Here is a 144,179-nt window from a genome sequence, read left to right as displayed (position 1 = left end):
TTCTGATGGCATTCCTTACAACCCATTGAATTAAAACAGGTTGCTTATCTATATAAAGAGATTTATTCTTTGTGTCTCAATCTCTTTTGCAATGTGAGAGTTTTTTCGCAGAATTGCAAGAGAAGCATAATTGGTGATATGCAGAGTAGTTAATAGAAGAGCAGAGTAGAGTCTTAATTTGTTGAAAAGCTCCAGAGTAACAAATAATCATTCATGTGGCTGTTGAAGACATAATTACATGTAATCTGCATTCCTTATGGGATGAACTGCCTCCTGATCATACATATACAGAGCTAATGTTAAATATTTTCCTAGTATAGGTTCAGTGTGTATCTGGAATATCACACGGGCCAAAAATATATGTAAGCAATGAGCACGAAAAGGTATGAAATTATGCTCGATACCTTCATTTTTCAGGCCTTAGATTCAAGAGCAAAGATGAAAGGACAGACCATACAAACCCAGGTAGGTGTCATTAAGCACATTCTTAAGTGCTTTGCTGGATTGGAACCTATGTGAGCTCTAAGATACAAGCTTGATGACAACTAAAAGTATTTGAGATACAACAGATTAATATGAATTATTTTCCAAGTCACTGGGACGTTGCTGGTGTGTCTCTGCAAGTGTCCTGCCAACAAGCCTACAGACTTGTGTAGGGCTGCACAAAAAAAAAAAAAAAGAGAGAGAGAGAGAAAAAAAACTAGTTGAAATGAATCTGATATATGTTTAAGGAGAGTCTTGAAAACTAAGAGCCAGATCCTTAGTTGGTGTAAATCTGCATGATTCTGTTGACTTCAGTGGAACTGCATCAGTTTACAGCAGATCTAGCTCCAAGGTCCTGTCAGCTCTGCTTTAGCAAAGACCCTAGGGAACTTTTAAGCAGTATAAGTGTCTGCCCCCATGTCAGGGGTTCTGCTCGTTAATGAGAAAAAAATCCCCAACCCAATATTTTGTAGCTGTGTATCCTTTATTCGCCTGGATCTCTCCATCCTACCACATAGCAAACTGCATGCATTTCAGTATGGCTGTTTGTGTGTAGCTTGTGAGATCTTTTGGGATGAGAGCAGCTATAGAAAAGTACATTTGTGACAGACACACACAAGTTTTCTCTCTCTCTCTCTCACACACACATACACAGTTGATGGAGCAAAAGAGACATCTGTGAGTCCCCAGACCACTGGGGCTCTACCACACAAATTGACGTCTCTGCTAAACAAAGAGAACAATGAAATCCCATTCAGTAAATACAACAACTGGTATCTGACACAGAGAACAGAACAAATTTAAGAGGCAAAGAATATATTTTAAGTATTATCAAGAATGGAGAGTAAAGTGTAACATTAATGAGGTTTGTGGGTCATAAAGCTAAACACTTCTCCTCTCTGCTTCCTCCCACCCCCACCCCGTCCCAAATTATGGTGAAGTTTAGAGGCAGAGAGAGTCCACACTTGCAATTAGTGATAATTGGGATACACCAATGAAAATAATGAAACTTGGCTTTGTCATGTCAAAATTCAGAGTTCTCCCAAAGCACTGTATAGAACAGTCCAGCCTACCATATCATCTAAGGAAACCATTGCTACAGAGCTATTATTTCTGCCTTTTATTATGTGCAGACTATTTCCACTGTGCATAAAGCAGCCTGATTCAGGAGTATCAGATCAGAGATCATCTTTTTGCACCCGACTGCTAAAGCTGTAGTAATAATTTTGAGGTGTATATTGAACCAAAGTAATAGAGCAGTGATCATTGCAGAGGGCTAAGTCTTTACTTTTTTATTCAAAGAATGAAAGTCACTACTGCTGTAATAATGGCATTGATCTAATTCTTTGTCACACAAAAAAAGAGCTCCAGGTAAAACTAGAAATGTTTTTACAGATCTCTAGTGGTCTGATCCAAAACTCAATGAAGTCAATAGTAAGACATGCATTGACTTCAGTGGGCTTAGATCCGGCCCTAAAGTAGTATATCTCAACCCAGGAAATGAGTAACCTGGCATGGCAGTAACAGGGTCTTTCTTGAGAGAATACTTATGAGCTGTTATATCTGGAAACAATGTTTAGGACACTGCAAACCACACAAATATCAATAAACTCAGATCTTAATTAATTGGTAGGACTTACATAGCACTTAAAATGTTCAGATAATTATGTAGATATTAACTGATCTTCATGACACTTTTGTGGCTTATATAAATGTTTTCTGTATTACAAGTGGGAAAACTGGAGCAGAGGAATGAATGGAGTGATTTGCTGAAGGCCACATACCTGGTCAGTTTCAGAGCTGAGGACTGAATGCAGGACTTCCTATTACTCAACCCTGTGTGTTCTTGTGGCTCATGCTGTGTTTCCCCATACCTCTGCTATATTAATATAGCCCTTTATTTGTGACAAACATGGGAAAAGTTAATTTGACAATGGCAGATTTCTGAAGCTGCTGCATTGTCATGACCTCAGTTTATGATCAGCCAATTACAGCTTATTCTAATGATGTAATTCTTCAGTTGATGCACTGTCTTGTCCCTAGATATTCTACTGGTGAGTTTTGGCAGTGGATATGGCCCTTAGCAGCCTGCCGCACATGAAAAGACTTATTAAAATAGATGAGTTGTTCCCAAACTTGTTACTAAGGTGACCCACTAACTGCATTTTGTCTTTTTTTTTCCCTTGTGACCCACCATTACATTTATGCATCCTCCTCCCTGGTATCACAACTCTAACCCCAGCCTCGGGGACAGAGAGTGGAGATGGAGCCTGCCCTGCATTCACCTGACAGCAATGGCTCCTGTCCTGTGGGTCCGGGCCTGGCTTCCCGCTCCAGGCATTGCAACCTAGCAGCCAGGCTAACCTCAATGGTGCTGTGATCCCGTGCACCAGGTTGCAACATCTGGAGTGGAGAATTGGTGCTGATGATGGGCGACTGCTGGGTGAGCTTGCTCTCCAATCCCTCCCCTCCACACGGAGGGAGAAGTGTATGTTTGCCTAGTGCCCTGTGACCCATCTAGAACCTGCTTGCAGCCCACAGTTTGGAGAACACTGCAATATATGAATGTGCTAAAATGTGAATGGACTTCTTTATGCAGTGACATTGGAACAATCAGATTGATACAGTTAAGGGGTAGTTTTGGATTCATACTGTATTGGAGGTGGAGTTGATCAGAAAAAAATACCTACATTTGGAAAGGAGTGATGGGAAGGGAGGGAAATGTTCCACCTTAAAAAAAAATCAATTTCAAAAGTAAAAAAATTGTCACCAGCTTTAATTGGAGATTTGGGAAGTTGGAAGTGACGTGTTTGAGGGTAACTCCCTTTCTGTACAGTAAACCTAGCCTAAGTGTTTTTGAATGGGCCTGACTAGTCTTTCTCCCCCACCAAAATGTAACTGACCCCTGTTTACCATGATCTCTGCACTATACATAGCACCAGCCAGAATGTTGTGCAGAAGGTTAAGTGAGATGATTTTGGGGACCCATCCTAAGCTCAACTGACTAATTTTAATACAAAGTTGGGTTTACTTCTCCCCTGGGACTTCTGCTGCAGAAGTGGAATGCAACTGTTTTGTGGGATCTGTGCTTAGTTGCCAGTAGCTCAAAAGGTTTTCAGGGAAGCATTCTCCAAATGACTTGGGGCGCTTTGGTTTGCGAGGCCCCCAACTCCTGGAGTTTTTGGCTCAGTTTTCTGGTGAAGCTTAGCACACATTCACTATTTGATTATCACAACAACTTCTTCTCTGAATGAGCGAGGTAAGTATTGTTAGCCTCATTTTACTTGTGGTGGGGGAGAAGATTAGCTGGCTTGACCAAGGCCAGAGATGGAGTCAATATTAGCAGAGATTAGAACCCGCATGTCTCCTGCTGCTATTACTGTGTGTGAAAGGAGGAGGTTGAAGGGGTCAAGATAAAAGATCACTAAGGGACAAGTATTTAGGCAGGAGAAATGGAAAGGAAAATTTTTAGGGCTGTTGGGGAGAGAGAGAGAGAAGCAATAAGATAGACTGAGATAAAGAAATGACCTTAACCCTCCCTCATTTTATTTTCTTGAATGAGCTTGAGTGCTGAATTTCAGTAACTCGGGTGTATTACATTTCTTTTACAGACCTTCCATGATAGAAAACAAGCCCAGTCACAGTATGTACTACTGTACATCACAAATGCCAGTTACTTGAGTGACTATCTGTAATGTTTTCGCAAACTAGTTTTCCTTTCCCCATTCTGTTTTCCTCAAATCCTTGCCTAGTCCACTGTGTTTCAGTAAACTGAAATCGGAGAATTGTAGAAATATAAGGCTGGAAGGGACCTCGAGGACACCAAGTTTAGCCCTCTGAGCTGAGGCAGGACCAAGTAAACCTAGACCATCCCTGAGGGGTGTTTGTCTAACCTGTGCTTAAAAACCTCCAATGATAGGGATTCCAAAACCTCCCTTGGAAGCCTATTCCAAAATTTAGCTACCCTTATTATTGTAAAGTTTTTCCTCATATCTAACCTAAATCTCCCTTGCTGCAGAGTAAGCCCTTACTTCTTGTCCTACCTCCAGTGGTAATGGAGAACAATTGATCACTGTCCTGTTTATAACAGCCCTTAACATATTTGAAGACTTTTATCAGGTCCCCCTTCAGTCTTCTTTTCTCAAGACTAAACAGGCCCAGTTTTTTAACCTTTCCTTATAGGTCAGGTTTTCTAAACCTTTTATCATTTTTGTTGCTCTCCTCCGGACTCTCTCAAATTTCTTCAAATCCTTCCTAAATTGTGGGTCCCAGAATTGGACACAGTAGTCCAGCTGAGGCCTAACCAGTGCCAAGTAGAACAATTATCTCCCATGTCTTAAATATGACACTCCTGTTAATACATCCCAGAATATTAGTCTGTTTCACAACTGCATTGCATTGTTGACTCATATTCAATTTGTGATCTACTAAACCACCAGATCTTTTTCAGCAATACTACAGCCTAGCCAGTTGTTCCCTGTTTTGTAGTTGTTCGTTTGATTTTTTTTTTGTTCTTAAGTGTAGTACTTTGCACTTGCCTTTACTGAATTTCATCATGTTGATTTCAGACCAATTCTCTAATTTGTCAAGTTGGTTTAAATTCTAATCCTCTCCTCCAAAGTGCTAGCAACCCCTGCCATGTTGGTGTCATCCACAAATTTTATAAGCATACTTTCCACTCCATTATCCAAGTAATTTATAAAAATATTGATTAGTACCAGACTCAGGACAAATCTCTCTGGGAACCCACTAAATACATCCACCCAGTTTGACAGTGAATCATTGATAAGTACTGTCTGAGTATGACTTTTCAATCAGTTTTGCACCCACCTTATAGTACCTTCATCTAACCACATTTCCCTAGGTTGCTTATGACACTGTCATGTGGGACCAGAGCCGTCCCTTGGGTAAGGTGAATTGGGGCAACTGCTCTGGCCCTGTGCTTTGGGGCATCCCACGGGCTGGTGCGATTGACCAGATTGGTCCCGGAAGTGACAGGTCGGTTCCAGAAGTGAAAGATTCGTCACTTCTGTCCTGGTGCCCCACACACCCCCTAGGGACAGCCCTGTGTGGGACTATCAAAAGCATTACTAAAATCAAGATATATTACATCTGCAGCTTCCTCTCATCCAATAGATCAGTATCCCTGTCCAAGAAGGAAATTAGACCGGTTTGGCATGGTTTGTTCTTGACAAATCCATACTGGCTATTCCTTATCTACTAGGTGCTTACAAATTGATTGTTTACTAATTTGTTCCAGCATCTTTCCAGATAATGAAGTTAGGCTGACTAGTTTATTATCAGAGGCGTAGCCATGTTAGTCTGTATCCACAAAAACGACGACTAGTCCGGTGGCACTTTAAAGACTAACAGATTTATTTGGGCATTAGCTTTCATGGGTAAAAAACGCACTTCTTCAGATGCATGGAGTCAGAAGTGGGGTTTGTACCCACAAAAGCTTATGCCCAAATAAATCTGTTAGTCTTTAAGGTGCCACCGGACTCCTCATCGTTTTTGACTAGTTTATAGTTCTCTGTGTCTCTTTCTTTCCCTTTTTAAAAATAGGTACTGTGGCAGTGATAAACCAGGTGCCAGCTCTTGCCAGATGTGTAGGTGTCAGCTGAACACTGACAAATTTATAGCTGGAAACCAGACCAGCTCACCTATATAGTATTGTTCAAGGTAGGTGCCAGACTTGTAAGAATATGTTTAGTGTTTGGACTCTATAAAATGCTTTTACGCTGATGCAGTCATTAATCTTACTTGTAATGTCTGTATCCCGTGCTATAAGGCAATATGTAAGCTTTGCTTTACAATTGTAAAAATGCCTGTTCTGAACTTGTGAAATTCGGCAGGAAGAGTAATTCCACTGCCCATCAAGAAGGACTAATCAAGACTAAATGGGCCACTGTAGGGCAAAAATTTTGTTGATTGCTCCTACCACTCATGAAAAAGTTATGTGCAGGGGCTCTTGTCCCATCAGTTTGAATTCTGGGGGAAGGGCATATAAAGATAATCACATCTCTTCAGTGTTTGGACTCTTACCAGGTCTGGAGCTAAGAAACAAAAGGAGAGATATCTCCCCCTTCCTCCCCGCTCCCAAGGTCAACCGTAAAAGACAGATTATTACATTTCTGTCACCTTTTGAAACCACAGACTGAGTCTTGTTTGTGCTTATGTTGCATGTTTTAACCTGTAAATAACTCTCTCTCTCTCTCGTTACTTTTTCCTAGTTAATAAATCCTTAGTTAGTTTGCAATAGAATTGGCTACCAGTGTTCTCTTTGGTCTGAGATGTGAGATACAAATTGATCTGGGGTAAGTGACTGGTCTCTTGGGCCTGGGAGCAACCTGAATATTTTGCAATTTTTGGTGTAAGTGACTATTTATCACTAAATAGTGGTAAGGTAGACTGGAGTGTCCAAGGGGACTATCTGTGACTCCATGGAAAGACAGTTACAGTGATCCAGGAGTGCACATTTGTTACTGGGTTGGTAAAATCTAATTATAAAACATATCACCAGTTTGGAGTGTCTGCACTGCTTTTTGACAATCTGCCCTGAGGTTGGCAGTCATGGTCATGAACTATGCAAGACAGCATGACAGGTACTATGTCTGCCCTTTTCCAGTCCTCTGGGATCTTACCCATCCTCCATGAGTTCTCAAAGAGAGTTGCTAATTATGAGATTGCTTCAGATAGTTCCTTGGATAAATTTCATTAAGTCCTGCCAACTTGAATACATCTAACTTATCTAAATATTCATTAACCTGTTCTATCCCTATTTTGATTTGTGCTCCTTCCCCCTTGTTGTTAAGATTAATTGTGTTGAATATCTTATCGCCGTTGACCTTTTTAGTGAAGACTGAGGCAAAATAGGTGTTAAACACCTCAGCCTTCTTGATATCATGAGTTATGAGCTCCCTTTCCCTGCTAAGTAGTGGACTTGCACTTTTTCTTCATCTTACTCATGCTTCTAAAGTATTTAAAGAGCCTCTTTTTATTGTCTTATGTTTCCTGCTAGGTGTAACTCATTTTGTGTCTTAACCTTTTGATTTTGCCCCTACATGCCTGCGCTACTTCTCCTTAGCAATTCCTCCATGTTTCCACATTTTTGTAGATTCCTTGTTGACTTCAGGTGATTAAAGAGCTCCTGATTGAGTGATATTGGTCCCTTATTATTCTTCATATCTTTCCTTCGCATTGGCATAGTTTTCAATTGTGCTTTAATACTGAATCTTATTTTTCTCTCTAAATATCTCTCTAGCTTTCATGTGATGAGCTTTTATGTATTGCAGCCCAGTTGGAGAAAAAGGGGTGTGCGTACTGCATGTGACTTGATGGTATTTTTCTTTCTGAAATATTCTGAACCTAGGTGTCTGTCAAAACTTGATGGGGATGGTCAGGCCTACTAGGTGGAGTGGTAGCAGTTGGGCCTAGTGGGTGGAGCCAGGGTTCAGAGCTGGAATCAGGATTCCACAGCAGGATTGGAGAGAGACTGGAGCAGGATGAAGAATAGGGTGGGAGCAACAGCAGTGCTGGAACAAGCTCAGCCTTGGGCAGTCTAATACCACCATCAGGCAGGAAAGTGTTCCAAGCCCTGGAGTGATGTTGAACAGACTGAGATGCTGCTCCTGCTGGGGGGCTTTTATACCTGCCTGCCCTGGGACTCACCAGACCAGTTCCTGGCTTGTGGATTGGCTGGAGCCCAGAACAAGAGTGGCTCATCACCTTACACTTGGTTCTGCACAGAAATAATGTTCTGCTGAACTCTTCTCAACTTGTCTGTGAACACTGACTTTTATTCTTCATCCATTACAATATTTAATCAAAATGGGAGTTGGCAAGTGTGCTGTACTATTTGGAAGAAATGAAAAAGATGTCAAAACTTGTTAAGGTCAGTGAGCAAAACCGTGTGGATTTTAGAATTACATAGTTTTAACTCTATGGAATTATTAATTTAAAAATCTATATATGAATAAAGCATCTGGTGAATGAATAAGAGTAATTTCTCTCACTTGGATAATTTAAATACCTGCTGTCTGTGTCCTAAACCATATTTTCTCATAAAAGCTTTTACAGAGTCTGTCTGATGGCTGTGAGCATCTAGGATTTATGGGCAGTGTAAAGTCTGCCTATACAAGGGTCTGAACCTGTGTTTGTAATTGAAAGATACCTCCAATGGCTGACTGAAAACAAGGGGAAAAGGTCCATCTGAGGAAAAAAAAGCAAAAAACCTTGAAACTCTTTCTGGTTTAAAGTCCTCTTAGAACAGTGAGAGTCAAATTTTGATTTATGAAGTAAAGCTAAAAGGATGGAAGAAAATATGTTATTGTTGGTTCTATTAATCCAGCAGATAATGAAAGGATGTCTCTACTCTCCTTCCTCTGTAATAATAATATCATTCTAATTAGTTTATATCTGTGGCCATGTGATAAATTGTATTTAGTTTGTTCCTCTGACAGTCTTGCCTGCTCTCAGCCCATTAATCCTCTTCTACCCTGGCTAGTCCAAACCTCTGACCAACTTTAAAACAACCTCCGTCCCTCCATTATTTTATTTTGTAAAAGATCTTGTAACAAAAATGTTTTCTTCTTTCTCCAATATGTGAATTTTCTCTCCCAAATTACTCTGAACCCAGGTTGTTGTATACATTCCTATGCTGAATAACTGTCGTTATATTTCCATAACTTGTGTCTTTCTTTGCCACCGTCTTTTCAGGGGTATGTTACATCCTCACTTGAACATGGTCTCTGTAGTCCATCATTAAGATTTTTAAACTCAATTGTTCATGGAGGTGCCTGACATGGTTGTGGCCGCTAATAAAAATGCAACCCCTAGTGCACTAGGCAGCACAAGCCAATGTATGAAAGGCCTAGTTTCCTAGGATCTTGAGTATGGCTTTGTGTGTTGACTGTCAACTGGATATGATCTCATCTAATACTGTGTTAGGGCCTGCTTCTGCTCCTATTATAAACAATGGGAAAATTATCCTTGTCTTTAGTAGTGCAGGGTCACCTCTTTCTCTCATTATCTGGTGAGGCTATGTATGAAGTGGGTCAGAGCTTGCTGGAGAATGGAATTTTCATTCTCTAACAATTTCAAACATTTCAAAATTTGTTTTTGTACCACATAGCCCTGGTCTACACTTGGGGCCGGGGGAGTCAATGTAAGGTACGCAACTTCAGCTACTAGATCGACTTACCATGGTGTTTTCACGGTGGTGAGTCAACTGCCGCTGCTCCCCCATCGACTGTGCTTGTGCCTCTCGCGGCTCTGGAGTTCCGGAGTCGACAGGAGAGTGCTCGGGGACTAGACGTGCTAAATTGACCCCCGATATATTGATTGCTACCCGCTGATCCAGTGGTCTCTTCTAGCCTTAAACTCTATGACTCTAAGAGAAAAAGGTGGTGGTGATGTGGTGGTCTCTCAGTGACTCCACTGTGTATCAATAATTAAGAAGTCATTGGAGAAGGGAGCCTGGACCCTGGGTCTCCCATCTCCCAGGTGAGTGCTTTAATCACCAGGCCATAGAGTCATTCTCACTTTCACTCTCTGGCCTAATGACACTTTTTAAATATTGAAGCAGGGTTTTCATTTTGGCAGAAAATTGGAAAAAGAAAAAGGTTCTGACAGTATTGCAATGACCCGTTTCAACATTTTGGAACATTATATTTCAATTTTTCATTTTGAAAAGACTTTATGTTAATACTTTTTATTGTATATGTTATAAAACAAAATATTTTTAAAAGCTGACATCAAAACAATATTTTGGTAGGCCCGAAACAGTTTTTTGTATGTGAAATTTTCCTTTGTGGAAAATTTTTGAAATGTTTTGGTTTGGTTCCAATTTGGAATGAAGCCAAATTTCAAAATCTTAAAATCCTTTGTCAAATGGAACTTCTGTCCTCTGCAAGACTCTAAACATAAAATAATAATATTTGAGAAAGATGTGGAAAATGAGAAAGAGATCCAATCAGCAAGTAAAATTCTAAGAGTGCCCTAATAAAAATGCCAAGTATCCAGGATGAGATTTTTAGAGGTAATATTTTTTATTGGACCAACTTCTGTTGGTGAGAGTTTTACTGGACCACTGGAAGTTGGTCCACATAAAGATATATTACCTCACCCACCTGGTCCCGCTAAACTTCTAGTTTATTAAGAGAACATATTTCTAGATATTTCATAAAACACAATTCTGTCTGATTATTTTATGTTGTAGAAAGCAATCTTCAAGATATTCCTGTACAATACTGTACATAATCTATACATGCCCTGATTTATTCACTAAAATATTGATTGAAATTTTAACAAATGTGTAACATGACAGCATTTGTTTTTCTAAGTTTCAGAAAAAACAGATGAAAAAATGAATTTTCTTATAATTTTGTGTTCTAACTGATTGCATTGAAATTTTACGAGCTGTATTTTCATTGAATTTTTCTAAGGACATTCACATTTTACATGAAAAGAAAATTAGCTGCTTTTATGTGAGAGGTTAATTCAATTCCGGATTGTGACAGAGGTTAAATGTAAAGCTTTAATGTTCTGGAGATCATCCCAAAACAATAATCCTCCTGATGAAATAACACACTTCAATTCCAACCAGACAAAATGGAAGAATTGATGATAAACTGTCAGTGCTTATCGACATTGTAACACTTATGAGGCAAACCTTAATAACTCAACATTTTTCAGACACTGAAGTGTGTCTTCGAATTGTGTGTGGGTTTAAATATCTTCCTTAAACACTCTATACTTGAAAGTATGTCCTCAAATTACTATATCTTGTTGAATTATCATTTTCCGCTAGATCACTTCCAGACTGATATAGTTTCCAAAAGAAATTTTAGTAGCTGAAATATTGACTGGCTACTGTCTAACTATCTTTTTAGTAGTAATGCTGGTTGAATTAGCAAATAATATACATTGAAAATTAGCCATTGTTTTTGTTCAGAAATGATTTGCAAACATTCCTGACACTTGTAACGCATAGGCTGTTCATCCAAACTATTCAGTAAATATTTATGAACAATTTTCAGCCTATGGATTTTTGCTGATCCTTTGAACAATTCACCATTCAATAGTCAGACTATGGGATTGATCATCTGTGTCACAGGGTATTCTGGTCCATGATAGGACATCTGATTTTTTTTTTAAACAGGAGAATAGTGAATGTCAAATAGCAGGTAATGAATCTTGTTTGTTTGTTTCTTATGCATGGACAGATATTTGTATGAATAGCCCTTCCTTAAGCATTTGTCTAAACAAATACTTGTGAATAGTCGAGTGAACAAATATTGAACCTCAAGGGGGTCTGAACATAAAGATTTTTTGGGGGGAAAAAAGTAAAATGTCTGTCTCTGGCTCCTGAAGTCCAAACCTGGGACATAGTGTGACTCAGACAATAAGAAAATTGTTAGTAGACAAATCTTAAGATGTAGGTTTCATTTTTTAGTATAAACATCTTGTATATTTCTGTCTGATCTTTATCTCTAATAGATGTTTAACATCTTCGTTACTAATGAACTAGAAAATATTTCAACATACTCATGTAATAGAAGCAAATAATCCTGCTTCTTTCCAAACACAATAACAGAACAGAAATATTTACTGAACACTTCTGCCTTTTCTGCATCATTATTAACAGTTTTACCATCTCCATCTAGCAAGGGGCTTATGCCATTACTAGGATTTCTTTTGTTCCTAATGACAGGTTTCAGAGTAACAGCCGTGTTAGTCTGTATTCGTAAAAAGAAAAGGAGTACTTGTGGCACCTTAGAGACTAACCAGTTTATTTGAGCATGAGCTTTCGTGAGCTACAGCTCACTTCATCGGATGCATAGCGTGAAGTGAGCTGTAGCTCACGAAAGCTCATGCTCAAATAAACTGGTTAGTCTCTAAGGTGCCACAAGTACTCCTTTTCTTTTTGTTCCTAATGTACTTTAAAAAGTCCTTATTGTCCTTAGTCCTGGCCACCATGGATTTTTCCTGATGTCTTTAGCTTCCTTTATCAATTTTCTGCACTTCTGAACTTGAATTTATATTTATTGCTATTTCCCCCTTTTTTCATTTGTCATATTGCTTGTTTCTAAATGCTACCTCCACTTTGCCACTGAACTAGGATTGGCTTTCAGCAAAAATTGTCCTCTTTCTTGATTGTGGAATTGTGGCTTTTTGGCCATCTCACGAGTTCTTCTTAAAGAATTTACAATTTTCATTCAATTTGTGTCTACATTTTTCTTGCCTGTCAATTTTGCTCATATTTTTCCTCAGCATCCAGACTATCTTCTGTGTGCTCATACGGAATGCAATCAGGTCATGATCACTAGTCCCTAGGCAACCACCAACTTCCAGACCAATGATTATGACATTTCAAGATGAATTAATGAGGTCCACCATAGAGTTACCTTGTGTTGGTGCACTGACACTTTGTTAGAAAATTTATAATTTTTAGAAACTCAAATGATGTTTTAATATTGGATACATGAGACCTCCAGCATATCTCCAAAACTGAAGTTCCTCATAATAGTTTTTCTTTCCATATATTACACAAGTGTTTAAGGATTAGCTCATCCTAATCTCTGGTTTGATTCAGTGTTGTGAAATGGACCCATACTTGTACTGCTTTCTGGGCTTAGTTAGCACACTGATCAATATGCATTCAAAAATCTTGTGCTTCTGAGTTAACACTTAATAGGTAATGTCTCTAACAGAGAGAGCCAACCCCCACCTTTCCTACCCACACTATCCTTCCTAAAAAAGATTTTAACATTCTAACCATGTGAATTATCCCATCAGGTTTCAGTAATGCTGAATTTCACATTTCTACTCATCAGTGAGAATTTCCAGTGCTTTTAGCTTGCTACCCACACTCCTATCATTGGTATATAAGCAACTGAAACATTTCTTCTCTTCATATTTCTTGCCACTTCAGTTAAATTTCTGTGTCACATGCTGTGTTTGAGTTTGTACAACATATGCTATTTTAGCACCCTCTCCTTGCATTGCTAGTTGAGTGTCCTCCTGGCTGCTCCAGCTATTTTCCAACCAAGAAGATTAACTCCCCCCTACACCTACACACACACATCCCCCTGCGCTGTAGGCTGTTCTGTTTGTACAGCCCACTCTGACACTGAAATATGACCCAGTGTTCCAAAACCTTTGGTTTCACACCAGCCGCACAGCCAACTGTTCACCTCACATACATTCTGCTTTATCTCGCTCATGGGTCCTGGAAGGATTTCCAAGAAGATCACTTGAACTTCTCTTCTTCAGCTCTCTTCCAAGATCCCTGAAGTCTTCTATAATCTGCGTAGCTGTGTGTTATAGGGTGACTGGCTCCTTTAAGAGAATGAAATCCAGTAAGCCTGACTGATTAACTGCTGCCCAGTTGTGTTTCAGGGAAGGTATTTTGGCCTTAAAGGGGGAGGCAGCTGCAGGTGGGTGTTGGCAGATGCCTGCCAACACTGCAGAAAGTAACACTGCTACTGTAGGGCCTTCAGTCAGCAGGGGAAAGTCACAAGTGAGGGAAAGTCTGTGGAAAAGGCCAAACTCCAGGCAACAGGTGCTGGAAGAACAGAAAGACAGACCCTCAGGGTGGAGAGTGGAGTGCCAAGTGTGTTTGAACTTTGAAGGGATGGCAGACCTTCAAGGAGCAGAGGTTATGCCCAGCTCGAGACTGGGGCAAAATAAATGAAGTATAAAGAGTGGACAGGATGGGGCTGAGAGCAGCTGAAACTGGGATAAAGATTTTGTAGGTTAGAGTCCTATTTTGAAAGACTTTGTGCAGGATTTAATAAATTGGACCTCAAAGGGCTTGTTTTGACCATCTAGACTATGTGGACTTCATAAGGGGCCCTGAGTGAAGGGGAAACTGAAGCAGACCTTAGCAGAGCCACATTTGCTCAGCTGGTGGTGCTACAGGGCAGGCACCCTTGCTGACATTGTGTCATTGGTTCCAATGGGTATCATTGTCTCTGGAGACTTGCCAGTCAACATCCTAATCCCACCAAACCTTGCAGTTGACATCCAATTTTTGCTCCAGGGAGACAGCACACTGTCCTGTTCTTGTGTCCTTTGCTGAATTCTCCATCCATTCTTAATATGGAGACACCAATGCTATTGTTTGTCTTCCTAGGATGCTTGAAGGACCTCTTTTGGTAGCTGCTCGCGTCATACTGCGAGGAAAACCACCACGTATGTCCCTTGTAGCTTTCTGATTCATTCCTCCACAGACGAGTTCCTTGGTAGATGAGTCACTGAGTATCCCATAAAGATTTGATATTTCCAGTTGGGTTGAGCACCTCCTGGTTATCTTTTCCCCTCTTGGTCACAAATCCCATCCCAGGGTCCAATAGGTTTGCTATCTCTCTGGTATAGTGTGCCCTAAAATGTGGTACGTGCCTCTGACAGGACCATACCTATTTGAACAGAACAGCTAGTCAAGCCTAGTGAAAGGGACTACAGACCTGAACCTCCACAGTTGGAAAACCAATAAAGGAAGACTGTCCAGGTGAGAAGAGGAAGGGAAGAGTCATTTACACTTGGAAAAAGGGGCTAAGATTCAGACTGATACAATTGTTTTCCCAAACATCATGCTCATTTCTCGTCACTGGGTTACCAATATCAAAAAGCAAAAAACCTAGATTTTTGCACACACTAGAGCCAGTCAAGCAGCTGTCCCTCACATAGCTGATCCCATTGATTTCTTGTGAGTAATGGCTGCCTACAGGAACAAGAATTCTTCAGCAATTTATACCAAACAGGCAATGTATGCCCAAGACCCATACCTGTGATTTAGAGTTTAGTTACCATAGCTTTAAAATTATATATTTGCATATTCTTGGCACAATTTTCAAATGTCTGTCCAAAATATTTAATCTACTACTTAAATCAAATGTAAATTATGAGTCTTTTTTTACAGTTCAAATCCCTGGAGTAGATTAATAAAATTCCTTGTTATGTTCAGTATATTTACTCTCCATAAAAACAAACAAAAATGTCCCTAGGAGAGTCAGAGCCCACTGAAGAATTTATAATACTTAATTTTACTACAATTTAAATCTTATTTTCCTGAGTTAACCCCCTCATAGTCTAGAGGAGACTATATTCCATACCATTTTATTCGTTAATTTATTAACATGAAACTGGCAATGTAAAGGAGACACAAATCACACATTTACTGTGGGGTTTCACAATAGGATCTCTCCCAGTCAGGGAATTAATTCTTGTAGCTTTCACAACCTCTTTCTGTAAAGCTCCCAGAGCAGCTCCTCAAAAAGTAGCTGTCTCCACTCTCAGAAGATACTGTTGACAACTGCAGGAGACACTGTCAGCAACTTGAGACACAAAGTTCCACTTTCCCTCCAGACATTCCCTTTTGCCATGGTTAGGAAGCCAAGTTTTAATCACAAGAAACTGGACTATTCATGCAGAGATGGTCGCCAAACTCTCTAGAGTGCTGCGTGGTCCTGTTGAAAGAAGGAATCTGACCATGCCACTTTATCCAGGTTGGAGAAAAGATTCTTGCACTCTGTCACTGGCATAAGACACAGCAGGAGTGGGCTGAGGAAAATCACTTAGGAAAGGTCATGAGAAAGAAGTGAGGATATTTAATACTGCTTATTCTGGAAAGAGATGCTCAGTAACATTTTCAAAAGTACCTTGCCGACATGGCTACCTAAATCCCATTGACTAATATTACTTGGATGCTTTTGAAAATCTTACTCACCCCCACCTTCATGTCTTCATATGTACTAATACTTTTGTCTAAATTCAGCCATTTTGACAGTTACCCTTGACTTACTGTCTGTCTATTTCAGGGTTCAAAGTGAGCAAGGGTGAACCTTAGATGTGTATGCTCTTCAGTTTCTTCAGAAGGTAAGTTGGTTTTGGTAAAGTGTGTTGTTATTTTTTTTAAAGCTACCTTGCCTTTCCAGTTGGGAGAGAACCTTGAGAATGTTAACTTGTCTTCCTGGGTCTGTCAGGAGCCTGAAACAGTAGCTCTAAGAGAAGTGTCAAATGTCCCATTCCACTTAATTTGGTGTTTAATTCACGCCTGATTATGATTTAGTGTCAGTGTTAACTTTCATCACTGTTCATTTTTGCAGACCTATCCAGCTATTGTGCTTCACTGGGAATGGATACAGCAAACACTAGAGATGGAAAGGCCTGTAGTCCAATCCATCCCCCTGCCAGGGCAGGATTGTTTCCTTCAATATGTTGTCTAATACTTTGTATAAACCAGTTATAAATGACTCAGGGAATGGCAGTATCCACCACAGGAGACCATTTCACAGCCTAATAGACCTCATCAGTTAGAAATGTTACTCTATTCCGGGGTAAATTTTCCTTGCTGTTTTTCTCCATCCTATTACTTATACCCAGGTCTAAAATTCAGCCCCATAAAATGGGGAATAAAGAAAGAGTCACCATACACTTGGCTGGAAGGAGAGGCAGAAGCAGCCACTGAGGGAGAAGGGAAAGGGCAGGTGGGGAACCACCAGGAAAGAGAACAAGGTTAGTTGGGCATGAGTGTAGCTCCATCAGATTTCCCCCCTCCCTTCCCTTTCCCCACTTCAAATCCTGGTCTATTCTTTCTGTGAAGTATGTAAAGAGAACTTCAGACAATACTGGGAAACAGAAATTGCAGGCTGACAGGAGCAGCAGTCACATCTTTGGGTCACCAAAGTTGAGCAGAGTCAGTGGGATAACAGCATGTGGTGCATGAAGGACATCAGACACTTTGCAATGTTATAGTAATGTTTGGAAGCAAGAATTTTATCTCCTCTATCTTGTCTTCCTAGGGCAGAAATATTTGGGAAGATTAGATTGCACTAGTTCTGTCTTCTCAATGTTTAAGTCTATCTGATCTTTAGTAGACCGGAAAGGAAGCAGACGGACAACACTCTGATTTGGGAGTGGGATTACAGGCAACTAGTTGTAACTGTGGAAACACTAATCGTGGATTAGTGCACACTGACCTGCGTGATCAACACCACTCAAGATCTAGTTCTCATATTAAATATTGTGGGACAGAATCCAGCAGTGATCTTTGTGGTGCCTCTTTGAAGTTCTGTAAAATCAAGAATGGAACAAAACAAATACATCATTCCCCAAATGGACAGACAAGTAGTGCAACGCTGTTCAGGGACCAGGTGCTAAAAGGCAATCTTTTAGGTATTTAAATGCAATGTAAAGCTTTCAGAAGTTTACCCATAATCTAGCAGTGCCATATAGACATTTGTGCAGATGACAGACTGCAAATGCTCCCCTAACCATCCCCTTTTAGCCCGCCTTGTGTAATGGGAGGGTGTTGAAGGAGATGGATAATATCTTGCTGATATGTTTCATCAGCCAACAGATTAATTTTTGGGGCACGGGGGCAGGCTTAGTCATTGTATGTCTATCCTTTGTTTTTCCAATATGTACCATATGCAGAAAAGAGAACTATTTTGGCCCAATTCTGCTGTTATACTAGATTTACACAGATGTAACTCCACATCATTTGATGGAGACTTACCTATTTGTGTGTAACTGAGAACAGAATTTGGGCAGCCGTGCTTCTGTCTTTTATTGAGAGAAATTGGATAATTAAAGCCTCTCCTAAGCAGAATGATTTTTTGTACAATACTTATGTACTACAGAAAAATTGTTCTGTTGTAGAAAGGTGTTGTTCATCTTGCATTTCTGAGCCTAGAGAGTGGGTGAGAGTTCACTTGCATATCAAATCTTGGTTAGTAATGAAAAAGTTATATACCAGCAGTGGTGCAAGTAAGCCGGTATGGTCAGGAATGCCGTACCAGTAAGACACATATTGTTGGTATGCCGTACCGGAAAGACACATTTTCAAGAATGAATTGTAGAGCTCTGCGCGGATACAAATTTATACCGCAGATAGAAATCGGTATCTGCTGAACCGCAGGGCTCTCCTGGGAACTGCAGTGGCAAAAGGAGCAGAATGTGGGATCGCTGCTCCCAGGAGCCAGTGCCCCACGCTGGCAGCTCCTCCCCCACAGCTGTACCGCCCCCATCCCTTCCATGCGGCTGCGTCTCTTGTCTGGGGCTCTGTACCACCCTGCTGGAGGACAGGGCTTGGGGCAGGGCGGGAGACAGTACTGTGGTGCCAGAGGAGCTGCTGGTGTGGGGTGCTGGCTCCTGGGAGCAGCAGCCTCACATTTTGCGCCTTTCACCGCTGCAGTTCAGCAGATATCAATTTCTGCACCTGCGGGTATAAATTTGTATCTGTGCAGGGCTCTAGTCACGGGACATTTTTTGTGAAGGGGGCGGGGGCTGGGGTCGCGGGTCAGTACTATACTGGTAAGAGTTAAAATCTATTTGCACCCCTATATACTAGTGAAGATTGTTACTATCTAACAACTGTTCAGAGGTCTACGAGAATTCATTTCCTCACAGACAGATGCCCATGTTGTAAGAGCCACCATTATAATTCAAAGGCCATAGATAGTAAGCACAGAAACTCAACCATTCTCTTGGCCTTCTGGCATAGGACTTAGGAACATCTTATACAGGGCAGTGGGAGGAAGTGGGCCCTGTTACAATCGTTGCAATACCTGTTAGGACTTCAGTCTCCCAGGTTTTCTATCTGGTTGTCACAAATACTAAATTCAAATATATGAAGTTCCACATAAATAGTCTTTTTTAATGTATGTTTACTATCTGAACCCCTTTGAGATATAAATTGATCTCCTCATACAAGATATTCTCTCTATCAAATTCTATCATTACCAGAGGAAGGTACACATTATACAGTACCTATCTCTAGCTCCACACTTAAACTTCATTATATACTGTATTAAAGCTTCTTATATTGACAGCCATATTCCACCGTGCCTGGTTATTCAGGCCTCCTTTATATTACATTAATAGCTCTGAATGTAGGTCCTTATGCATTTCAGCAGTGTAAGAATAAAACCCAATTTCATTTTTATATACAGAAGGCCTTTTCTGAATTCTATACTATATTAGAAATATTTGCTCTTGAATCTCTAGTGTGTGAGTACTATGGCTTCTACCATGGTGGCAGGTACTTGTTCACACAGCTTGTCGGTAATACAATGACACAAGCCTAAGCATACTGCCTTTACATTTATTTTAACATTAGTGAAGGCTTGCATAGAAAACGTGTGCTGGCATATTTGAGGCTGTCCTCTATCTAGAAATGATACATCAGTGCAGATGTTCAGTCTTCATTTCTTTAGATAACCAAAGGTCAATCAGGGTTTTACTTTTTTTAAAAAATACCTCTGGCATTTAAGATCCTCCTCCTAATACTGTGTGTGTGTGTGTGTGTGTGTGTGTGTGTGTGTAGTGATGCATCTTGAGTTTCACTGGAATTGCACAAAACTTTAATGTCACCCATCCCTTCTCACTCCACTCCTCCTGAGACATGTAAGCTAATTTATTATTGTGCAGATAAGTGGGTTTTCACCTGACTATACACAAGAGCATATTGTGCTGTGAAAGGGGCAGTGTCAGTCATACAAGAAAGAAGCAGACTTCACACTTCTGCATAAATACAGGAATTCATGTTGAAGCAAAGGGGGCATAATTCACTCTGGCAGCTGAGACATGTAATATAGTGTGTGCACTTATTGACAAAGTATTTTAAAAAAATAAAACTAGTTTCCATGGTAACTGCCACACTACATAATTCTAAGGCTAAGGGGAAGTGGTTTTACCAGGATAGGACAGTCGAGATGCCTTAGGTACTTTTAATGCTAATACTGCAAATATATACCCTGCTTTTCATTTATGGATCTCACAGCATCACACAAAGCTGGTAGCTGAGTTACGCTGGGGCTCTCTGGCAGGGATTCCCTAGATTTGTTTGTCAAGGGGGTTGGAAGATTTTTGACTCCATTCCACTGACCCATTGCTCCCACAGAGCTCAGGTTGATTAGGCTCCATTACTGTGCTTGGGATCTGTTTCCTCATTTTTGGTTTGAGATCTGGGTCTGAGGACTTTTTTAAGGGGTAATGGGAGGTCTGTGTTAACTTACATCTCTTTTATTTCTCTATAAAGTTATATTAAAGTGTGTGTAAAATATATATTATTTTGTACATACTGTGACGGGGCAAGGCCAGATGGCTATAGAAAAGTAGTGGGAGATAGCTATATTAGCTCCAGGCTAAACAAATCCCTGGTACCAGGTTAAGTGAAATGGAAGCTGCTCCAGGTCAATTAAGACACCTGGGCCAATTAAGAACTTTCCAGAAGGCAGGGAGAATGCTAGGTTGATTGGGACACCTGAAGCCAACCAGGGCTGGCTGAAACTAGTTAAAAGCCTCCCAGTCAGTCAGGTGGGTGGGCATGTCAGGAGCTGTGGGAGGAAGTTGCGCTGTTGGAGAGACTGAGCAGTACACACCATATCAGGCACAAGGAAGGAGGCCCTGAGGTAAGGGTGAAGTGGAGCTTGAGGAAGTGAGGGCTGCTGTGTGGGAATTGTACATGTCATGTTTCTAAAAGGTCAGCTACCACAGCTGATACTATTAGGGTCCCTGGGCTGGAGCCCGGAGTAGAGGGTGGGCCCGGGCTCCCCCCTACACCTTTGCCTCTGATTATCACTGAGACTGGGAGACAGAGACTGTGCAAGGAAGGATAACTTCTCCTCACCTCCCTTGCTGGCTTATGATGTCAATGGCTCAGTAGACTGTGACCCTTGTCTCTAGAGAAAGAAGGGTTATGTGGAGGGTCACAGTGAGCCTCTGAGGCTAGCGAAATCCACCAGGAAACACGGGACCCATGGAGGCAAGGACAGAGCTTTGTCACAATACATATAGGGGGCACAGTAGGCATCTTTATAAACTGGAAAATAATTAACCCGCAACACCCTGTAATGCACCTGAGAGACAAGAGAATTTGTTTTATTGATGAGTAAAACGAGGCCCAGAAAGGTTAAGTTAACTGCCCATTGTCACACAGGAAGTCATTCTCATAGCTGTAAAAACAGTTCATGAATCCTGTCTCAAAGTCCCCTGCTCTAACCACTGAACACCTTTCTTGTCTGGTACTTGCAGCTCCCTAGACAGCTTCTCGATGTTATCAGCTCTCCTCCTTCTTAGGGCCTGTCTACTTGAACATTTAGTTCAGGGCAACCTGGGATGTGAATCTACTCACACTAGCCTGTCAAACATGAAGTGTCTGTGTGGACCCTGCTACTGGGCACTAACAGTTCCTTAGTGCACTTTGGTCTACTCCCATTTCAAAGCGGTGTTGGTCAATGCGCATTATGGAACCATTAGTGTGCCGCAGCAGGCTCCACATGACCACTTAAGGTATGTCTGCCAACTCAGGCTTGTGGGGCTGTTTCATTGCTGTGTAGACTTGCAGGGTCGGGCTGGAGCCTGGGCTCTGGGACTGTTTGAGGGTCTCAGAGCTTGGGCTCCAGCCCGAACCCAGAAGTATACACAGCAATGAAAAAAACCCTACAGCCTGAGCCCCGTGGGCCCGAGTTGGCTGGCACGGGACAGCCACAGGTTTTTCTTTGCTGTTCAGACAAACCCCTGGTGCATGGCGGGCCAGTGGGGGGTAGATTTCCATCCCAGTTTGTTGCAAACTAAATGTTCACGTAGACAAGCCCTTATATACCAAACACATTTCTAAAGGGAAGTACATAGTAGGTACTAGATCCAAAAAGACTGCAGGGCTTTCCTACAGTACAGTGGAAAACATATGTCAACAAGCTTGGGTTTTAACAAAAAAATCCTCATTAACCATTTTCAGCTCTTTCATTTTTTGATGTTTAAACACAAATTAAAATATGATTAAATACTACAGATAGAAAGGGGAAAGCATGGTTATGATAAAAAAGGGGGGTGTTTCCTCTGAAGCACATTCAGAATAATGTTGGTAATGTGAACTGGCAATATACTGGTTCATTTTAATGGACATGATCCAAAGGTCCTGTAGTCAGTTTTCTCCAATGACTTAAGGGTTTGGATCAGACCCATATGATTAACCCACAGAAACCCTTTCCTTCTCCCAAGTCGTACATGAAATGGCTGACAAACGAAAAAAGAAAAGGAGGACTTGTAGCACCTTAGAGACTAACACATTTATTTGAGCATAAGCTTTCGTGAGCTACAGCTCACTTGATCCAACTATATAAGTAGCTCCTTTTTCCCCCTTAAATTGAAAAGGGCCCTAGGGTCTGCAAGTCAGATGCTATTTTCCTGTTGAAGATTGTGCTACTTTTCTCCATGCAGGAAAAATTATACATGTATCTGTGCAGAAGTGTTTTCATATTAAAATAGATACTCCCGGCCAAAACCACTTCAAGTTTTCAAAGTAAATCTTTAAACCTTTCCCTTTTTTTACCTTAATGTTGCTTAATGTTTTTTTTTTTTACCTTAATGTTACCTTAAGCATTAGCATTGCTGTAGTTAGGATACTATCTACAGAGTTATTTCTTTTCTTAGTTATTTTTTGAAATATTATTAGATAATAAAATAATTGATAAAAAGAAGCATGGAATATAATTTATTTAGACCTTCAGAAGCTTTAGATAAAGATCAGTATTGGATTTTAAAGTGGCTGAAAGCAAGGAAGCAGAGAATACATGTAAGTGGCTAATGCTCATCATGGAAAGAGAGTGTGGGGTGTCCCAGGGACCCATACTAAAACTAGTTGTGCCATTGGCCTGGAAGAAGGAGTGAATAGAAATGTGGAAAAAAATCAATGACATATCTTCCCCTCTGGCCTGTTACAAAGCTATTCTCTTAACCAGTGAGAATAAATTTCATATCTCTCAAGAAATGGTTGCCATCTTACACTGTTCTTAATGGGATGAAGAAACAGGCTGCCTTCGGGTAGATGCCATTCTCAAAATGGCTATTTCCTATTGTTCACAAAAGGACACAGCACTCCTCTCCACCTTCTGGCAGCATGGGGAGCTACTTCCTTTTCTGGATTCGCTCTTATCTAAAACAATGGTGGTGACCAGGGTGAAAGAACCTATTCCCTTAGTCCCAATGAGAACAATGGGAGATTGTCACTTTGAAATTCAGGATTTGTGAATTTCTCTAAAAAAAGATTTTATGCATTAGCCTCCGCTGATGAGTCAACTTTTGGTTGTGAAAAGCTACAATAAATGACCATTAATCCTAAATGTTAAAGGGTCCTTGTAGCACGAGAGCTGCTCAATAGAGAAAACAGTCTGGAGGGGGGAACATTTGTGTGTGTGTACATGCACATGTTGGAGAATGTGGGTGGAGAGAGTCTGAGGGAGAGGGAAACTACTATGGGAGTTGCAGAGGGAAATAAAGCGTGTACAGGAGTGAAGGGGGAAAATTGTGTGCATGTTTCCATGCAGGGGAATGCGTAGGACTGGAAAGAGGTATAAGCTGGGGAGTACACTCCTGATTTGTACTACTTTGGCAAAACAAAGCTGCTGTCAACCCAGCTGAACTGGCTGATTGCAGCTGGTTTGCACTGCTCTGGAATGACCAAAGGAGAAAAATATACTGGTGATTCTGGCCTTATAAATTAAATTTTAAAGGATTATTTAAGGTCGATGCTTTATATTTTCAAATTATAAATATCACATGGTAGCATTGTTTGCATTGCTTATTTGTTTTTCGTATAGGATATTTCCAGATGAAGGCTACATTAAAATGGAGGTAAGATTGAACGTACAGATCAGTAATTTAAGGCCAATTATCAGTAATGAAGGGTAAAAAGTAGGTTAATATATTTAGGGTAAAAATATTTTAAAAATATAATTATAGTGTAATTATTCCCAAACCAAGTGTGACAAACACAGGAAATTAAGAGTAAAGGTTAAATTTAAAAGAAATCCAAACATGTTAAAGTATACAAATGGACATGTATGGCACCCAAACAACTTTAGTTCTGCCCTTAGTGACATTAAGAAAGGGAGTGTATATGTGTTGAGGGGGTGCGGGAATCATGAGGAATATAAAATATATTTAAAAATCAGTTTGATCTAATCTGGGACCACAAACACTAAAATGCTTTAATTATAAATATAGTTATTGCATGTTTGTCACTGCTTTATCATATACAAATGTATAGACCTGTGTGTATCCAAAGAATATCAAATAAGAAATAAATGCCAATTAATAGGTGGCTGTTCATAGTGAATGACGTATTTGACAAATTTAACTTTTCGGTTTGTAAATTATCACAGAACATATTTGAGCTTTACACATTCTTCTATATTGTTAGAACACTTTATACAAATGTATTTTAGCCTATGGTTGGATGGCTGGTTTTTTGTTTTTTTTTTGTAAACTACTCGCTTTGATTGTCATCAAGTTGTTCATGATGACCAATTGGCCTTGTGAATATACACTTCTGCTTCTTAACTGACTGAAATGTACTCAGAGGAGGAGGGAGATCAGATTTCAACATGAACTCTTGAATGCTTTTGGCTTATATCAGTGTGTGAACACAATTTCATGAATATTTGCAAGGTTTTTATTTGTGTGAACAATCTTCTGAACAAAAAACATTGGTTGTATGAATGTTTGTGGAACCAAATGAATGTATAGTTTTATTTAAATGACAGTTTGCACATACTTTTGTAGCATTTGCCCATTTTGAGGTACCAATTCAGACAAACACTGAAGCATGTGCTTATATTTAAGCACATAAATATTCCAGTTTAAGTCAGTAGTATTCATGTGCTTAAAGTTAGGCATGCCGTTAAGTATCTTGCTGAATCAGAGCCATATGGAAGATATTATGTAGTCCGAGGATACAGTGTACCTGGTGCAATAGGGAATTAGCAGGCACACTTACTGCTGGAAAATATACCTCAGATTTACTGCTGAAAATATACTACCTGAAAATATACCTCCGATGTCCTGAGCAACTGATTGTTTCCTCAAATAAGAAACATTTGATTAATTTGCAGAAAGTGTCACTATCCCAATACCATACCTACAAGCTTGTAATTCTTACTCAGAAAAAGACTACAGCATTTGGCCTTATATCGGATTGGCTACCTCGTGGTAAATAAGCATAGGTTTGTTAGCATTGTGGATTTTTTTCTGCAATACTAAAGTACTGTACAAACAAAACCTCCTATGCATATTTACCATATTAATTGGATTAATTGTCCTCCACTGCACTATAACTTCTCCAGAATTGTCACCTGAATGTCTTTAAAAAAAAAAAAAGGGGGGGTGGAGGAAGGCGGGGGGAGGGGCTTCCTTCATGTAACTAAAGGTAAAAGACTGAGCTCCATTGCTGATGCAAATACATGCAGCTCGTTGCTGATCTTAAATAAGTATCATACCTATGAAGTATCTCAGCCACTAAAGCCCATATGAGGGTCCTTGGCCAGAATAATGGATCTTGGAATTATACCTGAATGGAGACCACTGCTAGGAAAGGAACTTAAACAATGGATGAAAGTTTACTTTATTTTTAATAAGTTGTTACACAGTTTAATTGACTTAACATGAAGTTCTTTTGGTGGTCACCTTCAGCTACAAGGAGATATAGTATAAATTATAATTATGAATATGTATTTTACCTATAAACAACAATGTTCCTTTTTGATTAACTAGTATCAAATCTTTCTCTCTACTCTTCTGAAATAAGAAATGATAATACATTTTTTGTGAAATTTCACATTAAACACTGAATACACTGATTCCCTCTCAATAACTTAGGTATGACATTTCTGTTGAGCTAGTACAGATCAAGGTCAAAGTTCTTCTCAGCAATATGGGAGAAGTTAAATGTGACCCTCTGTTGGAGATTCTTTTTCACACAGAAAAATCAAAGCTGCCACTGCCTTGGGGTGTAATAGTTTCACTTTCCAGTGACAGCTGCACTGGACCTCAGTAGTGCAACTGTCCATAAATCAAAACTGCTTCATGGTAAATGGACATTAATTGATGGTAATTCTAAATTTCAGTGGAATTCCTATGGAAATACACATGAATGCCAAAAGAATTCTCATGATGGATGGCAGAACCATGAATACTAAGGGAAACAATAATGATTTGCCCCTATTATGTAAAGCATTGGCCAAGAATCACTGGAGTTCTTTGTATCAGCATTTTCTAGATACCTGTTCCTGAACAGTAGTAATTTGTTATGACAGCCTTTTCTATTCAGAAGGACTACAAAGAATCAGTCATTTGTCAATATGCATTCATACAATTACATACTAATGTATTCACTTACCATAAACTGCATACTGCAGCTGAGAATTAATCTGCTAGCATCTGCCACTTGACACTGACTACATGACTTAGAGCTTTCTCCTGCAGATCTCAGAATGCCAGGAGAAATGGTATCTTTTTATGTTATGGGTATATATATTTCTTTCCCCACCCCCCTCACATGTTCATATTTCAAAAACCAGTATTTGAAGTAAATGCAATATGTGCTGTAGAAGCATTTAGAAATTTTAACATAAAGCAGCCTCTTTTGTAGGTACTGATTGTAAGAAAATGGGTTACCTGTCAGAATGAGTCTAGAGACAGTTCCAGTACTTGTCTCACACTTGCTGAGAAACCTTAACCTCAGGATAGGAAGTGGGTTTACATCAGAACAGCCATACTGGGTCAAACCAAAGGTCCCTCTAGCCCAGTATTCTGTCTTTTGTCAGTGGCCAGTGCCAGGTGCTTCTGAACAAATGAACAGAACAGGTAATCATCAAATGATCCATCCCCTGTAGTTCATTCCCAGCTTCTGGCAAACAGAAGCTAGGGACACCATCCCTGCCAATGCTGGCTAATAGCCATTGATGGACCTATCCTCCATGAATTTGTCTAGTTCATTTTGTAAACACTGTTATGGTCTTGGCCTTCACAACATCCTCTGGCAAGGAGTTCCACAGGTTGACTGTGCATTATGTGAATAAATGCTTCCTTTTGTTTGTTTTTAAATCTATCAATTTCATTTGGTGACCCCTAGTTCTTGTGTTATGAGAAGTAAATAACACTTCTTTATTTACTTTCTTCACACCAGTCATGATTTTATAGACTTCTATCATATCCCCCCTTAGTCATCTCTTTTCCAAGCTGGAAAGTCCCAGTCTTATTAATCTCCCCTCACATGGAAGGTATTCCATACCCCTAATAATTTCTGTTGCCCTTTTCTATACCTTTTCCAATTCCAATATATCTTTTTTGAGATGGGGCAGCCATATCTGCATGCAGTAGTCAAGATGGGCGTACCATGGATTTATATAGAGGCAATATGATATTTCTGTCTTATTGTCTATCCCTTTCCTAATGACTCCCAACATTCTGTTAGCTTTTTTGACTGCTGCTGCACATTGAGTGGATGTTTTCAGAGAACTATCCACAGTGACTCCAGGATCTTTTGCTTGAGTGGTAACAGCTAATTTAGACCCCATCATTTTATATGTATAGTTGGCATTATGTTTTCCAGTTTTGGGAGATCCTTGTGTAGCTCTTTGCAGTCTGCTTTGGACTTAGCTCTCTTGAGTAGTTTTGTATCATTTGTAAATTTTGCCCCCTCACTGTTTACCCTCTTTTCCAGATCACTTATGAATATGTTGAATAGGACTGGTCCCAGTACAGATCCCTGGGGGACACTGCTATTTACCTCTCTCCCTTCTGAAAACTGAAATCTGCTGCCTGGAGTGCTTAATATGCAAAAAAAAGAGTCATGGTTTTCAAGAGTCAAGAGACTTGTACAAAGTTCTTTGCTTCCATTATTTATATATGGAGAGGATTTTAAATGCTGTCTCTGAGTCAGCAAAACTCTTAAGGACTTGCTTAGATATAAGCACGTACTTAAAGTTCTCTCTGTTCATCAAAGGACATAAGCAGCACATGCTCAAGTCTCATTGACTTCAATAGGACTGTAACAGGGCTCGATTCACCACTATGGCACCTCCTACTGGCTGCCCTGGGAATTGCTTAGTTTGCCAGTGCACCCTTGCCTGGTGACATCTGCTCCAGGAAGCATGTTGTCCCAAAGAGCATCCTCTTCAGGACACAGCCCTCCAGCTATGTGTCACTTGATTCTCCTGCCCTTCTGGGGGAACAGCAGTCCACTGTCCAGCCACAGTGTCAAGTGGGAGCAGGGGGGGGACCCAGACCCTCCCACTATTCTGGGTCCTGGCCCAGGGACCCTGTAGATAGATGGCAGCCACCTGCTGCGTACCCTCCAACCCCGCAGTCTACTTCCTTGGGCCACTTCCCCATAGCCCCAGTACCTTCTCTGCCCTTGTCTCAGGGCTGCATCTTGTCAGCAGTCAGCCAGGAGCTCACTCTCGCTCCAGGATCCTGCCCAACACTGCTCTGTCCAAGGTGCTAGCTGCCCTCTGCCTGCAAGGCAGCCAGTCCTCCTCCCTCTCCTAGCTCCAGGGAATGACTGCCCTGTTCTGCCCTGTAGCTCTTCTTGTATGGGCCGGCCCAGCCCTGATTGGCTGTCTCCTGCACAGTCTCCCTCGGGTCCTTCCCAATTGGCTGTTATGCAGCCTCCTTAGGGTTCTATTAACGCTTTATGGGCTAGTGTGGCAGACAGGGCATCACAGGGACTTAAGTGCATGATTCAAGTTTAGGCACATGCATAAGTGCTCTGCTGATTTGTCTGTGACACTATAAAAGAAATTCCTTTGATTGTCTCTCCTTGGGGCAGTGCACCATTGCCAATGCACAGCTGGGCCTAATAGATACAATCTAGTCCCAACATTTTTAAAGAAAGTAATTTGAAAAGGATCAGATCTGAAATTTGTTTTTACTTTGCTGGACACTTGAATACTTGTGTGATTCTGTCACAAGTATTGTGTAACAGGATCCCTCCTGTCAGACACTTGGGAACCCTTATTAACTAATTATTATGGTGTAGTCTTTTGGCCAAATCTTCATCTTTCTGAAATTGATGGTAGTTCATTTTAATGGGGCCATAGGAATTAGGCCATTGTATTATCCAGTCATAGAATATTTACATTGTCATATACACTTTATTTTAAATGTATGTGCAAACCATGTTAAATGTGTAATACCTGAACATTAATCAGTTATCCCAATGAAGCATTTAGTTGTAAAGAGAAGATGAGTGCTCTATCTCATGAGGCCTACATCCTTCAGAGATGCAATATATAGACCCTATACATTTTAAATCCAAATATATTTGGCTTGCTTAACTAGGGTGAGCAACTGGTATCAACAATGGAAAGTTTATATTTGAACTATACTGTAGACTATTGTTAGCTGTTTTTTGCTGTTGCTAGATAACAATGATTTCAAGAACGCTATGTGCCCTTTAGAGCAGGGATTCTTTTCATTTTAATTTCTGTGAAATAATACCTTAACCCAAGGAGCAGCTACAGCAGGTTTGTAACATGGTATAAAATGGGAAAACTTATGACAAGTGGAAACAAGAATTGTGTGTTAGTAGTTCTGGAAATCCATTTTTTTATGGCGTTCCTAATGTAGGTAAGAGCGGAGACTACACTTTGCAGATTCGATGATGTGGAGCTTTTGTGATCACGTTCATCTATTTGGTCTTAAAAACTTGATTCTATGAGCTCTCCAGAAGAAAATTCTGAGCGTACACAAAGGGAGGGATGATGTCAAAGTTAGGGAGCTGAGCAGCTGCCAACAGTGCATCAAGGGTAAATACAAAGAAATATGGTGTGTAATGTACTGCCAGCCCCAAGTTCCTGTCAAGTTCTAATGGTAGCAATAGATAATCAAGGCATAGAATTAAATAAACAGTTCTTCTTCAGTATACTTTGGGATTTGTTCTGCTTTCCATATTCTGAAGCAGAAGGTAGCCAAACCTGCTAAAAGCTGGTGGGTAGGGGAAAGGGTGATGGCAGCGTAAAAGGTTCTGTTTCTTTGGCATGGTCACTTCCTCTCCCCCTGAACAAGTCCCAGTAGAAGCTTCTCCATAAATTCTGGCCTCTGCTTGGATTCAGAGGCAAGAAAGGTGAGGTAAAGCCAGGAAGGGGCCTCACTCCATGGCATGCTCCCCTACAGATCCTGTGACTATCCAGTTGAATCAGGAGTTAATGCTGTTCCTAAGAGCATTCTCTACATGTGGTTCACCCTGGGCAACCAGGAAGAGGAAACAGCCAATGGTAGGCAGGGAGCAGGGAAGTAGTGGTAGGGAAATATTGGGCCTTCACAGGTGTATTGATCTGTGTAGATCACAGCACATCTGCTGGTTTAGGGGGCTAATTCTCTGCCCACTGTGCAGTAGTGGGGGAGGGAAGAGAGAGAAGTGTAGATGAAGGTTGCAAACCTCCCCTCCCCACAATGCAATGATGACAAGCAACTTCAGAGTTGAAACTCATAATCTTTTGGGAGGCTTTCCTGGAGGTGAGGAGATACCATTCTTAAAATTAGTGGGACACATACAGAAACAGAGCAAGAGAGGGAGAAAAGCAAGAGGAAAACTGCAAAATTTGATTTTTTTTTAAATGCTTATAGCAGCTACAGATTTTCACAGGAAGGAAGCCATACTATATGTACTTAGTTAGAATAGGGACGTGTGAGAGCTCATATAGTGTAATATGCATACAAGTCTTACATTTAAAAAAAAGTAAGATCCCATCAGTGGTTATTCACTGAAGATGAATAATCCTTAGAGTGATGGACCACTGCAGAGATGCTTGTTTCATACAGTGGTAGTGCTCTATTAGTAGTTTAATCAGGCACTGCTTGAGTGCTCTTGGATGTGTGGGTCTTGACAAAATAACATTTTTCAAGTTCTGTAATTCATTTCCAGGTTACATCCAATAATCAGACTAATGAATAATGACCATGTGTTACTCACAAGAAATGAAGATTCTGTCAGAAGGAAAAATGAGGATGGTTTTGTGGGCCTAATTATTTAGTAATCTTGCTATTTCTCAATGTCTCCCTTTCATGAGGACTTGAAGCACTAAAAGTATTTAGTTTTCTGGATAATATATAAGCTATTTCCTATTATATGAGGATATCTCTGTCTTTCTGTGTGTATTATAGTGGAGTGTTGGTCGCAACCTACTTTAGATAAGGTTGTGAAATAGTTTCCACTACAGTCTCCTGTTTTCAGGCACTAATAACTTTCTGAAACTTTCTCTCTTCATCCTGAAATTTTCCATGTTTAGTGAGAAGCTAAGAAAAGTCACACTTGTGACAAAGTTCCTGCTCTACCTTGGTGGGTCTTGCACTTATTGGCAGATTTGCTCGCCTTGGAGCTTCACAGCAGCCCTCAGCTTGGCCGTTTTTCTGAACCCACAGACCAGGTCAACTCCTCCTGTGTCTGACCAGGAGTTGGGAGGTTTGGGGGGAACCTGGGCCTGCCCTCTACTCCGGGTTCCAGCCCGGGGCACTGTGGAATGCAGCTGTCGAGTGCCTCCTGGAACAACTGTGCGATAGCTACAACTGCCTGGGCTACTTCCCCATGGCCTCCTCCCAACACCTTCTTTATCCTCACCATAGGACCTTCCTCCTGGTGTCTGATAATGCTTGTACACCTCAGTCCTCCAACTGTCCGCTTTCTCACTCTCAGCTCCTAGTGCTTCTTGCTCCCAGCTCCTCACACACACACCACAAACTGAAGTGAGCTCCTTTTTGAAACCCAGGTGCCCTGATTAGCCTGCCTTAATTGATTCTAGCAGCTTCTTGATTGGCTGCAGGTGTTCTAATCAGCCTGTCTTAATTGTCTCCAGAAGGTTCCTGATTGTTCTCGAACCTTCCCTGTTACCTTACCCAGGGAAAAGGGACCTACTTAGCCTGGGGCTAATATGTCTGCCTTCTAGTACTCTCCTATAGCCATCTGGCCCGACCCTGTCACACACCGTATGTAGCTAATGAGTCAAACTTGAATTTAGTTCTTTGGACCCTTGAATTATTCCAACCTGGTCAGGATCCCTTTCAAAATGTCACACAGAAATACGAGACTGGGTAAAAGGGAACTTCCTGCTTTATTTCCCCATCAAAATACTCCCTTCACCTCGATTGGGGAAGGAGCACCTGCATGGAATCTGATTTCTGTTCTGAGCTCTTCTACTAATTGGCTTTAAAGTCTTCTGGTTTCTGGTGGCCTCTGTCAAAAGCAGTTGGGTTTCAGTGTGTCGCTAAAAAGTTCAGGGATTATGGAACAGTGCAAAAGTAGTTGGAGCAGGGTTCAAGATTGAGCCCAGTGTCTTCATGATGAACACACAACAAATTTGGCTCAAATTCAGAGGTGAGTCAGAATAAACTGGTGAATTGGCCCCTTCTTCTGATCCTATCAGTGTATAAACTATACCATTTCAGACTTCCCTAGACTCACCATGACTTTGGCCCATTTTCACCAGGATTGCAAAACAGGATTTGAACTGAGGTTGACAAGACTTGAAAAATTAACTCACTATAATCCTAGAAAGTGAAATTTTAAAAAGGAGAATGAGTTTTGGGTATCTGTCAGCATAGTATTTGATGGATATAGTGCAACAGCTTCATTGGTTTGTTTTAAAGATGATTTGTTCTGTTCCATGAGGGAATCTTAACCAAAGGTTACATGGACCATAGTTAAGCTTTGGATTTAGTGAATAATTCCATCACAATTGTTACACGGAGATTATTGAGCTTCTGGTTTTAGGTGTGCATCTGATTAATAGATTATGGACCAAGTTCACCCTTGGTTTTAATCTCTTGACTTCAGTGGCATTACACCAGGAATTAGTCTAGTTTATTTGTCTAGCAAACATCAGAGTTCTCTGAATTTAGGTTGTTTTTGCCAGCTGCCAACTGTCAATTCATGATTATTCAACATTTTATTAAGCAATTGCCATCTTTCATTAAACATATCAAAATGTTACCTTATATTGATGACAAAGTGAGTTTTCGTGGTGGGAGGATTATAAATAAGATCTTAATCTTTGGATCGACTTTGCAAAATAAGAAAAGATGGCTCATTAATAATAGAATCCTGACAAATATCACAGAAACAGTTTGGCTACAACTTTTTTATACTATAACCTACAAAAAAATGATGATTAAAAACCTGATCCACAGCTCACTGATGGTCATGGGAAAACTCCACTCTACTTCAATGGGCTTGTGATCAAACCCTTGAAATGCAAAGGAATGGCAGCAAATGAAGACTCTCTGATACCTTTTGGGTCATTTTGGAAGGATTGTTGATTTGATTTAATTGTGCTGGACAGGTAACAAACTCAAAAGTAAGGGTTCTGTTTTTGACACAACTGATTCTGAGCACGAGGAGAACTATGGCTTCTTACATTATTTTAAAAAGAAAAGGAGTACTTGTGGCACCTTAGAGACTAACCAGTTTATTTGAGCATGAGCTTTCGTGAGCTACAGCTCACTTCATCGGATGCATAGCATATCGTGGAAACTGCAGAAGACTTCTGCAGTTTCCACGATATGCTATGCATCCGATGAAGTGAGCTGTAGCTCACGAAAGCTCATGCTCAAATAAACTGGTTAGTCTCTAAGGTGCCACAAGTACTCCTTTTCTTTTTACGAATACAGACTAACACGGCTGTTACTCTGAAACCTACATTATTTTAGCGTTTGTTGATTATGGTTACATAATTTATGGTGCTAAAGCTATCCCTATAGTGTACTGAATAGAAAACATATCAGTCTGTAATAGAGGTTGGTGACTGGTTTTGTTGGCAGATGTGAGAAAGCATCATTGCTCATTAGATGGTAGGCTTAATTAGTTTTCTCCTGAATTACGTAGACAATATTCTCTTAATCTGTTCACACACAGGGTAATTAATTTCAAAATCCCTGAATTATTGTTTAATTGTTAACATTTTTCAGATAGTGGTGATTCTCAGGGATTGATTTATAATAAAAAAGCTGCTTTGTCCCTCATATGAGAAATAATAATGGACACAAAGGTTGTATGCCTCGTTAGCAGCAGCATCCACTTAGAATCAGGAAAGAATTCCACTGACAATTGTCACTTTTTAAAGAAAAAACATGTACAACAGATGAAAAACTCCAGGATGGAAGTGGGGGAGATGAAGGGGTGGGGGTCAGCTCTGGGTCCAAAATCTTCAAAGATGGGTGACTAAAATTAGCCACCTAAATCCACATTTCAGCTCTTAAAGAAGTGACCTGGCTTTCAGAAGTGCTGAGCACTTGCAGCGCCCATCTGAAATCTTTTATTTAAGCTCATTGAGGCACTCCCACATTTGAAAAATGTGAATAGATTAGGAGAATGCAGGAGATGTTTGCCCAGTTAAGGGCTCTTCCCCACACTGCTGCTGTACAGCGAGCCTGGGGTAAACCTTGGCAGGCATCAGGTACAAGAGGGCCTGTTGCTCAGTTATGAAGCACTTGCTCTGTGTCACTGTGACCCAGGGTTGTCCCCGTGCCTCTGGTTCCTGCCCATCACTGAGTCCACTGCTCAGTTACTCTATATTTCCCAAACCTACCCCACCCACACAGTCAATCTCCCATTCACACAAAACTGCCAAGAAACATCCTTGAGGCACCCTTGAACTGCTGGGAGGGAAGAAGGGCTGTTGATGGCAAGTGTCTCCAAAGCCCTAGCTCTTCTGAAGGCCTGCGGGAGCTCAGCTAGGCACTTGGGCCTGATGCTCCTGCTTGCTGACTCTTTCCTTCTTGAACAATGCTGGGGCTGCCTTTTAAAGGGCCACTGCTCCTGAGAAATTCTGTGGAGGACTTCAGCCCATCTGGTGCTCCTGGAAGGGAAGGAGGCTGCTAGAGCCATGTGATCACAAAGTCCTGCCTCCCACCCTTGCAAAGTGTGTGTAAAATGCTACTGTCCTACTCTGGTGCAATTTTATACTCCCTGTGCACAGGCATTAATGATGATATAAAATGCAAGGCACAGGCAATAAGGCTGCTCATCTCCTGAGTACTGGGATTTGTTTATTTTTTGGCTGTGAGAAAAGAAATTACAACACTGTCTTATAAGTTCCCTGGATCTCTCAGTAAAAAGACAAGTTTCTCCCAAGGGACTTCAGTAGCCTGTATGAATAAATTCCACCTCTCTAAGAAGAGATGCCTTTTTGAAAGGGATGTCTTAACCTTCTAGGCTGAGCGTTTCAAAGCAGCCTAAAGGATTTAGAGACACATCTTCCATTAACTTTAATGGAAGGGATGTTTCTAAGTGCTGTAGCTTGGTTTGAAAAGCTCGCTTCAGGAGTTGTTTCCCTGGCAAGGGAGAATGCAACTCGGTATCCAAGGTTAAGAGCAATGGACCAAAATTTGTATTTTCCATATCAGCTCCCTGAGTACTCTGTGCCAAAGTTGAGGAAATTAGGAAAAAGAAAAAAAAATCCAATTCAGAGGATGATATCGGAGGTGGGGAGAATCTTCTTGAGAGAAGGAGCTTCCAGATGACTGCAAAGTGGTAATCACTGTCATGCAAACGAATAGATTTTGTGGCTAGGTTCTTACTCTGGGAGCAGCTTAGCTTCCCAGATTTGGCTTTCTGTAATTAGGCTGAAATGAGCACTGACTGAAATGTTGGAGGGGGAGGAAGAGTAAAGAGTGGTTGGATTTTTTGTTGTTGTTGTTTTTGTTTTTGTTTGTTTTTTGTTTTTTTTTTAGTTTTCAAAATTCAGAGTAAGGAATATTGGAAGCACATATACAAAGCAGATAGTGGTGCCCTCCCCATTTATCCTATTCATAATCTGTCCAGGTCAGAGACTATTTTGGCAGACTGAGAAGCAAATACACAGGTGGTGTTGTGAGGCACAAAAGAGGCATGAGATTAAGAGCATAACAAACCTTAGAAGCAGCACTTGTGGAAAGAACACAGCTGGGATGCACAGGAGGGGTCCCGAGCAATTCTCAGTGCTGCATAGTCCCACCCTGACTCAGCTCATATCGGAATAATAAAATGCCAGGAGTTTGCCATAGTATAGTCCAGTGCTGCTTAGAAAAGGGAAATTAAAAGGAACAATATAGCCAAGTGAAAGAGCTGTGAGCCACTAATTCAAAAGGATAAAAATTAAGATGTCCTTTTACATGCTGATAGCTACACTTTAGAAAGGAAAGGGCCACATTTCTTAGGTAAGAAGCAGTCTGGACAGAGTAGTGTTGCTTTCTACGCTCTCAAGTTTATGAGGAGCCTCGGTGTCTTGACCTTCCTAGGTCAGAAGAGCGAAAAGGGGGGTTAGGGAGATTGAGAGAGCCTCTTTGAATTTTGTGCTGCAAGCCTGCAAATAGGAGCTGTGTACTGGAAAATGTCTCCGCAATTTATTTGGTTAGGTTGGTGCCCTTCCACTAGCTATAATGGCACTCTAGAGTGGGTTGGTGTAAATAGCTTTAGATGCCATTTATATGATTACTATCTAAGGATGTTCTCATCTTAAATGAGAAAGAATGTATCTGCTTGAAAGACGAGTAACTCTGATCTAAACTATGTCAAAAGAGTTTTGCACTTAGGGGTTTGAAGCAACTCAAGGAAAGTTGTGAAACAAACATCATTTCCTGAAAGGAAGGACTTTGTGAACTCCAAGGGAAAACAAAAGCATTTCAGCCATTGTGTGTGGAGCTGACTGGAAAACAGGAATTCTGCTTTGAGAAAAATGTTGAAGTTCCAACATTTTTGTCCTGCATCAGAACAAAAACTAGAATTGTAGAAAATTTCCACAACCTTCCAGCCCCAAAACACAGCTATAAAAATAGCCAAGAGAGTAATGGAAAAGGCAAAACAGACCAAAAGGGATCCCAACCTGGCAATGCTAGACCATCTCTTCTATACTCTCCCAGGGACTAGATAGTAGCCCAGATGATGATCTGGAGAACCAAGGCTCTACTTCCCTTAATGGACAGTCTCTTGCAGCCCACTGAAGTCACAATAGCATACAGAGCAAGCTAAGAGAACACCAAGCTAAGGAGGCAGCCCACTGTAAGAAAGGAGCCGAGGACCTGAGGCCACGATGCACAGATGAACAGGTTTGGGTTTGACCATCAAACAGTCACACAAAGCAATGGCAAAGGGCAACAGGCGGACATACATTATACTCACAATAGCTGCGGAGCTAAACTGAAGATGACTGCAGTGTAGCGACAGATGGATGGCCCACCGGGACAGACAGGACGAGGACCAGGACCAGGAAGACATAAAGCCTCAACCATCAGCTGGCCATTTGTAGGTAGTGTCAGAAACGAGGTATGTGAGTCACACTGAGGACCAACAGGACTCCACCCGACAGAATGAAGGCAGCCACAGTGTGACAATAAGATTCCTTCCAACAGCAATAGCACAGACAAGAAATGGGAGGTCGGTACAAAGACCTGCATACTTGAAGGACTATGAGGCCTAAGAGACCACAATGGGTTAACAGTAAAGGCCATCTCCCTGCAGTGGGCTGTGTACTTGTAACCTCTGGCCCCAGTAAGTCAACAAATGCATGAAAGACACAACAACAGAAAATGTTGAAAGGAAAGATGCAGCAACCTGCATGGAACTTGGAGGGAGGAGCAGAGGGTCCTGAAGAGAAAAGTTTGGAGTAGGTACCAGGAAGTTAGTGTGTGTACATTTGCCTGGAATGGTAGTTGCAATTGCAGCACTTCTGTAAATAGTTCTAGTAATAAAGAGCCAGTTTAGTTTCACAGGCATGGTGTCTTCTGCTGATGTTACCCTTTCATGGTACCTATCCTTCCTCCCTGGGGAAGGCTCTGAATCCAATCATCATAACCAGCTTTAAAAACTCAGGAACTTGCAGCGGTTCCTCAGGGGAGAGCCTGGTGTCCTACTGTATTATGATTAAAGATCATAGAATCATAGAATCATCATAGAATCATAGAATATCAGGGTTGGAAGGGACCTCAGGAGGTCATCTAGTCCAACCCCCTGCTCAAAGCAGGACCAATCCCCAATCAAATCATCCCATCCAGGGCTTTGTCAAGCCTGACCTTAAAAACTTCTAAGGAAGGAGATTCTACCACCTCCCTAGGTAACGCATTCCAGTGTTTCACCACCCTCCTAGTGAAAAAGTTTTTCCTAATATCCAACCTAAACCTCCCCCACTGCAACTTGAGACCATTACTCCTTGGCCTGTCCTCTTCTACCACTGAGAATAGTCTAGAACCATCCTCTCTGGAACCACCTCTCAGGTAGTTGAAAGCAGCTATCAAATCCCCCCTCATTCTTCTCTTCTGCAGACTAAACAATCCCAGTTCCCTCAGCCTCTCCTCATAAGTCATGTGTTCCAGACCCCTAATCATTTTTGTTGCCCTTCGCTGGACTCTCTCCAATTTATCCACATCCTTCTTGTAGTGTGGGGCCCAAAACTGGACACAGTACTCCAGATGAGGCCTCACCAATGTCGAATAGAGGGGAACGATCACGTCCCTCAATCTGCTCGCTATGCCCATACTTATACATCCCAAAATGCCATTGGCCTTCTTGGCAACAAGGGCACACTGCTGACTGATCATGTGGGCCTGCCTCAACTTTTTCATTTGATTATGCTAAGTGAGATGATCCTGATATAGGACTCAATCAGAGCCCTATTTAATTAATGACAGAACTCTATATGCCTTCAGTGTGAGCAGGAACAGGCTCCCAAATAACTATTGCTAGGGAAGTGTGGGGACAGCCTGCTTCAGAACAAGCAACCCTCTCAGCCAGCACTTGTAAGAAGTGGGTAAATCAGTCCTGTATAACGAGGTTCCATAAGACCAGAGGGGATTTGGAAGTTCACAGCTCTTCCTTTCAGCCGAGGATGGTTATAGCTGCTCTTCACTACCAAGTGAAGCAAGCTCCACTGCTCATCTGCAGACTGTGTGTTTGTGCATGTGTGAGAGAGAGTGGCCCGCAGGATGAGGAAATGAGCTTTTCATGCAGAGGTCAAAGGATGTATAATTGCTTTTGTCTCTTTTCCTCTTCCAGGAGAGCTGTGTTTCCCCCTAAATATGAACTGTGATTTCACTCAACATCATTGGGGTGGGGGACAAGGGAGTATCACTTTAGGTTTAAGGACATTAATAACCTGAAATTACCTGAAATAACCATGGTAACAAGCTCTGAAGTAATGGCAATTGCTCATATTACCATAGTAACAGGAGTTAAAAGTAGAAATTACCTATAATCTATCTCTGTTGCTTACAGTGACAATAATATAACACATATTTTGTGAAAAATACATACATATTTTGGCTACAGTTACTGTCAAGAAGTTATTCAAAAATTATTTAAAGATATTCAAAAGATACCAGTTATTACTGTGTTGCCATGGTTATTTCTTGCTATTAGTCTCCTGAACAGAGTGACACATAACACAGGACAACTTTATTAAAATGTAAAATTTAGTAGGTACCTATATAACAAACAAACAATAATGCCAGATTGTGTTTCTCTTAAAAAGAAAATTATTTACCAAGAATTACATTAGAAATGGAAACTCCCAACCTGTGAGCACTGCTGTATGTTTGTACAGTACCGAGAATGACTGTGTGCTGAAGCTGTAGTGGATGTGACCAGCCATAACTTGGTGATGAGCCCCTTGATAGTAGCTCTTTATCAGTCCAATAAGATCTGGTTATGATAGTAAATGCCTGATTCAAACCACATTGAGTTAATAGGAATCTTTGCAGTGACTTCGTTGGGCCTGAGTTCTTCGAATAGTATTATACTCTCAGTGTGTGTTTGTGTCATCACTGGGACCAAAGTAGCAATGTCTGTTTGAGGTTCTACTTCTGCTATCTCCTTCACTGGGGTATGGGGTTTAGGAGATTGGCTGAGGTTGGCAGAGGGAGCCTCACTATCCCCTTAGAAGTTGAAAAAACTTTTGGGGAGTGTTCCAGGGTGTGTTGGCCCTGTAAGAGGCATTGGACTCATTTCCTCCTGTGCCTAGTTATCTGTCTGCCAGTACAGGTCAAAATGGTTGAAACTATTGAACAAAATTGTCAGATGTATAGATGAACATAATTTGTTGGGGAAGAGTCAACATGGTTTTTGTAAGGGGAAATAATGCCTCACCAATCTATTAGAATTCTTTGTTGGGGTCAACAAGCATTTGGACAAGGGGGATCCGGTGGACATATTGTACTTAGATTTTCAGAAAGCCTTTGACAAGTCCCTCACTAAAGGCTCTTAAGCAAAGTAAGCTGTCATGGGATAAGAAGGAAGGTCCTCTCATGGATTGGTAACTGGCTAAAAGATAGGAAACAAAGGGTAGGAATAAATGGTCAGTTTTCAGAATGTAGAGAGGTAAATAATGGTGTCCCCCAGGGATCTGTACTGGGACCAGTCCTATTCAACATATTCATAAATGATCTGGAAAAAGGGGTAAACAATGAGGTGGCAAAATTTGCAGATGATACAAAACTACTCAAGATAGTTAAGTCCCAAGAAGACTGCGAAGAGCTACACAAGGATCTCACAAAACTGTGTGACTGAGCAACAAAATGGCAGATGACATTCAATGTTGATAAATGCAAAGTAATGCACATTGGAAAACATCATCCTAACTATACATATAAAATGATGGGGTCTGAATTAGGTGTTACCACTCAAGAAAGAGATCTTGCAGTCACTGTGGATAGTTCTCTGAATACCTCCACTCAATGTGCAGTGGCAGTCAAAAAAATAAACAGAATATTGGGAATCATTAAGAAAGGTTTAGACAATAAGACAGAAAGTATCATATTGCCTCTACATAAATCCATGGTACGCCCACATCTTGAATACTCTGTGCAGATGTGGTCGCCCCATCTCAAAAATGATATATTGGCATTGGAAAAAGTACAGCTTTGCGAACAGGGGCCGCTAACAGGGAGTTTCAAGAGGCAGTTCTCCAGGTGAAGGAGGAGCAAATACGGGACCCTTGGGGTAAGTGGCTGTCTGTAATGTGTGTTTGTGTTTGTGGGTTACGTGCTGTGTGCTGAGCTTCTGTTTGTTTGTAGGACCGTGTGCTGTGGCCGGCAGTTGGAAGCTGCGACCTTCTAAACAAGGTTTGAAATCTAGAATCCTCTGTTCATTGGCTGAGCCTTAGGCAGGGGGTGGGGCTATCAAGGAGGCCAGGGCTTTATAAAGCAGCGAGCAAGCGACCAGGGAGCTTTGTGAACAGGGGTTGCTAACAGGGAGCTTCGAGAGGGAGTTTGGAAGGGGAATGGGAAGGGGTCAAGGTACACTTGCCATTCTTTAAAACCTTCGCACTAAACTATAATCAAAACATCTTGGTTTAAACAAAAACCCTATCATTAACATAGGTAACTGTAGGAGAAAATGCAGGCAGAAGCCCAGCAGCAGAGTGGGGACTATCTTGTTTATTGCACTCAGTGTAGCCTGTATGATTACCAGCCCTGTGGGTGGGTGGCGTATGTGTGCATTTTGTGTAATGAGCTCCTGGCCCTCAGAGACCATGTATGGGCTTTGGATGCCAGGGTGGCAGAACTGGAGGAGCTAAGGGAGGCAGAGAGGTATGTTGATGAGGCTTTCCAGGACACTGTAGATTTGTCCCACCGCTGGTCAGACAGTCCCTGTGCTGTTAAGGAGGGTGAAGGGCCCAGAGAAGGAGAGCAGTCAATGGGAACAGAGGGAAACCTTCCCATAGTTGGAACCCTCCTTCCAGATGATCTTGGGGTATCCTTTCGCACTGAGGTTACCTTTCCGGGAGAGGGAACTCCAGTCATTAGGAAAAGGCAGGTGTTAGTAATGGGAGATTCGATCATTAGAAACATAGATAGCTGGGTTTGTGATGACCGGGAGAAGGTGACTTGCCCGCCTGGTGTGAAGGTTGCAGATTTCTCGAGGCATCTAGATAAACTTATATGTAGTGCTGGGGAGGAGCCGGTGGTCGTAGTACATGTAGGTACCAGTGACGTAGGGAAGGGTAGGAGAGACGTCCTGGAGGCCAAATTTAGGCTGCTAGGAAAGAGACTGAAATCCAGGACCTCTATGGTGGCATTCTCAGAAATGCTTCCAGTTCCACGCACAGGGCCAGGTAGGCAGGCAGAGCTTCAGAGTCTCAATGCATGGATGAGACGATGGTGTAGAGAGGAGGGGTTTAGATTTATTAGGAACTGGGGAAACTTTTGGGATGGGGGAGCCTATACAGGAAGGATGGGCTCCACCTAAACCAAAGTGGATCCAGACTGTTGGCACTTAACATTAAAAAGGTTACAGACTAAGAGATGGGGGAAAGCCGATTGCTGCAGAGGTGCACATGGATCAGACAGAGACTTCTCTTAGAGGAGAGTCTATTCATAGAGATTCTCTAGGTTTTAGTCAGGAGGAGGGGATAAAAGAGGACAAAGTATGGGCCAGATCAGACGAGAAACATTCACATAAAGAATCTGACACATCAGAAAAGGGCAGACAAATAAACAATGACAAGTTTTTAAAGTGCTTGTACAGAAATGCTAGAAATCTAAATAATAAGATGGGTGAACTAGAGTGCCTCGTGTTAAAGGAGGATATTGATATAATAGGCATCACAGAAACCTGGTGGAGTGAGGACAATCAATGGGACACAATCATTCCGGGGTACAAAATATATCGGAAGGACAGAACAGGTCGTGCGGTGGGGGGGAGTGGCACTATATGTGAAAGAAAATGTAAAATCAAATGAAATAAAAATCTTAAATGAATCCACATGTTCCACAGAATCTTTATGGATAGTAATTCCATGCTCTAATAAGAATATAACAGTAGGGATCTATTGTCGACCACCTGACCAGGACAGTGATAGTGACGATGAAATGCTTAAGGGAGATTAGAGAGGCTAATCAAAATAAAAAACTCAATAATAGTGGGTGATTTCAATTATCCCCATATTGACCAGGTACATGTCACCTCAGGACAAATACAGAGACAAAATTTCTTCATACTTTAAATGACTGCTTCTTGGAGCAGCAGGTACAGGAACCCAGAAGGGGAGAGGCAACTCTCAATCTAGTCCTGAGTGGAGCGCAGGATCTGGTCCAAGAGATAACTATAATAGAACTGCTTGGAAATAGTGACCATAATATAATAACATTTAACATTCCTGTGGTGGGAAGAACACCTCAACAGCCCAACACTGTGGCATTTAATTTCAGAAAGGGGAACTATGCAAAAATGAGGAGGTTAGTTAAACAGAAATTAAAAGGAACAGTGACTAGAGTGAAATCTCTGCAAGCTGCATGGACACTTTTCAAAGACACAATAATAGAGGCTCAACTTAAATGTATACCCCAAATTAAAAAACACAGTAAAAGAACTACAAAAGAGCGACCATGGCTTAACAACCATGTAAAAGAAGCAGTGAGAGATAAAAAGGCATCTTTTAAGAAGTGGAAGTCAAATCCTAGTGAGGTAAATAGAAAGGAGCATAAACACTGCCAAATTAAATGCAAAAATCTAATAAGAAAAGCCAAAAAGGAGTTTGAAGAAAAGCTAGCCAAAAACTCAAAAGGTAATAACAAAAGGTTTTTTTAAGTACATCAGAAGCAGGAAGCCTGTTAAACAACCAGTGGGGCTTTTGACGATCGAGATCCAAAAGGAGCACTTAAAGTTATTGTGGAGAAACTAAATGAATTCTTTGCTTCTTTCTTCACGGCTGAGGATGTTAGGGAGATTCCCAAACCTGAGCCGTCTTTTATAGGTGGCAAATCTGAGGAATTGTCACAGATTGAAGTGAAACTAGAGGAGGTTTTGGAATTAATTGAGAAACTTAACAGTAACAAGTCACTGGGACCAGATGGCATTCACCCTAGAGTTCTGAAAGAACTCAAATGTGAAATTGCGGAACTATTAACTATGGTTTGTAAGCTGTCCTTTAAATCAGCTACTGTACCCAATGACTGGAACATAGCTAATGTAACACCAATAGTTAGGAAGGGCTCTAGAGGTGATCCTGGTAATTACGGATGAGTAAGTCTAACGTCCGTACAGGGCAAATTAGTTGAAACAATAGTGAAGAATAAAATTGTCAGACACATAGAAGAACGTAAATTGTTGTGTAAAGTCAACATAGTTTCTGTAAAGGGAGATCATGTCTTACTAATCTATTAGAGTTCTTTGAGGGGATCAACAAACATGTGGACAAGGAGGATCCAGTGGACACAGTATACTTAGATTTCCAGAAAGCCTTTGACAAGGTCCCTCACCAAAGGCTCTTAATAAATTAAGTTGTCATGGGATAAGAGAGAAGATCCTTTTATGGATTGAGAACTGGTTAAAAGACAGGGAACAAAGGGTAGGAATAAATGGTAAATTTTTAGAATGGAGAGGGGTAACTAGTGGTTTTCCCCAAGGGTCAGTCCTAGGACCAATCCTATTCAACCTATTCATAAATGATCTGGAGAAAGGGGTAAACAGCAAGGTGGCCAAGTTTGCAGATGATACTAAACTGCTCACGATAGTTAAGACCAAAGCAGACTGTGAAGAACTTCAAAAAGATCTCACAAAACTAAGTGATTGGACAACAAAATGGCAAATGAAATTTAATGTGGATAAATGTAAAGTAATGCACACTGGAAAAAATAACCCCAACTATACATACAATATGATGGGGGCTAATTTAGCTATAACTAATCAGGAGAAAGATCTTGGAGTCATCATCGATAGTTCTCTGAAGACGTCCATGCAGTGTTCAGCGGCAGTCAAAAAAGCAAACGGGATATAAGGAATCATTAAAAAAGGGATAGAGAGTAAGACGAAGAATATCTTATTGCCTTTCTATAAATCTGTGGTATGCCCACATCTTGAATACTGCATACAAATGTGGTCCCCTCATCTCAAAAAGGATATACTGGCATTAGAAAAGGTTCAGAAAAGGGCAGCTAAAATGATTAGGGGTTTGGAACGGGTCCCGTATGAGGAGAGTTTAAAGAGGCTAGGACTTTTCAGCTTGGAAAAGAGGAGATTGGGGGGGGGGGATATGATAGAGGTATATAAAATCATGAGTGGTGTGGAGAAAGTGAATAAGGAAAAGTTATTTACTTCTTCCCATAATATAAGAACTAGGGGCCACCAAATGAAATTAATGGGCAGCAGGTTTAAAACAAATAAAAGGAAGTTCTTCTTCACTCAGCGCACAGTCAATCTGTGGAACTCCTTGCCTGAGGAGGTTGTGAAGGCTATTACTGTAACAGGGTTTAAAAGAGAACTGGATACATTCATGGAGGTTAAGTCCATTAATGGCTATTAGCCAGGATGGGTAAGGAATGGTGTCCCTTTGTTTGTCAGATGGTGGAGATGGATGACAGGAGAGAGGTCACTTGATCATTACCTGTTAGGTTCACTCCCTCTGGGGCACCTGGCATTGGCCACTGTCGGTAGAGAGGATACTGAGCTGGATGTACCTTTGGTCTGACCCAGTATGGCCATTCTTATGTTATGGGTACAGACTTGGGCTGGTGGCTGGGTGAGGTAACTAAGCTTCAATGACAGTATCTTGGGGGTGGTGCTTGATGTAAGAGGGAGCCTTCTTAGACAGAGGAAGGCAGACACATGAGGAAGGCTTCCTACAGTAAAGCCCAGGTGGCTGAGAGGAAGTGCTATGAAGCTGTCTGAAGTGGGCCAGGAAGAAGGCTTAGGAAACAGCCAGAAAGGAGTGAGGGGGAGACCAGAGACCACAAAGGGAAGGCCTTTCCAAAAAGGCCTGAGTCCAGAGTAGAACTAGCAGAGCTCCCCAGTTCAGAAGGAAATGGGGAGCCAAGAGAAGTTTGCCTGAAGCCTGTTGTACGGGTGACTGAGAAATCCTGAAAAAGGGATCAACTGGACTTGTGAAGGTCTGATACAAGAGTGAACCCTGGAGGAGGGCCAAAAGGCTTTGGGGAATCCTGAGCCCAGCGTGAATGGTTGAAAGACTTTTTGTGGTGTTGAACTTTTTGTTTATCCCCAGAAAGTGGTGAGGGAGGACTTCATGATTTGACTAAATTATCCAGAAATGCTGGAAATGACCTATCCAAGGGCAGGAGACTGAAGGGTACTTTGGAGTTGGGGTAGAGAAACTGAGACACAGAGCAGCAGATACCAATACGATCTTCCCAAGAGGAGACGGCCCAGTTGCTGGTGAAAAATGCATTAGAAAATGTTCACCTGATTCAGCTGGCAACAAGCAGTCCTGTTGTGTGAACTCCCATTATGCAGATGACGGTACAATGTTTTTCAGACAATACCAATAGTCATGCAGGAATTAGGCTAGTTTAGAAAACTAGGAAATATAATCTTACCTAACGGGCTTGTCTTTTGTGCCTTTCTCAGCTACGGTACAAATATGAGCTATGTTTCTCCATATGGTGCCCCTGAGACCCGGGAGCACCCTGAGTCACCTAGTACACGTGAAACTGAACTAAGTGCAAAGGGGGTGACAGACAGAATAGGATAAGCATGAGATGTGTCCTGATCTCGTGTTGCCATGTGCTTCTACCCGTTGGTGTGGGGGATTATCAATTTCAGCAATCAGTGGCCAGCAATCAGTGTAGCTGCACTGGTGCAAATCCCTTGTACAGACAGGCAAAGCCACTGTTTGCACCAGTAGAGCTTAATTTTGCTTGAAAAGGGGTAAAAATAGATCAGTGTAAACTGGGGATTTCCTTGTCTACAATTGGTTATTGGCCAGTGATTGCTGAAATTGGGGCTAATCCCTGGTGTAAACAAGACCTAGCAAGGATAGGTGGTGACGGAAGAGGTTGAGTTGATTCCATGTGGGGAGCCAAAGTGTTAGATTGCTGTAAGAAGAGTTGGAGTTTCAAATCGGAGATAGCAGCTGTGATTTCCCATCTGAGTCATGATTACATCAAGCTTCTATTCAGCAGAATAACCCTTAATTGATGAACAATCAGGCTGCAGTGCATGCTTTTAGGAGGGTCTGAGAGCCTCTATTTCTAATGGAGAGAGGGGTAAAAATACAGAAAGTCAATCCTTGCTACACAATCCTGTACCAGATTTTTGCATCAGTTTGCTCCAGGGATCAGAGTTCATGAGGCACACATCATACACAGGTGCCATATAGTACTGACAACACCAGACAATAAGCACTGAGTATTTAAAGCACATACTCTTTATCGTGTATCAAGCATGGCATATAGTACTTAGCTGTGCTTATAGTTAGCTTTGCTAATTACTTTGATTACCCTACTGAAAACTGTATAAGGGGCTATGAATTCTACTGATGCTTAACAGCAATATATAAATCCTAATAACTAGGACCAGTTGAAACAGCAAGATTTCAGACTGCTCTTTGATGTCTTGAGACCTGAGATTCAACTGAATTCCTGAGGCAATGAAAATTGTCATTCTTTAAACATAACTAAATATCTCCATTAAATAATTGTATGGTAGCAGACACTTACAAAAAGTACTGCCAAAACACTTTCTTCTAAGAAGACAAAGGTACCAGCCCTTTGACTTTGGGGAATCGATCCTGACCCAGAAGTTGGGTCAGCCATTTTGATGGAAATGTGCTGAGGATTTTACCTTGAAGCAAGTCTAGCTTGTTAAGTTTTAGTTACTAGAAAGTGTTTTATCTTTTTCCCTTGTAACCTTTTCTGGCTTTAATCCTTATGCTTCTACTCACTTAAAATCCATCTCTTTGGAGTGAAATAAACTTGCTTTATTTTTAATCTAAACCAATGCAGTGCAGTGTTTGAACTGAACTGCTTGGTAACTCCAATTAAAGTAACAAACTGTTGGATGGTGACTCTTTAAAGGAGCAATAACCCTTTACTTTCCTCTGGCTGTTCCAGGACAGGACTGGGACACTTCAGAACACATGTTTTGGGGGAAATTTGGGGCTGGGAAGAGCGTGGAGCCACTTTACCAGTTGCTAACCAAGGAGAGTAATGGAACTCTGTGGTATTGCAGGCAGGTATCCAAAGGATCCAAAGCATGGACCGGGGCTCCCCAATACATCAACACTGAGCGCATGCCTGGTGCTGACTTTGGGCATCCCAGTAAGAGAGCTACAGTAGCAAGGTGCTGTGAGGTACTCAGGGTGACGGGTAAGAGGTAACACAGGTCTTCACTGGTCTGGACTGCATCCCAGAATGTGACAGAGGTGCTACCAATTCTACTCATACTTAAAAGCAATATATACATTCTAATAACTAGGGCCAGTTGAAACAGCAAGATTTCACACTGCCCCTTAATGTCTAGAGACCTGAGGCGAGATCCAATTGAATTCCTGAGACAATGAAAAATTTTAATTTAAAGATAATTAAATATTCCTACTAAATAAATATATGGGAGCAGATACTTACAAAAATACTGTCAAACCCCCATTTCCATGCTATGAGTGAGAGATTTAACTTTGATAATTCCTCCAGTGTTTTATAAACTGCATGTATTTATGTAGTAATGAAAAAATATAAACCTGCACATATTTCATTGCAGGGGAAACAAATGAAGCCAAGTCTGAGGAGGCTTGTGTTTAATCATGAAATGTGGAACATTTGGCTGCAGTGAATTAGCCATTTGTCTTACTAATGCAAAGCATCAAGAGAGCTGGAGGCCCAGTGGACAAATTCACGGCTTTGTGTATGTGTGCCCTCCAGGGACCTTGGAATGAATTCAGAATGGGCACAAAAAGACCTGCTCTCTGGGTCCCAGCTTATATCTTTGTCAATGTGGTCCCACAGTTCCACAATAAAAAACCCCCAGCATATCAATCAGGAATGACACACAATTTGGGTCACAAGAAAATGAATAAGGCACAATAAGGTTTTGTTGCAGGATGATTTGTCATATGGCTTCCACAGATAAGAAATCCATTGTAGCTCTCATCCTAGTTACAGCATATCGCACAATCCGTTGTCTCTCCTCCACACACTTCACAGGGCTTGCCATGCTGTAGTCACATGTCTTTTTATTTTTTCTAAAAAAGCAAGCAGGGGTGAGGGAGTACTTGCTAGGTTTCAATACCAGAACATTTTAAAAAAATCACCTCTTTTAATGAAAGTCAATATTATGATTAACTCATTTCTTCTTTCATTAACACAAACTGTATCGATCAAATCAGACCATTTCTAAAAGTGTCATTAATATTTGAAGCTCTCTAGATAAGGAGGCAGCAGCCATATTAATCTTTTCATCTGCATAGTACCAATGAGATTATCAGTATTCTGTTCCACCAGGCCTTCCCCAAACCCACGCATTCCAATCATATATCATGACATTGTCAGATAACTTTTGACTAAATTAATGGACTATGATTTAATTTCTTGTGGATCTCTCCAAGTTGCTGAAGGCATTTATTCCTGCATTTTGTTTCAACTTGCTAGCTATTTATCCCTGTCATTATTTTTGCAATGGCTGTGCCAGCTCTGATCTGAGTTTGCTTTTGACTCGCATTAAATTTTGAATTTAGCACACCTATTTCTTGAGGATGACATATGGCCATTAAAAATGTTTGTGGTGCTTTTACACATCTAGGGAGGACTGAGAGTCCAGGAGTCCTGGCTAAATTCCAGTTAGACAGTTATATTCTGCCTCTGAAGACATTTCCCTGTGGTTATAAATGGCTAGGCAGCAGTTCTCAAATTCTGTTCCATGGAGCCTTGTCTGGCAGTGTGCAGAATTTAACCATTTGAGAGCCATGCTTTAGGGGACTGGGAGACGAGGTGGTGTGTTGGAGGGAATCTCTCTGGTATGAAGAAGTCAACATTATACAAAAGCTGTAGAACCATTCACATTAGTTACACTTCATCTTCTGTGCTGAACTGTTGTGTTTCTGTAGTGTGGTTACAGAATCATTGAATAACTGGGGCTCTGGACATAATCAATAAAACTTACACTCTGTTTATGGTATTTAAGGAGCCTCGTGGGCCATAGATATATTTTCACAAGAGGTTCCTGTGTCTCCTCAATCAAGTCAACCTGGGGGAAAAAGGTATGTGTAAGGACAAGGTCTGAAAACTATTAGAAGCCCACTTGTGTCATCCTTAAATTTTTGTGCCACCCTTAATTTTATGCATGTGAGTAGCCCATTGAACTCACTCTGAACACAGATTTAGGCATGTGTATGTCTTTGTTGGATTGGGAACTTAATTTGTACATATATTTTTGCATGTTTGATTAGGTTGTAAGTGCTTTGGGGCAAGGACTATATTTTAGTACATATTTGTACAGTGCCTAACTCAGTGGGACCTTGAGTTTTACTGGAGTTTTCAAGCGCTACCACAATACAAATATATTAATTTTATATGAATTACTTCTTTGACTAAGTGGAAGAACACAATAGAGGGTTACATAGCATCACGGTAGCTCTCTGGCTGAGAGCACAATAATAGCACTGGTATTATTAGCTCTGAGATAGAGCTGACAAGTCAATCTCTCTAGAAAAATACATCTCTTTTGAAAACTTATTGCAATTAAAATTGGGTGGATATTTGAATAACCCATCCTGCTTGAGGTCCTATTTAAATATTAGCGATCATGAATATGGTTAATGAAATGCAAATAGCTTAAATTTCATGCTATTGGGACGTGTTTTAAAAAATTAAAATAGAATAGTTTAGGTCTGGCAATTTTCTTTTCTTTCCCTGCATCCCACAACCTCCTATTATGCTTCCATCTCCTCTCCCCACAACTTGGGAGCTAGAATTCCCCTTCAGGCCCCATTTCACCCTGCAATCTGCACAGACCCCATGATGATCCCATGAGTATTGTCCTAGCACCCTGTCTGTCATTCTACATTGGCCCTGGTCTTCTAGGCTGAAAATGTGAAACTCACTGGTCAGCTGCATTCCATGTCCCCCTTTGTACCCAATCCACTGGAAATGTGTGTCTGTTAGAGCCCTTAGCTCGAGAGCCTGGCTGATTAGCTCAAGCTGTAGAGACTCATGCTTTAACTCTGAAAGTTCCCCGTTCAGTCCTTGGTGGCAGCTAAGATGATGGCTGTTATAGTTGAACTACCTAGAGCTTTGCCACTGAGGAACATTCAGGTATCCACTGAATGCTAGAGAGTCCATGACTTTTGCCAAGTCTGATTCCCCACTCTGGCACTTTGAGTGCAGAAGGTGGGGGGCCCACAAGGATTCTAAAAATTAATACTGGCCACTCCAGGCTTATATTAAACTCCCAAGGTTACAGCTTCTCTCTGACGTTAGATGCTGCCACCACCCAAGTGCAAAAACCCCTTTGAGAATCCAGGAAGGCGCATTTGGGAATTCTTTCCTGTGGGGTATCCTCAAGCCCTTTCACCCCCCCTCCAGGGAAGAGCTGAGAAAGAAAACAAAAGAAATCAGCTGTTGCCACCAGCTAATTAAACAACATGTTCACAAACCTCTTAGGACAAAATCCAATCCTGTTCTTCAAAAGGTAAATTTTATTAAAAACAAAAAGAAAGAAAATACATTTGAAAACTCAGGCTCTTGCTAGATTAAAAAAAAAACGCTTACAAGAATTAAGCATCAAGTATAACCTTCTTGAGGTCAAGCTTAAAGGTTACAAGCAAAACAAAAGCATTTGGGGTTAGCATGGAGGAATCCACAAGCCATAAAGAAATAAAAAATAAACCTAATCGCGTCTTCCTAGACATTTTCTGATCTACTTACATCTCTGGGGGTTTCAAGCGAGTAGTTTCTAGGTATGATTCAGATGATTTTTCATACCTGGCCCCAAGCTTCTTACAGCATAGTTCCAGCCCTGTCTCTGCTTCTCCCTGAGAATAACAGACAGACAAAAGGGGAGTCTTGTTTCAATTTTAAAAAGTTCTAGCCTTCCCATTGGTTCTTTTGGTCAGGTGCCCACTCCTTTTATCTGTGCACTGCAGTGGTACTTTTTAACCTTTTACAGGTAAAGCAAGTAGAGAACAGCTACTAAGAGGGATTTTATAGCTAACTGGCTGTCTGGGTGTCCATAACAGGGAGCTACCCCCCCTTCCCTTCATTTATCACAACTTTAATAAAAGAGCCCAGTGCAGAGCTACAGCAATACTGCCAGAAATGAGTCTACATCCCAGAGAGAGGTCACACAGAGGCAGAAAGGTCACAGGGTGGGAGACAGGAAGCCAAGAGCCTGATGGGAGGCTACAACAGGGAGAGGAAAGGGTGAAGGGATCCAGGGATGGTTGAGAGAATGGAAATCAAGAGCAACCTCAAACCCCCTAAATCAAAACCGGAACTTGATATGCAGATATGTGCACAGCCTTTTAACACACCTGTCAGCAAAGGGGGTAACCCAGCTGTGATAAATGAGGTTGGGGGGTAGCTCTCTTTTGTGGACACCCAGCCAGCCAGTTAACTATAGAATTCCCCTTAGTAGCTGTTCTCTAATTCTTTACCTGTAAAGGGTTAACAAGCCCACAGGTAAAAGGAAACGAGTGGGCACCTGACTAAAAGAGCCAATGGGAGAGCTATAACTTTTTAAAATTGGGAAAAAACTTCCCTTTGTCTGTGTGTTGTGGTTCTCCGGGAAAGAGGGGAACAGGAAGCAGTTATGCTGTAAGAAGCTGAAGGCCAGATATGAAAATCATCAGATGATATCTAGAAATACTTAACAACCCAGATATGTAAGTAGATTAGTAATGTTTAGAAAGACAAGATTAGGTTTATTTTTGTTTATTTCTTATTGGCTTGTGGACTCCTCTGTGCTAATCCCAAATGCTTTTGTTTTGCTTGTAATCTTTAAGATGGACCTCAGGAAGGATATTCTTGATGTTTAAATTTTGTAAGTGGGTTTTTTAAATCTAGCAAAAGCCTAAGTTCCAAATGTATTTTCTTTCTTTTTGGTTTTAATAAAATTTACCTTTTTTAAGAACAGGGTTAGATTTTTGGTGTCCTAAGAGGTTTGTGCATATGTTCCTTAGTTAGCTGGTGGCAACAGCTGATTCCTTTGTCTTCTTTCTCAGCAATTCCCTGGAAGGGGGCGGGGTGAAAAGGCTTGAGGGTACCCCACAGGGAGGAATTCCCAAGTGCTCCTTCCTGGGTTCAAAGGGGTTTTTTGCACTTGGGTGGTGGCAGCATCTACCCATCCAAAGTCAGAGAGAAGCTGTAACCTTGGGAGTTTAATACAATCCTGGAGTGGCCAGTATTAATTTTAAAAATCCTTGTGGGCCCCTACTTCTGCACTCGAAGTGCCAGAGTGGGGAATCAGGCTTTACACCAACTATTCTAGCATTGAAACCAGTACAGCTCCAGTGTTTGGTTCATGATGAAATAATCTCTCTCAAGTGACTGCCTCAGGTCACCTTTCTCTGTAATGAAACCCCTGCCTAGTCAAGTAACTGACATGGAGCATAGCGTGCAGCTAAACGGACGGTAGCATAGACGCAGCTCTGCGTCCCTGATGATAGACAAGACGGGTGTTTGATTTGTGTATTTGCTTCAGTCAAGGTGTGTGTGTGTGTGTGTGTGTGTGTATAATATTTATTCCTGTATTTTGGAAAGGGAGAGGAAATGGTCTGAGACCAAAAAGTAAGGTTTACCCGCTATGATAAATTTTAATTGTTCTTGCTCCCCTCCTGTTCCTTCAACCTGTGGGGTGTAAATTGGAAGGAAAGATGTATAATAATCTGAGTAGTTTGCCAGACTCATTTTTCTCGTTTATTTTTCTTTAAGTGAAGTGTCATACACTGTAGCATTGATAAGCAGGTTCCTTCTGACTCTAATGTCAGATGTGTCTAATGATTAGATCACAGTCGGGAGTAGTCACTAGTTCTGGGCCCAATTCAGCTAGATGCTTAAGCACAAGCTTAACTTTAAAAAGACTAGTTGTCTCATTGACGTCAATCAGAGACTACTTGTGGATAATGTTAGGCACATGCTTAAGTACCTTACTGCAAATGACTTGCTGTGTGATCCAGAGAAAGTCTTTGAGTCTGCTTTGGAAAAGGGGTGTCATGATATTTTGGTCCCATGCCTTATAGGTACTACTGAGAACTGTCTGTGAAGTGTTGAGAAACCTTAATACTTGTTGATTTCAACACCTTGCAATATCAGGCTCTTTGTGAGGTTTAATACATGTTTTTAAAGAGTTTTGAAAGGCAAATTATTCTATAGTACAAATGATTATTTTATAGCAGAGCTGTGTGAATTCCTCCAAGCTCAAACACGGCGAAAGGCCAAAAAATTACCACCTTGTCTCTCTAATATCCTGGGACTGATACAGCTACAATTACACTACATGCAACAATGGAAGTCTTACTTTTGGGTGCAACTCTATTAGCAGCACTTCAGGTTCTTGGAGGCCAAAGCTGAGCAAGGCAGATTGAGGATACCAGAATTATGTTTTCAGTTGCTAACCACTACTTCCATTGAAGAAATTAAGGTGACATAGATAAAAGGGATGAAAGGAAATGGTTTCTTGCTCACAGGATGAGAGACAGTCTTTGTAGGATTAAAACAGAAGGAGCTGTTGGACATTTTCTGTGAAGGCCCCTTGATTTTGGAATTGGCTTTCCCCTAGGCACCTTAGAACTTGAATTTACTAACTTTCCAGGTACATTGCAAAGCTCACCTTCTTCTCCAGGCAAATGGAGGAGGGAGTAGGTTGATAATCTGAAAAACTTAATATAATTAAGTTTATTTGTGTTAATATAGTAAAGGCAAAATTTTGATTGGTTGCATTAAATATTGCAAGTATTTAAAGCACCTAGTATATAGGACTAGAAGTGTTAAATCTTTAAACACGCTAACCTAATTATTTCAGATTTTAATTACTTCAGATTTACATCTATACAACTGGTCCACGAACTTTTGTCTTCAAGTAGCCTGGAACAGAGCTCAAGGTTTTGTAACCTGAAAAATGTAGGTACCATAGGAGGGAATGCTGGACAAAATTTTGAATACAGCAGTAGACCCAGCAAGAGACTCTGATCTTGAGAAAGATCCTACTGATTAAATGGGTGTTAAGTATGGTCCAAAATATCGACTTCTCCTGCAGATCCTAAATAACCCACTCTCTGTATGAGCGCCTGATCCTAATATGATTTCATCAAACCCAAAGCCAACATCCTATTGAAGTTACAGATTGGACAATGCTGACTTTATATAACTGCTACAATACTGATGTAAAGAAATATTTTTCAAAACGTATATTTATATACCACTCTTATAAATTTGTCTCTCTACTAAATACACCTGGACCCTAGCCAATCCCTCTGAAAGCAGAAAGGGAAGCTCAAACAATTGGTAATGATTGCATGGACACTGTCCTGAGTACCAATGCCAGCTAATGAAAATATTCTTATCAGGACTCCTATGAAAAGTTGGCAGAGGTGCTTATTGGGCATCAGCATTAGAACAAGTGGAAGAACTCCAGAGGGTGCAGAAGATTCTTTAATGCACAGTCCATGTATGAAGACAGAGAGGATCCTAGCAGTAATTTATGTGTTCTTATACACCAGCTTTCATCCCCAAGAAATGTATGGAAGTTGTTGGACAAGCTAAAGCTCTGTGATTTTTTTTCTTGAGTTCACTCTATAGTCATATTTGAGAAATAATATTGGCTCCTCTCGCTGTGCTTAATCTGGTTTGAATTTCAAGAAGCTTTCAAATTATTACTACAGGGTCAAAATCAACCCTAGTGCAATCCTACTGAGTATAATGGATTTTTGGTCCAATTCTATTGGCATGCCAATCTTTAAGTTTTATTTTATAATGTTTCTAAATATGTTGCCTACTGCCTTGAGGGGTATGTTAAACAGAAAATCATTCATAAAACTCTTGCTATTTGAATAGAACCTATGACACTTTCTGTTCTATAGTTAACTGTCTCTTTTTAAATATATTTGCCATTAAGTTTAAAAAAAATAGAGACAATACTTGTTTAGCAGGCCATTCCATAACAGTAATTAGCAAAATTATACATATCTACAGAGGTCAACATAATTTTCATAGATAAAATAAATAGAGAGTGACAGAACTGTCTGAATCTGACACTCTCTAATGAGCCTTGCAGCTTCCGATCTACAAATAAAGTCTAAGTTAAATGAGCAAACCAGCATTAGGGTCGGTCAAAAATTTTCTGACGGAACAATATTTCCTCATAAAAAGCTGATTCCATTAAATCAAAAATTTTTCACAGGAATGTATCAATTTTGTCAAAACTGACCATGTACTAAACATTTTGTTTAGACTGTATTGTTTCGTCTTTTATATTATAATAAAATAAATAATAATATAACAAAAATTGAAATGAGAAAGTCAAAATGAAATGCTTCAAAGAGGTTGAAATGAAATATTTCGAAATATTTCACTTTGTGAAAAATTCAGAGATTTTGATTTTTCATCTCAATTTAGAACCAAGCCAGTAGTTTGTGGAGTTTCCTACACAACAGACCAGGTCTATCCAGCACCTCTACCCTGGATACCATTCATCAGAAGACCATCTTTTGAAGGGAAAAAAAAGAAACAGTGTCAAGATTAGAGATGGCATAAGACAAAAATTGGATCCTGTTCCGAACTCTTCCAAATTTCAGGGGTGCTTGGATCTAGGAATTTGGTTCAGTTAGCTTCACAGATAGGAGCCTATACAAAGTGTGGATCCACACCTAGACTTACTCAAAGTTTTGGGATTCAGACTTTTGGATGATCCCATTATTGAGATGGAAACAGCCCTAGAGTTCATAGTCAGATCTAAAGTTTCCGAAGTTTGGAAGTGTTCAGATCTCCAGTCAGTACACATTATGAAACATTCATAGTACTACTGAGCACAGCCATAGGTCCTTCTCCAGATGCTCAAATACTATGCTGATGGAAACCATGTAAGGACCTAGACAGAGTTCTCCTCCTGTACTATAAACTAACCTGAGAAAACTATATTCGTGCACCATTAATAGGATTATATCAAATGATCAATGAAGAGAACTAAACGGAAAAGAAGTGTCAAGCCCCTTAGTGCGATGATGCCTACTGTCTTAATTCCATCCAGTACCATATTTCATTCTTGTGAAGAAGAGTAAAGAAAATCTGATCTTCTTTCAGAGTTAGGGAAAATGCTAACTGAAAAATCCATTTCTAAATATCTAGTACAACTGCTGAAAAGGGACACTGAACTAAGTGTCAAAGAAAAAAAAAACTTGGAGGTTAGATACACACCAGAGTCACTGCAAAGGTCATTGAAAATTCAATTTCAATTATAATCCAAGATCATCATCTCTTACTAGCCATCCACTGCTAATGTAAAGTAGCCAGAAATCTGGTACATGCATGCAGCAACTATGTAAACCATCTGCTACCTAAAACGTCAGCTGAGAGAAAGATGATGGACATATGGGAATATCAGCAGTGAATCACCCCTTTAAGGGGAAAAACAGCCTCTGGTAAAATGAAACTATGAAAACAAAGGCAGTATGGCCAAGCAGCTCAGAATGACAATAGGTCTGGTGGAGAAGCAAACACAACTGGTACCATTTTGGAGGCCCTCAAGGATCATTTGAGTATTTTCTCCTGTCATAGGCTCAGCTAGTGTACCAAGAGAGTTTCAGTTTCCCATTGTGTCTTCTCCATTAGTGAAGAAGCTCAGATAATGAGATAGAAGCACCAGAGACAGCATAACACAGAAGCTTGTCACATTTAAATGATGCCAGAGAGGATCAGCAAAGACCACTAAGGAAAGGGAATTTTTTCCTTAGTACAAAAAGGGTTCCAGTTTACTTTGTAAGATGAATGAAGGGTTGAACCAATTCCTATATGGCTTATTTGCTCCCTCATTCCTAACTGACACTGCCAGCTAGTAAGAACTATTACTACATGTTTACACCATTTCACAGGAACTGCCATAATGGAACCAACCACATGATCCATCTAGTCTGATACTTTGTCTCCAATGTTACCTAATGGCAGATGACTCAGAGAAAAGCACAAAACACTCCCAGTGTGCCACATCAGGGTGGCGCTGCCAAAATAAGACAGCAATGATCATCAGCATTAAAACAAGTTACCATTAGCAAAACATACACAGAGATTCCCCAGCCTGGGGTTCACTCAGCACCTTCACATGAAGCCCTGTCTTCTCACAGGCATGCTCCTACCTGCTTCTTACCTGTGCAAGAGCAGGGGAACATAAGGCTGGTTTTAACCCCTTGTACAATGCGGGTAAGACATCTCCCTGGCACCTCTTGATGCAGTTTATGATCTAGAACATGAGGATTTATAGACATTGGGCCCAATTCCCCACTGTCTTGCACTTTATGTACCCACTTACACTTGTGCAGACCCAGTGTAAAATGCTGCCAGTTATGCTAGAAGTGTTTTTGTACCCGTGTAAGCCCACTGTAACTTTATCTTAGCTCTATTGGCAATGCAGATGTTATTCAGATTATTTGAACAAATGCCGGGTTTAGTTTTGGGGTTTATTGCCTCCATTAACCATAACCATGGTGGCACTAAAAAGGAAGATGTTTTTTATATTTCATGGCATACAAACAGAAAAAAAATAGATTAAAAACATAGAATGCTCTTTCTGGAAGGTTGCAAAGTAACACTAAAGTACTTTATTTCTTAAAATCCAGAACCCTAACACACACGAATCAAAACCACAGAGACAAAAGCAGGGTGCTACGTAAGACAGAGAGGCACAACTCATCCCACCTTGATCTGGGCTGGCCCTTTGCAGACTGACCAATGCTAAGTCCAGATTGCACACTTCCCTACTGAGCCCCTTAGCCTGCAAACAGGACCAGGAAACCCCTTACAAACAAAGGGATAGGTTGTAATTGTAACATGGTTTTCAGTGCACCACAGGAGGGAGGCAGTCTGTCAGGTAACCAGGTTCAAAACAATTTAGTCTCCCAAGAGTTGAAACTAATACCTTGAATGCCGACTGAAAAACTGAGAGCCAGTGCAGATCCCAGAGCACAAGTGTAATATTTTCCCTGTGTGAAACACCCGCAGATGTATTCTGCACAAGTTTCAGCTTCAAATGTTTCCTCTTGTAGCCCTATATAAAGTGCACTATAGTATCTTGAAGTGTCTAACACATGGCTAATTGAGACCATCTGAAAGGGCAAGTCAAATTCTTCTAGTTAACTGCAGATGGAAAAAGTGCACTGTTAGCTACTGCTGATACCTACTACTCACCCAGGAATAAACCAGGATCTAATAAGATTCCCAGATTTTGAACTAAAGTAGCAATTACAGACATACTCCAACTTTTCTGGCAACTTCCCACAACCTACCAATGTTATCTCTGTTCATCTGGATTGAGCTATGGCCCACTAACCCTTATATATGTCTCCAGTCTCTCAGAAATGGTTTGTGCCACTGTATTGGCTGGATCAGACATAAGATATGTAGCACTGGGTGTCAGGAGGCTCTTGAATACACAGCAGTCTGTCTCCCCACACTAACTCTTCTGATATCTTCATTAAAGTTGAATAGCAAGGGTGACAAAATGGACTCCTGGAGCACCCCATGGGAGAGGTCCCTTGTGGCACTACCCTCTGGGACCTCTTGGAAAGACAAGAATGTGGTCACTTAAAGCAAATATGTTTATGCTTGAAAGTGACTGCAAATGTGTTGGTAAAATCTTGTGGTTAGTGGTAGTAAAAAAATAATCAATCAGGTGATAAATAAAAGAAGACCCTTATGATCATAGGCATTTGAGCCATTGCTTACAAGAGATAATCGATCAGGATTAAGAAAAACTGGAACTACTAGAGCTGCACAGTCAAGACATTCTCTCTGATCTTTGCCAAAAACAGGAGACTAGAAACAACTGGAACAGTTAGCAAGACTGCCAAAATCAAGAGACAGCCATCTCATGTGCAGAGGCCCCACAGCAAATTTGTTAAGAGTACCTGCACCTTTGAGGCTCCCACCCCAGCAATCGCTTACCTTGGGGCAATGTTGACCTGCTCAGCCAACAGACCCAATACTCGCTGCTGACCTTCATCAATAATGAAGGATGTAGTTGTCACCTGCAGTCCATGTCCTGGAGTACCCACAACATTTCCAGAACCTCACTCAGCAACACTGGCCAAAATGTAAACAAGGTAGATTTAGTATCTGTACCTTATAGATACTGAGCTGTCTCCACTGCAGTAAATAGCTCAGTGGAGTTATTACATGACCAGAGGTCAACGGGAGTCACTCTGGATTTATACTTGTGTAACTGAGGCCTTCTCTATAAACCAGTGCATTTTTAATCAGTTTAAAAACTGATTTAATAAAATAGTTGAAAATCCTGTGTGCACCCTCTTAATTCAGTTTAAACCTGACTTATGAGTGTCCACACAGGGTTTTGTATCACTTTAGCTAAATCAGTTTAAAATTACACCTTTAATTAAAGTGGTGCTACTTCAAATGTAGACAAGGTCTCACAACAAAATCTGGGTAACTGTCTCTTGGCCTGTGTTTCTCGGCTGATTTTTACCTCAGATTAAAGAGTTCTTTGTTCAGAACCTCTTACTATTGCATTCAATAGTCTGGTTTCTCTACATCATAGTTATGGAAAAAACATTATTCTTTCTCTAAATGAAAATGGTTGAGTCTTTTAGAGTTCTGTAGAAGCATTTGTTGTCATCCAGCTTAATGTCCTTCCATAGCCATTTCTCAGTAAAAGCTCTCAAGATGGGAGTTCCTATCCCTTGAGTTGGCATTACCTCTCTGATATTTTTGGATCATATTGTTTTTGTTTTTTAAGTTGGCTTTTTACTAGTTCTAGCTCAAACCTCAAATCTTATGGTTTTTTTCATTATCATCATCCTCATCATGAGGGCAAATCCCAATGGGACATGGCCTCCTTGCAGACCAATCACCACCTGGATTAGTCTTTGTATTAGTCCTTAAAGTGGGCTGGCTGGCTGTTCAAGTTATGTCTGTCATTGGCAATCTTATGGTGCCACTATAGCTTTTGGCATCCACCTGAACACCAGCCATGTAGCAGCATGCCTTGGTACACAGCCACTTCAGAAGTCACTGGTCTACAGTCTAATAATATGCCTATACCAAGAAAGCCTTCAAAACCAAGCCAGTGCTGTTGCTGGGTTCGGCTTCAAATATCTTCATTTCTGATCTTGTCCTGCCACTTGTTATGGAGCAGCTGATGAAGACAACAAGATTCAAAAAATGTAATTCAGTTGTTCATCAGCCTTCCTCAGCACCCATGTTTCACTGCTGTACAAAAGAGTAGGTATAACTCTGGTTCTGTAGAGCCACAGCTTCGTAGCCAGTTTGTCATGATGTCCCCACAGAGGCCACTATAAAGCCTGACAGATGGCAACCGCTATTGCTATATAAGTATCCACATCTTTCAAACATCTTCTAGCACTGTCTCTGATGCTGCCCAAATATTTGATAGTTGTCCCATGCTCAATGTCCCATCTGGACAGGTTAATGCTGAGATGGCTATAATCTGGAGCTGGAGGCTACTTGGTGGTAATGGCCAGGAACTCACTTTTATCTGAACTAATAACCAGACCAACACACATTGCTTGTTGCCCAACCAGATCAGTCATGAGCTGTAGCGATTCACCAAACTCAGCCAACAAGACAATGTCATCAGCATATTTGAGATGTCGAAGCGGAATGACATTCTGCTTATCACCACCAACAGCTGCCTCATCAGCTTATCCATCAACAAATCAATGCCGATGTGGAATAACAATGATGACAGAACGCAGCCTTCTGAACTCTCATGGAGATAGGAAACCATGCCATGTACCTGCCATTGACTCAAACGCTGGTTTCCATTCCATTATATAGTTCTTCTATCCATGACTCTATCTTCCCAGTAACACAGACGTTTCTTTAAAGACTCAAATTGTAGCCTTGCTTTTTTTCCTTAGCTCCAACTCCAGTGAGTGTCTGCTCATTGATCTCTGGATGACATTTGAAGGGCTGCAGCCCCTGCACTGAGCTGGCAGTAGTCAGCACTGAGGACTTGAAACAGTGCCATGCCTCATCAGATGATACAGGGACTGAGACTTCAGTCTCTAGTGCTTCAGTGGCCTAAAGCAGTTCCAAACACAATGCTGTCTGATAGTGTGTTTATAATAAGAACCTTTGGTTGAACAGGACTAATTTTGGTCCATTAACTGTCAGTCTTTGAAGACTTTTGTCTGCAGAAGCTGATAATCAGTGTCAAGTTCAGCACTTCTGTAAACTTGTACATCCATGACTATTGTCCTTGTTAACAGTTGTTAGTGATCATGATCAATCACTGTTTTAATTAAACCATCTGGGCTACACTGGGCTTGTGAATCTTTGGGTGGCAGAAAAGTGAGTCAGCAAGCACTTTCCAGCAGTCACTGCCCATTTCCGTTCTTCTGCCTGACAAAAAACTTCCTGAGTGCTCTTGCCCAGGTGTCATTATCCTTTCCTATGTGTGCATTAAAGTCTTCCAAGATCACAATGACATCTCGTTTCAGAGTTACATTAAGGATTAACTATAGTTGCTGGGGGGGGAGGGGGAATTGTCTGAAACAGTTAAAGTGGTCCACTTCATCAAGCAGTTGAAAAGCCTGAGCATTGTTTTTTTCATTACAGGTGCTTATAAGTTTTTAAGGTGGCTGTTCCCTTGAGTTCCAAATTTTTGCTGAATCAATTCTCACTGTTTGGTTTCTTCAGGCCATCAGTGCAGGTTTCCAAGGTCCTTTGCTATAAGTTTAACAATCTCTGAGTTTAGATTTCCCATATTCTTTTGAGTGTCATACTTTTTCAACAAGGGCACATAAATGGGTGTATGTGTCTGCTCTGTTGGCACAGTTATTGATAACACACATATGTGGGGCTCTCCAGATTTTGCCCTGAAGCAAATCTTGTTGCTTTACCACTTTAAGCATTTTTCTTTCTTGTTTTTTCCATCCTTGGTTTCTCAATTTCAGTTTTGGCAAACAAAAAACCATGGAAGGCTAGTCTAACTGGACTTTTTATAGTGCTCTAGTACTGTGCATCCTCTATGTTGAGCTGCCTGCCTTGCCACCTTTAACATGAGTGGCAATGGACAAGTTTGCCCTTTCTGAGACTCTTAGACAATCTTCTTTAAACTGAAATTAGCGTTCATAGAAAGGTGTGAAATTGGAAGCCTTGATGACCTAAATCCCATTTATCTATAGTTGAGGTACAAAGTGAAGAGCACAATGCAAGTTTCCCCTGCTCTGCTCCATTAGTGAACTTCAAATGTTCTGGAAAGACTACCTCTAGGAGTAAGAAGTTAATTCATTGTTTCTGACCCAATTAATCCTTTGTGCTTCTGCTGAGACTGACAACAAAGGTGCCAAATGTGATGGTTTATATGAGGTATTATGTGCCCACAAGGAAGAGATCTGAAAGCGCCTCCCAGTGGAAAAGTCCTACAGAAATTGGTTTTGATTTTTGATACTTTTGTGTCAGATCATGTTTGCCAAGTCATTAACTCATATTGAGATATATTAATAGTTTTTGTTACCTCAATGGCTCTTATTACATGCTATTTCATTAACAGTGGAACTGGATCACAAAAAGATAAAATAAATGTTTGAAAGACTGAATGACAGGGTTATATTGGCTAGTTCAGATGATAGAAGTGAAATTAAATCCATGGTTAATAAGCCTACAGGGAAGACTTACATCAAAAAAATCTTTACTTCCCTTCCTCCTCTCTTTTTCCCCCAAAGGATAAGTCACTTTGCTATAAAATATGAATAAATTCTGCACAATGAATTCTGAATTGGTGTCCAGTGTGGTAAGAAATTAGAGAAGTTGAAAGAGCAATAATAAAAAAAAATGCTATCACTTCCTAGTGCCTGAGATATATCTGATGAGAAGAATAGCAAACCATGAAAACAGAACTAAATATATTCAGAACATGGTTGTCTGTAATATCAGCATATCTAGTGCCCCTTCAAATCTCAAAATGAATCACCCTCCACCCTACAGGTCAGAAAATCCTTACTTCCTCCCCATAGGAGTCCTCTTTTCCAACAGGCAGAGCCTCTCTTCTTTCCTCGTGTTGCCTTTGGACAGTGAGGCCCAGCATCTGTTAACTCTTCCCACAACTTGAGGGGGTGATCATCTGGCACTTTCTCTCCCCTTGTCTCCCCCTTCAGTTGTCTGGGAGTTGTAAACTACCTGGAATCTCCCACTTCTTTGAGGACTTTCCCCAAAACTGCCTCAGTTCTTCTGCAGTGGGACCTGAAAATACTCCTGTAGGTGCTACTGCGGCCATTTCAAATGGGCACTTTCTCAGCCTGGTGAAAATAGTTGCACTTCCTTCCAGTTACTCTGAGAGAAAGGGAGATGATGATGGTGGAGAGGTAGGGGAGTTCTCACCTAATTTTTCCAAACCTCCAAAGAAGCCTGAAGTAAAGGATGGGAGTATGTTTCAGGTGGTTTATATTATACTCAAACAAGTTCACTCACCCATACAGTGTGGAATGCTTTATTAGTCTAACTAGGGAGATAATAAAAAGGTCAAGGTAGAACCTATAGTAATGGGGTATTATCCTTAAGGGCATGAAGTCCTTGTGATATCCTTGGACGTAGGCCCAAGCCTTGCATAGTGCATTCAGTACTAAAACTCAGTCTTCCATATTAGAAATCTAAATTTTTTCTTTCAGCTAAACTTGTTGTTTTTGCCTGAAGTCTCAGCTTTTTGCCATGAGAAAGATGCAAAATAAAAATTTGGGATTTCTTATGGTTCTAAGTATCATTGTCCAGCATATAATAGTAGTTAAACATGGCTATACCATGTCATTTGTTCAAAGTAACAACTTATAAAATGTGAACTTTTTTCCCCCCAATTGGAATATAACCATTGCTTGGACAGGCAGCTCTATTAGGATTTGTCTCCACTTACCGGGGGATTTACACACAGTGATTGATCCAACGGGGGGTTGATTTAGTGGGTCTAGTGAAGACCCGCTAAATCGACTGCCGATCACTCTCCCGTCGATGCCGGTACTCCACTGGAAGGAGAACCCTAAGGTAAGTTGATGGGAAAGTTTCTCCCATCAACCCAGCACAGTGTAGACACCTCAAAAGGTCGACCTAAGCTACGTCAACTCCAGCTACGTTAGTCACTTAGCTGGAGTTGCGTAACTTAGGTTGACTTAGCCCCGTAGTGTAGACCTGCCCTTAGTGTTTTTATGTATTTAAACTGGATATAGCTGTTTGAACTATTTTTAGCTTCGTTTTCCTTTTTTTTCTGTTGGGATCTTTCTTACATTGTCCTATAAATGCCATAGATATACAGTTTTCCTTTCTTATAGTATCACATGACAGCTCTTAAGCAAAGTAAGCTGTCATGGGATAAGAGGGAAGGTTCTCTCATGGATCAGTAACTGGTTAAAAGATAGGAAACAAAGGGTAGGAATAAATTATCAGTTTTCAGAATGGAGAGAGGTAAATAGTGATGTTCCCCAGGTCTCTGTACTGGGACCAGTACTGTTCAACATATTCATAAATGAACAGTGAGGTGGCAAAATTTACAGATGATACAAAACTACTTAAGATAGTTAAGTCCAAAGCAGACTATGAAGAGTTAAAAGGGATCTCACAAAACTATAACAGAGTTCAAAAATGAATTAGATATGTTCATGGAGGATAAGTCCATCAATGGCTATTAGCCAGGATGGTTAGGAATGCAACCCTATGCTCTGGGTGTCTCTAGCCTCTGAACGGACAATATGGGATGGATCACTTGATAATTGTCCTGTTCATTCCCTCTGAAGCACCTGGCATTGGCCACTGTTGGAATACAGTACTGGGCTAGATGGACCATTGGTCTGACACATTATGGCTGTTCTTATATTCTTAACTGGAGACAAAATGTATATCGAAAGCTTCTATGGTATATATCGCAGGACATAAAAGTAGCTCTGAGCCAAGAAGAAACCTTAACAGCCCTCACTCCCCCCAGGAAGAATGTTCACTGGTGCTGATCTTTGGTGGGAATGTGTATTACAGTAGACAATTCAAGGATAATAAATTGTGCACCATATACGTGAGTAGGTAAGGATAACTGAAGCATTTTAGGAACCACCTGAACTTTTCAAACAAGTGTGACTCATCGCTGTGTCCTCCTACATAGGAATTGTACTCTCATTTTATGGTCCTCTAATAAATAGTACAATATAATATTGTCTATACTTGTTTCTCTCTCTCTCTCCTCTCTATATTCACATATTAATGCTATAGCCAACTTCAACTGTGTGTAAATACTGCTAAATAAATAATAAATGAAAGGTGAACCTGAAAAGGTTCTGTTCTATAAAGCATTGAAAAACTCAGACAGCTATCCAGACAACTGGGGTAGAATTTTCATGAGAACAGACTTTCCCATGAGACTTCGAATGGGTGAAACTCAAATGTCTGGCATTCTGATTTGATTAGGCCAGCTACACAATAGTTTGGATGCTTGTCAGGTTTAACCAAACTCTTCCAACCTGTAAATTAGGCTGATAATATGACAAAATCTGTTTTTCTTATGAGATGTGTAGTCTTCCCTGTTGCATGCTGGTCTGAAAGTACTATTCAATAACCTTCCTTCTGACACCTTGCAGTTTTGGTCCTGAATCAAACTCCAAAAATACTGACTCATGATAATGGAAAAAGGAGTGAACTGAATATTTTGAAAATGCTAAAGTGTCTTTATTTCAACAAAACAAGCAAATGTATTGAAAGGTGTGGTGGTGAGGTTTTCTGGCAATTATTCTATTCTAGTATCTGTAAAATCTTGGTATTTTACAGATTATCTCCATGGACTGCAGTGGAGTTACTCTTGATTTGTCCAGGAATAAGTGAGAGGAGAATTGGACTTTCTGTACTAGCTGGTTTCAGCTTGGTTGGGAATATTATGAGAATTGCCATTCTTACAATATTTGTGTTTGGAGACCTTGTCAAAATCAGCAATTACAGAATTGTGTATCTGTAAAAGTCAAAATCTAATGGACTTCTTTGAATTTCAAAAAAAAGTTAGTTTTGATATTTAGTTCTTAAGTTAGCTGAACGGGTTTGCTCCATTGCTCACATCCTGTTACTTTTGTTACCCTGTCTTTCTCAACATGCTTGTTTGTCTTTTCCACGTATTAGGATTCCTCTTAGATTGTAAGTTATTTGGAGCAGGGACTGTCATTTACTACATGTTTGTACAGTGCCTTGAACAATGGGGTCTGGCAGGCCTCTAGGCACTAGTGCAATACAGATGTTATATAATAGCAATAGTGAGGTTTAGATTCCTCACCCACCTATGATGAAGAGATTTCATCTAAGCCAAAACCTTGGATTTGAATATTTCTGAGCTTTGAGAAAGCTTACACGTAGATTTGGATCCACGCTTTGCTGTTTGGGTTTGTTTCCTATTTCAAACCAATGATCCAGGCTCACCTCAGGTGGAACTCCACTGACATTGCTGCAGTTCCATCTGAGATTATTCTGGCCACTTATTGTTTCCCCTGCACATTTTTGTCTTCAGGGTGAAACTGAAATTCCATGGCAAAGTGGTCTGGGAGAACGGACGTGCTGTTCCATTGTAATTGTTTGATAAATAGAGCGATAGAGGGCTTCAGAGAAGTACTTTGTCACTTTCAAGAGGAGTAAAGTGTGTTTAATTAAAGTAATAGCTGTTTAGATTAAAATAAATCATTTTAATGCCAGGGGTGTGTTTTTTTAATGATTATGGGCTGTCATTCAAAGGAAGGGCAGGAAGCTGATAAAGTACTTAGAGCTTCATTTCCTAGGCTCTTACGATCAATCACTAATGGGATGTGCCCTACCAAGAAAATAGTGTTGTTTGTTAAGCAGAATCACACAAAACCCCAAGTAATTAATTGGGCATCTAACATTAAAAAACAAAACAAAACAATGGGCCAGAGAAACTTCAAAGAAACAAGAGCTTTCCAATATATAAGAGGAACTTTTTTCTTTCTCTCTGTTTTCTTTTTTTAAAAGCTGCTATACATGGACTAAGAGTTGCCAGTCAAATCCCTTGGCACTCTAGTGTTTGGCAAGAAAAGTGTCATGCATTTGGAGAGGCTTATAAAAGTAAGGTATTCAGATAACATTGATGGGTATATGGACCCATAAAGGAGACTGGGAAAGTATAGCAGATTAGTGCTTCTTCTCCACTTGTAAGGGCACTAGTACTTGTACTTCATTCTCTTATCTTACTCTAGCTTCCCTCACTCCCTTATTTAATGAGTCTCTGTCCTGGCTCCCAGGCACTCCAGTGTTCCCACCACGTCATCTTTGTGTTTCCACTGTCTTCTATAATAGAGTATAAAGTAACTGAAACCTGGGCTTGGAGAAGCACACATTCTATTAGGGCTGAGCATATGCAACTGAATCGGTAAGTATTTTAGCAATGGCTGGAATAATTAGGTTTATGGGCTCCAATTCTTCGTTGCTTATAGCTGAGCTGTTCAAGTAAATGGGATTGGATAGGAATGTCTGAGGGAAAACCTGAGCTCTGAAGCTGGTAAACTGGTATAGTTCCACAAAATGATTGGGGACCACTGAGCTAGATAAAATGGTGATTGTTACAGGACAAACAAAAACAGTTATAACACACAAGTTTCAAGACTGAAAATTGATTTAGTCTTCAGGTGCTGCTGGGTCACAAAGGACCCTTTTAGGCTGTTTTATGTGCTATTTGTTTGAATAAATGGTAGTGCATCACCTTTACTCCATTGTATCTCTGGCTATGGCTGTCACTAGAGAAGTCTTGCAACAGACAGATGGTACCAGAAAACATGATGGTGAGCTTGTTTGTGGCTGCTTTGGAGCCTGCTTTTAAGAAATGAGAAAGAAGTTTGGAACTTAACTGGATTTTGGGGGTCCCTGAGAGCCTGGACCAAAGCCCAGTGAAGCAAATGGAAAGAGTCTCAGACCTTGATGGTCTTTAGATCAGACTCCTAGTGAGTATCATGCCTTTTAGAAAACTTCCCTGGTTTTCTCATCTCTTGCATTTTTAATCTATTCACCTTTAAGACAGTGTTTGCAGTTGAGAAGTGGGTGAGTTGCGAGGATTCATGGAAGCTTCAGAAGGCTGCTGGAAGGACAAAAATACAGGGGAGACTTTTTTGTAATGGCAATTCAGAATCTCCAGGCATGGAGGATCATATAAATCTAGGGCTGGAAGGGACATTGTGAGGTCATCTTGTTCAGCCCTCTGCACTAAGGCAAAACCAAGTAAATCTAGACCTTCCCTCACAAGTGATTGTCTAACCTGTTCTTAAAAAACTTCAGTGATGGGGGTTCCACAACTTCCCTTGGAAGCCTATTCCAGTGCTTAACTATCTTTATAGTTAGAAAGTTTTTCCTAACATCTAACCTAAATCTCCCTTACTGCAGATTGAGCCCTTTACTTCTTGTCCTACTTTCAGTGGACACAGAAAACAACTAACTGATCACCATCTTCTTTATAATAGTCCTTACATATTTGAAGACTGATATCAGGTCCCACTCAGTCTGCTTTTCTCAAGACTAAACGTGTCCAGTTTTTTTAAATCTTTCCTCAAAGGTCAGGTTTTCTAAAACTTTCATAATTTTTGTTGCTCTTCTCTGGACTCCCTCCAATTGATCCATGTCTTTCCTAAAGTGTGGCACCCAGAATTGGACACAGTACTCCAGCTGACGTCTCACCAATGCTGAGTAGAGTGGGACAACAACTTCTGTGTCTTAAATACACTGCTCCTTTGTTAATACACCCCAGAATGATGTTAGCTTTTTTGCAATGGCATCACATTGTTGCCTTATATTCAATTTGTGATCCACTATAATGCCTTGATAATTTTCAGTTATTCTTAAGGCTGTCAAGTAATTAAAAAATTAATCGTGATTAATCTCACTGTTAAAAAATAATATAATACTATTTATTTAAATATTTTGGATGTTTTCCACATTTTCAAATATGTTGATTTCAATTATAACACAGAATACAAAGTGTACAGTGCTCACTTTATATTTATTTTATTACAAATATTTGCACTGTAAAAAACAAAAGGAATAGTGTTTTTCAGTTCACATAATACACGTACTGTAGTCAATCTCTTTATCATGAAAGTTGAACTTACAAATGTAGAATTATGTACAAAAAATAACTGCATTCAAAAATAAAACAATGTAAAACTTTAGACCCTGAAGTCACTCAGTGCTATTTCTTGTTCAGCCAATCACTCAGACAAATAAGTTTGTTTACATTTGCAGGAGATAATGCTGCCTGTTTCTTGTTCACAATGTCACCTGAAAGTGAGAACAGGTGTTCACATGGCACTGTTGTAACTGGTGTTGCAAGATATTTACATGCCAGATGCACTAAAGATTCATATGTCCCTTCATGCTTCAACTACCATTCCAAAGGACATGCATCCATGCTGATGACGGGTTCTGCTCAATAACAATCCAAAGCAGGTGGACCGACGCATGTTCATTTTCATCATCTGAGTCAAATGCCACCAGCAGAAGGTTGATTTTCTATTTTGGTGGTTCGGGTTCTGTAGTTTCTGCATTGGAGTGTTGCTCTTTTAAGACTTCTGAAAGCAAGCTCCACACCTCATCCCTCTCAGATTTTGGAAGGCACTTCAGATTCTTAAACCCTGGGTTGAGTGCTGTAGCTATCTTTAGAAATCTCACATTGGTACCTTCTTTGCATTTTGGCACATCTGCAGTGAAAGTGTTCTTACAATGAACAACATGTGCTGAGTCATCATCCAAGACTACTATAACATGAAATATATGGCAGAATGTGGATAAAATAGAGCCAGAGACATATAATTCTCCCCCAAGGAGTTCAGTCACAAATTTAATTAAAGCATTATTTTTTTAATGAGCATCATCAGCATGGAAGCATGTCCTCTGGAATGGTGGCCGAAGCATGGAAGGGGCATATGAATGTTTAGCATATGTAGCACATAAATACCTTGTAATGCCAGCTACAAAAGTGCCATGTGAATTCCTGTTCTCACTTTCTGGTGACATTATAAATAAGAAGTGGGCAGCATTATCTCCCTTAAATGTAAACAAACTTGTTTGTCTTAGCGATTGGCTGAATAAGAAGTAGGACTGAGTGGACTTGGAGGGTCTAAAGTTTTACACTGTTTTGTTTTTGAGTGCAGTTATGTAACAAAAAAATCTACATTTGTAAGTTTCACTTTCATGATACAGAGATTGCATTATGGTATTGTATGAGTTGAATTGAAAAATACTGTTTCTTTTGTTTATCATTTTTACAATGCAAATATGTGAAATAAAAAAATAATATAAAGTGAGCAAGGTACCCTTTGTACTTTGTGTTGTAACTGAAATCAATATATTTGAAAAGGTAGAAAAACATCCAAAATATTTAATACATTTCAATTGGTATTCTATTATTTAACAGTGCAATTACAACTGCAATTAATTGTGATTAATTTTTTTGAGTTAATCACATGAGTTAACTGCAATTAATCAACAGCCCTAGTTATTTTCCATTTTCTAGTTGCACATTTAATGTTTCTTTCCTAAGTGTAGTATTTTGCACTTGTCTTTACTGAATTTCATCTTGTTGATTTCAGACCAATTATTCATTTTGAATTATCATCCTCTTCTCCAAAGTGCTAGCAGCCTGCTGTTGTCCACAAATGTTATATACTCTCCACTCCATTATCCAAATCGTTAATAAAATATTGAAGAGTACTGGAACCAGGACAGATCCCTGCAGGAGCCCACTAGATACTGCTTCCTGAGCTTGTGGCTTCTGGAGATGCTTTTCTTTCAGTTGCCATGACTCGTGCTTCCCAAGTACCCAAATAACATAGAACTGTCCAGGACTACAATCTTTGGATATATATATATAAAATTGGTTTTAAATTTTGGGAAACGTGCACCATTTTGTAGGAAAAACAATTGTTGTGAATTGAGCAACTTGCAGATCTGGATTGTAAAGTCATAATAAGCACAGTATAGAGGCACAATTTCAGTTCATAGAATCATAGAATATCAGGGTTGAAAGGGACCTCAGGAGGTCATCTACTCCAAACCCCTGCTCAAAGCGGGACCAATCCCCAACTAAATCATCCCAGCCAGGACTTTGTCAAGCCTGACCTTAAAAACCTCGAAGGAAGGAGATTCGACCACCTCCCTAGGTAACCCATTCCAGTACTTTACCACCCTCCTAGTGAAAAAGTTTTTGCAAATATCCAGCCTAAATCACCCCCACTGCAACTTGAGACCATTACTCCTTATTCTGTCATCTGCCACCACTGAGAACAGTCTAGATCCATCCTCTTTGGAACCCCCTTTCAGGTAGTTGAAAGCAGCTATCAAATCCCCCCTCATTCTTCTCTTCTGCAGACTAAATAATCCCAGTTCCCTCAGCCTCTCTTCATAAATCATGTGCTCCAGCCCCCTAATCATTTTTGTTGCCCTCCGCTGGACTCTTTCCAATTTTTCCACATCCTCCTTGTAGTGTGGGGCCCAAAATTGGACACAGTACTTCAGATGAGGCCTCACCAATGCCGAATAGAGGGGAATGATCACGTCCCTCAGTCTGCTGGCAATACCCCTGCTTATACAGCCCAAAATGCCTTTAGCCTTCTTGGCAACAAGGGCACCCTGTTGACTCATATCCAGCTTCTTGTCCACTGTAACCCCTAGGTCCTTTTCTGCAGAATTGCTGCCTAGCCACTCAGTCCCTAGTCTGTAGCAATGCATGGGATTCTTCCTTCCTAAGTGCAGGACTCTGCACTTGTCTTTGTTGAACCTCATTAGATTTCTTTTGGCCCAATCCTCTAATTTGTCTAGGTCCCTCTGTATCCTGTCCCTATCCTCCAGCGTATCTACCTCTCCTCCCAGTTTAGTGCTATCTGCAAACTTGCTGAAGGTGCAATCCACGCCATCCTCCAGATCATTAATGAAGTTGAAGATAGCACCTAGCAAAACATAGCTAGTGCTATGGCTAAAGATAATATCACAGTATTTTAAACATTAGCCAGTGGAAAATAGCTTTTTAAAATAAAGTGTATATCCTTAGAAATTATGTTGTGATTATTGGACCTACAAATTCACCCGAATTGTAAAAAAGTTAGTGAAATTTAAGAAAATGTCACAACCTATAGCAAGTGTTAATGGAAAAAGATGCAGAAGGGAGACAGAGCAAAGAGGCCTACTGATATAGTTCAAGAACTGTTAAGATCATGCCTGGTGAAAAGACAAGTGAGGGACTGGAAACAATGGACCAAAATTGGTGTGCTGGAAATTAGGCCTAATTGAGTAATAAAATAATAAGAGGATAAGCTATTCCACCCACCCCTCTGTGGTGGGGTGGTGCCCACCCCCATGCAAGATTGGGCTACAACAGGCCAGAGCAGCTGCACGAAACGGCAGCCAATCAGAGAGGGCCTGTGGGGGAGCCAATCAGTGCTGAGCAGAGGGCAGCCAATCAGGGCCAGGCTAGGCCCTATATAAAGGCTGTCCAGGAGCAAAGTAGTCAGTCTCTCCCAGAGGGGAAGGTCTGTCTCCTGAGCTAAGGAGACCAGCACCTTGGACAGCACAGGCTAGGGGGAGCAGAGGAGAGCTCCAGCCAGATACCTGTCAGACTGCGGGCCCTGACCAGAAGGGCCTAGAGGGTGCAAGGGATCAGAGGGGAAGTGTCCCAGGGGGGATGGACAGATGAGGGGAGAGAAGGAGGGTGGAGAGGCCGCCTGGGTTGGGACCCAGAGCAGTGGTTGGGCCTGGGTGTTGTCGTCCCCCCCCCCCCGTACTGCACCTGGTCATGACAGACTACAGCCAGCCCTTGAGCAGAGGGGCTAGACTTTGGGGGTAGTGGTTGGCTGCTGTGGCAGGGATGAATTGGAAGACTGGTGTTAACCACCCCCACTTTCCCTGGAAGGGGGTGAGACCAGAGTGGTGGGCACTGCTGGAGGGCAGTGTCCTGAAGTGGCTGCAGACTGTCCTGCAGAGGATGCTGCTGAGCAGGGAGCCACGTGGGTCCCAGGACAGTGGAGCAGAGACAATGGATGGGACACCACCAGCAGAGGGTGCCCTGCAGAGGACAGCTAATTCCCAGACGTGCCAGCAGGAGGTGCTGTGGTGGTGAGTCCCAACCCTTTCACACCCTCCCTTTTGTAGTTCTTAAAAAATAAAGACTTTGGTGGGAAAATTAGCAGAGGACTTAGCTGTCTGACGACAACTGCTAGCTGGTATATGGGTGAACAGGAAAAGAGTGAGCTTCAGCATCATGGCTGCCATCCCCACTGTCTCCTGGGGTCCACCGTGTGACTGTTGGCCCACTGTTGTCTTGATCCTGAGAGATCGTGACTGGGTCAGAGAGAGAGAGGGACCCAGATGACATTGCCATCTCTGCTGTCCCCAGATAAATCCCAACTGTCATGTGGGATATGAGACTGTGTCACTCCCTTCCCATGTGTCCTTTTTCTTCCCTGCTTTGCCTTCATTTTCCTATCCTTCTCCTTTTCCTTCTGTCTAATAAGAGTCTGGCTTAGCTGGCCAATACTGTATATTTTGCAACACTGCACTGAGTCTGGAATGGGAGAGGCCAATTAAAAACAATGCCCTAAAGTGCCTGATGATGGTGTGAATTTGCCATGTCTCAGAAAGGCTAATAAGACCAAGTGCCATGCCTGGATTTTTCCCGCAGTGAGGTTGTAAATGAAAGTCAACATCAGAGACAGATGTATTGTCTATTTTTGCTGTTCTTTTCTCTCCCCTTTTGTGTGTGTCTTAGTTTTGTTTTCTAGTAAACAGGATTGGACTCTAACAATGACATACCTTGCAACATTCAGTGGCTAAAGCAGAACAGGTCCTGCCCCCTCAGTGCTAACTTGCTGTGAATCAGGCATACCAGAGTAGGTATCTATTTTCGTGCCCTGGGTATAGTTTGTAAATCTCCACCAGTTGCATGTGCTATTCTGACTATGGCCATGCTAATCATAGAATTTATACCAGACCATGATGATGATGGATTTTTTGTTATTATTAATTCTAATGATTTATTAGTAAACCATATCAATCATCATTCCATCTGGGTTCATTTTTTCCCGCTGTTTTATCCAAACGTTTCTTCAGAGCTGCCGTGTTTCGTCTGGAGCAGCTTCTCTATTTGAGGTGGCATTAAATTATTGAAACTGAACATAATGCAGCAGTATTAGCAAGCTCTGTGGTAATTCAGCAAGTGACAGGCTCTACCTGTTCCTAATTTATTGTTCTTTTCATTTGCAATATAAGACCTTTATCTTTTGCTGGTCAATCTATGTTAATGAGAAGTAACACAGGCTCATGGGTAGAGCACAGGACTGGGAGGTTTGGACTCTAAATTCTGGCTCAGATGCAGAACTGTTGGGTGCCCTCAGGTGTGTCACTTACGCTCTCTGTCTCAGATGGCCAATCTGTAAAATGGGCTAGTGTTACCTATTTGCCTACCATATAGAACTGTTGTGAGGATTAAAGTTCATAGTGCTATGAACTATGTGGGATGTTAAATACATGCAAAACATTATTATTTTACTAAGGAAACTACATTCTTCATTTGTAAACTCTTTGACTAGTTAGTTTGGAAAGTGGGCACTGGGGTGGTAATAGGTGGTAGATATAAATGTGTTGTGTCCCACATGGTATGAAAAGCAAGAAAGTCAGGCCTTGGTGAGAGAAAGGCGAGAGGCGGGGCAGGAGAGTTTCAGTTTGGAACTGGCTCGGGAAATGGAGGGAGGTCCAGATGGGGCTCTGGGCTCCCTGGCCCCAAGATGGACCTGACTGCGGGGTCCTGTTTTCTGTACCTACAGGCTCTGTTTTAGACCATGTTCCTGTCGTCTAATAAACCTTCTGTTTTACTGGCTGGCTGAGAGTCAAGTCTGACTGTGGAATTGGGGTGCAGGGCCCTCTGGCTTCCCCAGGAGCCCTGCCTGTGCAGACTCGCTGTGGGAAGCGCACAGTGTGAGAAGGGGATGCTGAATACTCTGAGGTCAGACCCAGGAAGGTCAAAGATGTGTAAGCTTCTTGCCCTGGCGACAGTATGCTCAGAGAGAGGAGGCATGCTCCCCCAGAGTCCTGACTGGCTTCGTATGGAGTAGTTCCAGAGCATCACCCAGTGACTCCGTGACAAGGTGTAACACTTAAATTACCAGCATGGCTGTGTTTGCTAGATGTACTGCTACTATGGCTTCTGTACTTCAGGAAGTGACTTCTTCTGTGCTGGGAAGATTGAATTGATGGTGCTAGGAATAACACCTTCTGGAAAATGATGCTTTAATGCAGTGGATCAAAAGCAGTATTTTTCAATAGGTGGTTTGTGACTACTGGGGCTTATGAAAAGCAATTGGGGTGGGGGAGTATCTCAAGTTGTTGCAAATTTTATTACAATGTAAATCAAAGGAAAATTTCACTTCTCCACATCTTCACCTTTTAAGGTCAATTATTGTCTGCCACTTCTCAAAACACCCACAGATAAATTAGGCTTGTTGTTACCATTGATACATTCACTGTAAAAGGATGCCATACATATATGGCAAGCACAAAAATATTTGAGTTTTAATAAGGCGCCACTGACCAGAAAAGTTTGTGAAATGCTACTTTATAGTAAAGAAAGGCTGGTAACCCAGACATGGACATTTTAACATCCACTCACTCCTTTTAATTTTCATTTTTGCAATAAGGCTGGTGAATTGAATCCAGAAGCTGCAGATGCACTGGGTGGCAGCCTCAGTGAAAGACTGCTATGCTATGAGCAGGCATTTCACAAGCTGCACACAAGGAGTTTGCTGACAGCAGGGTCTTTTGTAGAACTTAATGATGGGCACTAGATTTTTTTTTATTTTTTTTTTATTCTCCCCTTCCCAAATGCCACTACCAATCAGACCACTTGCCCAGTCACACCCCCAACTTCCCCTTCTGGCTTTAATTACCAAAGCAGTGGTCTGATCCTGGTGCCCTCTCCATCTTAGGGCGCCTTCTCCAATACCACCCTCCCTGGCACAAAGAATGCCTAACCATTTCAACATGTTGCTCATACTGTAAGTGTATCTTACTTTTTTCCTCTTAGTTCCATCACTCTGAATGTTTTATGCATGCGCGCATGAGACTGAGCTGATGAAAGGGCCTGGACTGACAGCCATGGCAAATGATGTTCTCTCTCCACAGGACAGGTACAGCACAGGAAGGAGCACTGCAAGCTTCCTTGCAGCCTGGGCTACCAGTGTGCCACAACCCAGACTTATTTCAGAGTAACAGCCGTGTTAGTCTCTATTCGCAAAAAGAAAAGGAGGACTTGTGGCACCTTAGAGACTAACCAATTTTTATTTGAGCATAAGCTTTCGTGAGCTCACTTCATCGGATGCATACTGTGGAAAGTATAGAAGATCTTTTTATACACACAAAGCATGAAAAAATGGGTGTTTACCACTACAAAAGGTTTTCTCTCCCCCCACACCACTCTCCTGCTGGTAATAGCTTATCTAAAGTGATCGCTCTCCTTACAATGTGTATGATAATCAAGTTGGGCCATTTCCAGCACACATCCAGGGTTTAACAAGAACGTCTGGTGTGGGGGGGGGCTGGTAGGAAAAAAACAAGGGGAAATAGGTTACCTTGCATAATGACTTAGCCACTCCCAGTCTCTATTCAAGCCTAAGTTAATTGTATCTAATTTGCAAATGAATTCCAATTCAACAGTCTCTCGCTGGAGTCTGGTTTTGAAGTTTTTTTGTTGTAATATTGCAACTTTCATGTCTGTAATCGTGTGACCAGAGAGACTGAAGTGTTCTCCGACTGGTTTATGAATGTTATAATTCTTGACATCTGATTTGTGTCCATTTATTCTTTTACGTAGAGACTGTCCAGTTTGACCAATGTACATGGCAGAGGGGCATTGCTGGCACATGATGGCATATATCACATTGGTGGATGTGCAGGTGAACGAGCCTCTGATAGTGTGGCTGATGTTATTAGGCCCTGTGATGGTGTCCCCTGAATAGATATGTGGGCACAGTTGGCAACGGGCTTTGTTGCAAGGATAGGTTCCTGGGTTAGTGGTTCTGTTGTGTGGTATGTGGTTGCTGGTGAGTATTTGCTTCAGGTTGGGGGGCTGTCTGTAGGCAAGGAGTGGCCTGTCTCCCAAGATTTGTGAGAGTGTTGGGTCATCCTTCAGGATAGGTTGTAGATCCTTAATAATGCGTTGGAGGGGTTTTAGTTGGGGGCTGAAGGTGACGGCTAGTGGCGTTCTGTTATTTTCTTTGTTAGGCTTGTCCATTAGTAGGTGACTTCTGGGAACTCTTCTGGCTCTATCAATCTGTTTCTTCACTTCCGCAGGTGGGTATTGTAGTTGTAAGAATGCTTGATAGAGATCTTGTAGGTGTTTGTCTCTGTCTGAGGGGTTGAAGCAAATGCGGTTGTACCGCAGAGCTTGGCTGTAGACAATGGATCATGTGGTGTGATCAGGGTGAAAGCTGGAGGCATGTAGGTAGGAATAGCGGTCAGTAAGTTTCCGGTATAGGGTGGTGTTTATGTGACCATCGTTTATTAGCACTGTAGTGTCCAGGAAGTGGATCTCTTGTGTGGACTGGACCAGGCTGAGGTTGATGGTGGGATGGAAATTGTTGAAATCATGGTGGAATTCCTCAAGGGCTTCTTTTCCATGGGTCCAGATGATGATGAAGATGTCATCAATATAGTGCAAGTAGAGTAGGGGCATTAGGGGAGGAGAGCTGAGGAAGCGTTGTTCTAAGTCAGCCATAAAAATGTTGGCATACTGTGGGGCCATGCGGGTACCCATAGCAGTGCCGCTGATTTGAAGGTATACATTGTCCCCAAATGTAAAATAGTTATGGGTAAGGACAAAGTCACAAAGTTCAGCCACCAGGTTAGCCGTGACATTATCTGGGATAGTGTTCTTGACAAGCTTGTAGTCCATCTTTGTGTGGAATGTTGGTGTAGAGGGCTTCTACATCCATAGTGGCCAGGATGGTGTTATCAGGAAGATCACCGATGGATTGTAGTTTCCTCAGGAAGTCAGTGGTGTCTCGAAGGTAGCTGGGAGTGCTGGTAGCATAGGGCCTGAGGAGGGAGTCTACATAGCCAGACAATCCTGCTGTCAGGGTGCCAATGCCTGAGATGATGGGGCGCCCAGGATTTCTGGGTTTATGGATCTTGGGTAGTAGATAGAATATCCCAGGTCAGGGTTCCAAGGGTGTGTCTGTGCGGATTTGATCTTGTGCTTTTTCAGGGAGTTTCTTGAGCAAATGCTGTAGTTTCTTTTGGTAACTCAGTGGATCAGAGGGTAATGGCTTGTAGAAAGTGGTGTTGGAGAGCTGCCAAGCAGCCTCTTGTTCATATTCCGACCTATTCATGATGACAACAGCACCTCCTTTGTCAGCCTTTTTGATTATGATGTCAGAGTTGTTTCTGAGGCTGTGGATGGCATTGTGTTCTGCACGGCTGAGGTTGTGGGGCAAGTGATGCTGCTTTTCCACAATTTCAGCCCGTGCACATCAGCGGAAGCATTCGATGTAGAAGTCCAGTCTGCTGTCTCGACCTTCAGGAGGAGTCCACCTAGAATCCTTCTTTTTGTAGTGTTGGTAGGGAGGTCTCTGTGGATTAGTATGTTGTTCAGAGGTGTGTTGGAAATATTCCTTGAGTCGGAGACATCGAAAATAGGATTCTAGGTCACCACAGAACTGTATCATGTTCGTGGGGGTGGAGGGGCAGAAGGAGAGGCCCCAAGATAGGACAGCTGCTTCTGCTTGGCTAAGAGTATAGTTGGATAGGTTAACAATATTGCTGGGTGGGTTGAGGGAACCATTGCTGTGGCCCCTTGTGGCATGTAGTAGTTTAGAAAGTTTAGTGTCCTTTTTCTTTTGTAGTTCAGTCTCCATGCTCACTGAGTCTGTGATCTCTTCTGAAACAACCAACAAGAATATGAGGGGGAAGAGAGACGGCAGCTTGGGTGATAGTGACAACTTGCCACTGGGAAATAAAATGAGGTAACTGAATACAACATTTTAGTTGTGAGTAATACTGTATTCAGTTCTGGTTACCCCCTCTCAAAAGTTAGATGGTGGAGCCTGAGGCATAGAAAGTTTTAGACCCCTGATTAAGCAAGGCACTTGCTTAATTTTTAGTACCTGCTCATGCCCCTCCTTATTCAATAAAGTACTTAACACATGCTTGAGTTGACTTCAGTGACAGTTAAGTATATGCTTAAACATTTGATGAATCAGGGCCTAGGAATAGAATCCAGATTCTCCACCACCCATTCTTAGACCTTAATAACAAGGTCCGCCTCCTTTCCATCGTTGACTATGGCAATACCCAGTCATTCAGATATCATGGTTCAGCTATGGAGTTTATTTTCTCTCTCCTCTGTCAGTAAACACTCCTGCATGGTTGCAGTCAACATGACATACTCTGCATCATCTATGATTGAAAACACTGTGTATTTGTGTGCCACAAATCTTTACAGGAAAATTGAGCGTGAGAGGCTGAAATGAACCTGCTGCTTCTGCTCTAGGAGCTAATGAGGCCTGCTTTTTTTCCCTACCACTACTAGGGTTGGGCATCTCAAAAGAAAAGGGACATTTTTAGATTTGGTCAGCAATGCTGCTGGTCTGTGGCCCACTTCCCTCTCATAAGCCATATCCTCATCTAATAAGACCCCTTCACACCTAATGAGAACATTTCACTAGAAGTCTCATTAACCCTCTATCTGCCTCAGGTGCCTATTAGTGTTCTCCTGTATTCATTTGCCTGTCAAAATAGAACAGTGAGGAAAGTATCACAATGAATGGAATATGTTGTCGAAATGCTGTACTGAGCTCTTTTGGAAAGATCCTGATTTTGGGGGTGGGGAATAACATGTCATCTCATTGTATCTTTCAAAATATAAGAGTTGTCAGTGTCCTGACTCAGGTGTTTTTTGTGTGGTTTTTTAAGAATTAGTTAAGCACCACATTTTTGTAGCTTACACAAGCTGTCCTCAGAATAGACTAGCATGAACCAGAGTAGTAAAAATGTTACATAGAAAACCTACCACACAGGCACTGGCCCCAAAAATAAAATGAGGTAAGACCTTGTTTGTTTTTTTTGCTTATTGGGAGGGAGGAAAAGAATGAGTGTACTAGATGAAAATAGTAGGATTGTGCCTATGGATCTCCAACAAAATTTAGAATAGGACCGAACCAAAACCCCAGTGCAAACACTCCTACATCTTGAGGAAACTGGATCGAGATCCAGATATTGATATGGGCCAGAGCAACATTTATAGTCTCTCTGCCATGGTGGGGGCCTTACTAATGGCACCCTTGACTACTACTTTTTCTCTTTCCCTTAAATAAAGTCTCTAGATGCACATAGCTTCGTACTCTGCAAAAGAAGCATTTTAAGCTGAACAAGTCAAACTTATGAAACCCTGTGGACAGCTTTGTCCTGTGGCTGAGTTGCTTCCATCCTAATTGTCCACATTCCCAGTTCACTGGTGGCCACTTAATAACAGTGCTCAGGGAACATTGCCCTGACTCCAGATCTGCTGCTTATGATAGGCTGGCTCACTAAGGCATGTAACTTTAAATAACATTCAGTGTATGTTTAATTTTGTTTTCAGGCATCCCACAATCATGATCCCCAGGTCATATGGGAGCCTGTGTATGACCAGTTCTAGTTCAGACAAATAGTAAGTCAAGGGCATTGTGAAATATTGAAAATGCTCGTGCCTCTGAGTTTTGGTGTACTGCATGGTGTCTTTTCTGTTTCCATTAGCTTCTGTTTCCATTCCAAATTGATGTTTAAAGTTTCCGTCATGCTTGCCCTACAAAAACAGGGAGGGACTCAGCTTGGCCCTACTGAGAACTGCCTTGGGACAAGGGTTAGAGCTCTGCAGAAAACATCTCCTTTGGGGCAAAGTGGAACCTCCCTCCTTACATCTCTGTCAATCAAGTCGTTCCTTTCTTTGATTAAAATATGTGGTTTCCCTTATCAGTGTGACCACCAACCTATGTATCATAGCTTGCGCCTCACACGGGAGACAGAGCAGTCCAATGGAAAGTGCACCAGACTAAGGATTCTGAGACAGTGATTCTGTTCGCATTTATTCCACTGACTTGCCTGGTGACTTTACACAAGTCACTTAATCTCTCTGTGTCTGAATTTGCCTGTCTGTAAAATGGGAAAAGTGACACTTACTCACATTTGTAAAGCACTTGGATATTTGAAAAGTGATTATAAGTTCTAAGTATTATGGTAGTGCTTATAATATCACGTTTTAGTTTTACAGTCATTTTTAATTATTGTGCAGGTTTTTCTTGGGCATCTTCCCTATCAGGATTTTGACCTTTTTTATTAATTTATTTGTAGGCATTTCTATATTGCTCATCACCATTAATTAAACAGCAACTATCTGGAGCAAGGAATCAATTTATCCAGCAGTACCTGCCTGAAGGAGAAAAAAATGAAGGGTAGAAGTTACATTTTTAAACATTAAATGATTTAGTTTCAGAGGCTTTCATCAAATTAAATGGAGGATCAAATTAACTGCCAACTGGTGACTGAATTAAAGGGAAGGCACCATACTCGCAACAATCAGTTTTCCCAAGCAAATGCTTATGAAGTGGAGATGGGTAGCTATTCACAGCTGCAACAGCTGTCTCTCCATGATTTTGCCTCTTTCGTTGCTGTTACTTAATTTTTTTTTCCCTTTGCATTTGTCCCGAAGACATTAAATGTTGTGTTACACAGCCTGGTGCTTTGCTCTCATGCCAATAATCCCATACAACAATGCAGTACCCTGTTTGATTTCCTGCCATGAGGAAGTAACCTAAAGAAAACAAGCAACATACACCACACTGGAGTAAGATGTTAATATACCCAGCTTTTATGGCAAAAATGTGAACAGCACAGTTTTTCATTACTTTTTGAACGTACTGCCAGTGTCTCTTGATCACATTCTCGATGTAAGTGATTTTAAAGTAATATCATTCTACTTGCTAAATGTCTGAGCACACTTTTTTGTTTATATTACAATTTTAGATATAATTTATGTAAGTACTGGATGGAACTTCCCTTCCAGCTCTTTGCTAGGAGAGGGGAGGAAAAACAAAATGAAGTGGTAGGAGAAATGTAAAGTTGCTGGAAGGGAAATACTGAAACTAAAGCAGCAAATGAATCATAAAGTGTTTGGTCACAAAATACATTAATGTTCACTTTGTTCCATTTTCTGTTTTAGATGTAGGCTACTGCCACTCCTGTCTAAATTGCGCACTCAGTAACACCAATTCACCCTGTCATAAATATAAAGGGAATGGTAAACCCCTTTAAAATCCCTCCTGGCCAGAGGAAAAATCCTCTCACCTGTAAAGGGTTAAGAAGCTAAAGGTAACCTCGCTGGCACCTGACCAAAATGACCAATGAGGAGACAAGATACTTTCAAAAGCTGGGGGGAGGAAGAAAAACAGAGGGTCTGTGTCTGTCTGTAGGCTGCTTTTGCCGGGGACAGAACAGGAATGGAGTCTTAGAACTTTTAGTAAGTAATCTAGCTAGGTATGTGTTAGATTATGATTTCTTTAAATGGCTGAGAAAAGAGCTGTGCTGAATAGAATGACTATTCCTGTCTTTTTTGTAACGTAAGGTTTTACCTAGAGGGATTCTCTGTTTTGAATCTAATTACCCTGTAAGGTATCTACCATCCTGATTTTACAGAGGTGATTCCTTTACTTCTATTAAAAGTCTTCTTGTAAGAAAACTGAATGCTTTTTCATTGTTCTAAGATCCAAGGGTTTGGGTCTGTGGTCACCTATGCAAAGTGGTGAGGATTTTTACCAAACCTTCCCCAGGAAGTGGGGTGCAAGCGTTGGGAGGATTTTGGGGGGAAAGACATGTCCAAATTATGTTTCCCAGTAAATCCAGATAAAGTTTGGTGGTGGCAGTGGAAATCCAAGGGAAAAGGGTAAAATTAATTTGTACCTTGGGGAAGTTTTAACCTAAGCTGGTGAAAGTAAGCTTAGGAGGTTTTTCATGCAGGTCCCCACATCTGTACCCTAGAGTTCAGAGTGGGGAAGGAACCTTGACACAACCCATTTCCTTTCTGTAATCCTATAGGGCCAGGTGCAGCTTAGTAATTAGCAGTTAGTAGGGCAAAGTCCAGTCAAATAAGCTAAGTCTCAGCAATAATACTCAACCAATCATTTAGACAGCCATGGTTCATGCTGTACTAACCCTAACTGCAGAAGCAAGTGAAATTCCTGCAGCCCTCCAAAATCTCTCCTTTGTATGGGCTGCAAGCACAGACAAAATGTGTGTCTGCGGGGCTAGTAAGTGCCCCTGATGGTCCTTCGAATCAGCTTGGCCACTGCTTCTGTATTGCTAGAGGATTCTCTAAAGGCTATGTTCTGCAGGTTACAGGCCATATTAGCTTTCCTGTATAGACAAAACTTCAGTAAGACAAATGGAAGCATTCTAGAACAATGACTTAGCTGCCACACAGGGGAACCAGTTTTCCTAGTTAGGTCTTCAGGTGGACTGTAACCAAGAAGTGAATCACCTGGCAAGGGACTTGAAGCCATGGAGTGAGGTCACCTGACAGAGGGCTGAAATTTTAAAGAAGAACCAGGTCTCTTCTTAGCAGGGGCTCTCACCAATCAGAAGAAAGAGGCAAGATTAGGAAGAAGGAGGGCCTGCGGACCCTGAAAGCTCACTGGCCAATGTCCAGAGGATTCTCAAAATAATGAGGACACTGGAGGGAGGTTTGTATCTATAACTTCAGTGGAACTCCGAGGAGATTGCTTCGGAGGGTTAGCACTGGTTTCAGGGCTTAGGTAGTTGGACTGAGGAGTCTCCCATCTCAGGAAGGCACGCTAAATAAGGGATTTGCACTCCAAGATAGTGCCTAGAAGCTGTGACTGAACTCTGTCCAGACCCAGCCAGCACAGGGCATATGGGGTCCAGGGTTGGGTCTATTACAGAAGTCTGAGCATCCTCAAGGGGGAGTTCACCCAGGGTGGTAATAAAAGGGTAACAATTGTCCCCATCCTGATTGCTAGAAAGTTTTGTCAAGGTCTCTTTCAACCCATTTCTGAGAAGTACAGGGTAACTTGGTTATGTTCTCCCTCCATTTGTTGTGATTGTTAATCATAGTTTTGGATGTGTTTGGCCTGTTTATGATGGATCATAAGTGTAAAATATATAAAAGAAATTCTATTAAAAAGCTATGGCATCTCATCAATTTACATCCCTCTGAGCTACCACATGTCCTGATTCTGACATCCTAGTGGAATGACTGAATATTTTTATCAGTTTACTTTTTAATTGAAAACTTTTCCTTTACTGCAATATCCTAATTTGTTTTATAACCATAGTATAAAAATGAGTAAAAACTAAAACTAGTCACAAAAATATGTGATATAGAGGACCTGATAAGGGATTGTAATAGGGAGTAATACCTTTCACCGGTGGCTCTCTCCCCTCTTACTGTGTGATGGCTTTTCAGTAGTCTCTGATATGGATGTGACCATCTAAGTCCTGTTCCCAGTGGATATACAGAGCTGTTTCTCTCCCCCACCAAGAAATATTTTTATTTTGGCCACAAATGATCAGTAAAGTCAAAATCTTGCCCTAAGGTAGTCACTGCTTTGCCAACTAAATGAACTTGTTAGCTGTCTCTAGGCACCAAAAATGGCTTGAGGGTTAAACTCTAGCAAAGGTATTTTTCTTGATTCTTAGGTTTTTGGCAATGCATCTAAAATGCTGGCAATAGCTAGCCTATGGTTTTTCAAATAGCCCACTCTCAGCAGACATCCTGATTTAAGAAGGCCAGCTGTTCATCATTACTTACGGCCCTCATTAAAGCCCAAATCTGCTGGACTCATCATTACACTAAACCCAGATTATAGACAATAGTGTAAAGCAGAGTTGAAGTACTTGTACTTTGTGAAAAGTCTCAGTTTTAATCTTGATTTTCTTATTGTCCAGACAATATATTATAGGTGGTTACATGAAGTGCTGAGCTTTCTGTAAATTATAAAGTATTTCTTTAGTATAATTTTTGATGGAATATTGTTTGGTTTCACCGGCAATCAAGCATTTCACACAGCTTTAGTCATAAAGATTGCTCTTTCCATGTCCATAGCTGGAACTGACAAATTCTTCCTGGAGCCCTATGTTGTACTGAAAACTGTTAGCTTGACACTTTATTGCTTTAAATTTCAGAGGGGTTTCCTGGTTCTGCTTGTAAATGAGGGGGGTGCTACAGGGAAGAATGTGAACAGAATCAATTGGTAGAGAGCCAGCCTGGAATAAGTTGGGGTAAGTAGTAACCCTTTGTTTTAGAGAGCAGCCTGCTTTGAGCTGCTCTGCTTTTGGGTTTTTGTGTGTGTTCTGACTCCTAAGAAATAAAGTAGTGTTAAGTTGCAAGCTTCCATTAAAAGTATCTATCTAACTTCTTTGTATGTGCCATGAACATAGAGCCTTAACTCCATCCTGCAGCCTTTACTCTCCTGGAATTAAGGGCTACTAGACTGGGCCCTGTGTCTGCAAATTCTATTTTGCTACATGCCTAAGATTAATAGAAAAATGATGAGATAGAAGGGAACAGCTGGTAGGATCAGGTTCAAGGATTCATTACACTGGGACTGAAGGGAATTTGGGGATGTAATCTCAAGTGTTTACCAACAAAAGGCCCACTCTTCCAGGCCTCACATGCCAGTGATTTTATTGGGAGTTTAACATTTGAATGACAGCAGGAGCCTGTCCAAAAGTTAAAATAAGACTATTTGGATACAATCTCTCCTATTTCTCTAACACAGACCCAGAGAACAAGCATATTCTCTATTTCCAAAATGAGTCTTAAAAGCTAGAAATTGTGTTATGAGACCTGTTTTCCCCTAGGACATAGTCAGCAGTTAAGTTCATATGGAAAGTAATGTGGTATTTTTAGGAGATATTAAATAGGTAGATAGTACATTTCATTTTTTATGCTTTAACTCTTTGTTTATGTAAAGTGCTATCTAGGCACTGGGTTATATTAGATTTTCAGAGCAGCATGTGGGACATTAAGTGCATAACTCCCATTAGTGTTAATGGGAGTTTTGTTCTCTGTGCCCTGCATGGGAAATACCTCATCTGATCCTACTTTGTGCCTTTTTTAAAAAAAACAACCTGCATTTTGTTTTTTATCCATATGCTCATGTTCTGTGCCTATTTGACTGGTGACACATCAGCATTTCTCCATAGCTGAAGATATGCTGCTGGCAATCTAGTGTGTAACCCTTTATGACTTGGGTCCTGGCTGCCTTAGAGACTGCCTGTCTCCTTGTGCTCTGGCCTGACCATTGTAATCCATTTGGGCACTGAACCTAACAGGAACTCCGCATCACCCCATGTTCTTACACACTTCCTGGACCTTCTACAAATACCCTCACTGCACGTTTGCATCACAGGTGCTTCTGGATTTGTTTTGAAAATGTGACCCCATTAACAACAACTCTAAAATTCACCACTATGCACAAGCATATGCCCCTGCTTCTCAAGAGAACTGCTCCTGAAAAAAAATTTACTCATACAGTGGCAACAATGTGAACCACTATCAAGTTTTTTTCTAGTGTCTACCCCTTCATACCTTAACCTGGTATTGGTAAAAACCCTTATATTTAAACCTACAGGGGCTGGTGGGCTTGGCAGTGGGGTAGGAAGAGGTGCTGATGGGTTGGCAGTAATGTTGTAATCTCTTGCCATTCACAGGTGAGTACTGGGAATGGGAGAGCCCAACGCCTGATCAGAGAAATCAGATACAGTCCATAAAATCATTTTGATTAGCATCAGCAGCATTAAAACCCCATTCCTATGAGCTATTAATTCATCTATTTGGCTCCTCTTCCAAGGCCCACTCTCTAGCCCTCTGCAGATTTTCTACATTTAGTTTTTGATGCCTTATTCTTTCTGCTCACCTTGGAGCCCAGCTGTGAAGGGCCCTTCACTCTGCAGTCATCCCACGCTACCAAGAGGAGGGAGGAATGATGTCACCTCTGATGTTACAGTGCTACCTCAAAAGTGGTGAGCTGTTTACAGAGCCGCAACAAAGGGAGAAGGAAGGGGAGGAGTGGTAAAGATAAGAGGGAGAGTCATCTCCATCACACTTTCCCAACCTATGGGTTTTTCAGGAATATTAGCTTGTATATGGAACCCGGAATAGTCGAGCAGCTAAAACAGGGTCTGGGAGCTAAACTCCTAAATTCAGACCCCATTTCTGCTGCTGGCTTGCTATTGAACTATGGCAAAATCACTGAACTTCTCTATGCCTCAGTTTCACTGTCCTTAGCCGCCTGACTTATGGGCAGATTGTGCCTGTGGTGTTCAGTGATCCCGTCAGGCCAGACAGTGTCTGGGAAACTCTGTCCATAAAGGCACAGACCCCAATACCTCAATACCTTTGAGGACTTTTCAGGGGCGGTGAGTGGCTGCTTTCTCCACTTGGTATGAGTTCTGGTGCTTAGGGCAGTCTACTCTCCCAATCCTTGATAGTCTTCTTGGACTGTGAAAGCTGTGTGTACCCTGCACTTGGCTGCTGCTTCTGGCTGTACGGAGTTGCCACTAAGAAGTGCCCCCCATATCTTTCTCTGGGCTTCAGTAAAATAACTAGCTAAAGAAATGCTAGGGTTTCCTTAGCAACCACACAGACTTCTGTGGTCATTCTCAGTGCAGCTGGTGGGGGCAGGACTGTTCCTGCTGCCACTGCTTGGAAGTGGACATTCTCTGCTTTTACACGGCAGAGCAGAATTTGGCCACAAGGCACATGCTCAACTGGTGGAGTCCCTCACCCAGCCGATGGTCCCATTCTGACTCAACATCCTGTTATCAGAGCAGTGAGATTTGAATAAAGATCCTTGTGATTTGTAGGCAGCATTTGTGTCAGGCAAGCTTCCCTAGTTTTCCATAGCAGTTATACAAGTCTTGGGTCTGCTGGAAGTCCTCCTTAGCATACCTTACAATTACAGTACAAAGTAATAGTAGAAATCTGTGGATGTCTTTATGTGCAGCCATACTAAAATAGTGGTTAGGCTACATTGATAGAGGACTTCAAAAATCATTCCTCGAAAGCCATAACTGTTAACATAACAAAACACATTATGAAAAACCTTGCCTCTTATGCCACATAGAGTTAGCACTGTATTCTCTGCACAGAATTGACCTCAGGAGAGCTCTAAAGTATGGTCTGTTGAAAACTGTTTTAAAATTGTGATCTAAATTCTCAGGGGGTTTCTTGGCTCTCCTTGTAGAGTAGGGGGCTCTGTAGGGAAACCTGTACTCAGTCAGTTTGCAGCCGACCAGTCTAAAGTAAGATGAGGTGAGTTATGCCTCTTAGGGAGCAGCTGCTTTGATTCTCTGTCTGTGGGATTCTAGTGTGGTGGTCTGAATGCTAAGAAACAGTAGTGTTACATTGCAACCTCCCAGCAAGAGTATTTTCTGTCTTCATCTAACTTCATGTTATTTTTCATAGCATACAAACAGATGTACAGCAAGAGAAGAGGAAGCATTCAACCATTTTCTTGTGAAATGTCATTACTGCGGCAGGGTCCAACTCATATCAGAATATTAGATCAGAAATGTCATTGATGTGTGCACCATCATTTCACAGGCATCTGAGATTTAAAAAAAATCATTCTAAATTAGTTGGCATGGGTAGTGGTTCTGCCTACCCTCCCCAAGTGTAGTTTGTAGTGGTCCTGCTAACACAGCACTTTACAAGTTATTCAGTGCAGGATGAAAGGCTGGATAGACCATGAATTTTAAGGGCCCTTGGTGGGATATGTTTGCTTTAGACTCTAATTGTGGCACATTTTACTGATGATACAATAAGATTAGAAATACAGATGGTAGTAATGTGCACTTGGTGTCATGGATGGTGACACACCATGTAGCTATCAGAAATGAGAGCTAGTTGGGCATTTACGTGGGAAAATACTAATACTCTAAACAGAACATGATCCCAACAAGGACTGAAATTTCCTTACTAAAGAATGGTTGCGGTAGGGTTGTGGTGGTAATCATCCTCAGGGTGTCTGCTTGGTGTCTGTTTTTCAGAAACAGAAGTATTTAGGGTGGTCCAAAGGATATAATGGAATGAAAGTTTGGAAAGGAAAATGTAAGCTGAATATCAGGAACCATTTGCTGAAGGTAAAAATCTTAGACTGCAAAAAGTCTCATAAGGAAATTGGTGTTAACATCCTCATTCTGTTGCATAGTGGCTGGTAGCTGGGCAGTCTTCATTAAAATGCACTAGTTTTTGTGATGGGGAAAACCTGAATTCCCAACACTGATTGATTTGAAAAGTATCCTGCCAGTTTAAAAACAATCAAAACAGATCCCCCCACCTTTTCCTGTCATCATAAAGACTCTGATGGAATTAAGTGAACCATACTGAAAGTATACCGTGGAAGCATCTGGTCTGCAGTTTCAGATGAATGCTTTCAATTTCATTGTCTGCTTGCTGGGGTGTGATGAATTTCATGGACTGGCTCTGGTTCCTCACAGTGCCTTGCAGGCAAAGGATGTTAGCCTCAGCAAAGTGTCCAGTGTCCTTCAGAACAGATTGGCTTGCTTTGAGAAACACGTGGCATTTGAGCAGAGATGATATAATGGAAAGCACAGTCCTGTGGTTTTGTGTGTCAAATGAAATGCCCCTATCCCAATTCAAAAGAACATTCCAACTAAATGGACTGCACAAAGTGACCCAGCCACGAATAGGAGATATTCTTAGGCTACATGCAACTCTTAGACAATTGGGAAAAGCTTTCTGGAAATTTTGGCACATAATTCAGAGGCAAGAATGATAACCTAGCCAATCTGTTTTATTTATCCATCACAGTATCTGAATGCCAACAAACACATTTTCTGAAAGACTCTATTGTTTGCAGAGGTTATTAGAGATGGGCCTGATCCAAAAGCCCAGATCTCAGCATTCCTGAAATTTGAATCTCAATCTATGGGAATGTGTCAAGTCTATTAAAATGTTTCCATGGAATGTTTAGATTCTATTGAATCAGCATTTTTTAGTGGGAAAACTGTTCTGTTGGAAAACTTTTGACCGGCTCTAGTTCTTTTCCATGGCACCGGGCAGATCTGATGTGATAGAGGTGGGTATCATCAGCATATTTAGTAAACTGCAGACCACTTCCCTCACCAACTCCCCTAATTAATGATTTCATGTGCACACTGAAGAAGAGGGAGTTGAATACCAAGAGTGCCCAAAATAACCACTCACTTTCTCTTGTGGCTTCCTCGCCCTCCTCACCCCCCCCCCCCCAATTAAAGGAGAAGGAGAGCACTCACCCAGGAGGGCTGGCTCTAGAACAGAAAGAAGGGGATGGTGGCTCAGCAGTAGGCAGCTGAGTGCCTCAGCAATTGAGATGCTGTAAGTATATGAATTTGTCACCGCATGCCCTATAGCCAACAGAATAGCATGTGAGGGATGGCTTGACACTATATTGATATTAATATACATACCAACCCTACTGGCTTAATGCACCCAAATTCCAAACAAAGATGATGATAAAGCCTCCTTTTCCTGGTGGCAATGGGCTGCATCTACATCATCTGTGTAGTTCTCCCCCCACCCCATTATAATGTACAAAATAGTTTTCTATTCGTATAAGCAAGGACTCACCTCAACCTTTGCCCAAAACCTTGAACCTAATCCGTCTTGAAGGATTTCTGGGATTACCTTTCCCTCCTTCACATTTTTAGCTTTCATGTACCACTGTTCTTCTGGCCCAGGCTGGCAGCCAAGCTGCTGTAAGCTTTCCAACAGTACTTCCTGCTGAAAGAAGTCACAGGCAAGTCCATTCCCTTGACATTGCCAACCAAAATTTCCAAAGTTTACCACTGTTGGGTGCTCATCCTAAGAGATTAGGCCTACAGAACCATTGAGATTCACCCATCAATATCCTATTCCTAAGGGGTCTCATCTTCAAAAAAGCACAGTTTGTTTTGCTTTAATCTCTCTTGTACTGGAGATCCTGTAATGTGTATTGACTTTTATATTTTAATCATGGTGATGACTTGTGGGTGATCAATAAAATGAAATGTCCGTGCTTGGTGCACAGTCAGACTACAGAGTATTGTGACTGTTTTAGACAAAATATATAATGCAGACTCTTCTTAGACATGATCAGAAAAGTTCACTGAGATCAAAGCATCTTAAAGTGTGATTTTACTTTAAAAAGGAATATGTGAAAATGGCCACCCTACTCAATGTATCTTTCCCCAGAGTCATATTGGCTTACATGAAGTTCCAGCTACACTGATTGAGGAATGCTCCTATTGCAAGCGATCCTTTACAGTGGGATGAAAAGCAAGAGTTTGAAAATATTCAAATGTGCTGTGAGTATAATATAAAAGCTTAGAAGTTTGCCTTGGAGAAACAAGCCATTTTTAATCTGTAGATAATAATGTTAGTAATGAGCTTTAAAAACTGAAACAGTTCAGTATTTTTACTTTGCAATCCATAAAATGCCTTGAGGAATTTCTTTCTAATGTTGTAAAAATATTCTCCACCATGCTGATAGCACAGATTCTTCATTGTTGCAGAGAAAGAAGTGGGCTAAATATGAGACTTAGAATGGGACCTTTTACTGATATATTAAAAAATGGAGGTGTTACCAAGTGGTTCTATAATAAAGCTAAAGAGATGTTTTCACACTTAAAATCACTTGAATTCTATTCCCTGGCTGAACAACTGATACTTGAGCATACAAACCCCTTTCCATTAACTTCAGCATTTAAAATGTTATTGGCCAATATTTTGATTTGCTTTTAAGTCTTTACAACTGTGTGCCGAAAGTTTGCAGAACCTAGTAGCATGCAGGCCAGTGTTTGCACACAAAGTTGTGTGTGCATCTATGGGTTACAATAAGGGTTTGACTCACAGGAGTAATTGTAAAGAAGTATATCTCCTTGCCCCGTCACATGACAAAAGTCAATTTCCACTGAACTCTTGTAGTTACATGGACCACTAGGAACTGGTAGCTTTCTCATGCTTACCATCCTCAACAGGACACTGAAAAGAATTGGCTTCAGTGCCACTCTAATCCTGTTTTAAAAGTGAAGGCAACATGGGTGCATGCTGTGTCCACATGTAAGTGTTGTATATTTTGCTCTTTAAGCATGAACATCTTATAAGGATCTACACTGAAGAAAGAAGTTGGCTTGTGGTTTATAGGATCTAATCTCTCCACACACACAAGTCATTAGTAAATACAAACAAGCCCAGCCTGCACCTGCCCAGCTGGGCTTCATCTTCAGTTAGACTTTATCAGTCCTGCATCTCTCCTAGATGCATCTTATAAGGTTAGTTGGTCCCTTTTAACCTGCTCAAACCTTGTGTGGGATGGATACCTGATCATAGGGAGCCATGGTCAGCTTTAATATTTGCAAGCATCTGGAGGACAGCCAGGGACTGGCAAAGTCTAATTGAAGATGAGGCCTAGCTGGGAAGGTGAAGGCTGGGCTTGTATAAAGCCAGGAAGCTGAGAGCTAAAGTGGGCTGCAGGGAGGAGTTCCATAGTCACTCCCTAGAAGGAAAGGGAGTTGACTAGGGCCAAGGAGGAGTTCAAGGGGGAGTGTAAGCCCTGGGATTCTGCCCTGGGCTACAGAGTCTGGTGAGAAGTTGAGAGGGGTGAAGTAGCTTCTGAGAGCAGAACAGGGCAGAGTGGTAAACCTAGAGGTAGACCAGGAGACAGAGAAGTGAGGTAGGAAGGAGCCCAGGAAACAGCAACAGGGTCTGAGTTTGAGTAGACCTTCGTTGCTAGATATAGGGTCCCTAGGCTGGAACCCAGAGTAAGGGTTTTACCTTGGTTCCTCTACCAGCCACTGGGAAAATGGCACCAGGCTTTAGATGTGAACTGGAAGACTGCCTGATGTGGCATACAGACAAGTTATCCAGCGGGACTTTGACACTTCAGAAGGGGAGGACTAAATGGTGACCTGGCCAGAGGGCTGAGTCATGAAGAAGGAGCACCCTGAGTCCCAGAGAGAGGCCATGGTGCAAACAAGTCAGGGAAAGTGTCACCAGACTGGGTGCGAGTTAAACTCCAGACTCTGCCACAAGGACATACCCCAGCAATGAGTGTACTTTCCCCATTTTGCAAACATTGAAAATTCTCCAGTAACTTTATTCATAACTAGTAATATTTAGTTTAACAGAGCCACTTATGTAAGAGTCAGTAGGGTTGCAACATATATTGCAAGTCTTAAATACGTGCCATTTGAGTTACTTTTTAGAAGTTATATTCCTTTAAAAATCTGAGACATGAAATGTTCACCTAATTGTGATGCCAAAATTTTCCTCTATCAACATATGTTCAGACAAAATAGATTTTTTTTTATTTGCTGAAGTGAGAGGGAATGAAGGCCAAAAGTTGGGTTTAGAACAGGACTCTGGGTGTGATTTTTGACTAGAGACATTACCAAGAGGCCTCATAATAATATATTAATGTTTATTACATGTGTTTTTTTTATCTCACATGAATTGTATTTTTCTGTTAAAATAAACTGGAATTTATTAAGTTAACCCTCCCCATAAACTACTTGAATTTTACCAAGACCACAATAAAACCATGGGCAACTACCAGAGAAATTTTTTTAAGCCTCCTAAATTATAACAAGGGACACAATCAGGTTTGCATTTTCTCACAAAGCAATTATAGATAGAGTTGATCCCCAAAAGGTGATAAAGCCAGCCTGCAATATACCCCTGAGTGTGAATTGCTGCACCTGTTGGTCTAGCAAAACATGGGTGATATTATGGCTACATCAGATACCATTAAATTGGTTCACATTCTAGTAAAGAACAGAATTATCAGACACCGAGACAAATGTGATATATTGAAGAGTCAGCATGGCTTTTGCAAAGGGAAATCATGCCTTACCTATCTCTGAGAATTCTTTGAGGGTATCAGCAAGCATGTGGACAATGAAGAGGGGTAAATAGCTGCGTCCCCCAAGGATCTGTACTAGCGTGTGTGCTGCTCAACATGTTCATAAATGATCTGGAAAAGGGAGTAAACAGTGAGGTGGCAAAATTTGTAGGTGATACAAAATAACTCAAGATAGTTAAGTCCAAGTTAAATTAAGATAGTTAAGACCAAAGCTGACTGTGAAGCATTACAAAGGGATCTCACAAAACTGAATGACTGAGCAACAAAATCACAGATAAAATTCAAGGTTGATAAGTGCAAAGTAATGCACATTTGGAAAAAATAATCCCAACTATACATACAAAATGTTGGGGTCTGAATTAGCTGTTACTACTCAAGAAGGAGATCTTGGAGTCACTGTGGATAGTTCTCTAAAATTTCTGCTCAATGTGCAGTGACAGTCAAAAAAGCTAACACAATGTTATGAACTATTAGGAAAGGGACAGATAAGACAGAAAATATCATAATGTCACTATATAAATCCATGGTATGCCCCCACCTTGAATACTGCCGTTCTGATTGCTCCATCTCAAAAAATATTAGAATTAGACATGATAGAGGTATATAAAATCATAAATGATGTGGCCAGAGTGATCAGGGAAGTGTTATTTATCCCTTCCATGAGACAAGAACCGGTTATCACCCAATGAAATGAATAGGCAGCATGTTTAAAACTAACATAAGGAAGTACTTCTTCACACAATGTACAGTCAATCTGTGGAACTCATTGCCAGTGGATGTTGTGAAGGCCAAAAGTATAACTGGGTTCAAAAAGGAATTAGATATGTTCATGGAGGATAGGTCCATCAATGGTTATTAGCCAAGATGGTCAGTGTGTCCCTAAACCTCTGACTGCCAGAACCTGGGATTGGATGACAGGGGATGGTTAACTGTAATCTCTGTTCTGTTCATTCCCTCTGAAGCATCTGGCAACAGCGACTGTCAGAAGACAGGACCCTGGAGTAGATGGACCTTTGGTCTCACTCAGTACAGCCATTATGTTCATCCTAAAGGATTTTATTAGCATCAGAAGGCCTATAACTTATGATCAGGAGCTGTAATAGTTTTTCTGTGGCATTTTTTGTATGCTTACAATTGAATTTGTGTCACTCCCAATAATGTAACATTATTACAGATCATTTTCATGCTCACCTGGATGTATAGGAATCAGATATTGGGGGAAATTCTTTTTTTTTTTTAAAGGCTGTGGTGGTCAATATCAGAAGACAACTGTCTGTTGGAACAATGTCTGTGTCAGAATCTCAACTGGCTCCCAATCATTCTTGTTCCTCTTTAGAGTAACAGCAGGCTGTGTTCCACCACATATCTGTTCGTCGCCCCCAACTCCACACCATGAAATCCTGCCCTGACTAGAAGGATTTCTGCAGGAGATGATACATCTGCTATTGTTTACATTGTTTCTGACTGCACAAGCCAAGGTAGGATTTGACTCGTAATGGGGTGAAAAAGTATAAGAACAGTTAGATTTCTGGTGCATGGCGCATAGCTGAACTTTGATTTGCATTTTTTTTAATAGTCTCAATAAGTGTGATATAAAAAAGAACATTGACTCTGGTGAACTGATGGTACAATGGATGTGTATCAACAGGCCACCACATAGGTTGGCACAACTGACCGTCCATGTTGGAGTAGAGCCTGGCAATAGGAGAGAATGCGGTACATTGTCAGATCTTTGTGGAGAAACTTACACAATATCTGCCTGGCTTGAGCCAATGCTTTTAGTTATGTTTTTCTCCAATACTAATTGCATTTCACAAGGCTTAATACAAATGTAAAATGGAACAAGTGTCACTGCAGTTAAGTGTTTGCTTCCATTAGAGTATAAGGCTTTGCATTTTGCTGTATCAGATGTAGACAAACAAAAATAAAGTGGCACTCATAAACCACATTGCTTTGGAAAACAAAACAGAGGAAATAAACTACTAATTAGAAAAAGGGCATTTGACCTTAATAGTAGTACTTTAATGGTATACACTGGGATCATCTATGGTTCCATTATGCTGGGAAAATATAAACTGCCTTTTCTATTCCTACTACAACATATAAATGTGACTTGGCAGAAGTACTACAGACCGCTGTGATAATTGTGCTGTCCTTGTGCTGTATGTGTTTCATTTGCTTTGTTTATTCACCTGTTTGTGCAACGTGCTTTTGCTAACATTAAACTCTTCTCAGGAGTCATTTTGTGTCTTATGCCTGTCATTGGCAGATCTCAATTTGTTGATTCAACTTCCATTCAGTCACAGATATTTCTGGATTTTCTGAAGGCAGCACGTTTCTCACATTTGTTTATTTTTAATTTGGTAAATATGCTTTATACGTGCCCAGAACATAGCCGTTGCTGTAAGGGAGAATGACGATGCTGGGCATCTTATCCTGTGATGGTTAGAAATATTCTTGTATGACGTTCTCTGAGTTTTGTGACTGCAGTAGAAGCTAAGTAAAGTTGGAAACACAATTTAAATCTTCTCTAGGCCTTTTCAACAATTCCTGTAAGCTTCAGCTCTGGGGTTAGCTTGATCTTTTTGCATGATCTGCTTTGGAAGAAACTGTTTTTCTTTAGGATCCTGCTTCCATTTCTTTTTCCATGCATTCCACTTCTGGTTTTGGCACAGTGTACCCCCATGCTTGCTGATAACCAGAGCACTAGAATAACTGTTTATTGGTGTTCCAAGAATCCATTCCCCATATTCTATAACTCTATACTGTAGCGTTACTCACTAGAAACGGTTACTTGTTTTAGCCGGAACACAGTATATTTAAAATAAAAACTTGAAAGAGGTACATACACTTATTTAGACCTGCAACATCAAGCAGATCACTTATTCCAGTTTTACTCAAAATATTATTCTTCTCTACTTAAATATCACATTTGAGGAAAAACAGAATGCTGAGACAACTTCATATACCTTGGATCATTATTCCTTCATCCACACTGATTTTTATAATGCTTATTCAACCTTATGCATCTATCACTGTATTTTTTATTATAGAATAAAACGGAAAGATAAAATTAAGGTTGGGTGGGAAGATAGCATATGATCAAAGTTATTTGGTATTGGGTGACGTGATTTAGATTCCTTAACTAGTTATTTCCAGATCTTTTTAAGGTGTAATTTGTGGGTGGGTGTTAGCTGGATTCCACTGAAACATACATGCAGCTTTAGCTCTTTCTTAAAAACAGAACAGTATTGTCCCTGGAGGGCTTTCTCCAGATCATTAACACTAGTTAGACAACCCCCCCCCACTTTTTTTTTAAGAGCTCCATTCCCAGTAATGAATGATTAAAATTAAATGTGAGCCATCGGACAAATGCACTGAACTACTAGATTAAACCTTAATATCATTGCTGGATTACTCTATTCTAAAGAAGTACTTTTAAACACACATAAGTTATTCACATGGGTCAAAGCTGCAATAGTTGTGTGGCTCATCCCAAATGAGTGCTAGTAAAACCCCTTACGCTCCCATATACAGTCATGTGTGCAGGATTAAATGCAGTTTATCATAGGCAGCCTTATTTGCACTGTCCACTAATCCAGCTCTGCCAAGACTACTGACTTTCAAAACCTTTGAGCAGCTGTCAAACAGCTCCCAATTAAACAACAAAAGAAACTGAAAATGATCTCTCAAAGTCAGGAACTGCAGCGTGCACTTTGGCCCCTTTGCTTGACCTCAATATCCTAAACTGGGAATTACTACAAACTGAAATTTGTTACACAGCTTTTCATACTGTGAATTCCCGTACAGTCTGTGCAGTCTTCAGAAGTGGCAGAGAAAAGGGTCCTGTATTTCATTTCCTGTCCCATACAGTACAATAGCTTGCAGACCACACAACACCAAAATGTTTCCTTTAAAACCATGTAGTGTCAATACGATTCAGTATAATAGATCTTCTTATTGTCACTTGCATGCTATTATCCTTTCTTCAGAAGGCCCTTTGGCAAATCCCATTAATTTTTCCCCTTGGAATGCAAACAGCAATCTTTGGGTCTAAAACCCCTCTGCAATGTGACTCACTCTTTGATCCAGGAGTGAGGGATCTGTTATACATGAGTGTCCTACCTTTATCTACACATGCTTGTACTTGATATTCTACCTAAGCATCAAACTGTTCAGTGCAGGCTGCAGCCCTGTTTTCTTGGTGTTCATAAAGTTAACGCTTCTGAATCTGCTGCTATTGGTCTATGATGAGGTTAAAGAAATCTGGAGCAAACTGCACTTATTGCAGTAGATATATTGTTGTAACAAATCTCTGAATTGTAATCATTGCAAGTGCAAAACTGGCAGTTTTGTCGGTATTGGCTTAATATCAGTCCAATTATGAAATGTAACCTGGTTTATAGAGCCCGGCGTGGATACAAAATTTATATCCACCGATGCGGATATCTACGGATATAAAGCAGATATTGTGGTGCTGCAGGACTCTACCAGGAACCGTAGTGGTGAAAGCAGCAGCATGTCAGGCCGCCGCTTGCAGAAGCCAGCACACAACCCAGGCAACTCCTCTGGCATGGCTATACCGCCACCTAGCCCTGCCCACTGGGGGAGGCAACAGGCTCACTGGTAGCTCTCCCTGGTTGTTCTAGTGTGTGTAAGCAGCTCGCACGCTCCTGGACAGCAAATTCAGACCACTGCATGGACTCTACTGGTTTCAAATAGTTCCACATATGTAAGTAGGGGGAGGCACCCTCCTCCTATCACCAGCCATCCTCACACCTCTTCCTTCCTTTTTCCATTCACTGTTCCTCCGGACCTGCAAAACCATCCCCCTCATTACCTGTCACAGCATTCTAATTCACAGTCACCAGCCAAAGATTGGACAAACTGGAGAAATGGTCTGAAGTAAATAGGATGAAATTCACTATGAACAAATGCAAAGTACTCCACTTTCTTAACAATCAGTTTCACACATACAAAATGGGAAATGACTGCCTAGGAAGGAGTACTGTGGAAAGAGATCTGGGGATCGTAGTGGACCACAAGCTAAACATAAGTCAACAGTGTTGCAAAAAAAGTGAACATCATTCTGGGATGTATTAGCAGAAGTGTTGTAAGCAAGACACGAGAAGTAATTCTTCAGCTCTACTCTGTGCTGATTAGACCTCAACTGGAGTATTGTGTCCAGTTCTGTGTGCCACATTTCATGAAAGAGGTAGACAAATTGGAGAAAGTCCAGAGAAGAGAAACAAAAATTAAAAGTCTAGAAAATATGACCTACAAGGGAAGATTGAAAACTTGGGTTTGTTTAGTCAAAAGAAGAGAAGACGGCGTGAAGACATAACAGTTTTTAAGTACATAAAAGGTTGTTACAAGGAAGAAGGAGGTAAATTGTTCTCGTTAACTCTGAGGATAGGATAAGAAGCAATGGGCTTAAATTGCAGCAAAGGAGGTTTAGGTTGGATATTAGGAAAAACTTCCTAACTGTCAGGGTGGTTAAGCGCTGGAATAAATTGCCTAGGGAGGTTGTAGAATCTCCATCATTGGGGATTTTTAAGAGCAGGTTGGACAAGCACCTGTCAGGGATGGTCTAGGTAATACTTAGTCCTGCCATGAGTGCAGGAGATGGACTAGATGACCACGAGGTCCCTTTCAGTTATATGATTCTATGAAATCTTATGATACTAGAGTACTGACAACCTAAAGAAAATAGAGCTTTTGCATCCCTGGAGCTTTCTTTTCTGCCTTATGTTGTTTTCTAGAGTTTCCACTTTAAATACTGTGCCCCCAAGTCTGTTTTATAATCCACTCCCTTTGTTGCTCCAGTGATAGCCCCTAAGCACCCACACGCACCATGCAAGGGGCCTCTCCACCAACGCTAGAGTCATCAAAAGACCTCTACATCAGTACCTTGTGCAATCCTGATCTCTGCAGGGGCGTATGGTGAAGGCACATCCAAATCACTCTGCAGTCCAGCTGTTGTGGGACACCATGAGCATGTCTACGCTATGGGCACTACAGTGGCACCGCTGCAGCTATGCCGATGTAGCATAGACATTTCATATATTGACAGAAGGGGTTTTTCCATCAGTGTAGGTAATGTGTTTCCCTGAGCAGCAGTAGCTAGGTCAAAGGAAGAATTCTTTCATTGGCCTAGAGGTGCATACTCCAGGGGCTGGGTTGGCTTAACTGTGATGACAAGGAATATGAATTGTTCACGCCTCTGAACTACATAACTAGGTTGACCTAAATTTTAAGTGTAGACCAGGACAAAGTGGCCCATAGCTGTTCCCCAGAAGAACCTATAGGGGGTGCTTAAAGTCATGCTGGGGGGCATATAGTCATGTGGCCGATCTATGGCTCCTGAGAAGGACAGCTCAGCATCTGGCCCTGTTTGTGCCTTTTCCACAGGCACAAACATATACACTCCCGTAGTGAGTTCTTTCCTCGTGTTTAAAAATGTTCCAGCTTTTAAATCACTGGCCTAAATGTGTTGTGATCTTCCACTCTCACCTGAGAAGAAAGAAAGTTTTACAAGCCCCTTTCCAGATCAAGTTTCAGTGTCTGAAAATAAAGAAAGCATTTGGCATCTTTATGTGAAACCTCCCCTGCCCAGGCTGGATTCATTGTTTCCAATACAAAGTACAAGTGAGGTACTGGGCATTTTTAACTGTTTTTTGTTTTTTGAAACTTCTGACCTGATACATTGCCCTCTCTGGTGTATTAGCTACTGTAATAGGACCTCCTCAGTCCTGCTTCTGTCTCACTTAAGAAACCATGCAGAGACCCTTGTGCTGGTTCAACACCCTGTGCAGTTAATTTATAAGTAAGTCCCACCAACTTCACAGCATACCTAGTGTCTTTACAAACAGAGGGAGAGCAATCTCTCTCTCTCTCTCTCATTGCATACTTTCCCCCTTTTCACTTCCGTCTCGTGTCTATTTGTAGGCTCTGCTAATGGCTTAATTAGCCTTTCTGCCCTGCCCCATCCACAAATTAGGCACAAACTCCAATCTGCTATGCTTGATTGGAGCTGCTGTGAACAGAGTGCTGACTCCGGGTTTCATACCTAGCACTCTGTCACAGTACCCAATACTTTTAAGATTTTTATAGAAAAGTTTCATAGCTTATTACAAATATTAGGTTTTATCCAGAAATCAGAAGATTTGGGTATTTGCATATGTTCTGCTCTACTAATTCCACTCAGGTTCCTATTCCAGTACGTATCTCTCCTTTTCTAGTCCCACCTATTTCTTGAGACCATTATTATGTTGTGCTTGATGGGGTCATTAGACTTTAATTTCATCTACCCGTTTAAGACTACAATGATCTATTGTGCAGAGGCCTGTTCTAAGTTGTCTAAGCTAATGAAATGCCAAATCAGCCTGGTTACATAATAATGTATATAAAAAGTCAGCAAAAGTTAAAGACAGACTGGATTAGTGTCCCCCTCCCACACACACACACGATAAAAAATGGCTATTTGTACTGCCCAAGGACTGTATTCAAATCATGACTGCTAAACAAATGGACAATGGAAAAATAAGTTAATGACCCAGAGTTGGTGTGTTGGAAAGTAGTTCTATTTTGTGGACAGAATAATGAGGGGATGGGATATTCTCAACATCACCCCCTTTTGGGGGTCCTTGAAAAAAGGCGTCTGGGGCGATCACAAATGCGGAGGACAACTGAACTGAAAGTAGCAGCCTCTTCCATCTCCTGGGAGCTTGGGATCTACCATCCACTGTGGCATTGCTTCCATGGAACTCATCCTGAGAGATGTGCTGACCAGGCCAGAGAGTGCGAACCAATGACATTGTCACCTCCACCACCTTTGAATAAATCCTGATCAGCAGCTGGGATGTGAACCTTGGTTTCCTACTCTCATATCCTCCCTCCTGGCTAGGGTCCTACCAAATTCACAGTCCATTTTGGTCAATTGCACAGTTATAGAATTTTAAAAAATAGTCAATGGTGTTATTTCAGATGTTTACACCTGAAATTTCACAGTGTTGTAACTGCGGGGGTCCTGACCCAAAAAGGGACCACGGGGAGGGTGGGGTCGCAAAGCTGTGGCGGGGCGGGGGGGGGCGCAGGATTGCCACCCTCACTTCTGCGGGGCTCTGAAGGCAGCGCAGCCATGGAGCTTCCTGCAGCTGGGGGAGGTACCTGGAGGTGGGTCTGATCTCCCCTCACCCGAGAATGGCCATGCAGGGGAAGAAGAAGTCCCAGCCCCACAGGGACTAGTAGCTGGAGCCTGTTGCATAGTAGGAGACACCGGCTGGGGCGTCCCCAGCTCTGCTCCTCTCCCTCCCCTACAATAGCTAGATTTCATGGGGCAGATCTGTTTTCACAATCTGTGATGCGTTTTTCATGGCTGTGAATTTGGCAGGGCCCTACTCATGGCCTTTTCCTTCCTCCACCTTACTACTTCTCTTTCCCATCTGTCCCTTTTGGCCTTCTGTTCAATAAGACTCTGGCGAAGCTGCAAAGATTGCATCTTTTGCAACGCTGCTGTGAGCCCACACCAAGAAAGGCTGCTTAGGGCATTGCTTTTAGCTGCCTGCTGCTGGTAAAAGTTTGCAAGGTCTCTGAGAGGCTAATCACAGGATGAGCTGTGCCCCTCTCTCTCCAGCAGCAAGGTTATATATGAGAGTCAGCACCAGAGACAGCAGCTGCATTTTCTGCCTTCCTTGTTCTTTTTTCTTCCCTTTTGTATGTGGTTGACTTGTTTGGTCTTCCAGGAAGTAGGGTCAGACTCTAACAACAGCCACCCCAGCCCATCTCAGCTAACTTTTTCTCTTGTCACCAAAAAGGACAGTTAATAGCATCTCTAATGCTATACAGAAGACAAAGTTCATTTTTCCTTTTAAAATCTCTTGTGATGGACCTGCAAAGCAGGGGACTACAGCTTCCACCAGCTCCTCCCCATGGATATCCCTTTCCTCCTGGTTAAGCAGGGACTATGTTTCCCATCTGCACCTTCCCCAATTGCATGTCTCTTTCCTTTGGCTAGGTAATGGGGAAGGTCCTGAACCGGGAAGTGGCTGGGCTCTGTTTGGCAATAGGAGCTGCACGGCAGCAGAGAGCTGGAGAGAGGCCCCAGGAACGGTACGCAGAACCACATGTGAATAGGCTGTGACTGATGGACATTACAGCTCGTGTAAGTCTGTGTGGGGCTTATGAGGAAGCAGCAGGGGCTGGGCAGGGAGCCAGGGCAGAGGGGACCCCAATGAGAGACATTAACTGAGCCTGGCCTGGAAACCTGCAAATGCCTGTTTGCTTGAAGAGACTGGACAGAACTTGGCACTAGGGCTGAAGACCCCAGACTCTCATCTGGGCTGCCCCAGGGACCCAAACCAGAACCATTATTGCTTACTTTGAACTGTAACTATTTAAGCCTCTGTAAACAAGGTACCTGCAACCTTTCCCTCCGCTGCCACGCTAGTGAAACGTCCTTTCACTTAGTCCCATGTCTGAGTGGTTATTGGGATCCATAAGGGCTAGCGCCTACAAGGCCTGGCTGTTGAAGCCCCTGCAGGAAGACAGGATACTGGGCTAGATGGACCCTTGGTCTGACCCAGTAGGGCCATTCTTATGTTCTTATGTAGTGCTTGCTTCCAAGACACACTACACCTGGCATGCTACTGGCATCCGAGGGTTTTGGGATACGGCGTAATCCCAGCACTTGTGCTCTTTACAGCTAAAGGGAATAAGATATTTTGTTAAAATAAAAGCCTTACTTACCACTTTCCATGTTAAATGTTTAGCTGCTGTTCTCTCTTCCTTTTTTAAAAAAATTTTAATTGGTTATAAAAATGTAGTGTTTTTGTGGCCATGTGACAAAGCAGGCTGAGGTTTCTGTACTCACCTCCCAAACCATGTTTAGTGTTGTACAATGAGAAGAGCATGTTAACACCTTCGACTCTCTAGGCCCATTTATTCAATCAGAATTACCACAACAGATCCCAGCATCTTCCCTCTATAATTTAAGTGGTGGCAACCATGTCTGCCCAAAGAGCATTGCAGACTACAGTATAGCAGACAAGCTTTTTCCAGGAGATTAAGTGTGCTGCTTCTGCAACACTCGGGTCTTACACTAGCCTGAGCAGCCATCCGCTCCAAAGTTGCTTCCACACTCAGGTGTGGTACAAAATTAATAACAAGAAACTGTCTAAAATAAAGTGCCTGCTGCACTCTATGATCAGTCACTAATCATTATTTATTCCTTTCAGAACTACGGCAAAATGTCCACCAGAGATCTGCATCAATGGTGAACAAATACTTCAATGCTATTTACAGTTTGAGAACATGATCCTGTTCATTCGGCTTGTCTGGCTTCTTCACGCTCTCTGAGTTTGTCAGTTGCTTTAGAAAGAGTGACTCAAAGAGAGGATGATGATGCCCAAGCTGAAAATAGTCTAGTCTAGTTCCTGTGCAATGGCTCTAGCCGCACATGTTAAGTGCTCATCCTATGTCAGAAAGCAGATGCCTGCTTTACACTTGTAACATGCCTGAAAGAGTGAATATGTATGAACCATTTGATAGATGCTGCAGAGTACTGTTCAAGGTTAGAAAATACAAGCCATTGCAGGCTCTGCACAAATCCTTTTTCACTTCCGCTTTGTGGAATGCTAAACAGGCTGGTCCATACAATGAATGGACAAACCCATCCCAACCTGGTTGGCTACTTGCACTTTGAATACCTTGCTGCAAATCAGAGAGTGATGTGGATTTTATACTACACTTTGGGGAACTGGGAGGAAAAACAGCCAAAATATCCGTCTTTGAGGATCAACAGATTGTTCCACTGTGGAATTAGCCTCATGCAGCCCACCCAGATCTCAAGTAAGGAAATGGAAGGCCAGTGCAGGTCACCAATACTCAATATCCTAAAAGAAATGCAGAAAGACGTGTTTTATCTTGGTGGAGAGAAACAGTAAATGCTGTTAGGCTGGTATGTAGGAAAACTGAGTATTATATTCCTGGCATAGACACAGAGAATTTAGACAGAAAGATAAATACTCTTGTTGAAAGGTTGCAATATAACTGTTTCTGAGAATTCACAACAGTAACACCCAAGCATCCAAAAATATATAGAGAGAAAACAGGCTGCTTTCTAAGGCAGAAAGGTACTACTCATCTCACCTTGCTTTAAACTGGCTTTTTCCAGACTGACTTAGCTCACATGCTTTGTTACAGGGCCCTCTAACTTGCAAGCGGGACCTAGAAAAACACCCACAGCCACAGATGCCCTTCCGATACAGTCCTCGGTATGCCACCCCAAGCACAAGAATTGAAGCATTGAACTTGGACTATTGAAGACAAGAAATCTATAGTCCAAGTGGAAATTAATAAACAAACAAGCAAACAAGATCCAGGAAGAAATGGAAAATCAGGAGGATGGAGAGAAAAGATAAAAAATTTGGTCAGCGGGTCCTCCAGAAGGAGAGGAAGTAGGAGAGATGCTGTCTTGTACAAATAATGTTATGTATTTGCCATAGAGCTCGCTGAGCCTGACATTGAAATGGAAACTTTGACTCAGCAAAGCACTTACGCTTGTCATTAGCTTTAAGCACAGGGTTAAGTGCTTTGCTGAATTGGGGCCAGAAAGAGTTCATTGAAGCACTTCCCCAAGGCCTCTTGGTGATAATTTTATCATTGCTGCTTCTGGGGGGTTATTTTAATATTCTAAGCCCCAAAGAAAGGATCTCCAAATTAACTCAGTAGAGTAATTCAATTTACAAAGGAAAGAAAAATGTATTCCTTGATGTCTGTTCCTCCACTCATAGAATGCTGTATATTTCTGCAAAAAGAAGAGGGAGAGAAAAGGTACATCTTTTGCTCTTGGGTATCCTGCAAGACTCTAGCCATCTACAGGAATCCAATTAATTTTTTCAGTAATCAAGAGGAAGCAATGCCATTGTTGGTTCTTTCAGAAAATCAAAATGGATCTAAATAATGAATACATAAGCCCAGCAGAATTCCATAGCAAAGAGAAAAACCAAATGAGAGGCACAGAGCTGAACTCTGACAAGCTCAGCTCTTTGCTTTTACTATTTTCTTTCTTAAGAAAGGTAGTAAAAGAAAATGTAGATGATGATGAAAGCTCCTGTATTAAAATGTGTGTTAAGTTTAGAATAAAACAGCTTTTGTTGGGATTAGGTTATGTTTATAAGAGGAGAATGAGAATAGATTTTCCCTTCTTTAATCAGTGTTGTAATCATACAAATTTAGATACTTCAGTGACTGAATATGTAATTAAAATCCCTCAGGTTGTTATAAAGAAGGGATAACTGGAGATTAGACAAAGTTCAGTTAATGAGCAGTGCAGGGTTTTCTTATGCTCTTTGGGGCAAGGACATCCTTTGGTTTGATATTTGTACAGTGGTCCTAGTCCATGACAGGGGCTCCTACATGCTACTGTTACCCGGGGTTCTTTCAACCCAAAGCTCTTGGTAACTTTTACTCTGTGCGAGGTGGTGTCAGGAAATAAATCAGGGGAGACACGGCTGTCTGGCCGATAGATGGCTGGCACCCCTAACCTTTGATAATTACCAAAGCTCAGTGTGGCTCTCGAGTGGCACAGCTGCCGCTGGGAAACACAAGATGCATCCAGAGAGAGAGAGTCCAGTCCTGAAGAGTCCCCCTACCTCAAACTTCCCCCCCTTATTTATACATGAGTAATAGAATGACATGTCCCTTAAAGAAAACTTGTTAAGCAAGCAGTTCCAATGGGCAAGCAAGAGGCTCCTTCTGTTTATTGATTAACCAGGTGTGGGTTTTTCCAGAGTTTGCAGCCTTGAGGCCCCAGTAGACATTCCTGGGGCACATCCTGCTCTTCTAAGATGCATGTATCAGCAACTTCAACCCAATTCTTATCAGGAAGGACGCGGGGTCAAGCTGCCCTTTCTGTGGCACCCAAACCCCTCCCCTCCCCCGCCTTGGTTAAGCTAAGCCTGCTGACTTGGCTATTTACAGCCTGCTGACTTGACTGCTTTTAGCAATAAGCCATAGTGATTTCAGGCACTTTACTGGTTTGCCAAAGTCTCCCCGTACACTGCTGCAATATTAACCACATTCCTCTTTCTTTGTTTTTCCGAGGTTTAGGTGGCAGGTGGATGGGTGGAACTGGCCTGCTGCCAGGCTATGCTAAGAAAGCTCTTTGTTTAATTGGTGCCCTTTAATTCCCCCTTCCCACCATTTTTGCTGCATGTTAGAATTCTGTAACTTCTTGTAATTAGTTCTTTTATTCCCTGTTATGTTGGCTTGTCTACATGGGGCGTGCGTAAAGAGAGTCAGGCTCTGAAGGGAGAGCGATATGGGGGATAAAAAGAATCAACTTAGGTTGGCCACATGCATTTACTCACTCTATTAATCCCTGGGAAGGAAAAGAGGGGGACATCCCCTCATTACTTACTTGGTTTAAGAGCTTGTCTACACTTGAAATGCTACAGCTGCTGCGCTCACTATAGCAATGAGAGGGGTTCTCCCGTCTGCTTAGTTAAGCCACGTTGCCAAGTGGGAGTAACTAGGTTTTAAAAATAAAATAAAATGGAGTGGGATTGGACATGCATGTTCTATTTATAAAAAGAATTAAAAAACAGATTACTATCTGTACCATACCTTTCTATTGTAAATAACACAGACCTTATCTGATAGGAGAGAAATCCCACAGGTCTTGGGAACCATACACCTATCTGCTCCCAAAGGAAAACCCGAGTTCATTATTAATCTGTTGCTAGATCTTGCCCAATATGTCAAGAGTGTTCTGCGTATGACAGGGAACTTTAAATGGGGGCCAGAATTAATAGGAACATAGGACTTGCTATACCAAATCAGACCTGTGGCCTGTCTAGCCTAGTATCTTCTCTCTGAGGAAGACATTTCTTCTTCTTCTGACTTGTTCATAACTCAGGGCCTCTTCTCCTATAATTCAGCTTCCCCTCTCTGAGACATGACCGCTCACTGTCCCCCTCCAGTGCTCCCATTTCGATCCCCATTGCTCTTTTGCTGCCTCTGCTAGTGGTGGACATCTGCACCGTGTGGGTGATGATTGGCTGTGGCTCCTTTTGGCTTCAGAATTCAGGGAACATAGACAGACAACAGTCCCTGTACATGCTGAGACTGTCACCTCCACATTAGTCACATGCAGATTGGGCTAGTTGCTCTTAGTGACGCACCACCTCTTTTCCCAAGTCACCAAGATCACAAAGAGATGCCACTTTAATGTAACCTGATAGGAGCTGGGGAAACCAGGACATATATTGTTTGAAACTGCTGCAGGGAGACAGGCTGGTGGGGGCAGAATGGGGGATGGCTCTCAGTAGAAAGTCTAGAGTGAGTGTGTTCTTGCCTCTGGGGCTAATATTGTTTTCTTCATTCTAATTAAGTTCCTCGTTCAGTGTAGAAGAAAGTAATGTTCTGTCTCTTTACTGTTCTTATAACACCAACCATTACCCCAGGCTAAGTCCTTCCATTCTGGCCTGACTAGCCAATAGCACTACAGCACTAGCCAAAACTATTTCATACTTTCATTACAAAAAACAGGGTTTCATGAGACACAAAAAAATTGAAATCTTAACCTCAGCAGCTGGGGCTTCAAGGCAAACACCAAGTATCACAAGAATCGCAATAAAATCACAAAAGAAGGCACCAGTGGGACAGGAGATTGGGTAAGGCGGGGAGGTAGACACTAATGACGGGACAGCGATGGAGAAGGATAGAGGGACAGCTCCCTCCAAGCAGCCAATGGGAAAACTGATTATGTGTATGCCTTTTAAGACTGAGTTTTGAACCTGAACTGAAATGATCACACACACAGTCTGTCTGGTGGCTACCTGCTAACAACTCAAATCAAGAAGGCAGATCAAACTCCCACCTCTCCAGTTCATTATTTCTTAAAAAACTTATTATTTTTTAAGCTCATCTCATGATTTTGGGGAGGGGAGGTGGGGAAGGGAAGGGTCTGATGCATGATTTTTTGAAGGCTTGGTATTGGCAGTACTGGCATGGTTGACCACAGCTATCTAGCTACGGGTCTCTCTCATGAGTCTTTGAGTAAAAACTTTGTGGATACAAAGGCCCTTTTTTACCTGGAGCCCAGATCTCTGACCTCATAGATCCTGCTTCCTGACATGGAGACTGAACTCTTACTTCCAGAGAAATGGTCTTTCCAGGTCTGGGTCACTCCACATGGCAACGGAAGCTTGCATGGCCACTGCCCATACTGTATCTAAGCACACACCTTCTCTGATGCAGAGCTTTTGTATAACAGAAGGCCGTGGCCTGCCTGCATAGCTCAGTGTGTTGCCACAAGTATGTTACTCCTGTGATAGTGGAACTGCTCTGGTAGCAATCCACTCCGAAGTGCAGTCTAAGCTGTTGGCTTAAATTTATAAAGTTGTCTGTGCTTTGGAACCTGACTTCCTAAGCAAGGCTGGCTTGTCTAGCAGTCAGAGCACACAACTGGGAGTAGAGAGACCTTGGTTTTGTTCCCAGCTCTGTTATTCTCTGGGTGACCTAGTTTTGTGCCTGTTTCCTCAATTTTAAAATGGAATGTAAAGTGATTTGAGATTGTCAGGGGACTGGCCCTATGATCACATTAATGCCTGCTTCTCTCCATATGCACTATCACAAAGACTGAGCTCAACTGAGAAGCTTCTGCTGATAATGCCTGGATGCATTCATTCTTGGGGAGGGGAGGTAGGGACATTATGGCAGAGAGGCCGCCTGGGGTGGAACTTGCTACCTTCAGTGTTCTATCCAGACTCAAATTTGCTAACCTTCAAGTTGCAGTAGAAAGGAGATGTTTCTGGTTAAGTACTTGTTTGATTATGGACCAACACTGAGACAGTTTCTCTTCTGATACTTTGGGGCAGTACAGGAAGGGGCTGTTTGTGCTGCTGGTTGTTGGCAGTTTAATTTTGTGTGCTTATTTTTTTTGTCTGTCCCTGTAAGCCACAGCAATGGGTACACTAAACATTTAACTTCTCATAACAATCTAGCAAGGAAAAAATTCTAAATGCCACTTATTTGTATTGTTAAAGGGGACATTTCTGCTGAAATTATCTCCTGGGGAGTTATGCAATGCAAAAAGAGTAGAGCTGGTGCTTAGGGAGGCATAAGAGAGGGAGTATCTGCTGGAAAATAATACAATTGGCTATTTCCTAAAGTTTCTTAATGAACCACTGTGGCTTATGAGAAAATGAGATTGGGGCCTAAAATAGAATTGGGGAAAAACAAGAACAAAGTTCCCTAAAGCATGATGAAATAGAAAGATCCTTTCCCCTTATCTGTTTACGTTAATCTTCAGAAGTGAGACTAAAACTGAAGGGAAAAATGTGAAGGATCTATAGTGAAGTCATTTTTTCTCACTTCCTTGGCACTTACAAATTAAATCTTGTTTTTTTTTTTTTAAAAAAGTTTGACTCCAAGTAAGGGCCTTAAAGGCAGTAATATAAAATTATATGGATGTTTAACTGCACCATATCGTTGTGCTGTAATTAAGGCAAAGTACCTCACAGTTATTTCACCAGCTGGGTTAATATATTCAACATTCATGCATGCAAAATGAATATTTATTTATTTTAAAGAAGATCTATGTTTAAAAAAAAAAAACAACCCAAACCAAAACAAGTGAATTAGCAGCTCAAGTTCTGAAAGATGAGAAGAGGAGCATAGAAAGTCTAAGCGTTGTCTCACATATAAACAATGCAAAAACCAACATCAGATGTTTACTTGCATAGTTACTCTTACTAAGAATACTTAGCATTTATTTTCTTGGCTGCTGTACAGACTTTAAATCCTCATAACACATCAAGAGGTTAGTACATTTTAGCACCATTTTATTTTTTTTAGAGATGGAGAAACTGAGGCAGAGGAGTTACGGCCAAAAGTTGCAAAGCTGGCAGCCATAAGTTGGACATCTAAGTGCATATTTGGGGATGTAAATAAAAATGGCTGGACTTAGACCCCAGGTCAGCAAAGTACTTAAGCACGTGCATAACATTTCAGATGCTTAAAGTTAGGCACATGTTTAAAGCTTGTTGCAAGAGGGATCAAGTGCCTTGCTGAATCAAAGCTTCAGCACATGCTTAATTTTAAACATGTGCTTAAGTGCTTTCCTGAATTCGGTTCCTTACAGTGGTGCTGAGCACCTATGACTCCAATCGGAGTCACTGGGAGTTGCATTTTTTGGGCACAATAGACACTAATCGTATTTTTTAAATAGCTAGTTTATAGGCAAGCTTTGGATTATGAAATCTTCATGCCCTTTTTATGTGTAAATCATATATAATAGTTGCCTCGATGAACAGAGGCAGTGCTGTCTATTTAATGGAGTTTGAAATAGCTGGTCTGGTCCAACTAGGGACTGGGTTCACCAGTTCAGCCAGAATAAGAAAGGACCCCAATCTGTAGTCCAAATGGAAAATATTTAAAGAGGAACTCCTGAGTGTGTTCCTGAATTAGAAGTATATCGCTTCTGGAGAGCTCTTTGTAAATCTGGCTGAGGTCTCAATTGAAAATGAGTTTGCTGATGCTGCCATCATTATTGGGGGGAAGTGGGGAAATCCCAACACTTTGTCTAAGTTGTACCAGAATTGTACAGGTGGACAGGTCAAGTTCTGTGGTGAAGCGTGAGAGATCACTATCTGATCTATCTCACTAAATGCACTTCTCCCTGCACACTTAGGCAGGCCTTCCCATTGTGGCTGCCTTCACTGCAAAAGAGATAACTAACCTGAGAAATCCCAGTAGAGACAAGACACAGGTAGGTAGCTAGTCGAGATGAACTATAGGTGTGGGAGGGGGCATAGGGTTGACCTCGACTAGCTACATAAAGTTAAAACTACCTGTGCCTTGTCGCTGCTAGGACTTTACACTGAGCTAGTGATCTTGATGTTAAAAACACAGACACAGCCTATGTCACAACCGCTCTTCCTCTTCTATTTGAAATGAAGACGACTTTAGCTTCAGTCTCAGGGAGGAGAGTTGTATTATCTCTCCTGCTCCACTGGTTGCTGTCACAGCTGTGGAACTGTGAAATGTGGCCCCAGGGAGAAGTGCTATGCAAATGAATTCAGAATTGACTTTGTGCTGGCAGGGACAGGTGGTGCCTGTGAGAGGCTGAGCGACTGCCATCAATCTGCCTGACAGATTGACTCCCTTCACTGCAGAGCCAAAAGCCATTGATTTTGCCTGCTCCTCCTCACTGGGATGACCTTCTCCACAGGGAGAGCTGTATGATTTCCCCCCCACACACCCTTCACTTCCTCCCTGATCCTTTTGTTTATTTTCTTATTTTTGATTGTCATTTCTGTCAGCCCCCTTAATCTCTGCTAATTACAGATTGAAGATAAGGGAGGTGAGTCAATTGCCTCATCTGAAGAACAAAGCATGGAACAAATAGAGACTAACCAAAATAAAAAGAAGTCAGAGGCTGCTGTGGTTTCCCATGGTCAGGAATGAACGTGCAACAAATAAAGGGTAATTGTGCCACTCTCTCTTTAGCAAGTGTGACAGGGTCGGGCCAGATGGCTACAGGAGAGTGATAGAAGGCAGATATATTAGCCCCAGGTTAAGTAGGTCCCTTTTCCCTGGGTAAGGTAACAGGGAAGGTTCCAGAACAATCAGGAACTTTCTGGAAACAATTAAGGCAGGCTGATTAGAACACCTGCAGCCAATCAAGAAGCTGCTAAAATCAATTAAGGCAGGCTAATCAGGGCACCTGGGTTTAAAAAGCTCACTTCAGTTTGTGGTGTGCGTGCGAGGAGCTGGGAGCAAGAGGCACAAGAAGCCGAGAGTGAGAAGGCATACTACTGGAAGACAGAGAAGTACAAGTATTGTCAGACATCAGGAGGAAGGTCCTGTGGTGAGAATAAAGAAGGTGTTGGGAGGAGGCCATGGGGAAGTAGCCCAGGGAGTTGTAGCTGTCACGCAGCTGTTACAGGAGCCACTATAGACAGCTGAAATCCAGAGAGCCCTGGGCTGGAACCCAGAGTAGAGGGCGGGTCTGGGTTCCTCCCATCCCTCCATTCCCCCAACTCCCTAGTTGATACCGGAGGAGTTGACCTGGACTGTGGGTTCCACCAGAGGGGAAGGTCTCTGGCCTGTTTCCCCAATCCACTAGGTGGATCAGCACCGACTGCGGGGATTGTTCTTCTTCCTTTTCCCCATGCTGGCCAGCGATGAGGCTAACTGAGTGAACGGCAGATTTGAGCCACGAAAGTGGCCAAACTGAGGGCTGCCGTGAACCTCTGAGGTGAGCAAATCATCCAATAAGCGCAGGACCCACCAAGGCAGAGGAGGAACTTTGTCACACAAGTTATTTGGGGGGTGTGCATGGGGGAGGTAAGGGGAGTAAAGTGAGTTTAAGATCAGGCCATTCCAGAGACCTGCATTATGGAAAAGTGATAATCGTTCACCACTCCAGTTCCTCTTTGCAACAAAGCTGACCGGGAATATTGAATGGAGCGGTGAAAAATGTGTTCAGGGGCCTTAGCTATGTCTACACTGCAATCCGAGGTGTGACTGTAGCATAGGTCGGCATACCTACACTAGTGCCGCTAAAAATAGCAGTGTAGATGCAGGGGCGCTGGTTTCAGCACTGGCTAGCAATGCAAGTAGGTAACCAGTCTCCCTAGCATGCTTGTATGGCTTGCGCTAAAGCCCACCCCATCACATCTACACAGCTATTTTTAGCCAGGTTAGCATGGATAAAGCTAGCTTGGGTATGTCTCCCCAAGCTGCAGACACCCCTTGGATTGTGGTGTAGATATACACTCAGGTGCCTCTGGGGTGCTGTGGGTGAGCAGGTACAGTGCTAGTTGTAACTTATCCTTGTGCTGCCTTATCAATATGCTGTCACTCCTCATCCTGAGTCAACTTCTTAGGCAGGAATCAACTGGTATTTAGTGGGAGTGAGAATATAGGATTGGGAATCAAGAGATCAGAGTTCTGTTACTGGCCGTGTTACAGACCATGTGGTTTTAGGCCAATTACATCTTTCTGTACCTTAGTTTTGCCATCTACAAATTAAGTTAGTGATACTTAATTAACTAAGGCCTTGTGGTCAACTCAAGTGGGAGCCCAGGGTTGACTATGGCCAACTATAAATATTATAACTTGTGTACAGTAGGTGCTAACACATTTTAAAACAGCACTTAAGACATGTGAGCTAACATCTGAATAAAATACCACTTGTCTTAGTTTAGACAAAGCCTAATAGGGTTTGTGAGGCTTAATTCTTCAGTATTTGTAAAGCACCCTGAGGTCCTCAGGTGGAAGTTACCATAGACACATGAAATGTTAGTCTTCAGCCTTCCTCATGGATTCACCGTGGGCATTTCCTCAGTGTAGGCTCAGTGAGAGTGGTGACATTTAAAAATACAGGTTTTACAACCCTGTTTTTTTAAAGGATCCAACACTTAAATATGTGAGTATCATTGTACAACCTTACTAGGAGTCTAGGTTGTGAGAATGCTTAGATTTCTGATTACAGTGAAGGCTCTTATGCTGCTGTCATAATTATAAACGGAAGGGTAACCATCTTTCTGTATACAGAACTGTCATAAATATAAAGTAAAAAGAAAAGGAGTACTTGTGGCACCTTAGAGACTAACCAGTTTATTTGAGCATGAGCTTTCGTGAGCTACAGCTCACTTCATCGGATGCATAGCATATCGTGGAAACTGCAGAAGACATTATATACACACAGAGACCTCCCACTGGGGTGGGAGGAAGTTTTGTTTCATGGTCTCTGTGTGTATATAATGTCTTCTGCAGTTTCCACGATATGCTATGCATCCGATGAAGTGAGCTGTAGCTCACGAAAGCTCATGCTCAAATAAACTGGTTAGTCTCTAAGGTGCCACAAGTACTCCTTTTCTTTTTACGAATACAGACTAACACGGCCGTTACTCTGAAACCTGTCATAAATATAAAGGGAAGGGTAAACACCTTTAAAATCCCTCCTGGCCAGAGGAAAAATCCTTTCACCTGTAAAGGGTTAAGAAGCTAGGACAACCTTGCTGGCACCTGACCAAAATGACCAATGAGGAGACAAGATACTTTCAAAGCTGGAGGGGGGGAGAAACAAAGACTCTCTCTCAGTCTGTGTGTTGTTTTTGCCAGGAACAGAAAAGGAATGGAGTCTTAGAACTTAGTAAGTAATCTAGCTAGATATGCATTAAATTCTGTTTTGTTTAAATGGCTGATAAAATAAGCTGTGCTGAATGGAATATATATTCCTGTTTTTGTGTCTTTTTATCAAAGGTGCGATTCTCATGGTTGGAAGGGACCTCAGGAGGTCATCTAGTCCAACCCCCTGCTCAAAGCAGGACCCAGATCCTTAAATCGTCCCCTCAAGGATTGAACTCACAACCCTAGGTTTTTGTAACTTAAGGTTTTGCCTAGCGGGATTCTCTGTGTTTTGAATCTGATTACCCTGTAAGGTATTTACCATCCTGATTTTACAGAGGTGATTCTTTTACATTTTTCTTTAATTAAAATTCTTCTTTTAAGAACCTGATTGCTTTTTCATTGTTCTTAAGATCCAAGGGTTTGGGTCTGTGTTCACCTATGCAAATTGGTGAGGATTTTCATCAAGCCTTCCCCAGGAAAGAGGGTGTAGGGTTTGGGGAGGATTTTGGGGGGAAAGACGTTTCCAAGTGGGCTTTTTCCCTGTTATATATTTGTTAGACGCTTGGTGGTGGCAGCAATAAAGTCCAAGGGCAAAAGGTAAAATAGTTTGTACCTTGGGGAAGTTTTAACCTAAGCTAGTAAAAATAAGCTTAGGGGGTTTTTCATGCAGGTCCCCACATCTGTACCCAAGAGTTCAGAGTGGGGAAGGAACCTTGACAAGAACTATAAAATTCCTCCTGGCCAGAGCCAAAACCCTTTCATCTGTAAAGGGTTAAGAAGCTAAGATAACCTCTCTGGCACCTGACCAAAATGACCAATGAGGAGACAAGTTACTTTCAAAGCTGGGTGGGGGGGAGACAAAGGCTCTGTCTGTCTGTGTGATGCTTTTGCCAGGAACAGATCAGAATTGCAGCTCAGAACTCCTGTAGAAAGTTAGTAAGTAATCTAGCTAGAAATGTGTTAGATTTCTTTTGTTTAATGGCTGGTAAAATAGCTGTGCTGAATGGAATGTATATTCCTGTTTTTGTGTCTTTTTGTAACTTAAGGTTTTGCCTAGAGGGATTCTCTATGTTTTGAATCTGATTACCCTGTAAGGTATTTACCATCCTGATTTTACAGAGGTGATTCTTTTACTTTTTTTCTTTAATTAAAAGTCTTCTTTTAAGAACCTGATTGCTTTTTCATTGTTCTTAAGATCCAAGGGTTTGGGTCTGTGTTCGCCTATGCAAATTGGTGGGGATTTTTATCAAGCCTTCCCCAGGAAAGGGGGTGTAGGGGTTGGGGGGATATTTTGGGGGGAAGACGTCTCCAAGTGGGCTCTTTCTCTGTTCTTTGTTTAACACACTTGGTGGTGGCAGCATAGGGTTCAAGGACAAGGCAAAGTTTGTACCTTGAGGAAGTTTTTAACCTTAGCTGGTAAGAATAAGCTTAGGGGGTCTTTCATGCAGGTCCCCACATCTGTACCCTGGAGTTCAGAGTGGGAAAGGAACCTTGACAGCTGCCCATTCAGTTTTTAATCTTAATGCTCCTCACTATAATCCACAGAATCCCTGATTAATATGGACATTGTTTGGGATGAGTGAATTGGTTAGAATAAGATCTCCCCACCCAAACCTTCGCCCAAATGTTGAATCAGACATGAACCAAACCTATTATGAATAATTTGATGTTAACTTTTCCTTCCTGTTATTTTTCAGATTCACATTTCTGATCATTGCTGGAAGCCGAGGTGTTGAAACAGAGATTTCTAGCTTAGTTTTGCAAATCCAAGAGGTTATGGATAAGCATCTGCACTTTTGAGTCCTTCTCTAAACTGAACCTCCACTTAATAGTCACTTATCATGGTATATTTATCTACTTGTTTCTCCCCTGTTAGCATCTAGTTCTAAGGAATCTATCTGATCTACCTGTTTACTTGCTTTTAAAGTATCTATGACTGTGGTATCTGAGTGTTAGATTCTATGAAAAATATTTATCCCTCAGTAAATCCATCAAGGCACAATATTATTAAATCACACATTATTGTCATTCGTGGTAATGGGGACTATAGTTTTGGGGCCCAACCCTGAGAGTGCTGAGTTCTTTTTACAAGGTGCGGAGCATCCTCAACGTCAATTAAAGTCCATAGGAGCAGAGGATGCTTTGCACATCACAGAAACAGACCTCTTGTGTCCAGAGTCCAATTCAAGGATAAATGAATGTACTGCTCAGTAAAATGTGTTTGGTAGTCTCTGCTTAACCTTTAGTGGGAAACTGTAAACACCATATTGAAAATAGAATATTCAATTCAACACAATCTGAAATGATTGACAGTATCTGCTTCAGAGAAGCCCAGGACTAAGCTAGCATGAACACTGCATTACCTCGTGCTCAAAGAAATGATACCACATCATGAGGAAAGTCATTTGAAGGAGCCCATACTGTGTGTTGGAGTTTGATTGCATTCCCGCTGCCTTCACAGTGTACGTCCTATAGGTAAGGGAAATGACTTGTGAATCTGTCAGATTTCTTGTGCTGTCCACCTCCCGTCTTCTGCCCAACCCACAACAAAAACAAAGAAACCTCTGACAACATTACCAAACTGAGGAAAGTGTATTAGGGTTTGTATGTTACAGACACTAAAAGACCAGTCAGTGAATTACATTTTATGGTACGTTAGAAGGAGGAGAAGAGATGAAGCCAGTCTCTGATTAAAAAACTTGCCAAAGGGAGTAAAAGTGGTCTAAGGCTATTGCAACACTACAGAGCTTACAGTGGCACAGCTAGTGCAGATGCTCTAAGATGATGGGAGAGATCTGTCCCATTGACTTAATTACTCCAGTCCCCACAAGTGGCAGTAGCTATGTCAGCAGGAGAGGCTCTCCCACCGACATAGCGCTGTCCACACTGGCGCTTAGGTCGGTGTAACTTATGTCGCTCAAGGGGGTCCTTATTCACATCCCTGAGCAACGTAAGTTATACCACAATAAGTAGTAGTGTGCACATAACCTACGTTTTCTGAAGGAAAAGTCTATTTTTTAACGTTTTACATGAGCAGTCACTAATAGGATTTCTCTGTTCTGCCTGGCAAAACAATATTCACATTAAGAAGATGATCTGGCATGTCAGCGTGATGCAGTCCAGTAGGTTCAGGTCATATGTAGACAACACCAATTCCTTCTCATCCTCCACCTTCCACAAAGATATGGCTCAAAGGTGAGTTTTTGAGACTGCATGCACACAGTGGGTCACAGACCTGAGGAAGTGCAGGAAACGTACACTTCTTGGGTTACAGAGTCAGAAATAGCGAAGAGGAAGGAATCAATCCCTCAAGCAAGCCACAGAGGTGAGAAAGTTCAGATTGGACTGATTGGGAGTTGGCAGACCATGAAGCAGGGATTCCCTGCTTCACCTCATCAGTGGTGCGGGGGGAAGAAATAGGGGCTGTGTGCTTGGTGTCCCAGGAGTGGGAAGATGGGGCTGCATGCCCTGAGCTATGCTGACTGTGGGGGAGGGAAGTGTGTGTGTGTGTGTGTGTGTGTGTGTGTGTGTGTGAGTGGGCGGCTATGTGCTCCGCACCAGTAGGTCCTATATTGGGATCCAGGAAGTGGGGGGGGGGGAAAGCCCGCCTACTGCTAAAGGATCCCCCCCAGCCTAAGGGAGGGGGGTCCACAGGACCTGGAAAACCAAATAATTACAGGGGACAACTAATGAATAACAGGGACAGGAGTGCGGTGGCAGGGGGAGATTTAAAACAAATCCTATCACAATATAGATTTGTTTTAAACTTTTTTTTTTTAAAAAAAGGCCTTGAACCTTGGTAGAGATCTGTGTCTTTTGAAAGGTGTGGGGCAGGAGGGAGTCATGCACCTGCTGCAGAGGGTGTGATTTGAAAAAACACTCTAGCAGAACTTGTGGGTTTATTTAACTGATCTGGGAATAGCAGAACACCAACTTTCTGTTTATCCTTGAGTGCACAGTTCAGATCAGAACGGGTGGCCATGGTACCTACAAAGCAGTTTGGACAAGCTGACTTGGCTGAATTTCCTAAACAAGTGGCATAGAAAGTGTCGGAGCTGTATGGGGACTGACCTGGAAATACATTAAATCAACTAGGTGGAGATGAGAGAGGAAATCAGAGAGAAATTTAACACCTCGCTGGGGAAAAGCATTATAATTACCCAGGCTGTTTCAGTGGAAAACATATTCCTAGAGGAGACAAAGGAGTCAGGGCTTTAAAACTGTGTACCTGACATTGTGTACTGACTTGTCATCAAAATATTTCTGTGAGTTAAAGAGATGAGGGATCCCCACAGTCAGAACCTACTGAAGCCAGTGAGAGTCTTTCCAGTGACTTAAATGAGTTTTGGATCTCATCCAAGGGTCAATTCAGCTCTGTTACACAAGGGCACCTCTGATTTAAGTCAATGGAAGCGGAACCTGTGTAATCAGAGCAAAATGTTGCTGCCCATGGCGGGAGTGCTGGAGGGGTGCAGAGAAATGATGCAGGGAGATTCTTCCACCCCAGCACAGCCAGCTGCCATGTGGGGACCCGCCACAGCGTGACATCCTGAGCACAAGGGAGAGGCCAATTAGCGAAGCCAGCAGCGCTCCTAAAGGGCATGTCAGGGCAGGGAAAGAGCACTGGTTATGCACAGGCCAAAGCTGCAGAGCTGCTTTGAGGCAGTGCTTAATTTGTAATGAAAGAGGTGCCAGGGCTCAAGCAGTTTTTTTCTTACTTTCATAGCTGATGTGGCAAGCCAACAGGTGCTGGAGCTGTGAACTGCCAAGCCTCGGGGCTCAGCCCTGGCAAGCCCTGGCACAAATTAAACACTGCTCTGAGGTAATGCACATTACTGGAAGTGATAACTATTGCTGCTGAAAGCTCTCCTGCCAGCACCCCCTGGAGGCATTATGCCTTATCCTGGATCTCTACTGGCATAATGCCTCCAGCAACTGCTGCTAGGGCAGTACAACTCTTCACTTCTCCTTCATCCCCCTCTCCCTCCAACTTAGTGCATTTCAGGCTTTTAGCCATCACTGAGCTTGATGTGTCAGGGAGCTAGAAAGTTCATTTGTTAATGTGATGAGCTAATTGTCAGGGTGCTATTGTGCTCTGTGTGTGTCTGTGAACTCTAGAATACAGGCACCAGTGACATTTTTCTTGAGTAAGGACCTGAGGATCTGGACCTTTATGTTTGTCTTGGCTGATCTTTGCCATGTGTGTACTATGTTGCTTGCATGTAATGTGCATGTAGGCCCAGATGCACTGTTCTTGGTGCAAGACCAAAGGGCATCTTTAAGCATCCTTTACAGTCTCCTGGCCCGTGGGTTCAGTCTGTGCTTGTGTGGAACCGACAGCACAAGTTTAAATAGCTTTGAATTTAGCCCTCAGCTCCCACTGGGCTATTTTGGCAGCCATTGCGTAGAGATGGTATGACCCCTCTCCCTCTCCCATCTGGATAAACATTCTGCACTGGGGTCTCGGTCATGTAAAAGTCCCTATGGTGCATTTTGTGCCACTTGTGACTCCTCCTATGGACAGCTGAGCTTGCCTGAGCACTGCTTTGTGATGTTGGAGTGGTGCAAAGCAGCCAACGTTGGGCTGAGGATCTGGCGTGTAAAGTTGAAAGTCATTCCTAGACAGGTAGAGTCAATGAGTTCTGCAGTAAGTCACCCTCCCTAGACATTGGGTGCAGTATGCATGAAGGAGTTGCTTCTGTAATGCTGGCGAAACAAAGGTAGGTTCTTATGCATGCTTCTTCTCTGTGTTGTGTTAGTGAATTTCTGTACTCCAGTGTGATTATAAGATTTTCCCGGTTTTGACCTGTAACAAGTATCAGGTGAAGATTTTATAAGCCATTGCCTAGAAGAACTTACTTAGTCAGCTCCACAGGATTCTATGTAAGCACATTTTATGACACTTCATAATGATTTTTTGGTGTGATGTTATCTTTAAAAATCCCTGGGTGGCCTGTGACAAGTGCAAGGGGTAGAATATGTGAATCTCTTTATGTAATTAGAAATAGTCAACAAAAGTTAAACCTCAAAAGTGATTTGAGAGTCGAAAGGAAAGAACTTACAGTAGAAATGGTGTTATTTGTACCTGTCAATTTACAATTCACTCCCCGCCTCCTCCCCTATCTTTTTTTTTTGGCCCAGAGGTACCAGTTGTGAAAGTCTGAGAATCCAGTACTAGGTCAGTCAGTGTGTGTGTGTGTGTGTGTGTGTGTGTGAGAGAGAGAGATTTAACATAGTGATTTCAGGTGGGGTTGGACTGGAAGGCAAACATACTCTGGATCCAGAACCAAATGTTGCTATTAGCCCTGTATCACTATAATGGACCAAGTAAAACCTCTTATTCCAACAGTCCTGATCCCTGGGGGACTGAAATCCAGATTTAAATTTTGCAGCTCAGAGCCATGTCTAGTGACTATGGCAGGTGGGGGGGAAAAGTTTATTAGTGCTGATTGCGCTCACACTTTCCCATCTCAATTTTGGGCTGTGATCCCCTCAGATCTGATATGCTTGAGCCTGGCTGATACTTTTGAGATCTTCAGAGAAATGCCTGGTGATACAGCCAGTGGAACTGGCGACTGCATAGTTGGCACTCTTCCCTCGTAGGTGCCTGGCCCACTGCCCATTGAAATCAATGGGCTTTGTGTCAAGCCCTTGGCATCCCATCTTTGTGCTGTTGTTTACTATCTACTGCTAAAAGTGCTACTTTCAATGAGGTGTACAATGTAAATGCTGATCATTTGTGTTTCTTAAAGATCCTATGGCACTTTTCCCAGAGTAAGAGTCTTAGGCCTGGTCAACACTACATCATTAGGTCAACGCAAGATAGCTTATGTCAACCTAGCTGTGGATGTGTCTACACTTAAATTTTGCTCTTGCTGATGTAACTGCCCTGCTGTGCCAACTGAATAACACCACCACACCCAAGTGGCATAGAGTCAAATTAGTTAAGCTGACATAGTGTCATTGTAGACACTGTGTTACTTACGTCGACTCTTTTTGGCCTCCGGGAGCTGTCCCCCAATGCCCCAGCCTGACCGCTCTGGTTCCGTTGTGAACTCCACTCTCCAGGGGCTAGGTGGATAGGAAGCCACCCCTCCTCTTTAAAGTCCCATTAATTATTGAAATTCATTTTCCTGGTTGCCTGGCTTGGCGAGCACACTTAGCAGCTCTCCACTGTTGTGTGCAACTGCCCAGTTGACCATGCCAGCTATACACAGCAGACATGCTCTTGCCTGGAGTACACAGGAGGTGTTGGAGCCGATCCAGCAATAGAATCATCGACATCTACAAGCAGATTGCTCAGGGTTTTTAAACAACAATGCTGCAAGGCCAACCAACATGGGGGTCTGGTCAAACAGCAAGGACATGAAGGAGAAGGGCTTTGAGTGGGACCAGCGGCAGTACCACATGAAAGCCAAGGAGCTGTTGCATGTGTACCAGAAGGTAAGGGAGGCTAACAATTGGTCTGATGCGGAGCCACAGACTGGTTACTTTTACAAACAGCTGCATGCCATCCTGAGCGGAGACCCCATCCTCACCCGCAAGAGTCCCGTGGCTACTTTGGAGGAGCCGGCTTCACAGCCCCTCCCCCACGCCCCCCAGGAACAGCGAGGTGGAGGAGGTGGACAAGGAAGAAGAGGAGTAGGAGTGTCGGGGACAGGTGACTGTGCGATTCAGCTGTGCAGCGAGCCTGGATATGGTTTTGACTCCACCCCTGTCCAGACAGCCCCGACAGTCGAGCATGGACGAACCCGATGCAGGGGAAGGAACCTCTGGTCAGTATGCAGTTTGCTTTGAAATTATAGGGATGGAACCCCCAAAGTAGCAGGACACATCTGTTGATTTACTCTTTTTTATTTATACTAGAAGAAGTAGTGAAACAAGCAAGAGAGTAGAGTTGCTATCTGCTTTTCATTCTCCTCTAGAGTTAGGCAGAGGGAGCCTTGCGGAACAGTTTGTTTATGTGCATTGGGACGTCCCATGAATCCTCTGTAGCGATCTCTAGGAAACCTTAACGGAGGTACTGTGCAATCCTCTGCCGAAGGTTTCTGGGGAGGACTGTCTTATTTTTGCTGCTGTGATAGGACACCTTCCCACTCAGCGATTACTTCAGTGGGCACCATTCCATTACACAGGCTAACAGCATACATTCCCAGGTGGCATCAGGACAAGAGCAGCAGCTGTGCTCTTTCTGCCTCTGTTATCCTCGGGAGTGAGATATCACTACAATCACCACCACCTGTGGAAAACAGTGCCAGTATTCAGTTCCGTTGCCCTGTGCACAAATACTCATGCCTGTGAGCTATCCCCTCCTCATCCCCGCCCCCACCCCCGCAGGTCTGTACTCACCATGGCTTCTGCTGTGGCTAGCGGCATGCTGTATCAATCCCCAGGAGAAGTGAGAATGTTGTGCTTACAACTTGTAGGGATCCAAGGGACTGAGTTCAGTATCCTAAGTTTTGATTTCTGTCGTGAATACGCTGACAGCAGTACCTGTGTGTGTGGTATTTTCAGCTGCTGGTATTTTGGCCTTGAGGGTCTCCCTCTCCACACCCGAGAAATGCCTGTGCCAGATGAGGAGGAGAAAGGAGACGACTCAGGATGAAATGTTCCAGGAGGTGCTGCAAGTCTAGTGCTGAATCAGAGAATGAGACCAGGGCCTGGTGGATGACCCTTGCAGGCAGCATGGAGAAGGAAAGAGCGGAGAGGAAAAATGCCCAGGAATCCAAGAAGGAAAAGGAGAGGGAGATGCACCAGGATGTAATGGGGTTTCTCAGGCAGCAAACACAGATGCTGTGGACTCTGGAAACTTGCAGGTTCAACAATCCCATGCTTGCCTCCTGCTGCAGCTCATTAAGAACTCGATGTTGGAACCTCCCTACACTGCCCCTCAACATTCCATATGGCATCAGAGGTCACAGCACAGCCCCTACTACTCTGCCTCAGGGGACATTAAAGACATTCACAGATGCACATACACAGACCTGTGAAAGATGCAGTTGGGATATGTGTAACTGAAATGGAAATGACTGTTATTTCCCCTTCATATGTTCTGTTCCCTTAATTTATTAAGTTTTCATAGAATCATAGACTATCAGGGTGGGAAGGGACCTCAGGACGTCATCTAGTCCAACCCCCTGCTCAAAGCACGACTAATCCCCAACTAAATCATCCCAGCCAGGGCTTTGTCAAGCCTGACCTTAAAAACCTCTAAGAAAGGAGATTCCACCACCTCCCTAAGTAACCCATTCCAGTGCTTCACCACCCTCCTAGTGAAAAAGTTTTTGCAAATATCCAACCTAAACCTCCCCCACTGCAACTTGAGACCATTACTCCTTGTTCTGTCATCTACCACCACTGAGAACAGTCTAGATCCATCCTCTTTGGAACCCCCTTTCAGGTAGTTGAAAGCAGCTATCAAATCCCCCCTCATTCTTCTCTTCTGCAGACTAAATAATCCCAGTTCCCTCAGCCTCTCCTCATAAATCATGTGCTCCAGCCCCCTAATCATTTTTGTTGCCCTCCGCTGGACTCTTTCCAATTTTTCCACATCCTTCTTGTAGTGTGGGGCCCAAAACTGGACACAGTACTCCAGATGAGGCCTCACCAATGCCGAATAGAGGGGAATGATCACGTCCCTTGATCTGCTGGCAGTGCTCCTACTTATACAGCTCAAAATGCCGTTAGCCTTCTTGGCAACAAGAGCACACTGTTTATTAAGTTCTAAATGTTTTTATTTGCCTGGTTACAGAATAAAATTCTGTATTTGGAACTGTGGTGGGGCGGCTGCCCCACTCCATGAAAAAAGGGCTAGAACAGGCCAGAGAGGCTGCGCAGACCAGCAGCCAATCAGCAAAGACCTGTGGAGAGCAAATCACGGCGAAGGACTGGAAGCAGCCAATCAGGGCCAGGCGGGGTCCTATATAAAGGCTGCCTAACAGAGGAGAGGGTAGTCTCTCCTTGACTAGCAAGGGAGGAGGACTGGCTCCTGAGGAAAGGAGGTAGCACCTTGGACAGAGCAGTGCTGGGCAGGCTCGGGGGAGCAGAGGAGAGCTCCGGCCCAGTTATCTGCCAGGCTACTGCCCCTGCTAAAAAGGGTCAAGAAGGTGCATGGGGCCAAAGGGGAGTGGCCCAGTGAAGATAGGTGGACAGGAGGGGAGAGAAGGAGGGCAGAGAAAGGCTGCCGCTATAGATCCCTGGGTCGGGACTCAGAGTAGTGGGAGGGCCTGGGTTCCCCCCCCTGAGGTGAGGGGCTAGACTTTGGGGTTGGGGTTGGCCACTGAGGCAGGTGCAAGCTGAAGGACTGTCATTTCCCCCTGCCTCCCTTGTAGCTCTTGTATCTGGTTGTTCAAGTTGAGCAGACAGCCAGTCCACCTCTGCCCTTCATCCCGGCAGAAACCCCATTAGCTTCACAGATATTTAGTAGGACACAGCACCTAACTGTAACTATAGGGATTTTTTTTTCCACTGAGGTCCAATCTTGTAAGTAGATGACACCGGCAACTCTTCAAATGACCAACAGCACATTCAGCTGTTATTCTGCATCTGCTGAGCTAGTTGTCAAAATGCTCCTTAATGCTGTTGAGGTGGCCGGTGTACAACTTTGTGATCCAGGGGAGCAAGAGGTAGAGGGGATCCACCAGGATCGTTATTAGGAATGTTGAAATGCCAATCCACTGGTCAGGAAAGAAAGTCCTAGCTTGCAACTTTCTGAACAGTCCTGTGTTAAAGCTGTGCATGTCATGCACCTTCCCTGACCAGTCCACGCTGATGTCAGTAAAGTGTCCCCTGTGATCCACGAGCACTTGCATTACCACAGACAAGCAGACTTTTCTGTTGATGTACTCCATTGCAAGGTGATCTGGTGCTAAACTAGGGATATGTGCCATCTATCACCCCACCACAGTTCAGGAACCCCATTGCTGCAAAACCGCCCACTATGTCCTGCACCTGCTTAGAGTCACAGTCCTGTGTAGCAGGAGGCAATTAATGACCCTGCAGTTGTGCATCACAACAACTCCTGGGGTGGATTTCCCAACTCCAAATTGATTCCCAACTGACTGGTCGCAATCTGGCATTGCAAGTTTCCACAGTGCAATTGCCACTCACTTCTCAACTGTCAGTGCAGCTTTCATTCTGGTGTCTTTGCTCTGGAGAGCTGTGGCCAGTTTGGCACACAGATCTAGGAATGTGGCCTTATGCATCTGAAAGTTTGCAGCCTCTGCTCATCATCCCAAACCTGCATGACAATGTGATTCCCATCAGTCAGTGTTGCTTTCTCGGGCCCAGAAAAAGTGCTCCACCATCTGCAGCTGCTCCACGAATACCGCCAACAACCTTGAATTGTTTCTTTCTATGTCCCATAACAATCTAGCCTCCAAGGAATTGTCAAGTTTCCTGCGGCTCCTCTTGTGGTTCTCCAAATACTGCAGGATCAGGTGCCATTTGCTCGCAAAGCCCATCACAATAGTGCAGAGCTGTGCAGGATCCTTGCTTCTGTCATAGATGGCAGACATTGAGGAGGGATGCTCAGGTTTTCAGGAATTTTGAAAAGAAGTGTGAAATACATGGGATGCAGCTGCAATTATGGGATAAAGAACATTGCATTATGGGAAGATGAACACATGTTCCCAGTCACCCCTGCATGACTCGTTTCAGCCCTATGAAGCATTGCAAATACTTCTGAAAATACCCTGTATTTTTCATTTTCTAGGTGCCTGACTTGAGACACCTGGGGCCTGATTTGCATAAATGCCAAGCACTCACAGCTGCAATTGAAGTCAATGGGAGCTGTGGATACTTATCATGTCTACTCATTAGGTACTGTGGTCTGGAGGAATTAGCACAGGGCTGGGAGTCAGCAGGTCCTTAGTTCCAATTCTGTCTCTTCCATAGATTTGCTGTGTGGCCTCAGGCAAGTGACTCTGTCTTAGTTTCAGTTTCCCCATCTGTGAAATGGGGATAACAACACTTTCCTTTCTCAAAGGTGTGAAGGTAAAGTTTGTGAACCCTCAGATATCATGGTGATGAGCACCATAGAAAAACCGATCAGGGAATTAGTAATTATGTATTCAGAGCAGGATTTGACTGTTATGTATTAAATAAGTTGGGGCTACACAATAAATAATGAGGATAAAAAAGACTGAATAGCTATTTCACTTCCAGAGCCCCATCTAACCTGTGCGCTGAATGAGACAGGGGAAAAAAACTGGTATACAATAATGTAATTAAAGAGTACATCACAATGCTTATGCACAAAGGGGGCTGAATTAAGGTTGCACAGGCAATCTTAGACCTGGCATTTCCTAACTTTTGAGTGCTTGACTTTGCATCTTATATAACTTTCTTTCAGTGTATTTTTCTGGTATGTAATACAGTATTTAATCTGTACAGTACTTTGGGATGAAAGGAATTCTACAAGGGAGAAGGGTGTTGCCTTTCTTTTAAAGAGCACCGGGAATTGATTTGGATAAATAGTGAGGTGGAAATTTTCTCATCAAATGTTCTTCCAATAAAAGGGGCAAAGCTAATATGAAAAAGCTCTGGTACATTTAAATGGATGAGAGGTAAGGTACCTGCTGATATCTGACTACAAGTTGGAACTGGCTCCAAAGGAGTATAGGTTAATTATGATAATCTAGGCTTAAAAAAATTGATACCTACTAGACAAAAGACAGCCTACCACACAGCATGAAAATTACCTGTAATGTAATTTTCCACATCCCTGGTAATGTAAAAGAATGAGGCAGCTGTGAACATTTGTGTACTGTATTTAATAGTTGTATTATCAATCAACTTCTATTATTTATATTGTGATAGTACCCACAATGTACTTTCCAAACACAGAGGAAGACATCTGTCCCTGCAATGAATAACATTCATTCTATTTAACAGTTTTAAACAATATAACTAACTCCTAGGACAGGTCAAATAGTTAGGAAAAGGTATTCCTATAGTCAATGAACTTCACCAATATTTGCTGAATACTATATTAACCAAAGAGAGAGCTTGCCAAATACCACAAAAAAGTGTTTGTTGAATAAATTATTTAACAAATACCGGTGGAATTTGTCTACAATATTTGCTGAATACAGCTTGGCAGGCCCTACTGACTGACCCTCAGTTGCTTTTTTTTTTGCTTTTTGCTTTTTTTTTAAACCTCTTTTCCCTTCCTGGCACCACTCCACTATTTTTTTTTCTCCTGTAATAGATGCTGGTATGTTTTTTCTGAATTGTCTCCAGTGTCTCTTTCCTCTTTTTCCTTCTCTCTCCTTCCACCCTCTTATCTTTTCCTCTCTCCATTTCTCTACATAATGTTCTGTATCTCTTATATATTTTCGGTTCCTCCTTTCTTCTCCCACTTCTCCCTCTGTTGGGATTCCCTCTGAAACTCTTTCCACTCAGCTTCCCAAGAACTCAGTTCAGCTCCAGATTGCATCACTCGAGTATCTTTATTTGCCATGCAGCAAAGCTATGCTGAGTTGTTCAGACTCAAGCACAAGGGGTGGGTGTACCACACATCCAAAGTTACACAGCAGACCTCTTCCTTTATATACATTTACACATTGTCGCATTTACTATACATTGCATCACACTTTCCAAGACTGGCTTGGTTACTTGGTAGGCGTCAATCCCTGTACCACATGCTCTGTCCATGTGCTGCTCATGCATAATCTGACTTCAATCTTCTCTTACATTCAGGCTTGTTGACTACTGCCAGCATGTTCCTGCTGAACTTAGCTAGCCATCCTGACTCCAGCATACTGTTTGTTTGGACACCTTAACCTGTCATTCACCTTCCCAATCATGCCCTTGAAGAAACTGAGGAAAGTTAAAGTTACTTACGTCAAGCAAGGCCTTCACCCCCAAAACCTATTTATCCCATCAGTCTCACCTTCTCTTAAGTGACATGCCTCAAGTTACACGGTGAGTCAGTGCAAGAGCTGAGGACAGACTCTGACTCCTGACTGCCAGCCCCCAGTTCTCAATAGTAGATAACCCGACTTTCCTGTATGTTTGTTTCATACTGGGTGAGTTTCTTTCTTAGGGGAAGTGATCTTTCTAGGCTTTGTCTGCAATGCAGGCAGCCGTATCCAAATGTCTCTAATTGTACAGCCATGTCAGGTAGAAAAGAAGCACCCTTCCAAATAATGCCTCCCCCCACCTCCACACCTGGCTGCTACAAAATTTGTGAAACAGATGCCAAAAACTGGCATCTCATCTCATTCAAAGCATTTGGGATCAGGGAGAGGAAAAGAAGTTCCGTTTATAGGAGTTTTGTTTGTAGTGGTGGTAAAGGTTTCTGGCCTTGGGGTGTGAATATTTTTTGGTTTTTTATTTTATTTTTTAATTCCTTGGGTGAACTTGAGCTCAAACTGTGTGTGTGTGTGGGGGGGGGGGGGGCACACAAATCACACAGCAAAGCACAGCAATAATTGCCCTATGCACTGGACTGGGATTTTTAATTTCATTTTCATTCATCATTTACAAGTTGCTGCAGTGATTCCATCAAGTCAGCATGTCATCTTAAATTAACACACAGTGAATAGGAAGGAAAAAATACATGCTGTAGTGTTCAGGCACCTTACTCGCTGCCCACTGACTGCATTTAAAACTTGAGTCACTGAGAAGAAAAAAATATTTTGATTTCATGTTAGAAACTGTCTAAGGTATTTTCTGGGGACCTTGCCCACTGATCTCATTTTTAGTGACCACATCAATATAGAAAACCCTCTTGTCTTGCAGTTGACCAAAAAAGAAAAGAAAAGAAAAATCTTGTTTTCTTTACAGTAATTCTCACATCTAATCTGCCGTACAGCACTGACAATTTACCACAATGTAGGTAAGAAAGCAAGAGAAATATTTTGGCTGGCAGTTTGGAAGTTTTCTACTGTGTGGGCACATTGATCACTGATTTCACACTCCTTGTGCTTTATTAATGTAGCAAAGTCAAATACTGCAGGCCTGTATTAACACAAAGTAACTTAGAAAGTCTCTGTGTGTGTGTGTGTATAGAAAAATTGTGTCTTTTGTTGTTGGCTTCTAAATAGCCATGTAGGGCCATATTTTTAGGAAAGTACAATGGAAAATTAATTGCACATTAACCTCTTATATAAGCAAACCTGCAAATTAGTTAGTTGCACACACAACTGGCTACTTATTGAATCTATGCAATTATCCAAATTTTTGATACAATTATTACAAGTGTGTCGGTTTGTGGACATCATATGTGTCTGTGCAATTTTTTCATTGAGCTCATGTTTGAAAATTTGGCCAATAATTGCAACTCTCCAGTGAATGCATAGGACTTCAGTGTTAATAGCAGATGTATGGCTAAATCATTGTTTCACATTAAAATACGTATAATAGCATATTGTGCGTGTAGTCAGGCACTTGCTTTGTATGTCGAAGCACAAGTTATAATTTCCAGGGGCCATATGTCTTATGGTGTATCAGCATTTTCTTTTAGTTCTTCATCAGGCCTTCTATTAACACATATTTACGGTTTTAGAACTCCAATGCCATGAAGGTTTTAGAAGTTAGATTTGATGTCTAAATTTTGCTGTACAAAGTATCAGTGTCCACCATGGGCATTTGTCTAAGTGACTTAGATCATATCTAGGCTTTTCCAACATCCAAGGTGGACTGCAACTGTGTGTACAAGCACACTAAAACATGAAACCAGATGAAACTTCCCTGTGTTTTGCTTTCTTACAAATTTGCAAGACAGGACAGGGTCACCGTGGTTTGTGAATCTTTTTGGCCAACCTTCTACTGAGTTTCAGACTAGTCTGGGTCAGTGTACGGGTTTGGGTGGAAACCTTGCCAAATTCTATGGCTGGGCATGGTACAGGAGGAACAAGCTGAATTCTCCCTGTGGATAGATAGTACAGCCTTCCTATGCCATTTGTGCCCTGGGGAAGCTTGTGTGGGAGGGATATAAGCTATGTGAAGTACTCCTGAGACCACTGCTTATTACATTGTATAGAAAATAAGTCAGGCTATGGTTATTTATAGATTGCCAGTTTCCATAGTATATGGGTTACAACATTTTAGGATTGCAAAAGGAATCTACAAAAATCACTCTCTCACTCATGATTAGCAGCAGATATTTCCAGTTCTAATATATGGACTAAATCCTACCCTGACTTAAACATTATGAAGTCATACTAAGCCAGGTTGTATACTCAGTTACACTGGAGTAATGCCACTGAGATAAATGGAGTTATTTTGGATTTACTCTGGTGCATCTGAGGGTAATATCTGACCTATTGACTTCACTGAGATTGCACAAGCTGTGAGTCAGGACAGGGTTTGCTCCTACAAGTGCAATTGATTCAGAGATTTGAATACACAGATGGATATTTGATTACCATCATACTGGATCAGCAAAGTGCTAGAAATCCATTCTTGTTCCACTGTAAATGAATACTCCTTCTGGCCATGTCCATTATAAGGGAAGAATGCTTTATTGACTTCAGTAGATTTGCTTGATTTTTGCCTACAGTATATTTTTCTAACTGAATTTTTATTGAATTCATTTTTATTGTGTTTTATCCACCCTGCTCACACACTATCCTATAAAAGAAAACATTTAAAAATCAGCCGTGGCTCACAGGTAGTGTCAGCACATGCTGTGAAAGCACAAATACTGATGACCAACTGGCTATTTGAGATGCACAATAATGCAGTTTAGAGGCGGACGGCTGCTGGTGACCCAGTCCAGATTAACTAAATTGGTGCACTGGATACTCTCCCTGTAACCGTAACGCTTTGGGTTGTGACTGTGTCAGATTTCATAAGGTGAGTAGTGTCTAGCTTGATTGAGAGGAAAGAAATGGTAGGGATTCAGTACGTAGCACTCTGGGTTGTTAATGAATTGATTCTCCAGCATGGTGTTAGGGGTCAATCTGCTGCTCTCTGATAAGGTAAAAACTTTATCCTCTGACCAGTTCTCACTGCAAATCTCATCGCAATTGCAGATTGCGTTAGCCCTAGTGTCTTGGCTAATTCCCCCCCCCCCCCCCCCCCCCCCCCCCCCCCCCCCCCCCCCCCGCCATTGTTTTTTCCCTTCACTTCTTAAAATCATGGGACCAGGAGAAGCTGATGTAGAAAGGTGGATGAAGTAATCTGTTTTGAAGTCCTAATCTTGGGAGTGCACTGTGGTGGGTTTTACAAACCCCTCACTAAGACTGAGGCTGCGGAAGGGCTGTAGCAGGATTTGGCCAGGAAAGCTCCACCCCTCAGGCACTGCTGAGCATGCTCCTGGGGAAAGGAGCAGTATAAAAAGAGTTCCAGCAGTCCAAGCCGGGGAGAAGAGAGAAGTCATTTCCAGGGGGAGCACTTCCTTGAGGCAGGAGGAGAAGGGGTGCTTACTGAGGAGGTCTGGCTGTGAATCTCCACCCGCCCTTGGAGACATCACCCCAGCGGTAGAGAGAACCATATGTGGGGCACCAGAGCGTCACCTGCATCAGCGCTGAGACTCTGGGAGTTTGGCACAAAGGACTACAATCAAGCAGCAGCCATGCCCCCAAACTGAGACATTGGATGGGATAGGAAATGGCCAGTAGAAGGTAAAGAGGAGGTGGGCCAAGCATAGGCCAGTCTGCTCTGTCACAATTTCAGTGACCTGGGCCTGGGCCAGGACCCAGTGGAGTGAGTGGCCCCAGTTCCCCCTACCCACCCCAGATTCCCCAATGCCTAGCTCTGGGACAGGCAGGACTAGGGAGCTACAAACATGAAAGCTGACCTAGCTGAACCCTGTTCAGGGGATCCCTGACATGTTGAACTGAAAGGGACTAGCGCAGCAGGCCCTGATCACTCGGCCTGGTAACATGACCCACTCCATGTAGTGTGAAGTGTTTGGTTATTGCCCTTCAGCTCGAGAGTGCAAGCTTATATGCACACAAGCATAATGACTGAGTCATAAGTGTGACCCTCAACGTGCAAATGAGGCTCTTAGCTATATGCTCCCTTCTTTGCATTCCTGCTATTAGGCAGGACAAACTTGGCAACCAAGCAAGAGAGTTCTTGTTGATGCAGGATCAGGTTCTGCTCTGCTCACTGTCCTGCTCCGTCACATTTTACTTTCACTTACACGTAGAACATGCCCGACTTGCACAGTCCAAGATCAAGTCCATGGAAAATACTGTAAAACCTTTGGGATCCATTTTTCCTAGAGGAATACTCTTCTGAGCCACATTGGGATGATGTTATTGCCCATAAAATCGTAGAACAGTAGGGTTAGAAGGGACCACAATGGTCATCTAGTCCAGTGGTTCTCAAAGCCGGTCCGCCGCTTGTTCAGGGAAAGCCCCTGGTGTGCCGGACCGGTTTGTTTACCTGCCATGTCTGCAGGTTCGGCCGATCGCGGCTCCCACTGGCCGCGGTTCGCCGCTCCAGGCCAATGGAGGCCGCGAGAAGCGGCATGGGCCAAGGGAGGTGCTGGCCGCCCTTCCCGGAGTCCCCATTGGCCTGGAGCAGCGAACTGCGGCCAGTGGGAGCTGCGATCGGCCGAATCTGCTGATGCGGCAGGTAAACAAACCGGTCCGGCATGCCAGGGGCTTTCCCTGAACAAGTGGAAGACTGGCTTTGAGAACCACTGATCTAGTCTAACCCTCTGCAAAGATTAAGGATTTGTTGTGTCTAAACCATCCAAGACAAATGGCTATCCAGAGGTCTTTCTGAAAACCTCAAGTGAGGAGCTTCCACAACTTCCCTAGGCAGTCTGCTCTATTGTCCTACTGTTCTTACACTTAGGAAGTTTTTCCTGAGATTTAATGTAAATCTGCTGTGCTGTAGTGTGAACCCATTACCTCTTGTTCCGCCCTCTGTGGCAAGAGCGAACTTTTCTCTCTCTCTTTTTTTTTTTAATGGCAGCCTTTCAAATATCTGAAGACTGCTATCATGTTCCCACTTAATCTCTTTTCCAAATTAAACATATCCAGTTCCTTCAGCCTTTGTTCATATGGCTTGCATTCCATGCCTTTGATCATCTCTGTTGCTTGCCTCTGGATCCTTTCCAGCTTCTCTACATCCTTTCTATACACTGATGACCAAAATTGGACACAGTACTCCAGCTGAGGCTAACCAAGTGCTGAGTAGAGTGGTAGTATCACCTTCCATGACTTACATGCTATTCCTCTGTCAATGCAACTCAAAAAGCATTTGCTTTTTTGTTTGTTTGTTTTGTTTTTGCAACAGCATAACATTGCTGACTAATATTGAAGTTGTGATCCACCACAACTCTGATTCTTCTCAGCGGTACTGCTGCCAAGCCAGTTATTCCCCCATTCTGTATTTGTGCATTTGGTTTTTCTTCCCTAAGTATAGCACCTTATATTTGTCTTTGAATTTCATTTTGTTGTCTATAACCCAGTTCTCCAATTTATCAAGATCCCTTTGAGTTTTAGCTCTATCCTCCAAAATGTTTGCAATCCTCCCTAGCTTTGTGTCATCTGCAAATTTGATCAGTATGCTCTCTATTCCTACATCCAGGTCATTAATAAAATGTTAAACAGTACCAGACCTAGAACAGATCACTGTGGAACCCCACTTGAGGCCTCCTTCCAGTCTGACATTATTCCATTAACAGTTACTTTTTTTTTTTTTGGTGGTTGTTTAACCAGTTATGTATCCTCTTAATGGTAGTTCTGCCAAGCTTGCATTTCTCCAGCTTACTTATCAGCATGTCCTGTGAGAGTGTATCAGAAGCCTTGCTGAAGTCCAGGTATATTATGTCCACTGTATTCCCCCTATCCACCAAACCAATTAGCTTGTCAAAGAACAAAATCAAGCTGGTTTGGCATGATTTGTTCGTAGTAAATCCAAGCTGTCTGATAGTAATTACCCCTTCATACTCCAGGTATTCAGAAATTGAATGTTTTATACACTGCTCTAGTAGCTTTCCAGTTATCGAGGTCAGGCTGACTGGTCTATAGTTCACCAGTTTCTCCTTTTTCAAGATGGAAACTATGTTAGCCTTTCTCGAGTCTTCTGGGACCTCTCCTGTTATCCATGAGTTTGCAAATATTATTGCCAGTGGCTCCGAGATTTCATCAGCTAATTCCTTCAGCATTGTGGGATGAATAGCATCAAGCCCTTATGACTTGAATTCATTCAAATTAGATTTCTGAAGTGGTGTTTACTTATTCTGATCTGCATACCTTCCCCTTTGTGTATGATTACTGGACTAGTTGTCCGGTCACATGTTGTTTTTTGGGAGAAGACTGAAGCAAAGTAGGCATTGAGCAGCTTTGCCTTGCTATCATCTTCTATTAACAGCTCACCATCTCCACTGAGAAATGGACCCACACTGTCCTTGATCTTTTTTTTTTTTTGTCTGACATATTTGTAGAAGCCCTAATATCATGGAATTATTTAAAAGGAAAGCCATTCTTATATGAATACTCTCCCCTTCTTTTCACTTCTCTCTGTTTGTTTTGGTGAGTTATTAGTTTGCTTTCTAAATGACCCCCAATTCAGCAGCATTTTTTTAAACCAATATAAAATTACGACCTGGCCGAGAACCTATGTGCTGAGTGTTCCAAAGTTTGATAAAGGCTTTGATAAGATTATTACTTTAACAGGAACACATGTAATGAAAATGGTGGATTGCAGCAGTAGCAGAGTACCACTAGTAGGGATCAAGAAAAGCTACATTTAGAGTTTAAAACTCTTTATCCTGCAGTTTCAGGGAAATTCCTTTGGGTAGTGCTCTGCCTCCTTAAGTAGATGGGTTTTTCCACTTACTGCATGTCATGCCTGAGCAAGCATGAGCCAGCTGATGAAACTGCAGAATTTTGTGCACCAGCATAGGTTTATGGTATTGCCTCTAAATGGGATTTCTCTCATGTACAAGTTCATTCTCTAATGCCCTCTCTTTAGTTGTTAATCTGTCCTAATGTTGATTGCATAATCAATTATATTTCTTTTATACTGTCTTATTACTGGAATGCTCCTCTCAGGACAGTAACTGTAAAAAATCTACCATACTTTGCACAGCACTGTAATTAAAGTGTGAGTAAGATTCTTTTCTTTCTCATGCCAGTTTCACCCCACCTCCCAGCTGGTTACGCGTATTACACTATAAGAGCTATGACATTCTTGGCTAGAAAAGCGAACAAATCTCAGAACAATTATTATAGAATCATAGAAGTTAGAGAAAGGGAATAGATTTACTAGGTAGGTCATCTAGTTAGTCTTTGTGCCAAGATAGTTCTCTGTACATTTTAGAGCACTTTGCTGAGTCTGATTTCAAAAGTCCCAAGAGATGGGCATCCCACCACTTCCTTTTTGGAGATTATACTACAGGCGAATACTTCTCACAATCCAGAAGTTTTTCCTGATGCTTAGTGTGAATTATTTCACAGATATATCATCTTTCATTGTGAGGAAGCAGCCTAAATTTTCCATCTCAATTTCATCCCGTTATTCCTCGTTATATCCCTCGTAGCAGCCTAAATAATCCATCTGCTGCCTCAGTGTTTATACCCTTCAGATGTTTATAGATGGTTATCATGTCTTAGTCATAGCTTTGCTGAGCTGTACCTATTTAGACTTTTGAATCTTTGTAAGTGAATCCTTCTAAGAGCTAGGCATTTTTTATTAGGCATCATGGTTTTTTTTTCCTCTTCTCTGAATTACCACCAGATTGCACCTCAGCACCAGAAAGATACTGACAGAGAACTGAATGTAGTATTCCAGGTGAAGCCTTACCAGACACAGATGTCCCATCCCCTGATCTGTAATATGATGCCTCTGCATATATATCCCAAAACTCCATTGCACCTCTTAATGGTTAACATCACTGCAATTTCACATCTAATGGGGTGTTCACCATCACCCCTAGGTCTCTTCCTACATCACTGCTTTCCAGAGACATTAGAGTTCAGATTTTACTGTGGGCTGCAAAGTTTTTAGTGAACTCAAACGTGACCTTCTGCCTGCACTATAAGACTGGGGCACCTGGACTCTGATCCTGCACCATTAAAGTCAATGGGAGCTTTGTAGTTGACTTCAGTGAGCATAGAAAAAAGCCCCTAGACTTTTCCAGATGACGACCATGGAAGCAGCTGCCCTGATGCATCACGATGCAACACCCATTGGCAGTTTATCACCACAACAAATCCATCAGATGTTTGTCAAACCAAACCTGCTCTGTTCACATTTGTTTGGTTTTCTGCTTGAACTGTTTGCCAAGACCAGACCTAAATATTCCTATCACTAGTGCACATTGTTACACTGTAATCTAGTACCAAATCTGAACTAGTTTCTAAGGACTGACTGTAGCTCATCTACACTATTTCAGTATACAATACTGTTTTACCCCACTATCCCATTTTAATATTTCAGCACGTCAGTATTGCATTTATTCTCTCTCAATGTTTCACTACAGCATTTCCCTATTCAAAGTTTCACACGACAAAGTATGCCATCTAAAACAAAGTATTTCACCAAAGGCCCTTTTAGATCTATACAATATATTAAAATATTTCAGTCCATTATTTCATTAAACGACAGTATTTCATCTTCAGTATTTCACTAAGGTATTTTATTCAGTATCTTGTATCTACAATATTTTGCTCCATTGTTTCATCTACTCTACAAAAGTTTACAAAAAGCGTAGTTGGTCTAACAGTAATTCACACTTAAGAGCTGCAATTGTATGCAAATTGTGATCACCTAAGGTCCCAATTCTCCCTCTTTCTCATGTTGAGAGTACTTTATTTGGCATTGAAGTCAGTGGGATTGCTTGCATACTAAGATGCTACTTTGTGTGAGGAAGGCTAGAGAATAAAATTCACAGTGGCTGTTGCCTTTAAGAGCCAACAGCTACTTTAAATCTGAGTGACAGTTAATTGAAGCTGAGAACAAAAGAAAGAACAAAACTAAAATGTCTCCATGACAGAGCTGGACTCTCTGCTGCCTTGCACCTTGTGTGATCTTCTACATTGGCAGAAAATGAGTGTAAAAACACAACTAAGCCAGAGAGGTAGCACTTTACATCCATTCTGCACAGGTGTAAGATTACTAGAGACAGTGTAAAGCCCTGGAGAATTAGGCCCAGTGTGCATCTGCTACTAATCTGTACTGAGCTCAAACAATAAAATGGCAGTAGAACTTTACAAACAGGGAGAGTGAAATGTAAATGTGCTGTACACAAGAAACAAACGCCACCACAGTTTCACGGCTACAAGCACCACAATAAAATAACTGTGCTTATAAGGAAATTATCTTTAATTTCAAACCTAGTTTAAATTCTAAGCTACCCAAAACTTTATACACAGTACGGCATTTACAAATAAAAATAGACACTGGGTTTTGGTGTAGGAAAATGATTTGGATCATTTCATTTGTTGTATTTTTGATTTTTACTTATTGAATTCAGACACGGAATTTAATAAAACGGGACTATGCAGGAATTTGATATCGTTTTACTCCTTTCTTAGAACAACATGTTAGTGCCTGTGGTTCAAGAAAATGGATGATGACACCCATTACTGATCCTGAGGCATGGCGAGGACGGTATTCGAATAATCCATACTAGTCAGCTTGACCTTTTACTGATTTGACGTTTACCTTCTCTGGGAAAGAAAAACAAAGGTACCTATATAATGTTGTGGTGCATTGGTCATCAAATCTCTTGCATGGCTTGGATTATTATCATATTAAAACATGCTCCCTGCCAAGCCATTAGTCTCATTAGTGTTCGGCAAAACAGAGGCAGGCCGTGACAGACCTGACTCAGGATGTGCTCAGCAGTACGCTGTAAACATCTTTGTTTTTTAAAAAATAGCTGAATAGACACCCTCTTATTTCAGCATGGTACAGCTGCAGCAGTTCTCCCGGTCCAGGCTTCTGGAGTCCATCAGCCTTCAGTGGAGGGAGTGCTGATAATACCAACCATATGGGCCAAAGGGGATCTGAAGAGGCGGATGGGCTGCAGCAAGGGAAGGGAACTGAGAAGAGAAATAAAGTAAGCTTTCTAACCCAAAGATGAGCTATCCTGATTTGCATCAGCTGAGGATCTGGCCCTCTTTTCAAATCGGCTTGGCCCTACTCCCTGTGAAGGATCCAATCTTGTAGTGTTGATTTTTTCTAAGCATCACTATAGTCTGCTAAGAAAGCAAAGTTTCAAGAATTTTGGTTCAGCGCAAACAAAGTTGAGACATTTTAAAGTTCACAAACCGTGGGTCATACAGTGGTGGCTCCACCAACTGTGTCACCATCCCCATGCCTCTCCTGTCTTAGCCTCCTGCACCCCGCTATTCTAGAACAGCAATGCCAGGAGCAGTGCAGGACCTCTCAGTGCTCTAAATGGGTAAGGGGTGATTTGATTGCAGTTTAAGTGCCTGCATGGGGAACAAATATTTACTACTGGGCTCTTCAGCCTAGCAGAGAAAGGTGTGAAATGATCCAATAGGTAAAAGTTGAAGCTAAAGAAATTCAGACTGGAAATAAAGGTGTAAATTTTTAACAGCCAGGGTAATTAACCGTTGGAAAGATTTGCCAACGGTCATGGTGGATTCTCCATCGCTGACCATTTTAAAATCGAGATCGGATGGTTTTCTAAAAGATCTGCCTGTAGGGAGCCAGGGTGGCTCCCCTCCGAACCAGAGAGTAAAGAGCCACCCTCTGGGCCTGAGTCGGCGGGGCCAGGCCAAGCTTCCGCCAGTCCCCGGAAGGGGAAGGGTGGGGCAGGAAGTACAAAGGGCGGGGCGCTCTGCCCAGTGAGGAGAGCACCAGGGAGGGAGACAGACACAGGCGGCTGGCTGCTCCCTCGCGATCCTGCTGCTGACCCAGGCGAAGTCCTGGGCAAGGAGGAGCCTTACCGGGGGGAAGGCCTGTGGCAACCAGGGCTGCCCGCAGCGGATTATCCGGAGGAACCGGGGCTGCCCGCAGCGGATTACCCGGAGGAGATGGAGGTTCCGGAGCTGCCTGCAGCGGAATACCCGGACGAGCTGGAGGGACCGGAGCGACCCGCCTGAGAGAGACCGGGTAGGAAGTAGCCCAGGGGCCCAACTACACCGTGGGGTGGGTGTGTTCGGTCAGCGGGCGCGGACTGCCCCGCTGACCCAGCGGCGGGACCTTCGCCTCCCGCCACTGTCAGGGCCCTGGAACGCAGTGGAGTTGGGTGGGCCTGCGTTCCCCTACCCCGGCGCTCCCCTGCCTGAGGGGCGCGCTATTGACTCCTTGCCGGTGCTCCCCTGCCTGAGGGGCGCGCTACTGACTCCGGCCGGCACACCTCCCCGCTAATTCCCCAACGCCCGGGAGGTGGGGCCGAGGCCTGCCACGGAGACCATTGCTCTCCATCGCCCCCAGGGGCTCGGAGGACCGACCGACACCTGTCACACTGCCCTAAGAATTATCTTATGGAAGTTGTATGGCCTCTGTTTGCAGTAGGTCAGACTATATCACCACAGTGGGCCTGTCTGGCCCTGGAATCTCTGAATTCTGCTCTCCTCTCCATCTGAACCCTCCTGCTGTGCAAGTGGAAGAGGGTGAGGGAGGAGAAGCAAGAGTGTATGAGTTTGTGTATGTCCACACAGGTGATTGTGCCAGTGTCCACTGTCCCTCTCTCCTGCCCCAGGCATGAGTTCTTGAGCTCTGCTGGAACTGTCCTTGAGCAAATCTGTAATGAATATACTTCCAAGACCAAATAAAGGAATTGTGACATTCCTTGGTAAGCTATTTTGGAAATCCTCAAGTGACATGTCCAAGAAACATGGGAAGAATTTTCAAAAAGTGGTTAAAACCTCTTGGTGTGTCTGCTCCAGGTCTCAAAAACAACCTGTCTTACACATCTGAAAATGTGCAAAACCCCTCTTCTGCTAAACACAACACCACACAAAATATTTTCAAGCACAAAGGAACATTTCAGGTATTCAAAGTGTGTGGCCCACACTGGACTGATTATAAGTAGTAGCAATAAAACACAACGTGTGTGCATGATGTGTGCATTATAAGTGGGGCTAGTAGCACTGCAATCATATTAAGGTTGCCTGACGTTTCTCATTGAGACCCTTCTTTTCCTCTGCTTATAACTTTGCCAAACTTTAAGTGGGTTGAAATTTTTCATGTTAGGCTTCTGCTTCAGGTTGAATTTGTTTGGAAATGTTCAGCTGTTTCCAAGGATGAGACTAGTGAAAAATAAGTTGTCAAAATTTAAGTTGGGCAAAGCAATCTCTTTGTTTAAAATCTCCAGCACGCTTATACTTTGGAACAGGGACTTGAAATTTAGAAGGGGGTGTGGCCTTTGTGGGGATGTGCCTTTTGCTAGCCCTGTGAAAATCTGCCCAAGTTATAAACATTACAAAAACTGGTTTGCACATGCTCAGTATATACTTAAATTTTTGCATCTAAAATCCCCAAAGATTCTGTTTACACTTAACATGCTCCACCCTAGGGCTGAGCAGGACTTTCCTTGCAGTTGCAGCTCTGGGTTACTGCAGGCCATGCTGGGGCCAGAACTGGGAACTGGAAATGAGAGCAGGGAGTCTATTGGAGCTCTGTGCCTCCAATGTTTTAGCAGTAATGTTTATTATTTGTATAATCATAGCACCTAGGAGCCCTAGTCGTGAACCAGGACCTTGTTATGCCAGGTGCTGTGCAAACACAAAAAAGAGATCGTGCCTGCCCCAGGGAGATTACAGTCTAAATCTAAAACAAGAGACAGATTATAGACTACTGGCAGGGGAGTACAAGGAAACAGTGAGACAGTATTAGTCAGCATGACAGGCCATGGTCTCTGCACACCAGCCACCTACCTGTTGCCAAGTTTTGAAGATGTCACAGCAGAGGAGAGTTTTGAGGGATTTAAAGGAGGATAAAGAGCTAGTTTTGTTTAAAGGGGAGGATAAAGGGTTAGGGATGTTTACAGAGAACTTCTCTCGAGCATGTGGGGCAGGATGGGTAAAAGCATGAAGGTGTTTGGCCCACGATGCCAGCCTCTACTGTCTGCTTTTTAAGTTTGCAAACAGAGGTAAACATGCATAGCTGCGTACTAAATAGAGCCCTCTTCCAGCTGGACCTCAGTTTGTACCTGCTGAGCCCACTCCGTCACTGGGGAAATTCCACCTGGAGCCCAGGGAAGGTAGTTTCCAGCCAGATTAATTACTGTGGGGCTTGTTTCAAGCCTTCTTAACAAAAACAGGATCAGAGCATCACACCCTCTCCCCTCAAAATCTGTACAGGGGAAGTCCCTTTCCCCAAGTTTGTCCCTCACCCTACAAGTTCATTGACCCAAAAGGTCCTGGTTGTTACTTCAAGTCGTTTGTGATAACAGGATTTCCCCCAGTGTCCTTTTTGTCTCTTGTTCCAAACTTTGGAAGGCATTGTAGCCTCTTTCCATTTCCTGCTCCTCCTTTTATGAGGATCTTTTCTCAGGTGCAGTGGCTGGGGCTAATTACCCAGCCAGCCAGCTGCAGGCCTCCAACCCCAGAGGAATGGTATCCACTTATACCTTCACAGGCAGTCTTTAATTGCATGATCACATGCTATTTTTTCCAGAGACTTTTCTGTCATAGTGCACAGGATGCTCCCAATTTGAGTGCTCTGTGGATGGAGTCGGGCAGTGCTGTGAAGGAGACTGTTGTCTATTCCTGCTTCATTTGTTACAGGAGCTGAAAGGTGTGCAATGAATGAGGTAGAGGAGTGAAGGAAGGAAAGGAATGGTCTCACAGATAAGGCAATTAAATGTTGGTTTGGGGAACTGGTTTCTATCCCTGTTTCTGCAAAGAGTTCCTATGTGATGCTAGGCAGGTCACTCAAACCAGACTTTTAGCAGATGGTCACTAGTTGTGTGCTCCTTATTTTCTGGTTCCCCAACTTGAGACTGGGAGGTCTGATCTGAAGAAGTGCTGAGCACTCACAGCTGCAACTGAAGTCAATAAGAGCTGTGCTTTGAATCTATAAAGTGCTATAATGCTAGCGTACTCTGAAAAA

This window comes from Chelonia mydas, chromosome 3 (assembly GCF_015237465.2).
Source record: "Chelonia mydas isolate rCheMyd1 chromosome 3, rCheMyd1.pri.v2, whole genome shotgun sequence".
Classification (NCBI taxonomy): Eukaryota; Metazoa; Chordata; order Testudines; family Cheloniidae; genus Chelonia; species Chelonia mydas.
Note: the sequence above shows the minus strand (reverse complement) of the source record.